Here is a 144,179-nt window from a genome sequence, read left to right as displayed (position 1 = left end):
CTTAGTCACACACATTCATACAAGCTCTTTTTTCTATACATAAATGTCTAACACTCATATGGATGCCTCAGGGGCAACTCAGGAGTCAGTATCTTGCCCAAGGATACATCCATATGTAGACTGGAGGAGCCAGGGTTTAAACCACCAGCCTTCCAATTGGTATAGGACCTGCTCTACCTCCCAAGCTAATGGAAAAAGAATGATTCTTTTCTTTGTTCTGTGATCACAAAGAGTTGGTAGAGCAATTTACTAAAAGAAAAATCATATCTTCTATTAGCATGAACAGGAGCAACAGCAAAGTTCAATAATAAGAAGGAAAGAAAAAGAGAAAGAAGAAGAAGGATGGGGAAGAAAAACAAAGAAAAGCAGAAGCAAACAAACAAATGAGGAGCACAAACAGAGGATATAGTGAAAAGCTTTTTAACAGTGAGTTTTGTGTATTATGACTAACCTAACGTCTTAGCTAGATACAGCTTTGAAAATATAAAATCAAAACAGTTACTTCAATCACATATGATTTTATCATTTTTATTACTTTTTTATTAACTTATAATTATTTTTAATTAATGTAGGATTTATATCTTACAATATAAAGCACCTTGGGGCAATTGCTGTGATTTAGTGCTATATAAATAAAAATGAATTAAATGATTTCCCTTTAGCCACCTGTTCTGGTTGTGAAATGTCGATTTGTATCCACTTTGATTAAGGGCACACATGCGACACACGTTTGTCCTTTTTGCCACTAATAATGTTATATCTTAGCTGTGTTGTGTTTCTGTCCAGTCTTGAAATGTTGAATTGAAAACAGCGAATTTATTAAACCATCTGTCAAATTTGTTTTAAAAAATTAATCAAATTTTAATTTTTGACTTTAAATTTAAATCATATTTGCTATATTTGGCATTTAAGAAAAAAAGCTAAACAATTTGTTGTGCAATTTATTTATGTTTTTCTTTAGGAAAATAATCACGCAAAAACTCTTTTTCAGATATGATACACTCGGCATCAAGGGGTTAAAGTTGTATATCTCTCACAAATGGACATCTATGACTGCCCCATTTTTAGGTGGCCTTTTTATTTGACACAATTCAATTGGATTCTACTACAAAACAAACATAGCATTACATAACCAAGTTCAATTCTTCAGCACTGCCGCTATAACAAGGTAAGTTGATGATGATGATGCTGTCTCATAAAACTATACAGAGTCAGGCAGCTGGATCTAATAATCAGCTGCAGAACCCCGTAAAACCTTTATAGGTCCCTGCACAAGGGTGAAGGGAAGACTTTGGAGTAAAAATCGGGATGAAGACAGGGAAGGCACCAATAAATCTTCAAGGATTAGGATTGAAAACAGGGATCATACGTCTACTGTCAGAAAGAGTCAGATGTGTCTTCTGTCATAGTTGCTGGGTGGTTGGACAGGGATTGTGCAAAATGTACAGGCTGCCCAGTCTGATATGTTCAGCCACATATGAATGTTGTAGAAAAGTACTTCTCTTGGGCTAAAAACACCCATCACAAAAAATGAGATGTAATGACAAAAAGACAAAACAGTAACCAGTACCTCAGTTCAAACAGCCTTTTTGTACTTGGAACAAGCTTTCACAGTGAAAGAGCCGTACTTTATGAGAGCGTTAGCTGAATTAACAAATTGCAATGCAAACGAAAAACATGTCTACAAGTAAAAACAATCTGATATGTCTGTCAGACTTCCAGTACACCCTACCACCCCTTCAATCTTATTGGAATTTTAGATCCGATTCGGTAACTTGAACTGAGGTGTTTTTCCCTATTAGATTTATAACGTCCTGCTGTTTCTGAGGGAGCCGAACACTAGCAAACTGCAAGGTTTTTGTAATGGCTGTGCCCTGACAGCAGAGTAATTTCCACTGTCAGGAGAATTCAGGTGCAACAGGACTTAAAGGGAGGCTTCGCTGATGCCTGTCTGTAATTGGCCCAGGTCATGGCTGTCGTTTCACTGCAGATGACCCAGGTATTATATATTATTACAAAACAATGACTTCAAACCACTCATAAAATGAAGTATCAAGGGTATTTCTCCCAACCTTTACTTCTGCGGGCCTGGATTTTGTAAAAATCAAGATCCCCTCCCTCTTCTGTGTGTATACTTTTTTTCCCCACTGCCTGTCTTTTTTGAACATTAATTCCCAACAATGGTCATTTTCATGTGAGTGATAGCAGAGCAAGTCAAGACTCTCAGCATATGGCTGAGAGTCGGAGACCAGAGCTTTGAGATCGACTTAGCTTTAACTATTATTTCTGAGCAGAATCCAAAGATGACCTGACTAATGGATGTTCACTGGTATGGCCCATAATACAGCCCAAGGCTCTTTCTCTCCTTGCTCACTTAGATGACTATCAAAATAATATCCCAGACTTGGCATGTGGTATCCTGAGTTGCTGCACTGATGTCCTATGAGCCTGAAAGTGTTTGCTTTTTCATGGAGAGCATTAGCACTTGCCAACTGTTTGCTTATTTCAAGATAATCCACCTAAAAAAAAAACCCTGGTTGAAGAGAAAACGAACCTTACAAATCTTATGGAAGCTAATTCATAAAACATATGTTAACATGTCAAAATGTCTTAAAGACTGAGGAATCTTAATGAGGTATTTGGAAATGGCCATCAGGACCAAGTCAACTTTCATTTGATTAATGCTGTCTTTAAATGACCTTCTCCTACCATGGTCACAATCCAGCTGTGTATGAGTATGATATGTGGACTATTCCTGATAACTCTGCTTGTTGAAAAGCTTTGGTTAAGTGGATAGAAAAATCCCAGAGAAAGCTATCGTATATCTTTTGGAAACTGGACCTTTGTTTTTTTTATACAACACTTAATCCCTTTTTCCATTATGAGGCTAAGGCATACACTTAGTTTTCTTCCTTGAGCAATACATTTCTTTTTCTATACATTTCTATAGGAATGTCTGGGATTCATGACAAAAAAATTTAATGGATAACAACATTTAAAACAATATTTATTTAACAGTGCGTTTTCTCCTTTACAGGTCCAGGTGGAATTATCAACATAGCAAGGCGGGTGCAGGTAAGGCGAGCAAATTTGATGTCATGGGACAGCAGTTATAGCATAATGCATAATGAAGCAAAAATGGTGTCCAAATGCAAATTAATTAATTAATTATCCCCATTATGTTACCCATTCACCTAATGAGCAAATGATCCCCAGTTCACTCTCGAAAGGAGACAGAAATCAGGGGAGGCGTCCTGCAGAAAGAAACATGCCTGCATTCAATTTTTTAAAAATAATATTCAGAGTATTATCCTAGATTTTACAGAACTGTCATAGTTAAACTGCTTCCAGTAGGAAATCAGTTTATATATTTGCACTTTAACATAGTCCTCTATTTGGTTTTACATTAGATAAAAGATTGGATAAATACTGGAAATTCTAATAAATCACACTTTGTTTTTCATTCCATCATAAAATACTCTGTAAAGTAGCATATTTATCATGGAGTAGATTATATCATGTATTATGTTTCATGTTATGCCGCCATTAGAATCTTGCAGTTGGAATCCCCCTAACCCTTCACAATCGTTCAGTTTAACAGAACGATTGTGAAGAAGAATCTTTATATTTTGTGTGTTTTATATGTATATGTAGTGGCCACTGGGATCAGAAAAAAACAGTTTATATACTAATTAATTTTGTTCATATGTATCCTTACAAAAATATCAGATTGCCAGCTGTTGATCTCTGCTGAGCTTAAAGAGGGAGGTCCGTCTTTAAGATGGTATTTGTCTGTTTGTAATTATCAGTTGGATCTAAAAATTTAAACTTAATTTAAACTCATACCAAAGCGATGCATTTATGAAATGCAGTAACTATACGAACATTTTGCAAATTGTTAACAAATAGGGCTGTTGCATTTTAGCAGAGCAAACAGAGCAGAAAGCCTTGCAAAGAACAGTTGCATTTGTGGTGTGTTATTCAACAAAGGTAAACACACACATCGCATCTGGCATTATGACATTCAGAATGCATAAGCTTTAGATAAACAGTCCTATACTGTAATGCATTCAGTGCTCGGCTGCCTTAATATTTCACTGCTCCTTTGAAGCTTTCCTGAGCTGTAAGGCCCTTATCTGCCCTAATGCATAGGTAATCACATGTGTCAGTTCTCACCACTTCCCCTACTGACAGGCCAATCGGCCAGCCACTCCAAACATGAAATACATCCTTTTTAAAAAATAACCCCCCTTTTGGCTTTTTTTCTCCTCCAAAGCCTGTGATGGACACACAGGGAGACTGTGTGACACTGATGGCTGGGTGAGGGCATCATTTCCATGAGTAAAATATCAAGCCCCTGTCAGACCTGTCAAGTGTTCCCCACACAATCATCCAAACACGCTCACACATAAACTCAAAGCATGCTAGGGAGCTTGTGCAGCACCCGTGTCAACAGATATTTTTTTTTATTCTTGGATTTTTCTTTTAAGTGCTAAATGGATGTGGCTCATTTGAGGAAAGAAAGCATTCATATTCGCATGTGTGACAGTTGAGGGGCTCATGGGATGCTCCTCTTTGCTCTGTGCCAGGCACTGTACTGTCAGGCTGGCCGGGGACAAGAGTGGACAAAAAAGAAATGGAAGCACTTAGTACCGGGGCGAGTCTTTTTCACTGGGCACCACTTACAGGCACTCCATGAGTTAAAGAGGTTTGTAGAAGAAAACTCATCTGTCTCTTCTGTTTATGTTTCATTCATTCTGGCAGAATTTTTTGAATTATTTGGGGTTTTTTATATGCTCTACACTGTATGTCTTTGCGGTCTTTGCTGTATGTCTGTGCAGTATCTAGCGCAGTCAAAAAAGCATTTGCCCCGATCTTGGTTTCTCTGCTGTTTTTGCAGATTTTCCACAATAACATGCTTCAGATCATCAAAATTATAATAATAATAATAATAATAATAATAATGATGATGTTGAAAAATTAACCACTTTATTTTTCTTCAAAAGCTGAGTTCAGCCATTGTAAAGAAACATAAAAACCTTGGACTTCCTAGGAGTGACTGACCTACCAACATTACTCCAAGAGCCCATCAACAACTCATCCAAGGGGTCAAAAATGGTGGTGGTAGTGTGATGGTCCTGAGAAAATCTTGAATAAGAACGTCCAACATCAGTTTAGTATTATTTATATAGCACCAAATCAGTTGCCTCAAGGGGCTTTATAATGTAGGTTAAAGACCCTGCAGTAATACAAAGCAAAGCCGATGACCCCCTATGAGCAAGGACCTTTGGCATGCAGACTGGAGCAGAAAGACAACCATTTACCTTCCAGGTAGTAGGTTACCTGCTCTGTCACCTGAGCTACAGCCACCCCAATGGTGACAGTGGGAAGGAAAAATACTCCTAGGTTCAGGGAGGGGTGGCCATCTGCTGCAACCGGTTGGGGGCTTCATTCCCTTTATTTCCACGCAGTCGTGTTATGTAGTAGCAGGATAACGATCCAAAACATACCAACATGCACACCTCTGAATGTCCAAAAATGAATATTGTGGGGTGGCCTAATCAAAGTCTGGATTTAAATCTGATAACAATGATTTGGCATTATTGGCATCACACTTAAAAACCCTTCAAAGTGGATGAATTTAAAAAATTCTGCAAAGAAAAGTGGGCAAGGGTACCACAACCAGTTCTTTGGTTTAAGGGGCAATTACTTTTTTAAAATTGTTTGAATAACCCTTTTTCTTTAATAAAAGTATATTTTGATTTTTTTTCAGGTTATCTATTGTCTAACATTATAATTAGTTTTCTGTTTCAACATCTTTGCACTTTGCAACAAATATTCCGGACATGTTGCTAATGTCAGTATTGTCTTTTGTCGATTCTGTTATGCAAAGAAATAGCCAATGTGAACACAAAACTGATTCTGACTGATGAGCTATAACATTTAAGTGGGAGAAATATGCAAAACAACATGAAATAAGGAAGGGGACAATTTTACTTATTTTTGCATTTTATTTTTCAAGTTTTTGAAAAATCAGGAATTTAATAAGATAAGATAAGATAAGATAAGATAACCTTTATTAGTCCCACACGTGGGAAATTTGTTTTGTCACAGCAGGAAGTGGACAGTGCAAAAGTTATGAGGCAAAAATTAGAATACAATAAGAATAAATACAGTACACAACTGTACAGAATAGAATAAAATAAAATACTATGTACAGTAGAATAAAATAAAATAAATATACAATAAGATAAAAATAGAATACAAATACAAATACTACATACAACTGAGTAAAAATACAACGATGACAGAAAGGATTATTGCACTTAGTATTATTATTGTTATTGTTGTTGTTGTTGTTGTTATTATCATTATTATTTGCATTGCAATTGTGTGCAAGTTTTGTTCTGGCACAGAGTAGAAAAGCACTATATAAGAAAGAGTTCATTTACCATTTAACATCTGGGTTTTAAGTACAGTCCACAAATTTTCAATAGGGTTTCAAGGAGTTTAATATTAGCCTGCTTTAGCCATTCCAAAACTAGTTGTGATGTGTGTTTGGTAACATTTAGTTGTGTTTAAGTTTCAACCATTTAGCTGCTGATTTGACATGAAAATCTGGAGATAGTCCTCTTTATTTATTATTCCATCCACTTTCCACTTTGAGCATTATTTTGCTGCCAGTGATATCGCTACGATATCACTGGCAGCAAAATAATGCTACCACCATTTTCACAGCAGCTATAACTATCTTGAATCTGAAAGCCTCACCTTTATTCATCCAAACATACCACCTGTCATTGCAGCCAAAGAGCTCCGTCTTTGTCTCATCTGACCATAGGCTTTTCTCTAGAAGGCATTTGGCTTGTTCTTATGGGCAGCTGCACACGGCATTCATGCCCATGAAGAGTATATGCAAAGTGGAAAAATGTACTTTAACCTGTTAGTAAGACATTTGGCTAATTCATAACATCAAATTAGAATAAAATTCTAACAACCGTCTAGTCTCCTGAAAACTTGACAGTAAGAACAGTGTTGAGTCAGAATACTAACCCAGAACACAGAATACACTGTGAGCAATATTGAGGCGTTTTCTTATTTCTCCCAAAACAGAGGCTTATGCTTCATTTGTCTGCTTCACGTAGGTTTGACTTGAATATTAATCCAGCAATTACAATGGAGAAACAGATATCTATTTTGTGCACCTCTGCTTTGTCCCTTTCCCTCCCTCGGCTCCTCTGTCCATCCATCCACTGCTACACCCCACCCTCCTACCGTGCTGTATGCTTATGGGAATCCACTGTAAAGAGTGTGATTAATTTAGATTATCAGTTGGTTGGGGCTCCTCAGCTGCCTACTTTTGATAAATTTGCCCTGCATCCTGAAGGCTAATAAGGAAAAGAAATGTGGATATTTCTCCTCCTTATTTGAGGATGATAGTTGCTGATGAGTTTGAGGGATAAGGAGAGGAGGATGTGGAAGAAATTGGGCTCTGGGGTTCTTTCTCCAGCCCAGCAGGAGGCAGCAAGGCAAAGCTCAAATAACAAATGAGTTTTGCTGAGGATTTGGCTAATCATCTCAGGCTGCCTCCCCAAGACAACTGGACTTATCAGAGAGAGGGAGAGAGAGGAAAACCCAGCACTTGAACTGTAGACCCTGGGCCCTAATTAACAACGACCACAAATGAAAAGCAGCTGTCTGTAATTACATAATTAAAGTGCCTTTGGGGGGAAGAAAAGCATAATTTCTGCAGCCATCGCCATAAATCTTGTGCTGTCCAAGTCCATACATTTAACATGAACTTTTCCCGAGCAGGTTAATGCATTACTCATATAAAAAACACACGATTCCTTTGTGTTTTGCTTGGACCTGCTTAATAACAAAGAGTATACCATCTCAGAGAACTCATTGAGCTTAAACAACTGACACCTCCACTTACCTCCATGTGTAAAACTTTCACTCCTTTTTTTTGTCTTTTCTCCAACACTAACTGGAGTGAAGCTATTACCTACTGTTCCAAAACTGACTGTTGCTGGGATAAAGCATGTTGAGGAAATCAATCTTGTGAGTTGCATGACTGACAGAGAGAGGAATTACAAGCCAGCTGCTACAAAGCAGGAAATTTAACTAAGGATTTCTTTTCTTTCATGTATTATTCTGTTAGTATGAGAATTTAATTTGACAATAGCCACCTTGGTAAATGGCCTGTATTTGTATAGCGCTCTATGAGCTTGAGCTTGAATGATACCCTGTGTGCGCTGGAGGGGGTGGGGTGGGGGGGCAATCCTACAAACACATTCTCATTTGAAATTAGCAATGAAAACCTCAAAGCGAACATTTGGTTTTACTTAGGATAATTCCCGTGAAACTCAAGTCAGACGGTAACTTTTACCCCCAAAACACCACAGCCACCAGCAGACGAGCAATTAAGCAATTACACCCATTTCACAAAGTAAGCCATAAACACCTCTAAGTGTATTATGAATAGACTCAGCACGTTCCGCTGGAACCTCACCGTGATCTTTTGTCAGACACTCTAGGGAATGATTAATAGTTTAATTTTTGAAAATTATTGAGACACACAAATAATTTGATAGAAAGAGGGGCTATTACCACATATTGTAATAGAGATGTTACAATGATGAAAGCTTTAATTTGTTTTTAGAGCACTTACAGGGGTTAGAAAAGCCACCTCGCTCCCCATCATCAATCATGTGTCACTTAACAGAAGTGTTATGTTATAGGGGAAATGCAAATATGCTGTCTTAAATGCATGCTGTCGAACAGCTGGCTTTTTCAGGCTCGCTGAATCTCTGCTTACAGTTTTCGCTATAAAGAAAATTACAAGTAGTCGTCTGGCAGAGGATTTGTCCGTGCTGAATAAAGACCGGGATTGGCAGGAGGCACGACACTACTCTCAGGCAGTATGTAATTAAAACAGACAGATTTGTCCAGCTCTGCAAATCAGATACTTAAAGATTTCCAAATGCTAGGAAATATTGGAAATATTGATACTGAAGATTGGCCTATTCAAATTCATCAATGAATATGCTGTCTCTGTGTTAATGTTGAAAGTAAGCATATGCGGGATCACAGAAAACGAAACCAAATTCAAACCTTGCATGTGCAGCACAGTGCATGGCAGAAGTACTTCAACAGGATTACAACAGTGCTGCAGTTCAACGTCGAGGAGTGGCCTCAGCTGGGCAGCGTAGTCTCCTCTGCTCCCTCTGTTAGTCAGACCTCTGTCTGTTTTCTTTTCTACAAACTGATGTTTCATTGTTTGCTAGAAAAGTTCAAAAGGTATCACGAGGTATGAAGCTGAAACGGTTCCTGCGTTAAACATAAACACTGGCAGAGCCAAAATCTAAAGCAGATTTAGCAGTTTTATTTCTCATTGGTCTGTGGTGGTTCAAAAACTGCATGTATCCAACTGTACTGTAAATGAGGTTTCTGCGCCTGTTTTTCTAACTGGCCTTGTTGACACATCAGTGTGCTGCTACAGAAATGCAGACCTGATTGGGACCATGAGTGTTCCAGTGCATTTCAAGCGTCTTGACAGACTTCAGGGTTAAGATGTTCTGAATTAGATTTGAATTACAACCACTAAATGCCCCTGTCAAAGCTAATTACAGCTGACACTGGCCATGTGTGCTTGCTTCACCCACTCTTATAATGGAGGCACAGAGCTTAAACAAAGAAATATTACAAAGGAATCGCCCCAGAAATTGTCACAATGTAAAAGGGTAATAGGGAGGTATTTCTCAGCTCAAAATGCTAATCCACAGTCAGTCTCTGGCAGTGGCTTGGCAAATAAAAGGCCTGCAGAAAACTCCAGTGGAGGCAAGATTTTCTTTTTTTTAAGTTAGTGTTGAGAACAACAATGGCTTTTTTTGTTTGCATTTCATCAGTTTAAGTAACCACAAATCACATCGCTTCCACTATGAGAGGTTTGCGTAAAGATTTATACATAAGCCTCAGACGGAGGACTTTTCTCGATACAGCAAAGTGTCGTTCAGTGACTGCAGATGTTTAAGCTCAGTCTTCCTGACACAGTAATTGCCTGAGGAGGCAAGGTAACCTTAAACAACAGTCAGCATCGCTGAGAAAAATGAAAGGACGATGAAATAAATTAAAATTCTTGAGTGAAATGGTGAAAATAAACAGAATGCCTGAAATAGCACCATGAGTCCACAGAGAGGGACTCTGTCATTCCTCAAGGGCCTGGCCTATCAGAGCTAACTGCGTGTGCAGGCCAGCACTCCGTCATCCACACTTTCTCACTTAACTGACAGCTCAGGTGTAAAAGTTTTACATTTAGAGGACCAAAGCTCCCCTCCTCCACCCTCCTGCACCTCGAATCAGGACCATGCCAAATCAGAGCTGTCATTCGAACCAGCTACAATCAACGTGTTTGCACCCTAAAGGAAATTTAACTTGGTTCAGTTTCAGTTTGAGATCAACAGACTGTGTAGTGTGTGTGCGTACATGTATTAATATCTTTGTGTGGACCTAAAATTGGAATTTTACTATACTGGTGGGGACCAAAGTCCAGGTCCCCACAAGTTTGAAGGCATTTTTCAAAATGTGGTTTTAGTGTCAGGGTTACATTTGGGTTAAGGTTAGGTTTATGGTTAATGCTAGGCATTCATTTTTGATGGTTAGGGTTAGCATTATGTCAATGGGATGTCCCCACGAGGATAGCAAACCAGACATGTGTGTGTGTGTGTGTGTGTGTGTGTGTGTGTGTGTGTGTGTGTGTGTGTGTAGAGAGAGAGAGAGAGAGAGAGATGTACTTTTAAAAACAATTAAGAGAAACACCCAAATGAATATGATTACAATAACAATGGATGATTTTGGTTTTAATGGAAGGGTTTTCATTTAACAGATTTTCTGATGTAGATTTTTTTGTACATTCTCTTTAGAGAGGAATTTATAATAACACTGTGTGGCCTTGAAAATGTTTGGCAATGTTATTTGTGAATATTAAGATGATATGACGCAGGCTTGGTTGTAGTAAACCCACACGCTGCGATCCTGAACTTAACTAAGACCCCAACACTTAAAATCTAGTGTCTCTAAATCTCCTTTACATTATATCAACAGTGTGAGTGCTGGCTGATCGGGACACATTTATGTTCATTATATTTTGTTTTTAGTGGAGAATAAAAAGTTAAATCACTTCCATCTCTGCCAACAGAAATTTCAGAACGTTTTTTGAAACAGAATTAATGCCTTTACGTCATTTCTGTACAAGCATGTTATTGTTTTCTCTCGAATATCGTTTTGGAGACCGGCAAGGTTTATTCATGTTTACAATGGCTCTCATGAGCTCTGATGTAATCCAACTCTAAAAAACAGGTCCACCAACACCTCGTTACTGGCTGAGGTAGCCCTGCTTTTGCCTTTGCCCTCTGAACCCCACAAGGTGCCCATTTCGTGACACCAGCAGGACCCCTTTTTTCCAGAGCCACCTCCTCACAGTTGAGCAGCCTGCCACAGAGCTGTGCAGCTACCTCCCTGTCTCTCTGTGCATAGGTGTGCATTACATACACAAAGTGCAAATTAGGTTACTGAACAATATTCACAGAGCTGGATCTGTGAGTCTCCAGCCAGAACTCATGCAGCATGTTTAAGGAAAACAGTTACAGAGCCATTATTATCAGGGGTGGGATTAGAGCGGGATTTGGCTGGCCATAAATATATCACAACTTCATTAAACATGGACAGCACTGGAGCGGGAAAATGAATGGATGGGGGATTTGAGACGGGTTGTGCAGGGGGCCTCTAAGATTGGTGTTTAAGATGGGGTGGTGGGTGGGGGTTTGGACAAGGCTTAGCTAATTCTCTTATTCTGGACTTGAAGGGGGGTTGATAAGAGCATTGCAAGGCATGAAAAGACTTTCCATCTGAAAGCACTTCATTAAAGGCCTTCCCGTGCTGCAGCTTTGCCCCGGCTGCTCTGGGAAGGCATTAAACAGCTGAGAGTGAAAGCTGAGTGGCTGGAGCCAATTCAGCCCAAAGGGGAACCTTGATTTGGGCCATTTATGCCTCATCATCGACTGCAAGGGTCTCAGCTTACACCACTGGAGGACACTCACCGTCTACTAAATTAGCTTTGATGCAGTCACAAACAGTTCAGAAAGAACAGTGTCAAAAGATATAAAGTATATAAAGTATATGAAACATAATATAGAAACATTCCTACTTTTATGATATTTATAGTCACATTTGTATATTAACAATTTAAAGTTATATCCATGAATTTTGGAGAAAATCACAGTATTTCGATTAACACATGGTTAATCCCTCTCTTAAACTACATGTAATTGGCTATAATTGTATTGATCTTGCTCACAATTTCAGCCCCGTAAATTGTTTGTCCTAATTCTGTAAAAGTGACACATACACACACCAGCACACAAGTATGTAAAAGTCACCCACTACAGTAGCCTTCATTGGGCTTCAGAGGTCACCCAATAATCAGCCTGAAAAAAGCCTTTATTCTTTTATTTATTTGATTGGAAATTTATTACAAATTTATATTATATTATATTTATTTTATTGTTTTCTTGTTAACTTATTGTTTTGTAATAACCCTATCTACCACTAACCAAGAATCCACCCCCAACCAGTTGTGGCAGACGGCTGCGCCGCACTGAGCCTGGTTCAGGTTGAGGTTTTTCCTTCTCACTGTCGCCAAAGTGCTTATTCATGGGGGGTCGTATGATTTGGGGCGTTTTCTCTGTTTTGTATCATTGTAGATTCTTTGCCTTACAACGTAGTCTCACTCTCGCTATGTGACATACTGCCCCTTGCTGTGATGTGTCAACATGCTGGGAACACTCTTTCTGAGTAGAGCTTTAGAGAAGCATATTGTTCAATATCAAAGTGACACACAAGGTAAAATTCCAAAGAAAGCAAGCATACAGTACCACCAGGCTTTCACCTAGAGGACGCAATTTCTTGCCTCTTGGATGAGGACTGTTTCTAGACACAGTGTCGTCTGACTGTTTTGTTTTTTTTAAACTGTGAAATGGGTAACTGGTTAGGACTGCACTCCTGTCCTAGTTCTGCATTTTACTGATGCTTTTTATTAGGTAAAAGTGTTCATTACTGCTGTTTTAGTGGATAACTTTCTGTTTTAATTGTGTCAGAGCCCTGATGAAATGAAATATTGCATACTAAAACTATGCAAGGAACATACCACCCAGAATATCGCTAGAATGTGAATGGCTTCTGTCAAAGGTCTCACGCAAACACACTGCTGCAAATCAACTCAATGTTGAAGCTCTATGGGGCCAGTACAAGTATTTAGAAGAAGGAAAAACCCTCTTTAATAACACTGTAATATTATACTTGGGCTCCTTATTTTTTCTTTTCAAAAAGTGCATGTGTCATATTGGGCTCCCGCCTACAAATAGGAATTGAGGGTATTTCACCGCAATATTTCTATCTGGCTCATGAACAGTCAGTTCAAATGGAACCCAGGTTTCATCCTTCAGTCCCAAAATGGCATGGTTTTATAGAAGAAAAACACATGAGAGGAGTGTTTTAGATATCAGATTATCATCAAGAAGCAAAAGATGCCCTGGTATTTTGTTGAAGATTTTGGTATTAAATCTCTGCTTCAAAGTGACTAATTATGCTAAGTCCTGATTTCATGGTCACAGCTGTACCACATTACCAATCACAACACAGCTCGGCGTATACTGTCACAGTTGCGCTGCATGGGGAGATGTTGAGGCGTATCTCTGTTGGTATTGATGTCACTGAAACACTCAGGAGAACCATCTGGATGCAAATTTCCATCAGTCACCACAGCCAACATCCAAAGACCAGGGGTTTATCTTAAGTTTTTATATTTGAAGTAAAAATTTGCTGATTGCTCATCACCTCATTTCATCCCTGTCTTTTCACGGTTCATTTCTTCACTCCGTCACTGCAGGCAACATGTGTTACTTGACAAACAAGCCACTGGAAGCATTACATGTATGCTGTCTATTTCATCCAGTGGCTGAAGGATTGCGAATGTGTGAATGTCCAAGAAAATACATCCAACTGAGCATGTCAGGAACAATTGTTTCCATGAATGATTTTTGTTTTATTAACAACAATTTAGCCAGTTGAGTAAAAATTGTTGAGGAAAAAATAAGATTAAAGCCATGCTGTCTCCTACTTACTGTAGTGTGTCATTACATTCCATAGTAATATCCTGCTGCACAACATGTCAGCAACAATGGGCCACAGCAAAGCAGTAAATATAGGACGTGTTAAAAAAAAGTGTTTGACACTAAGTAGTAGCATTGCTAGATACACAAATGTGTTTAGAAAATGTAATGATGCTAGTGGCTTCGAAATGTGGCATAGTCAACCCAGAGACCAGAACAAATCTCTGCCCATGGCATATTAGGGTAAGGGAAGGGTTGTAGTTATGGCAACTCACTGTAACTGCCAGTAATTAGTCAATGATGAGAAAAACAAACAACCTTTGAAAAACGTAAGTACTCACTGTCGGGGTGACCATCACGTTCTTTATTTACATTTACATTTCATGAAGGCACATGACCTCTCGCATTTACACTTGTAAGAGTGATCCAAATTACTATCTGATTCATAGAGTCCATCTACAAGTTGCAAGCTTGGTGGATCGATCTCTGACACCTCCAGTCCTAATGCTGTATCATCAAGATACACAACTCTGAGTTGCTTACAGTACATTGTGTGTCAATGTTAGTTTGACAGTTGACTTCTGAATTCAGGTCATATTTATTTATATAGTGTTGGGAGTGGTTTCAGGATTCTTAAAGGCCTTACAATATTAGAGCAAAAACTCCAAAAATCAGATGGTTCCCTAAAAAATGAAGAAAAAATGAAAATTTCTCCTTTTAACAAGAAGAAATTTCAAGCAAAACCAGTGAAGAAGATAATGCCATGATACAACCTCAATTTTTTTAAAACAAGTTGGAAAATATATCATTTAAAAATAAAAAGGTCAATTATAAATTTGATGGAAGCAATAGATTTTATAAAATCAACATTTGGCAGTGGCAAAGATTATCTGCTTCCAGCAACTCCCATGCAGGATCTTAGAGGACTGCATGGCAGCAAATCGTGCGTGGGTAAAAACCTCTTTCCCCCCTCTGTCCGACTGAAAAGTGCACATGGACAGACACATTTCCAGGACTATAAATCCCACTTTAATGAGAGATGGACACGTCCTTGAGACAGAGAGAGCTGCAGTCTACAAATAAGCCAACAATAGCTGACTGCTGTCACAAGATGGCAGTAATGTAGAAGCTGGGTGCAAACAGGTGAGGAGTTTGTGACAGCAGTGTCCAAGATGAAAGGAGAGAGAGAATGATTTACTTCGGTACATTTTAATATATGTCTATTTTTAGTTTTGAAAAGGCAAGCACTGCTTGCCTTGCTTGTCCTGATGGATGCCCATTGAACCTTCATACTTCAGATTTTCAGAACATCTCTGAGTCATGCCACCAACAGAAATACTCGGATGATTGTTCAGAAGCTGGATATATTAGCAATAGGAAGTAGGGGCTAGTGGATTGATCCAAATATGAATACCAAAATGATATTGTATCAGATCGATACTAGCACAATAGGATCCATGCTTTAGTTTGTTTGTCTTTAAGTTCAACACACTGCTCCCACTCATCGGTGTTATAGTACTCATGTTTGTGCTTGTCTCACACAAGCACACTTTGCTCTACACATTCCTCCATGCCTAGGTGTCTTTAGTTGTCCCGCAGTCATGTGACTCAGTGGCACTGAGGAAGAGCGCGCAGCCTGCAGTGAGAAAGCATTGTGTAGGAATACTTTACAACTGCAAACAGTGATGCATGTTGGAAGAAAATTCTCTGCAGTGGCAACAACCTCTAACATATAAAAAGACATGACAGAGTATTTAAAAAAAAAGAAAGCTTTGTCCCAGACCCACAGGCCAAAGCACACAGAGGTAAAGAACATCCAGGGAGCTCATATAGGAATGAAAGTGACGTTTGAGACAAAGGTCACCTCTTCAGCCTTACTTAACATTTATCAGACAGATTACCTGTGAACCGTGATTACATGTCTATTCAGGCAAAATAATATGATTAGCCACTGAATTAGGTTAAACAAATTGTTTTATTATTTTTCTTTACCTCTAAATTAACTAAGAAAAATGTCTGAAAGAGTAACCTTTTTGTGTTGACTGTCAAGTCTGTTTTATTTATATGGTATATTAAAACATCAGAAGCTGACCCAAAGTGCTTTAAAGACAGACACATTTATATTTACATTTGAAAATTAGTTTTAAAATACGTGAAACGCTGAAAGGTGTGTTTTCTTTCATTAACCTACGCTGACAAGTGCTAACATTTTTTATATTAAAGTGTGTTCAGAATTTGCACATTCATGATGATTCATCTCATAAATCATGACACGCTGCTCAAGTTGCCTTTACAAGTTAAAAGTATTGGTATCAGATGATCTACAGTACTTTTCTACAGTACCTGTTTTTAGGGTCCTAAAAACCCACAATAGTACCATCACCATGTGCAGCAAGGTAATGTGGCATGTGGCAGTAAGTACTATCGCATTCATATCATTTTGAGCTCAAGCAGCTTTGTGCATTCAATCACTTAACCCTGTAAGACCCAACCCATCAAAAAATAGCAGAAAAAATTCAGATTTTTTGGAATTTATTAACCTTTATTTAAAAAATCCACAAACTTTTTTTTTGCTATATCATGTTGTGTATGATATATTTTAATTATATATTTTGTGCTGCAGTGGATGTTTCTGGCAACTTTTTGTTAACAACAATGTCAATTTTAGACAAAGAAATTGTCTGTAACATTTTGAAATTATGGCAAGTATTGTTCATGTTGATGAGAGAGGTCTCACAAACTCATGTATTACATATGATACATAGGGCATTATAGGGTTACAGTAAAATCAAAGTTAACTTTCAGGTCTCAGCGCTTAGGCCATAACTGTACACACATTTCTCTTCTTTGGCTTCCTGTGTGTTGTTTTTTTCCTGATTGTCTATTCGCCTCTAGAGTTGAAGATGCATTTTACTGAGAAGCACGACAAACCCAATTAAAAGTCCTTATGAAACATGTAGCCACTCTTATTAAAGGATTGGTGCTTTGAGCTGTGGAACAAAAACCGAGACACACTCACGGAAGCAAAACTTCTTTTGATATTATTAATGATTTGTGACAAATAGAGATTTGACATCAGAAAGTCTAATGTCTGATTCAATGAAATGTCTTGTCGAACGAATACTCTTGTAGGAGGAGATCAAATTTGATTTTTCCCTCTTGTTTGAACGAGTGCACAATTAGCTGAAATGTAGTGCGAGCGAAATGCAGTGACAGGCTGTGATCTGAGAAAACGAAGCCAGAGCTACCACCAAAGCTGATATGGTTTTCATATATTATTATCTGCATAATAAGTTTTTTTCCAAGAAGAGTTGACTTTACAAATGATAACACACACCTCTGATGGTGTGAGTACCTCTTTCCATCAGCCAACCTAATATCATACTTTTACTCTGTGATTCACCCCCTCTAGTTCAGCTAGGCTCATATCATATTTAAAGTCACTCTGATTTAGTCCCCCCTGTTGATGGCATATTTCTCATTTATGTTAAATCAAAGAGATGTGGTGTCAGACCTAACCACTGCTCATTACCATCATCACAGGAATACAGGGAGCAATTTACCTGTGGAGATGTGGTAATGCTGAATGAAAATAGGCCAAGCAGGAGCTGAAATGATGTTTCTAATTATGTGGCAACTCTCCCACTGCTCCCATGCTGCTTCTCAAGCCTCCAGTGCCCAGACTTCATTTCAATATTTGCGTCTCATCAGACAAAGATAAAGGGGAACAGCATTTCAAGGTTAGAGGTCCTCCTCCAGCCTTCAAATACTGCTTTGGCAGAGAATGATGAGTATCCCCATGTAGCATCATGCACACAAACAAACAACAGCAATCGCAGTATTGCAGAAAGGTGACACTGTGTTAATTATCTGCCTAAGCAAGCACTGTCAGCTCCTTTTCCTATTTGCTAACACTGACTAAGGCTTCAATCAGCAGCTTGATTCTTATTCACTTCTGGTTTGCACAAGTTTTTATTATGACAGCCGTCTCAGCTCTTTAGGTGTGATGAGAAAAAGCAGCGAGCAAAGGAGAGTGACAGAATTAGCTGAAAGGTTCAGCTAATTCTCTCACTCTCCTTTGCTTGCTTACTGATGTCAGCGACATGCTTGAAAAAGTATAGGACAGGGATATGTTTACTACCTCTTCTCTTAGGAAACAAGCTTTATTTTTTTTTTACCAGCATTTCAGAACTTTCTGTCACGATTTGTAGAGCCAAATCGTGTAGAAAGAGTCAGGAGTGGACCCAAATGCAGGCAAAGGTGGATGATCACAAAAGGTGAGCCTTTACTGAACTGAGCTGAACAAAGCTACAAACAGAGAAAACTTACCAAAACCTAAACTGGGAAAACTAAGAATAAAGTAACGCGAACCTGAAACTACAACTAGCAAATCTGAAAACGCGAGGCGACTGTGGTAAGACAGGGGATGACAAGTAATCAGACATGACGAGACCAAGGAGAAGGAAAACTCAATACACTGACATAGGACACGGACTTTCAAAGTAAAACAGGAAACATAACACAGAGGACACAGGACTTGACAAGGGGATACAGAGCAACCATAGAACACAGAGACAGAAGCCAGAAGACTAGAAATGATAAATAATGACAAAAACAAAGTTCAATAATAATACAAAACTCAAAACACTGAGTCACTGACCCAGGACCGTGACACTTTCAGAAGGGGCCTCTGACAATTATGTTTAATTTTTTCAAAGTTGTATTTTCAGTTCCATTCACTTCAATTTTAATTATATAGAGGCAGGGCACAGTTATCTGTGTCGGCTGGTTGGGGAATGAGGGGGAAAAGAACAGAACTAAACAGAGGATGCATAACATACTGTGGGAGATAAAAGTTAAAGGCATATAAACACATCAGGTGAGAAACGAGCAGAGTGAGAAACCCTCAGTGAGAGGGCAAGTCCCTCAGCAGCTCAGGCCTATTGGTGCGTGGAAGCTGGAAAGTCCAAGTTCCCAGTCAGAGATGTTATGTGGAACACCCAATCAACTCAGATTTCCCAACTGGAAAGTCGAAACAGATCAACAAACCTTGAGATAGCAAACCAAGATGGTGGCACTGAACATATCTGGTGGTAAAACTGTAAACTTTTAATCTATACTGTCACTCTTGTGTACTTTTTTTTCTCATTAAGTAGCCATATTTTTTTTTAAACTGTGTGTTTTACACACACACTTGTGGATACACTGTAAGCTGAATGCAAATAGGGTCAGCTTTGTTGAAAACAGAGTTGAGGTGGAATCAGGGGTTATAGAGGGGGAATGAGCAGGGTTAATGGTGAGTTATTGCCTGTGCTGATAATGTACAGACTGCTGCTGTGTCACATCAGCGATTTATTTTAAAGTAAAATCAAAGGAAAACATGAATAAATATGCAAGAGGAAGGAAGAGGAGGGAGGGCTTGCCTGAACAGTTTTTTGGGGATTTTCACTGTAGCCTGCTGCAGTGCTGCAGAGTCTGTCACTCTGTACAGTTCTACTTCCAACCTCACCACGCTGTGGATATCGTCTACTCTGAAAGCTCCGTGGAAATCTGGGACAATTGAATATGAGACTGTTTGACCACAGACAACACCCCCACACCCCTGCATTTTTTCTCAACTTAAAAGTACATCTGAACTTGTGGACTAAAATCTAAATAAGACTTCCTTATCTAAGGTTAGCATACTGGAACATCTCCTTTAATGAGGTTAATCAGTAACAATACTGGGTATAAAAAGAGCAGACACAGAGGCTGGCTCCAGACATTGTGGAGAGGTTCCTAACATTAAGGGAAACCGTTTAGCAGTAAAAGAAAATTGTTCTTAATTTGAAATTGTAAAAAATAAATGATCCGGCCTTCAAAGCACAATATTCTTTTTTTTTTAAATGAAATAAATAAAGCTGATTTTTTTTTTTACATTGAATGAACTGTCAGCTGACTGACTTTTGAATTTTTGTTTTTGTTTTTTTTCCTTTCTTGGACTGTTGAAGATATAATGTTCCTGGAAACCTCCTTCTGGAATGTGCATCAATGTAGATTGGACCTTCTACGCTAAGAAGCGTGTTGACTGGTTTATGCTGGTAATGATGTGAACCATGGGTCCGATTCCAAAAACAGCTGGAAGGTGTCTCAAATGTTAGGAAAAACACAATGCAATGATTTGCAGATCTCATAACCCCATATTTAATTCACAAGAGAACGTAGAAAACAGATTAAATATTTAAAGTGAGAAAATGCAGCTTAAGGAAAAAAACAGCATCAATGTTTCACACTTTGTATCCCCTGTTTAACAACAGTGTAGGAAGTGAGGACAGCAGCTGCTGCACTTCGGGGGAGTCTGATGGAGGATTTTAGTTTCTCAGCAGTCCTGGCTCTTTTTGGTTGTATTTTTTATTTCAATGCAGGCAGGGCAACCCATGTCCCTTGTGCTCAGAGATTTATCTAAATTATATTGTTGGAATAGTTAGATGATACTATGTACTGTAGATGATGAAATCTAGAAAGTCTTTGCAATTTTACTTCAAGGAGAAAACATTATCCTGAGCGCCTCCAAACAATAAGAGAACAAAAAAATGAGATGAATGCATACACCCTTCATGCTGCATGATTAAAATATTTGTTTTCATTGTCTACAAACTATTGCAAAAGCTAAGTTTCTGAAAACTGTAAACCGCAAGATAGCTTTTTAAAAGCTTCACTTACAGAGACCAAAAAATCTGTTTGGTTGTGGATGAAAAATGCAGAGAAAAAAGCTTCTTTTTTTTTTATGACTCAAACTTTATTCGATTTTAATATACAACCCCCCCCCCCCCCCCCCAAAAGATAGCAGAATGGACATTCCCAGTAACAACAACAGAACAAATTGAGAATCAATGCATATTTCCATCCCAAAAAAAAAAATGATGCCAACATTTCACATAGACCAGATTACAGCTATCCTGATTAGTCCGACCTTAACTACTTTAGCCGGATACGTCACTGACCTGTATGTAAAAAGTAGTTAGCCCACTTATCATTATAGTCGTCCAGTCTATTTAGCAGTCTATATGATAATCTTTCGTAAGCTGCCACTTGTCCCAAAGAGGTATACCACTGAGAGAAGGTAGGAGTCGATGAGGCCTTCCACTCTTTCACTAGCAGCTTCCTCCCCAGCATAATCGCCGTTTGTACCCAATGAGCAAGAGAAGTGGATAAGTGACTCAAAGCTAAAGGGTCTCCTAATACATAAAGACTGTTCATAAATGGGACCCCTTGACCTACAACCTTCTCTACTACAGTGTGAATATGAATCCTATGAATCCAATAATCTTGGACTTTGGAGCACCCCCAAAGCAAATGTAAAAGTGTGCCACTTCCTTGCTGGCATTTCCAGCATGCATCGTCAGTCGCTAGACCCACCCTATGCAACCGTGAGGGTGTCCAGTATACTCTATTTAAAATCTTAAATTGAACCAATCTTGAACGCAATTCGCGTGACATTTTTTTCAGATTCCTGAGGATGCCATTCCATTCCTCCACTGTAAAGTTGAGATTTAAGTCCATTTCCCACGTTCTTTTGAGGGACAGTGTGTTAGGATCAGAAGCTAATAAAAGCATTTTGTAATAAGTTGATGCCTCTTGTCCACGCCCAAAGGTTTTTTTTATTTCCCCCAGAAAGTCGCAGCTTGAAGACTCTAGAGCGGCTCTTCTAGAGCGGCTCTTCTTCAACTTCCTCCGACCACAGGTACAACATGCCCAGGACCCACTACAGTTTGCATACAAGGCGGGTGTCGGAGTGGAGGATGCCATCCTGTACCTCCTACACAGAGCCCACTCACACCTGGATGGGGGAAAAGGCACGGTCAGGATCCTGTTTCTTGACTTTTCCAGTGCCTTTAATACCATCCGGCCCTGTATGCTTCAGGAAAAACTGAACAGGATGGAGGTGGACCCCTGCCTGGTGGCTTGGATCTCCGACTACCTCACCGACAGACCACAGTACGTCAGGCTGAAGGACATCACGTCTGACACTGTGGTCAGCAGCACAGGAGCACCACAGGGAACTGTGCTGTCCCCTCTTCTCTTCACCCTGTACACCTCTGACTTCTGCTACAACTCTGAATTATGCCATATTCAGAAGTTTGCAGATGACACGGCCATCATGGGGTGTATCTGGGATGATCAGGAAGAGGAGTACAGAAGTCTGGTGAGGAACTTTGTCGCATGGAGGCACACAAATCACCTGCAACTCAACACCTCAAAGACTAAGGAACTGGTTGTGGACTTCGGGAGGTCCAGAGAAGGTCCACTGCCGGTTCAGATAGAGGGGGAGGAGGTGGAGGTGGTCAACAAGTACAAGTACCTCGGGCTGTGGGTGGACAATAAACTGGACTGGTCATGCAACACAGAGCACCTGTATAAAAAAGCCCAAAGCCGACTGTACTTCCTCAGGAGGCTGAGGTCTTTTAACATCTGCAGGAAGCTCCTGAGGATGTTTTACCAGTCGGTGGTTGCTGGAGTACTTTTCTATGCTGTGGTGTGCTGGGGGAGCAGCACAGCAAAGAAGGACTCATCCAGGCTGGAGAAACTGATCAGGAAGGCTAGCTCTGTGGTCGGCATGAAGCTGGACACTCTGGTGACAGTGGCAGAGAAAAGGACACTAAAGAAACTGATGGACATTATGAACAATGCTGGGCATCCTCTGCACACGGCCATTAACAACCAGAAGAGTCTGTTCAGTGACAGGTTGCTTCTCCCCAAGACAAGAACTAACAGACTTAAAAACTCCTTTGTCCCACACGCCATCAAACTGTTTAACTCCTCTCTGGAGGGGAGAGGGAGGGGAAACAGGAGGACAAAGGAGGGGGGAACAACTAAGCTGTAGTGCCTCTTCACCTCACTGTACAATACCTTGTGCAATACTTTTTGTAAATAGTCAACAGTGCAATAGACTCAATACTTGAAATGTGCAATTCACTTGTATTTTTTATTTTTTATTCCTATTTATTCTATTTATCCCCTTTGTATATTTTATTTATATTTGTCTCTGTATTTATATGTGTGTGTGTGTGTGTGTGTGTGTGTGTGTGTGTGTGTGTGTGTGTGTGTGTGTGTGTATATATATATATATATATAACAATTCTGTAACTGTAACTTCGGTCGTTGCTGTGCTTTTTGGAAGTCGAATTTCCCAGAGGAACCCACCCGAGGGATTAATAAAGTTCTATCTTATCTTATCTTAGCTTAAAGTGAACTTTGCGAATGAACCACATGTATTGGCCATCAAATGTCTTAGTTGCAGGTATTTCCAAAATTCCTGTCTAGGTAAATCAAATTCTTCTGCAAGTTTTCCATATGATTTAAATATACTGTTTTCATAAATATCCCCCAACACTGTTATACCTCTCTGAAACCAGAGCTTCCAAAAGAAGGGTAGTTTAGCAATAGAAAGTTTGGGATTATACCAAATACCAGCAGATTGGTTAAGATATGGATCAAATTTGAATAATTTGGACATTCTTTTCCATACTTCTTTCAAATGAGAAAGTACCGGATGTGATTGGATACGGGGGGACAAATTAGTTGATAAGCTATATAATGGTGTAAATGGCGAGCAAGCAGTACTTTCAATAGAAAACCAAGGAGGCGCTTTCTCAGGGGGTAAGAACCAATGTGCCAAATGCCGAAGAGAAAAAGCATAATGATATATAAGTAGATTAGGCATCCCTAACCCACCTCTGTCCACTGGTTTCTGCAGTTTTCTCAGATTCAATCTAGGCGTTTTATTATTCCATATAAATGCCTTACAGAGCTGGTCAAATTGTTTGGTGTATTTCAAAGGAACATGAATTGGTAGAGCCTGCAACAAATAATTGAACTTAGGTGTACATACCATTTTGATTACGTTTACCTTTCCCCACATTGAGAGATACATTGGAGCCCAACGATCAATATTAATTTTCAGAGCGCTGAGTAAAGGTTCAAAATTTATCTTTATCAGGTCTGACAAATGAGGCGGGAAGGTGATGCCTAAATACTTAATGCCCTCCTGAGGCCAGGAAAACATACCGGTTTGAAAAAGTGACCTAGGACAATAACTAGTTAACGGAAGGGCCTCTGATTTGGTCCAATTCACCTTATAACCAGAAATAGCTGAAAACGTATTTATTATTGCCTGCAAGGAGTTTAAAGACTTTTCTGGGTCTGATATAAAAAGCAAAATGTCATCGGCATGCAACATCAGTTTATGACAGTCTCTCCCTATACTGACACCTGGAAAATTGGGCTCCCTACGAATAGCCACTGCCAGCGGCTCAAGGGCCAGAGCAAAAAGAAGTCGAGAGACGGGATCCCCCTGCCTGGTTCCTCTACCTGGTTCAAAAGAAGGGCCTATTATTCCATTTGTGAGTACTGATGCCTTGGGGTGTACATATATAAGCTGAATCCAATTAATAAAGCTTTTGGTAAAACCGAAACACTCCAAAGTGGCGAATAAATATCTCCACTCGACTCTGTCGAATGCCTTTTCGGCATCCAGCGAAATCGCAGCTATGGGAGAATGGCTGTCCTGAACCGCCCACATAATGTCAATTAACCTCCTAATATTATCAGCTGAAGAGGGTGAGCTTATGAAACCAACTTGATCTACATGTACAAGAGAGGTTATTACCCAGTTTAATCGATTAGCCAGAATTTTAGATAAAATCTTATTATCATAGGAGGTCAGACTTAGCTTTTACAGTCAGTGGGGTCCTTATCCTTCTTTAGGATAAGTGTAATGATGGCTTCAGATAGTGAAGGTGGGAGCCTACCCTCTTGAAAAAAGCTATTTATTTCTATTTTTTCATTCACTTTAAATTATATAGCACTAGATCGTAACAGCAGTAGCTTTGAGGCACTTATGTTTACTAAAACAGCTGTGCACATGTGTCTAAAAAACAAAGACGAATTTCCTTTGCTTATTTGTATGATTTAACCATTAAAATCGGTGGCAATCGGGGTACTCTGTTCTGTTTAGTTTATCTATTTCCATCCATTATTATTTCATCTCTGAAAGACAGAGAGAGGAGGACAGAGATTACTTTCTGTTTGACTTTGCAGGTTAGTTTTCTTTTACTGTCGTGGACTTGAGGCGAAGAGAGACATCAGACTAGAACAGGTCAAGCTTCGATAGCTTGTGGGACTCTGGAGGCAGATGACAGCTGATGAGAAGCAAGTGGAATGCTAAAGCAAAAGCTTGGTGAGAACATGCAGCAAGATTTTTTGTCATTCTTAAAACTACAGTGTGGGCCATTTATATGGATACACCGTAATAACATGGGAATGGTTGGTGATATTAAAGTCCTGTTTGTGGCACATTAGTATATGTGAGGGGGCAAACTCCTCAAGATGGGTGGTGACCATGGTGGCCATTTAGAAGTCGGCCATCTTGGATACAACTTTTGTTTTTTCAATAGGAAGAGGGTCATGTGACACATCACATTTATTGGTAACGTCACAAGAAAAACAATGGTGTGCTTGGTTTCAACGTAACTTTATTCTTTCATGAGTTATTTACAAGTTTCTGATCACTTATAAAATGTGTTCAATGTGCTGCCCATTGTGTTGGATTGTCAATGCAACCCTCTTCTCCCACTCTTCACACACTGATAGCAACACCGCAGGAGAAATGCCAGCACAGGCATCCAGTATCCGTAGTTTCAGGTGCTGCATCACAGGTGACTCCTCCCATCCCATCATCTGTTTGATTCGTTGCCCTCCCTCAGGTCACCCACACCTACAGACTCACAAACAGCTACTTCCCCTGGGCCATTTAGACTGTAAACAACCACCATTCCACACCCCTCCAACCATCAATCTCAGCCATGCTCTGAGTATCCTTCAGGCCACTCACATGCAGACTGCTTACTCAGACCAGAGGCGGAGGCAGACATTTGATACACACGGGGCTTAGCCCTAAAGGGTAGTAGATTGAGATTGAGAAAGGTTTATATAATTATTTAGCCTTGTTGTGCAAACAAGCTGCAAAACTTAATAAATATAGAATTTGAAAAATAACAAACCTAAAAAGAAACACTAGGTACGAGATACATGAGGACCTATGATACGCTGATACTTTTGGTAAACAACCATGTGACTAACATGTGTGTCTCACCTGCTCTTGTTCATCTCTGTTCTGTCCTCGTTCTCCTCTCTCTCCCTCTCTGTTCCCCCCCCTCTCTCTCTGTGCTGACAATCATCAAATATACAGTTGAAACCAGATATTTACAGACTCTTCAGATAAAAACACTTTTTTAATTGTAACATCAAATCAGACTAAATGTTTATTTTTTAGATAAATATAAAAAACATATTTGTTAACTTTAAGAGTAAAGAGATAAACTGTCTGTATTTCTTAATTGCAAATGGCACCAAATTGTATTCAAACTTGAGCCACACTTATGGAGCTCCACAGTTCTTTTCCTGGTGTTTTGGTTGACATCTCTTGATGTTCCCATGTCAAAGAAACAGCCTCTGTGTTTTGCCTTATATGCATCCACAGCTGTGCCACCAGTTTACTCACATGGACTCTACTAACCTATCAGAAGCTTCTTCAGCTCAGAATGGAATCGTCTGCAGTTTCTTATTAATTAACAATAAACTTAGAGCTTCTATTTTTATCACTTTCATCAAATTTAGGAGCACATATACACTGTCTCTCTGTATTCTGACATTTAACTAATTCAAAAGATATTTCAATATTTATTTATCCAAAACAAAACAAGTTTACTCTAAATTGATGTTGTGCAGTAAAAAAATGTTCTTGTGTTTTCCATAAAGTGTAAATATCTGGTTTCAGCTGTGAATATACTGCTGTGTATTGAAGTTCCTCTTGTTTTGCATAGAAATATACTGAACAACATACAAAGCATAATATATAAAATAACATCTACCAGAGTTTTTTCTTTGAAAGAAGCTCCTTATGTCCATTCTTGTATATCAGTGCATTACTGAAACCGATTTATTTAGCCGTGGAGGGAAACAACTGAAAATATGAAATAAACACATGTGTAAGCTAAGACTCTCTAAAGAAACAGCATTGTTGTTGTTCGGCTTTTCATTTGTTGATTCACTTGAAGAGCAAGTAACGTAACATGGGTCAAGTGATCACTTTGATATCTTTCATGATTCACCGTCATATTTACATTATTTGTACAGTACGAATGATTTGCTTTGGTACCTGGTCGAACTTCAGTTCTCCTCTGTCTGCCTGGCTGCGTTTCTCCAACAGCTCACTCGCAGGCAGCAGCTGCCCCGCCCCCTCGCTCAGTCACTTAGTGTCTGAGCTCGGATCATACCAATATTAGGGGGGATTTACGCACAGTCGTAAATTCCCACAGTGTGCACTATGTGCTTCGAATATTGTGTGTAGTTTTTGTTTTATACAGTTGTCAGCCAGGCATCTAACTATGAAAAAATTACACTCCAAAAGACCCCGGGCTTCTGAAAAAACAACCCGGGCTTAAGCCCCATAAGCCACCCCCCCCCCCCCCCCCCGCTCCGCCCCTGACTCAGACCAAGTCCTTTGCACTAGATTTAAGCACTTTGCAACTTGTCCTTTTAATGTGCTCCTTTCTCTTGTTTTGTATTTATTCTTGTTATTTATTCCTGTTGTCATACCATTTGTATTTGTTGCACAGTTGGTGAGTAGCACCAACAATTTCATTGTACAATAACAAAAAGGGCTATTCTATCCTAAATTACATTTTCATGCAAATATGGAAAAATCAATATTTCTACAGGCTTTTTCATAGATTGTAGCCTGAACTGTGCTTCACAGGTTGACAAGCCTTTTTCTCTGAGCTGTTCCTTTGGGGGATTTCCTTTACAAACTCACATTTTGACAGGTTTATAAGAATGTGTTAGCCTTTAAGATTTTATAAATTCCAGATAGGAATGAACATCTCAACATGGGAAGAACAACAACAACAAAAAAAGACAAATTGAAGTTTGAAGTTTCACTGACACATTGGTCTGACTGAAAAATTACCTGCCTCTAAGCCGGTTTAGTCCAGTGAAATGTGACCCTGATGGTGAACCTGCTTTGAGTATTCCTGTTTGGTTCCCAGGGGGTGAATTAACTGCTGTGGTATGTTGTCAGGCACCTGAGATGGAGCCAGTATAGTGGGTGCTGTTGATGAGTTTCAGACCCGAGTGGCTGTACCTCCATACAGAGCTGAATTCAGCAGCTTAGACCCATCCAAGCTCAAATCAGAGGACAGACTTAAAAGTGATAAATGGCCTACGCATTTAGAAGACCTTAAAAAACCAACTTAAATACATTCACAGTTGTTTCATTTCTGTACATTATCTCAAAGGAACGTTTATGTTAAATCAGTGTTTGATTATTGCCTGATGGTTTGTAAACCATCTATGAACATTATCTTTATAAATCCGTGGTTAAGATTATGCATACCATCTACAATCAATATTGGATTATAAGGGTTTAACTGCTGTTTATACTTGTTCCAATATTGAACGGTTATCCTTTCTGAACTTAGTAGATGCAGTTTGAAACAGTGTAGGTGTGATAAAGCATAAAGCTCATCTTTGTGTCACACAGTAACAGTTAATCATTCATTACAATGATTGAAGGACAAAAACCAAAGTGGAAAATGATATTTCAGGCTGCACTCGGCACACAATGCAGATCCCACAAGAAAGTTCTCCAGAGTCTAGAAAGTGATACCTGAACTGTTTGAAGGAGAAAAAGAACAGTAAATACACCATTGAATGTATAAATGTAAAAATAAATCCTACAATACTTTCTGGAATGATCATCATAGGTTTATTTTAAACAGAATATGATTAGTGACACGTTTAACCCCCTGGTTCTCAAACTGGGGATTATAACAAAGATGTTCAGTGGCTGAGTGGTTACTTAGAAGTATTGGCAAAATTAACTTCAGTCTCAGAACCTTTATCAGAATATAAAGACAGCATATATAAGATACCTCACATGTGGGAAAAAAACAGTAACTCTGAATGAACAATGGGCTGTGTCATGACCATTTGCATATTAAAGATCAAGGAACTGACCTCACAGCCCATTGTTCATTCAGTGGTGCTAGTTTCAGTCATTGTGCAATGAACTGTTTATAAGGTTGGGGAAACCTGGAGTCAGCTGAGACTAAAGAAGTCACTTGGATGAGTGAAACATTTCTCTCACTAAAACCTAAACCAACTAAAACCTGCGTCCAGATGAACAGAATCAACTTTTTGGCAACTTTGTAGAATATTATATTGCTTTGCAAGTGGGCTGTGGGAGAGCAGCAAGGCTAAATGCTAACTGCTAGCAAGGTTTGGACAAGTTTTTGAAAGGACTGCTTCACCATGATGGTTCATGAAGAAAGCCAGAAAGGCTCTCTACACATTTATAAATTCATTACAAACAAAAAGAAAAGAGGAGTGTGACACTGACCAATATATCTAACTATTCAAATCCAGGGTCTAGTTTGGCTATAGTAGCCGTAACTACCATTAACAGAACATTGGTATTTGGTGGTGATAGTGTAACTGATTGCCCATTAATTATAGCTTGACCTATCAACATACTCAACCTGATTCTGTGCAGGGTTCCACCTGATAGAAAAAAAATGAACTCCACAGAATAACCATACCATTATTTTTATTGTAGATATAACAGGCTACAATTATAAAAACATGGGGGGGAATTAAAGGTATTTGTGACCCATAAGGTGCAGACCGCAAACCACTGCAGCACGGTATTACAGTATGACTGAGTTCTATTCCAAAGTCCCTTAAATATATTTGCTGCAGGTTGTGATGGCCCATAATTCCTCATACTGATAACAGTTCACTCGATCTGTGTAGCTCCATTCTGCTGGTGTTCTGCTGCATGGTGAACAGGATGTTCGATGTTGGCTTCATGAGACCAATATCTTGCTGCCAAGAGTTCTCTCTTTACCCCACTTTTCACCGTTTAACATTTAACAAAGCAATGTTGGTTTTCTTACACTCCATATTTGATCCTTGAAGGAAAAACCCACCTTAAAAAACACCAATAATGCTGGATACGGTGACATTTGCTTTACAAATTTACAACCAATCAGCCAAATGCATGTGGCCGACCTGACATAGAGATCTAGTGGCTGCCCAACATAAAAACATTTGAAACTCTGATGTCACGGTGGATGTAAACAAAAAAAAAAAAAAAAAAGAATTTTCTGACAGTCATTCACAGAAAATGTAAACACTTTGGAAACTTGATTGTAATGAAGCATTGTAGAAAACCTTACCCATTTTCCAAGATTGTCATACCATTCATCACAGTACCCACTGATATCCACTGTAAGGTCTTAAACAAATACACGAGCACACCGTAGTGAGTCCACGTCCACCTTCAGCACCATAAACGTTAAAGCACTTCTACCACCACAATATGCTGTTTGTTTATCTTCCCTGTTTGTTAAACTGCACACACCTCGCCGAGACTTAAAATTCACTGACTCTGTAATCAGGCGTCAGATCCATTAGTCTAAGCTCGCACTAAAGCAGAGCCATTAGGAACACATGTTGGAAACTGACATGTGGACCCTGCATCAACATTTCCATATCAGTAATAGCACCTGACATTTCAAAATAAAATAAAGTATTATTGAGACAATGTATTGTTTTAAGATCAGGAACGCTTGATGTAATTAAGAAATGACAATCATAGTTTGTCAAATCCACAGTACACAATGGTGAAGTATTACAAAGCCAGTATCAGTTAATATATCAGTACTGAAAGTTTGCTGTTTTGGTTAGGCTCTACTCTACCTTGAAAAGGACAATTTGTTGTTTCCACAGACTTTATGTAATCACATCAATTAAATGGAAAATTACAGAGTGAGCTGTGGACACAAAGCTGCATGGGCTAGATACTTTGACCTACTGGAGGAGACCCACTTTAGAGTCTCCATAGTAACTCTTGGAGTTTGCACAAAGGACCAAGAAGTGCAGTGTTTGCTCGTTTATAACAGCTGCAGAAAGAAGACTGCTGCTGATGCTGAAGGTGTTCTGATAAATCCCAACTTGAAGACCAAACAGTGTTACTACAGTAATCTATATAGTTTGACTTCAAAGTGTCACTTTTTTCATGATTGGTGTCAAAACATTCTAATTACATCCACGGCGAAAACGAGCAGTAATTTTACAGGCAAAGAATTCACAGAAGATCACAGACAATCAAATGTAAACAGTTTATGGTCCAATTCGTTTGAATGACAGACCACTTTCAGCCTACACTTGAAGAGCAGACGTGCTCATGTGAGCTGCTTCTCACAGGCATGAGTAGATTTTTCCTTTAGGTTCTCAAAAGGTTGGAAGTTTGATTACATGTGCCAGCCTCATTTCTCCTCCTGTGGTGGGCTAGTTTGCATTCTGTGACAAAGCAGGATTCAATTCAAAGTGTCAGTTTAACTTTACAATTCATTTCCAAACACATTTAAGGCAGGATATCCGACACATGACATCCAGACATTTTAGCCCCAATTACAGAGATTCTTCTTACAGTGTATTTGTCAGGTGAGAGCCTGCAGGCACGGTTTTATCTTTCCTCTCCAATCGTCTCATTCTCTCATTTTAAACATAGATTTGTGTAACACCAGCAACTGAGACAGCAGCAAACCACAAGTTAGTCCTTAATAACATGGCATCATATATACACACACTGCTTTTTCCTCCATTGTTCAGTCCCTTTCACACTTTGACATGAGGTAAGGTATGGCGCCCAAGTGCAATGCTCAATTGTGCTACATGTACAAAAAGAAAAAAACAAAAAAACAAAAAGAAAAAAACTTTGCCAGTAGAAGAAAACATCGTCCACTCCAAATAATCCAGGGCTACCTTAATTTCAGCACTCCCACACACGTCTTCATCTCCATCTGAAAAGGATCCTTGTTTTCCATCGGTCACACATAATACAGTGGGCGTGGCACCGCGAGCGATTTCACATTTGTTTTCTTTTTTTAAAATAATCCCTCTTCTGTCCCTCCCAGAGTCTCACTGATGATTAGTGTGTTCAGCTCTGTGTGTTTACTACAGAGTGAGGAGTGGCAGGGTGAAACTGATAGCCCACAGTGTCTAATGGGGGAATGAGAAATCACAGCCTGGTTTTCATAGTTCCACTCTGCCTGCTTGAGAAATAATAACAGATTGCACTCTGACAGTGATAAGCTGGAAAAAGGTGGACTGAAGTGTTGCAAAGTTTCACATTTACTCTTCACGTAGTATTCTGTTGGACCAAAGGAAGTGAATGGGAATCTGGGAAAAAGAAAGAATCAGGTTGCTGCAACAAACGGGTCAACAGAAATTTGGAATTTGTGGCCATATTCAAAACTACCATACTGCAGCAGCTATCAGTCTGAACTTCGTTTGGGTGTTTGTAACACAGAATACTTCTGCCCTCTGTTGTTGATCGAACCCTTTCGGGCACCCAGTCAGAGCCAGTTCCTGTCCTGAGTTCTCAGGTTTATGTTTTCTCTAGTAACACTTAGCATGGGTCAGAGTTAGAAAATGTCTGCAGTGGGTCTTCAGTCAGCCAAGGACACTGGAGCCAATCAGTGACATGATTTATTTAGGAATAATCTTCAGTTTAATTACGGAGTTTAGATCAAAAGCAAGAACATATACATTCATGTTGATTTGTGTATTCAGTGTGTCGCTGAAGATGCTGTGAACAACGCTACTCAGGAGGCTACTCCACTGACTCCACTAACCCTGCCAGTAAAACAAAACAAAACTCCAGGCCAAAAATCCAATCCTGCAGCTAAATGCTTTCACCAGGCATTTTCCTTTTCAGTGTTCCCCAAGTCAGTTTCCACAGACCCACTCTAAACAATGACCCACCTTGGCCAAGCATCATAGCTAACATTGTCCGTAGCCCATACATGGCAAGTCATCTGGATTTGGAGACGACTACAGGTAATGACCGAGCCGTCCGAGTACGGGCAAACGCTGGTTTGGAAAATGCACCCGTGCAGGATCTGGCATGTGGTTTTTGAAAACGGCGTCAAGGCAGGCACATATTTGCATACAGAGTGGAGGACTGAGAGCCAATCACGAGTGGTACTCTACACCCACGGAGATGCATTCTAATGACGGAGTGAAGTGGGCTGTCCACTTTGGATCAGAACACTGAATAGCCTTGTTAACATCAGATACGAGCAGGGCCTGCGATCTAGTCCGTGCACACGCTGGTTTCCTCCCACAGAAGGCACTAAGATCTGAGTCACATCTTTGATTCAAGACAAGCGACGCAAATCATTATGATGGAACTGGAGATTGGCTTATTGTATACTGAAGATCTGATGTAGACGGCGCTGTCAGAGTGCACTGAACTGAACTGCAGTCTTGTGCAGAAATTAACACTGAGAGGACGGTCCTTTGAGGTAGAAGACCTGTGTGGAGGATTTTGTGACCGATTAGATTTCAGATCGCTATACTAACAGTTCAGGTGTCACACAGGTAAAAGTCTTTTCCAACCCTTATTTATGAAGACAGAACTGAAGAGTTAAGTCAAGTATTTTCACCGCCTATTTTTTGGAGCAAATTTAAGAGTGCAATCCGATTACCTCTACAAGCACGTATCCTCGTGTGATCAATCAATCGTCTGTTTTACCCCTGAATTCGAAAGGAAACTCTAAATTGTTTGAAATGAATAGATGATGAAACTAATTTATGTGCAGAGAAAACAATTCCTATCCCCGCCCTCTAAAAATCATCAAGTGCCTCAAGTATGAGAGGGGAGAAGAGTCGACCACACAGCTTTCCTTTACAGCTCTATAGCAAACAAACAGGACCACCAAACTAAACAGTTAAAAAAAAAAAAAAAAAAAAAGGAGGTCAAATAAAGAGGTATTATAGTTACAGTGCAAAAAAGATGAGAAGTTCAAGCTTAATACAAAAAAAAATTAGCACCAAACAAAAAAGAAAAACAAAGACAAGAAAATGCATGCAATTAACTGAGGTATTCAAGTGAAAAGGGCTTATTTATGAGGGCGAGGGGGGAGACATTTAGCAAGAAGCAAAAACCACAGACGAGGCTGGTATCCTTACCCTCGGGAACTGACTTCATTCTCATAGTGTCACATCTACTATAGCTTTGGTAGGTAAGGGATGTGAGGAACACTGTTGAAATGAATTGGTCTTGTTCACAAAGACGGTCTGAAAAGATTCCGTGTCACACACGAGTATCCAACTCATAGAAAATTCTGCAGCATATTGAACGGGTGAGTTTCTCTTTTTTCCTCGTATCAAAACTGGATGATTTCCTGTGGAAAGACATCTATTGCGCAAGACTGACCAAGTCGACTCCATCCACTCTTAGCATCGCTAAAACCAAATCGCAGAGATAATGCCTTAAACATCTCACCTGGCTGTCGCACTACATATAGCCGTAGACTTGAAACATTTATAGAAGCCATCCAGTTGTCTCGGTTTATACATAAGCTACAAGAACATGCAACCTCAAGTGCGGTTAGAAACTAGTTTAAATTACAGTAACTGGGAATGTTGTAATTCCTATCCGTTTTGCAGGATGACGGTGAGCCTTAGCATCTAAGGCCGATAATATCATTTATGCATTTCATATATATTTATATACTTTGCTACGTATATGATTTTGGTGTCAATCTGACCACACCATTTTAAAAATAACAGATCCTAATGGAATAAGTGCAAAACTGATCAAGAATACATTTCAAGACAGATTAGACAGAAATGCCACCAGGTGTCCGCTCCAGTGGTATCTGTTAGCCACGTCTGCAGTTAGCATTTTACAAACCGCTTTAAAACTGACTGGCACTAGTGCACAGGCTGAGGGGTTTAGCGTTTTTTTTTTTTTTTTTTTCTTCCTACATACACCTCTGATTGAACTATGTACAATCTAATACTACACAATAAGCATAAGCCTCATCTCACTGACACAAGGTTAAAAACAGATGACAACAAAAAGAACAGTGGGGAATTGACACTGTGACCTGACCTTTTTTTTTTTTTTTATATATAAACACCTTGCTATACGTTAATAAAGCACTCATGATTACACAAAGCAGAAAGGAAAAGTAAAGATTGTGTTTGCGCAAAAAAAAAGAAAGGTAGAATATCTAATGTGAAATAGGCTGTGATATCAGTCTTCTTCAATTGTTGTGTCTGCACACAGTGTTCCCTGGGTGCCGTTGTTGTGCCATCACAGGCTAAAGATACAGGGCTAGTATCGTGCTGTGTTCGGAAGCCGACGTTGCTCTGTCGGCTTCGGTAACTTAGGTGCTAATGTTGACAGCTCAGTAAGAGAGCTCAATTGTTTTGGACCTGAGGTTGATTGGCTTTGAGGCTGCGCAGAGCTCGTCGCGCCGCTGCCGACTTGGCAATCCGGTAGCTGCGGCCAACACCTTTAAACTTGCCCTTTCCGACGACCTCCACCGTCACGCGGACTTTCCCATCATACGTTCTTTCTGCGGGGCTGCAAAGACAGGAGCGGGAACAACTGTTATTCTGAGTAATATACCAGCATTCTTTGAGTTGAATATCACACGTCCAATAAGAAATGATTCAAAAAGGTAGGGAAAAAAGGTGATTATATAGAGGCTTAACCCTTTAAAACATGAACCATGAAATAACTCCCAGAAATCTTTAATTGTTTTGATAACAGTGTTTGTTGAACCTTTACACAAAATATATCAAATTTGAATCTGCATATATGAGTATTAATTTGTATCACATTTGCTACATTAGCCACATTTTGCAATTCAGCCATTAAACATTTATCATGCAATTTGTATCATTTTTTTTAAGGAAAAAGAAAAGTCACGCTGATGATGTAGACGTCTCAAAAACACACAAAAACCCTTGTAATCAAATATGATACGCTTCCAGAGATGGAGTTTTGCATAAGTAAGAAGATGTCAGAGACCAGTGTTAGTCCAGTATGATTAGTATACCTTTTATATTTCGATCATTATGCTAATTACACACTGTCCAAAAGTTTAATACCACTAAATTCAGCTGCCCTGAGTTAATAGCATCCACCAAATCCTTTCTTCTGTTTCTTTAATAGTTGATCCCATCTTAAAGAAAATATAATTATTTTGTTATCTATAAATTTGTACATGTAAAGCTGTTATTTACAAATATTCCTGAACAGAAAAAACTACTTTTAGTGGTGGAATATTTTGCTCGATTAATGTGTGATGATATTTAAAAATCCTTTTGAAAGACACAAAATAATTTCCTTGTTTTTAAAATCACAGCTGGCCTAATAAATTTAAAGCACTGCACTTTTGCCCCTGTATGTACAGTCAGTGTAGCGAAGCTGTGCTCTTCATGTCCTACCTGAACTTTGCAGTTTCTGGTTCCATCTCGAGCAGCTCTCTCACAGGAGAGCGTGGCACATTGGCAGAGAATTTCTCTGTAATTGGTGAGGGGATGAAGATTGGTGAGGTAGAAAGAGATGGTATCATGACGATTCAATTGACACAACCACAGAAGTGGCAAATTATCATGAATGTTTGCAGTCATTCAAGCTCTCTGCATGCGCTGCCCATCAATCACGGAGGATAAACAAGAAACACAGAAATAAATAGAGAAACATGCTTCCACTCTTTCTCACCTATAAGTGGCCTCATCATTGGATAATACACTTGCCACACAGTCTCCAATGACATCCTGCTGTCCATGTAAATTGCTCCAGCTAGCGACTCAAAGATATCTCCCATGGCCTTAGGGACTTCAATGTCCTCCTCCTTCTCTTCGTCTTCTTCGGAGCGTCGCAGCTGGAGACAAAAACAACAAAGCTGTGCGTCAGCTGACACACTGACAGCTGTAACACCCCCAACCAGTTACAGCTGCCCCTCCCTGAGCCCCTTTCTGTCAGAGGTTCCTTCCTGTTAAAAGGGAGTTTTTCCCTTCTCAATGTCTATCTGCACTCTGACAGGTTGCACTGATGGCAACACAATAACCAGATCCCAGTTAATTACATATGGAGTCCAGTACTGTTCCCAGTCTGAGGCTTCTTATATAGTGCTTTTCTACTCTTAGCACTCAAAGACTTTTACACAACTCATTCACCCATTTGCACAAGCACTTTCTTCTATGCTCTCTAACATTCACATGCATTTATTTCCGATGGATGCACCGGAGAGCAACATGGGGTAAGCATCTTGCCCAAGCAGACAGGGATCGAACCATAACCCTTCCAATTAAGCAGGTGACCTGCTCTACCACCTGAGCTGCAGCCACCCTGTGTTAACTCTATGCTATCAGCCTAATCTTCTTCTGTGTAATGGGGACATTGTGAGTGACTTTCCTGTAAAGCTGCAGAATTTAAGCCTCTGTCTGTTTAGCGTTACCAACTCACATTAAGTCATCTCTCCATTGCTTTTACAGCTTTTTCTGTCTGATTTGACCCCCAAATATGTTATTTTATTGTTCAGCTTAGGGCGCTCTGCAGAAACATTGAGAAAGGATTAAGCCAATGGCTATGGTAGGAAAGAGTGTGCGAGTTATTGCTTAATTTCTTTCTCTCACTTTTTTATTTTTATAAATGCGTTCTTGTTTATATGCCTGCTGTCCCCTAAGGCATAAAAGTCCTTAAGCACAACGAAAGGAGATTTTGGTGCCAAGCTAGCCTTTTGCAGACGAATGAAACCCAAACGTTGGAATATGAAAACAGCTTAATAAAAGCTGGCAGCCTCGTTATTCGCGGCGAGCGGTTCTTGAACTTATTTCAGAGGGCAAAGCTACAACAACAAAGATTAGGCTTGTTCCTGCAGAAGCGATAATAACCACATTCTTCAGAGAAGCAGGACTCACCTCAGAGTCCATGCCTTGCATTTCATTCTTCTCCAGCTGAAACTGCACAAAGTCATCAATGACGTGGAAAAGCTCTGGCGAGATGGCCTTGAAGTACTTGTGATAATCGTATTTAACAGCCAGAGAGGCAAAGATGGTGTTGTTGACGAGCGCTGAGCGCAGGTCGGTCAGTACTCCAGGAGAGTGCTGCCGTGGGTCTTCGTAAAGGTGCTTTGTTATGAGGTAGTCTAGAATTGCATCGCCAAGAAACTCCAGCCGCTGGTAACAATCTAAGAAAAAGTGAAAGAAGCACAGATTTGTCAACTGGAGATGCACAACTAAGAATGAAGGACAAAGTCAGTAAAGCATAAGGTTTACTGACCTGTAATGGTGTTATAATGGTAGGAAGCGTGAGTGAAGGCTTGCAGGAGATAAGCCTTGTTCTTAAAAGTGTAGTTGATCTTTTTTTCAAAGTTCTCAAAGCCAGATATGAGGTGGTTGAGAGTTCGTTCTGCATCTGGATGGTCCAGCATGCAGCGGGGTGGGATCTTGAGCCAGCCGTAACACAGGTCTGCGACTTGAGTATGAGTGTGAACCTGTGCCGCTGCTCCAGTCGGTGGACCTCTCTCCAATGGTAAAACCTGTTGTCGTTTTATTAAAAAATAATAATAATAATAATAATAATAATAATAATAATAATAATAGGAGAGAGAGAGAGTTTTGCCTTGCATTCTTTAAAACGTTACTTTCAAACAGTGCCATGTCTGTAAAGCTTGGGTCCTTCCAGATTTGAGCTGATGCAAGTACTCGGTCCATAATTCTCAATATTTTATGCATCACAAAAATTAACATCATTAACATCACTGCAATGTTTTCCTGAACAATGCATGTCGCCACTCAAACTCCATAAACTCCATGTTAGGACGCAGGGGGAGGAGCTTGCTTAACTTTGCGATCGCCTAACTGGCATGTTCAGTAACTGACATGTATCTGAATTATTTATAATTAATATAAAAATATTATCAAATATAATTAACTATTTATTTGAACTGAGTCAGGAACATATAAGACCAAAAGTGAAGCGTGTTGCAAAGCTGAGGCCAACAGCAAAACAATGAACAGTAATAAAAAGTTTGTTCTGAAAGCTGGTAAAGTACATCCAAATCAGTATTATAATTCATGTATTAAGTTCAGGCCCAGGTTTAGTTTTTTCTATAGTTATTAAATAACACAGTAACAAAGTATTTGCCACTTTCCACTGTTACAAAAGTGAAATCTAAATTTGAAGAAGCCACTTTCATCTGTGGTTTTCACTTTGGACTACTCAGGTTCTCTGCAAATGCTAAACAAGCCTGAAAGAACAAACAGGCAAAGGAAAAAGTGCATTCTCCAAAATCGGGGAACTCTTTTATAGATGTTATAATAAAAAACTTAGGGAGAAGCAGTGGCAGGAAATATTCCACATCATGTTTATGCTCATCAAAAGGACATGTGGTTTTATTAGGATTCTCAATTGATTCATTTTTGTGCGTGTTCATTTGTTTCTGCATTGCGATGCATTCCGAGCTCACCTTGAGGCCCAGTGAACACAGGAACATTTGTGCAGCTCTCTCTCCACAGCTGGTCAGGTAGCAACCTAGCAGAGCCTCGACACAGTCAGCGATGCTCTTGTCTGCGATGCACTGCTCTGTATGCAGGTCGTAGGATATGGACTGCTTACCGAGCTCAGTGCCACAGTTCTCTTCCGATGGATTCCAAAAGCCTACCACAAAGTCATCCTCCTCACCGGCCTTGCTGGGGTCCAGGTAGCACATTGCATCCCACGAGCTGTAGTCAAACTCCTCAGGTGAGGGCCCACTGGGCACCTGCTCTGTGGGGTAATGAGCTGCGGTTGGATGGGAGGGCTTCTTGGGGGTCTTCCAATCATACGGAGATTCCATAGCTGGTGAGGAGCCTGAAGCTGGAGTAAGATTGGGAGGGAAGCCACTCAACGAGATCTTCTTCCCAAATGCTCCAGATCCCAGCAACATGTTGTCAATGAAGCGGATGTGCTCCTTGTAATACTCAAGATCATCCTCCATGTTCACTTCATCTTTTGGCTCATCTTTCAGCATCAACTCGCCATCTTCATCTACATCCTCGCCCTCGTCATCATCCTCATCATATTCGTGTCCAGATCGCCCGTTAGCCAAAAGCTCCTCTTTGGCCTGCATGAGGAAAAAAAAAAAGTCAATATAGTCCAAAAATCAATAGTTCATATTTCTATAGTATAATCACTGAAGTCTCTTCAGCACAAATTACTTTCTCCTGGGAGTAATTAAGTAATGTACTGCATTAGGTTTAACAAAATTGTTCTGTGTCATGTATGTAATACGTTACCTTTTTAAAAATAATAACTCCAACACTGATCACACAACAAAGAGAAGAAATGCCTCCAACGCACACAAACATTTGAGCACACAGCTCATTAGCATGAATGTAATCTCATTGATATGCTGTGGAGCCAATGAGAATTGATAAGGAATCAAATCGATAACCAATAACAATAACGTAATCAGGTCTGCTGAAGCAGGTTTCCAGAGGCAAAATTAATCAAAATGCAACTTTAAGTATGTGAGCTGTCATTCATAGCCTACAGTTTAATGTGTGTTTAGTGAAGTATGCATATATAGACTACACATTGACATTAACAGACGATATGTCCTAAGCATTATCAAAAAACATAACTAAACTCTTAATAAAAGTCTAATTGTGCACAGCGACTGTGTCTTGCTCCATTTTGTGAGTGTTTCTGTAAAAACACAGAGGAGACTGCTATCTGAACTAAATTAGAAAATGAGCCTGTCTCAGTGTTTTACTGCTTTTTATTGTTAAGCATTAGTTTTATTGCAATTTATTTCTGTTTTACATTTTCCTGCAGTTATTTCTGGGACAGTATATCATTCAACACAAACACAGTATCGCAGGCCTGTTTTCAGCACTCTGGATATTTCCTGCATTCACACAGCATTAGTCCATCTCGTTTGTTATGCCACTTTTAAGCACTGTTGATGCACATAATGTGCCTAATTAAAATCATGTGGGGCACCAGGTTACTTTCAGTTCAGCATAAAGTTGAATTTGTCTTTGGCCTGTTCTCTTAGCAACAGACTTTCATAGATTATTGGTACAATCTGGAGCAAAGGCTATACAGCATTGTGTAATTTCCCACCTCCATATGTGGATGACGAAAAGGGATGCCAGGGATGAAAAGTATATAGAAAGCTAGCACCACACGAACCATGAACAAACTGTCAGGTGAACATCTAATTTTATGGTATGTATCATCATCATCACTTCAAAAATAGATCTCCTTAAAATGTTCAACGACTGGATGTTTGGGCATATGGTTTGATTCACTGAAGGTTATTATCTAAAAGGAAAAGATTTTAGTCTTTTCTGTTTTAGGTTGTTCCTTTTTAGCTCACATCTGACCATTAACTGTGTTTTATTTCAAGCCGTTTTTCCCAAGTGGTGTATAAAAGAGTGTGTCGAAGGATTTTGGTTTTTAACCTTCATTATGAAAAACATTATCTGAGCTCCAGGAGTTCAGATGAGAGTTCAGACCTGTTCGACATGCAAGCACACAATCTCACCACGAGTTGCAAAACACGGAGAAAGTCTGCCCTCTACTGGCCCGTCATCGTCATTACATGAAACAACCTTTGGAAACTCCTCAGCGAACACACCGATCGACTACCACACAACAAAGAGAAAAAAACAGAGCGTATAAAGCTGCAGTAATCCACTGACCTCCTCTGAATTCATTCTGTCGGTGCTGCTCTTGTCCTGGTTGACCACATATCCAGGAGGCAGCCAGTTAACTGGAGGGTCGAAGATGGACACCACCATTCTGCTAGGAAGCCCTTTCTTCTTTCCCAGACGGTACAGGTTACAGTTGCTCACCTGGACATCAGGCAGAGTGTGAGTAACACAATGAAGTCATCTTGTCTTAATGGACACTGTGACATCAGCCAAGCCAGGACACAGTGCAAAGATGAGTTCTTAAACAGGTTTGCAGCTGTTCCCAAATGACACTAATCAACAGACCAAATGCTAATGCATCCAAGTCATTTTGTGTCATTTGCCTTGTTGTAGACAGCGATGAAAGTGTGTACATCTTCAGCCGGGCTGCATTCCATTATATACTGTTACTGTGTACACACATGCACGGCCTGTACCTTACTACTGCCACACGGTTCAGAGAAATAACATGCGTCTCACCTTCTTGCTGCGCATGTAGCTGAGACGTCCTTCGTGAGCATCAGGGTAGGTACAGAACAGGTATGTAGTGATGGCATGCTTCAGGAAAGAGTCACCGAGCATCTCCAGCCGCTCCAGGTTGAAGCCGTCGCTGGCATTAGACAAGGTCAGGGCCTGCAGGATGAGACCGGGGTTGGGCCCCAAGCTCTTGGGTGAGTTTGCTGCGTGGGATCCATGCTGGGGACGAGCACAGACATCAGAAGGTGCTGTGAGAGTGTTGGGACTCGTGGCTGCTCGGCTGCAGACTGAGGTAGCTTTTTTTGTGTGGTCTGAAGTCCTCCCCGATGTACATTCATCACTAGGCTGTGGAGGACTGGAGTTGGGCTTCTTCAAGGTGTGAGGGGGCTGCACAAGAACTGAGGTAGTGCTTTGTACTGATTTGGAGCTCTGCAGCCCAGCAAAGCTGAGCTGGGAGCATTGGCAATTGTCACATTGGGGAAGGTGCTCATTTTGGTTGCCATCGTCACAGCTAGCAAAGAAGGCAGTGCCATTAGTTAGGTTCCTGGTGCAGGGGGCTTCTTCAGAATCTAAAGCTTTGAAGTCCTCCTGCTCAGACATGGAAGAGTGCTCACCACTGGGAAGCATTAGGGAACTGGGATCAGGGCTTATAGTCTCTTGGTGCTTACAGTGACTGGCACCTTCCTCGCTGCAGGACTCAGGGCAGGATATGAAGGTTTTGCTGTCAATAGACCTTTTCCAGCCGAAGTCCAGGTTTGGATATCTGCCACATACAGAGCATCTACATGTTAGCGTGTGCACACACACACAAGTTGTTCACAAACAACAAATCCTAAAAGAGAAGATTTGGTTTTCTTAACTAAGATCAGACATTAACACTAACTCATCAAGTCCCAATGGGACACTTTGGTCTGGCCATTCTTGTGGATGTTACTTTGACATGTGCCACCCACATCAGCATTCTAACAACTTTATCATGCAATCAACTCGTTTTACTGTGCAATAGGAAAAAATGTGCAATTTTGAGGACACCAACATTTATATAGTCCTTTCCTAGTCTAATAAGTCAAAAGGCTTTACAATCTAACCAACAGTCACCCATTTTCTACACTTGCACTCCAATGAACAGTTTTAATTGTGTTTGTGTATGAATCTTTTGGAAAGTGTGACGCAGAAATCTGTTATTCTATTGTGTATGTAACAGCAACCTGAAGTCAGGGGGGAGGGTCTGGACACCCACTCCGGCCTCACTAGCTGTCTGAGCTCTGAGCTCCTCAGCAGTCAACAGGCAGTGTAGGCGGTAAAGAATGCTGGGCAGACACACTGCTTTTCTCCACAGGGAGGCTGGAATAGGGTGGATGGCACACAGTTCTGGGACCAGGATCTGACGACAAACAAAGCACATGAGACTGGGATTGTCGGAATAAACAGCAACTCACAACAAGACTTCGTCTCTGGCACTCACTGGTCTAATAATTCCTGAAAGCTAACAGATCACCATCAACCCTGTCCACACACATGATCATGCCATATTAAATAATGCATCTTTGAGAATAGTATTCTTTGATATAATAGGTTATAGAAATCAGTAATAATAATAATAATCATCATCATCATCAATCCATCCTCTTTTCCAGTTCAAATTCACAGTAGGGCTGGAGCCAGAGAGACGAGCGTTTACCCCACAGCCAATTCAGAACCAGTATCTGGACTGTGGGAGGAACCCCGAGCACCCGGACACAGACACAGGGAGAACATGCCCACTCTACACAGAAAGACTCCAGCTGACCAGTGGATGGAAACAGGACCACTGTACTAACCAGCAGTAAAGTGATATCTAGAAACGTTCTTTAAAAACACACAAAAATGAAATATGAGCATGTCCCATGTTCCTTTACACACAAAATTATACTAGGTTTCCTACACTGATGGATATCTCCTCACCCTACAATCTAACAGAGGCAGCGAGTACCTGTTTGTTCTGTAAACTCTCCCACTTGGCCTTCCTCTTCTCTGCACTGCTGAGTGGCAGGGCTTTGCCCTTCTGGTTTAGGTGTCGAGGGGTTAACAGGTTCAGTCTGCGATGGGACAAGAGAGTTGGAAAGCCTGGTCACCATAGTGAACATTTAAATTTATATATACGCATAGTATCAAACAAGCACCCCCCCAGGTTTGCCTTTTTCCTCCTGACCTTTATTCCACACTTCTGTGGATTACATATTGACAGTTCTCATAAAAGCTAGCATGTAAGCATATTCACACTTGGAAATTGCATTAATCTGTTTATTGCCTTTCATGAAATAACCAGTACAGACTCCACTCTTGGCTATAACATTATTATTCAGGAAGGGAGGTACTTCCTAAAAATAAAAATTGCTCCAATTCCTAACAACACAATATTTATGCAAAGCCAAGTGGAATCGCATATCTGCTTCTGTGCTTTTCTGTGTTTTCTCACATGCCTGAGAAAACTGTCCTTGTCCACATAATTATGAACCTGGCTCCAGATTTGGTGCCACTGACCTGGAGGAGGTGTGGTCTACATCCAGGAGCGGCTGGTTAAGGTTTGACAAGTCCAGGTTGTACTTTGTTTTGTAGTACTCAGCGAAAGTCTCATACTCTGGCGAAGGAAACTTGCTGAGTGGTGTCAGGTCTGCGTACACATCAGCGACATAGAAGCGATGAGGCTGGTCGAAGTTGCGATACCTGGAAAGTAGCAGCGAGGCGATTATCATGTCGTTTGGCTCAGCGTATACTTCATACAGCTGACACGTTCACACAAAATCAATCCAGTACAGACACGTGCCGCTCCACTACCTTGGAATGATGACAGCATCCTGGTAGTCCTCCAGCTTAAAGGTGAAGGGGTTCTGCTTTGTGTACTGAGTAGTAGGAATGCCAGTGCGGGCCTCAGACTTCTCAATGTCTTCCATAAACTTAAAATCCATATCTAGTGTGTTGGAGTCTCCAACTGAAGAAGCCAAAGGAGAGAAGGAAAGATGGTTAACGAACATTTTAACACAGGTGGAAATGAATTTACAAACTGAACTGAGCACTCACCAACATTCAGAGGTAGAACACAGTAAGCAGAGTCAGCCATTGTGGGCATGAACTCCAGTGCAGGTTTCTCCAGGCGGAGAATATGGGAGAAAATGTACTGGTGGAGACGAGTGATGAGGTCGAGCTGGGCAGTGGTGAGCGTGAAGCCAGACTTCTGCAACTCGATGGAGATGGTCACCTCACCAGAGCGAGTGTACACCGGGAAATGGGGAATCTGGATCAAAGCAAAGCTGCTCGTTTTCACATGTATAACACGTCTACAGAATAAATGCTGAAGAATATTGTGAAGCACTGAGGTACTCAAATGTGCCGAAGCAACGTACTCGAGGTATGGGTTTGGCAGTCAGTATGCCGAAGCACCTGGTGGTGTCCTCTGGCGGGTAGAGCTTTCTTCTACGGAAATTGAGCTCATCAGGGAGGGGAGTGGTGAGCACCATCCCAATCACATACAGGTAGTAGCTCTGCTCCGGTACTGCATAACAGTCACACAGACACTCCGGTATCTGGAGATGGCAGAAACGGGACACACGATTTTTGCACAGTACTGTATGCTCATTGAGTCAGCCCTCATGTTTCTCTATCCGGGTTTGCCTTTACTGCACTGGCAGTGTGTTTGGGATGAAAACTCATTCAACATTAACCAGTAACATGTTTTCCATATGGTAGTGCACTGCGGATCAAAATATGACTGTACTTTTCTTGCATTCGTAATTCCTTCAATCATAATTCCAACCACACTGGATGAAGTGCACCGTTCAGATACCGTTCACCTGCTGATTATTTTTTCTAGGCCTGCTACTTGTGTTGACCTCCACTTGTCCAGTTTCCTTCCTTTTTTAAAGGTCACCATGTCATATTTTGGCAAGTTTACAGTTTGCTAAACTAAAGCAAATAGTGTGCTTTAGCAACAGGCTGCTAGTAAAGCATTTAAAGATACAATGTAAAAATGAGTCTTTGCTAATGTAAAAGTCAGTGTTAAATGGCTTAACTTGGCTCTGAAAATGTCAGGCACTGAAACTGGACTGATAAGTACGAAAGCAGCCAGCATCTAAGGTGTTTCACAGTTTTTCTTTAAAGAAGTCTGGAGTACTACTGCTAAAGCCTACTTTAGAGGAAGCAGAATACAAAGAAATGAGGGGAGCACAGTGCTGTATATGCCAACACATTTACTTACTGGTGCGATATAGCAAGGTTCTGCCAATCCAGAGAGTCAGTGATGAGTTTGGATACAGCCAGTTGACCCCCCCCCCCCCCATCCCCCCATATCACCTCAGATTTTTGCAGCTGAATTACTTCAAAAACAGTCTGTAAACTGGTTCAGCCGTGCCCTCCCTGCATCAAATGCCTGCCTGTAATGAGCATGACGTACAGCTTTGGGGTAGCACTGCCTTCTCTTCGTAGAACCAGGCCGGCCTGGGACACTGGTCTCCTCCTCATCGTGAAGATCAAGCTCCTCCTCGTATTTTACCGTCTCCTTTCCCACGGGCATCAGGTGATCATCCAGTTCACCTTAGAAGGAAGAGGCAAAAGATGAAGCAATGAAGACAAAAATAACAAGATTAGTCTGCAAGATTGTTATTGTGGTTTTACCTATTTTGTGGAGTTTCTCACAGCATACTAGTGCAACTGCCTTCTCTGCCACTCTTGCACAATTCATCACTGGACCCTGTAGGTGCAAGTCAAAATATCAATCATCCTTTAGAAATATAAAAGGAGCACGTCAAAATGTTTACACTGGCAATTTTGAAAACTATAACAGCCTTCCTTACCTTGACAGGAACTCGCAGAGGGGAGTTTATAGGCAAGTAGAGAGTGGACTGGAAACATCCATCCCCCATCTCCACGGTTTTACATTTTGGTGCTAGGTGTGTGAATGGGTCGCTGGGCAGCCGAGCACAATACCTGAACACCAGGGCAGAAAGACCTTTTCAAATATTTATGGCAATATTTTGATAGATACAGAGCTCTGCTGGTTCTTTCTCACATCTCAAAGTGCTTTACTGTTTTTTGCCACTTGTACCCAGGAATCATGAATGAAACACACACACCTCGAGGAAACTCACACTGGCACAGAGACAACATGCAAACACTTCATCTCTTTATTACAAACTTGGTGCTGATGCGATGGCGATTGGACTGTGTGTCTGACACTTTCACTGGATTGGGAACCCTGTACTGTCTTCAGCTATACTGACATGTAAAATGATGAGTGAGAGAAAAAGAAGCAGCAGTATCATGTATATGTTGGCTCCATGCAAGCAGAAACCGTGGGCAGCAGTTCACATGGATTTAAAGTGACAAACAAAAAGAGGCTGTTTGGAGCAACCGGCAGTCTCGATCAATAACAAAGTATTTGAGCTGGAAAGAAAAACATTCTGAAAATCAGAAACCACACCTGTTAATGTGACCGATGGCCGTGTTGATGGTGACTCGAGGACCTCCATCCTCAGACCGCAGGACATAGGGTGGTAGAATGTTGTCATCATCCATCACCTGTTCCACTTCAAACTCACTCACCTCCACTGACTTGGAGCACTTATTCCTTAAGATCTGTTTGAGAGAAAATTAGGTCATTTGGCCCCTAAGCCAACAGACTAAGCATCTCAGTCTTGTCAGATAAAGAGAAAACATTACTTTTTCTATGGCCTTGTAGGTACTGAGATCTTCTTCAAAGGCTTTGGTCCTCCCAGTGTCAGCCAGCATGATGTAGTTGGAGACAGGTGCCCGAGCTCGGCCTTTGGACTGGACGTAGGACCTGTACTCTGTAGGCAAGTCAAACCGCACCACCAAGTTACACTTTGGAATATCTACGCCTTCCTCGACGATGCTGGTGGCAATCAGAAGGTTAGTTTCATGAGCCCGGAATTTGCGAAGAACCTGTCAGAGAAGGAAAAGGGGTCCTGAGTTCAGGAAGTGATAACAACAAAACAACCAAGAATTTAGCACGGTATCCACACATCTCTCCATCGTTCATTTTCAAAATCCAAGTCTTCTTTTATATTCAGCACAATTTCTTCCTGTAGTTATCTTATCAGATTCAGTGGCAGCGTCTGAACCCGGTGACCAGGTGCACAACATTTGCGAAAAGCACCTGACCGAGAAAAGTCTAGAAAGAGAAAGTGTTGTTGCCATGGTGCTCACTGTGCACACAACCACAAGTGCTAGCTCACAGGATTAGAGAAAACCATTAAATAACTCCAAACACATTTTTAAGACCTGTTCCAAGGTCCTCACAGGTCAGTGGGGTCAGAATGACTCTTTAGAAATAGTTACACTTGACTTTTCACAGAGTGCCACACCACTCAGAAGCTAATATGGAGAGAGTGTGATGGCTGACATCCCCAAGTTATCTCTCACTTACCTCCTCTTGCTTCCTGAACTCCACCTCCATTTGTTTGTTGCGTGCCTGGTTCTTGCCAATGCTGTGGCCAGTGATGAAGTTGCTACTTATATAAGCAAGCTCTGGGTCCTGCTTCCCTGCCTCCTTGATAAGACTGGAGAACAGAAAGAGTGTCAGTGATAACTCACCAAGGACAAAAACATGCAGCCAGTCAAACAACAGACGCCATCTTTCCAAACTTTTATGATTTATCACCAACTACCTGCTGCACTGACGATTTAGAGGGCGCGTTCATTCTCGCCACATGCCTCTATCACTCAGCCACCAAAGTAAGAACAGAAAGGGTATTTTGGTACCTTAAGATGTAAACTCAATGGCTCTAAACACCGGGGATTTTTTTAAAATCCCAAAGCTACGATCATTAAGCTAGCCAGTGTATCTTATTTTGCCTCACTGTTACTGCTTTAAAAATACTTCTTTTTTTTTTTAAACACCTCGAAAAATTGTAAAAACGCAGACGAATTTTATATGATATCATCCATTTATGTCCACTAATTACAGACTATGACAGGCAGATTAACCACGAGTCAGTGCTCTCTCCTGCTGGTATTACTCCAGTTTCCTTCTGATGTCTGCAGCACTGACTGACTGACACACACGAAATAACACCAGTCTCTAAGCTGAAGCAATTATTCCTTGAAGTCCTTACCGATTGAGGACAACAGCTGTATAACGCCTCTCCACAAAGATGATTCCACACAGGATATTTGTGAATGGAGAGGGAAAGTTAGCTTCAGGCCTCTCTTTGGCTTCCACCTCTTCATCCTCATCTTCATCCTCAGAGTCGCTCCAGGACACATAGTTGTCCTGGTTGCGGTTGTTGTACCACTCCACACTTTCAAACTGCTGCCGCTCAAACGGCTTGTATTCGTGCAGGATCTCAAGCAGCCGTAGGACCTTTGGCGTGACAAACTTGAGGTCCAGGCAGGCGGGGGAGAAATGCTCCTCACAGAGAGCGTGCACTTTGCGCAGAATAGTGTCCGTGAAGAGTAGAAATTTGCGGCTGAGTTCCTCCTGCTCGTGTTTGATGTACTTCTGTAGCTCGCGCACCATGATGCCTGCTGCCTTATCTGCACACCAGGGCCCCAGCACCTGCAGTACGGCCCGGCAGTCATTGAGGACCTGGACGGGAAGGGCACAGTATAAACAACAAGTTCACAGAGTAGGCTGTTCTACAGCTCACCTTTCTACTTGTAATTTTAGAATCTTTTCTGGGGACATTTTTCCATCATCATGGCTGGATAGCCACCAGTAAAAATCTCCCAAATAAGCATGGCAAATTACAAAATCTTCTCAGGTATGCCCAGTATACCACATTATGACTGTTTCAGCAACCTCCCTTATATTGATAATAAAATTATTATTCCTTATCCAGGGATGATGACCATTATTCTCTCACTGATGAATTCAAAAATACTGGCAGTTGTACCCTTCAGCCTTCTAGTATGGTATCAATTTTGGCATGGTGACGACAATACCACAACATTTTATGGCTGAGAGGTAAAAAGTGCGGCGAAGAATCCACTAATGGTGCTGAAATCATAATAGCTGCTGACTGCATCGGCCCGATGAGTAGTTACATTTCTCGGGAGGCGCACGTCCACTTATGTCTTAGATTTAGTGCTGAAGCATAATTCAGGCATTACATCGATGGTTAACGCTCAGGGATCAGAAAATGCATAAAGCAACAGCCTGATGAGTCCAACACATGGGTGTACAGTAAGGTTGGGCATGGACGTATATATCGACTATCACCGACAGGCTGAGGCTTTCACCCATCGTTTTTACAAGAGCAATTTATTTATTTGCCCATGAGTAAGTTTTCTAATAATGTTGGTTGAAGCTAAGAGAAGCAGTCAACGAAAAAAATAATGACACTATTTTAACAGCATCCTCTTCTAGCTGCAAACAAATGCAGCAATTCATTTACTCAAACTCATAACAGTAAAAAAGAAAGGCAGTAGCCTACGTTCAGAAAAAAATTAAAAACATTTTATTTAAATTAAGAAAAAACCCACAATGGTGAGGAGGGAAACAAAGAGAAACTGCCTTCTTTTTTCCACTATAACCGTGTTTACAGGCCGTTCCAGTGTTTGTCTGACTTACACACTCGACCAAACAACAAATACAAAATTAAACCAAAAGTAAGTTAAAAATAAATTTTAAAAAAGTTAAAAATAAAAAATAAAAAAAAAACGCCAACGTAATGTACAGTCTTCTGTGCAAGTTGGCGCATCTCAATTAAATAAATAAATGAATATTCCAAAAACTATATAAATCCTGAAAGAAAGAAGAAAAGAAGGTAAAATATTCCCTCCAAACAAAACAAATTCTGAATGCGCAAATCAGTCTGTGTACGATTACATTGGTCACCCATCAAAAACTGACCTGCGTGACTATCGCCGGTTATTGGACTGATGGTTGTTGGTTGGAAAATTTTGACATATCGCCCAACCTTCGTGTACAAATATACAAAACCTGCAAAAACGATGCTGGTCTTTTCTGCGGTTAGTGAGAGGCACAGAAACCACCTCCAGAGTATGATGAAGTAAATAACCGTAGGATAAATAAAACTGAGATGAAGAAACACTAAATTTTAAAAGGCAGAAAACCTTTGGAACTCTGACCTGTTTGGAGATGAATGTGGGATCACGGTCCTCCTTGACCACAGATATGTTGCAGTCATTCAGGAAGTGAAGAGCTTCATTGAGTTCAGCCTGCAAACGGGAGGAGAGGCCACTCTTGTCCACGTAGGAACCGCAGTCCAACACCACTTCTCTTGGCTGAGAGGCGTATCTAAAACAAGACCCTGTATTGTGAGCATTTCACTGCCACCATTACTGGTTTTCAGTCTAGTTTCACATGTGTCACATACAATGGTGTGAAAAAGTGTTTGCCCTCTTCCTGATTTCCTATATTTTGGTACGTTTGTCACATTTAAATGTTTCACATCATCAAACAATTTTAAATATTAAAACAAACACAAGTAAACACAAAATTTAGTTTCTAAATTAAGCTGTTTACCATTAAAGGAGAAAAAAAATCCAAACTTACATGGCCCTGTGTGAAAAACTGAATGCCCCCTAAACCTAATAACTGGTTGGGCCACCGTTAGGAGCAACAAATGCAATCAAGCATTTGCCATTGGAGGAATTTTGACCCACTCATGTTTGCAGAATTGTTGTAATTTAGCCATATTGGAGGGTTTTTGAGCATGAACCACTTTTTTAAGGCAATGCGTCCCAAACGGATTCATGTCAAGACTTTGACCTGGCCACTCCAAAGTCTACATTTTGTTCTTCTTAAGCCATTCGGAGGTGGACTTGCTGGAGTGCTTTGGATCATTGTCCTGCTGCAGAACCCAAGTGCTTGAGGTCACAAACAGATGATTGGACATTCTCCTTCAAGGTGTTTTGGTAGACAGCAGGTTCCACTTACCAAGTCTTCCAGGTCGTGAGGCAGCAAAACACCCGTTCCTATTTAGCGCTTTTCTACTCTGAGCACACGTGTACATTCACACCAGCAGTTTTTTCTGTGCTGTTCCTAACTGCTTTCTGTCTAAGTGGTTTTTAAGCAGCTCACTGAGCATTTGTCAACAAGCAATCTGTATGAACCATTTCAGTCTGCTTTTAGACCAAATCACTCCACAGAAACAGCTTTAGTCAAAGTGGTAAATGATCTGCTGGTAAATGCAGACAATGATCGCACTTCAGTTTTATTACTGCTGGATCCAAGTGCTGCGTGTGACACTGTGGATCACTGCATTTTATTGGATAGGCTTGAACATTTTATTGGAATTACAGGAAATGTTTTATCATGGCTGAGATCTTACCTGCTTGGGAGGTCTCAGACTGTTAGTTTCAAAAATGATCTCTCTGAGACCTGTGCAGTGAGGCATGGGGTCCCTCAGGGGTCCGTACTTGGACCATTGCTGTTTTCTATGTACCTGCTACCTCTTGGTGTTCTTTTACATTCTTTTAATGTAACCTTTCATTGTTACGCTGATGACCTGCAGCTTTATGTTCCTTTAACCATTGGAAATTGTGCTGAAGTCTCTAAACTAGAATGCTGTTTATCTGCAATTAAGGGCTGGTTATTGGATAATTTCTTGCTCCTAAATACTGATAAGACAGAGTTGATGGTCATTGGGCCACACAAATTTCAGCACTTGTCCCAAAATTTCATCTTGAAAATTGATGACAGTGTCATAAATTGCAGGAACAAGGTAAAAACTTGGGCGTGTGGTTCGACATGGTGCTCTCCTTCGAATCTCATGTAAAAGAGATAACAAAGACCGCCTTTTATCATTTGAGGAACATTGCCAGAATCAGACAAGTTTTGTCAAGCGACACTGCGGAGGTTCTTGTCCATGCATTTGTGTCTTCCCGCATTGATTATTGCAATGCTCTTCTTTCTGGCCTACCAAAGAAAAGTTTTAGAGGTCTACAGATGGTGCAAAATGCAGCTGCTCGCATTTTAACAAGAACTGGAAATTTGAGTACATTACCCCGGTTCTGAGATCTCTGCATTGGCTACCTTGTCAGGTTCGAGCAGATTTTAAGGTCCTGCTGCTCACCTACAAGGCTTTAAACGGATTGGCACCTTCATACCTCTCCGACCTTTTAGACCTTTATGTTCCATCTCGTGCTCTACGATCTCAGGACTCTGGCCTTCTAAAAGTTCCTAGAGCCAGAAAAAAGACAATTGGAGAGCTTTTTCTTTTCGTGCCCCGTTTCTGTGGAACAACCTCCCTCAAGATATTCAGCAGGCATGCTCTGTGGAGGTTTTTAAAACTAAGTTGAAGACACATTTGTTCACCTTATCCTACATGTCTTAATTATATGGCTTTTAGTTTTTAAATTTTTATTGTTTTTAACTTGTATTGTGTCTCTTACCTGTATTGCTATGTATCACTTTTATTTCATTTATCCCTTTAGTTGTACAGCACTTTATTTGAAAGCGCTTTATAAATAAAGTTATTACTATTATTACTATTATTATTATTAACAACAACATTCACACGCATTCCGATGCATCCATCGGAGGGCAAACATGGGGTTAGTATCTTGCCCAAGGATATTTGGCATGCAGACTGAAATCGAACCACCTACCACCCGGATAGTAGGTGACCTGCTCTACCACCTGAGCTACAGCCACCCCACAAAGCTACAGGGGTTCAGATATTGACTCAGGTGGTGACTCCAGGGTGTCTGGAGTCATGAACACTGACCTTAACTGAGCCAAATGAGGCCTGCAGTCCTTTGGTTGTTGCTGTGGGGTCTTTTGTGACCTCTTGGATGAGTCTTTGCTGCATTCTTGTAATTTTAGTCGGTTCACCACTGTTCCATGTTTTCATTACTTGTGATGGGGTCCCACAGCTTTAGAAATGGCTTTTACAACCTTTTCCAGACAGAGATCTCAATTACTTTGTTTCTCATTTGTTCTGATGAAATATTGGATCACGGCATGATGTCTGGCTTTTGAGGATCTTTTAGTCTACTCCACTTTGTCAGGCAGGTCTAATTTAAGTGATTTGTTGATTGAGAACAGGTGTGGCAGTAATTAGGCCTGACTGTGGCTAGAGAAATTGAACTCTGCTTTCCAAAGATGTGATACACCACAGTTAATTTACATTATAATGAAGGAGTGGGGGTTTGAATTTTTCCCCCCTTAATAAACATCTTCATTTAGAAACTGCATTTTGTGTTTACTTGTGTTATCTTTGTGTCTACTATTTAAATATCGGGAAGGGCGCAAACACTTTCTCACACTATTATAAATAGGGATGGGAATTGATAAGAAATTAGCGATTCCAAATCCATTGTCGATATCGCTTATCGATTAGATTCCTTATCGATTCCCATTGGCTTCACAGAGTCAGCATCATCTCTACGCAGCATATCAATGACAATATATTCATGCAAATTAATTACATGCTGTGTGGTCAAATTTTCCATCTTTGTTGTGATCAGTGTTGGAGTCATTATTGAAAAAGTAAAAAAGGTATTACACAGAACACTTAAAAGTAATGCAGTACATTACTTAATTACACCCTAATGAGTACATATGTGATTTTTCTCTTAGTATTTCAGTTTAGACACAAAACAAAGATGAAAACCAGCACAAAGACACTTCAAAGTGATGGTCACAGTGATTCTACTGTGGAAACACGAACTGGTAGAAACGGAGGCTGCAGCCTGACTGCTCATTAGTTTGTTACCTGTTGAAGTTCAGCAGCAGCTGGCTTCACCAAAATAAAAATAAAAATAAAAGTAACATCTATATTCAGGTTATAGACCACTCCACTATTTTCCTCCTCTCACATGTGAACTGAAATCAGCTGATTGTAGTGAGAGCTCAAGAACCGATAGGCACTAACAATTCCAAGCAACTGGACAACTGGGAACCAGTTCTTGTAGAGAACCCGATTCCCATCCCTAATTAGAACCCTAACCCTATTTTTTGTTTTAAAAACAAAACACAAACAAACAAACAACAAAAAACAGACACACAGTAGCAGCAGTAGGGGTGGGTTTTTATAATCGATTCATCGATTAAAATAGATTCTGTCTTGGATAATGTGAAAATCGATTCATTAAAATCCTGAATCGATTTTTTAATATAAATTTATTTTGCCCGAAACGGCAGAATCTCAGGTGAAACCTCACAAATTTTCAACAACCACCAAACAGCTAAAACAGTAAATGAGAGCAGGAACACGACTTCTGCACAAAGACGTAAACACAAAGCGCGGACCCGCGGATCAGAATCAGTGAGATGTCGCCTTTCTCACCCGACGGCACGGACACGGACACGGTCGGGGCTGAAAGCCGACAGCTCGCTGATTCTGATGTTTCGGCGGGTCCGCGCTTTGTTTTCACGCCCTTTTACGCTGATTCTAAAGCTGTAAGTTTTATCTCTCTCCAAACAATATTGACTGAACCAGCAGCAAAAGAAGATCCAAACTATGCTTCACATAAACATCGTCATGAATTCCTTCTTACTTTTGCTGTTTTGCTTCCACCACGATAAAATCACACTTCATGCACAGCCCTCTCTCTGTACTTCAAGAACAGTTTCCCGTCTAAAAATCTGTTTTCTGCATTATTCGCTTGCTTGTTACGCACAAGTCTACTGTTGTTTACAGGCTGTCGGCCGCTGCTTTTTTTCCCCTTTTACTTACTTCCGAAAAGAAAACCTAATTTCTGCCGTTCAATACTGAACAAATGTAAACTTTTTAAAATTATGCAACATGCAATACGCTTAGCTGTGTCTCTAATAAAACCGCTGTAATGTCAGAGGTAATGTTCATATGTTGATTAATGGTTTTCTTTCGTTTTTGATGTACTGCAGAATATTTTTATAAAATCCAGGCCAGGAAAATCACCTTCATGTTTTTCTGTGTTTTATCTTCAGCTACTTTGACACAAAGACATCTGCTGTGATGCTCACACCTTTGATAAAGTCTTGCGTGTGTCAGCTTCCTTTTAATAGATACAAAAATATGTAAATGTACTGATCTGAATTATAATATTTCTGACTCAAAATTTCCCAGATTCAAATCGAATTGAATCGGTATCGAATCGATTCTAGAAATCAGTGACAAAACCCAGTCCTACACAGCAGTATAAACCTGCAAGTGGCTAGTCGAAGCAAATTTTTGCTGAACCTCATGCTCACCCCAGCGCCTGCTATGTGAGCGCCTTAAGCCGAGGGAAGTGTCAAATGCACGCAGTTATAAGGCTTACCTGTCCAGGACCACAAGATCAGTAGCAGTCTCAGCATTGCTCTTAAGGATTCTTTCCAGATTCTGAATCTTCTGCTCCAGTTCTGATGGGTCACACTTTCCATTCAGAATGGAAGCCGTGAGACCAAGGATACGAGGAGTGCAGGAGCAGCCCTCAAACAGCTGCACACACAGAGGACAACCAGGTCACCCACAATGATTTTGCATGATTCTCTGCCACTATTACAATAAACGTAATCCCATTTCCTTAAAGACTACAATCTCACCTTCATTATCTGACAGTAAGGGTGGTCTGTGATGGCCAGGTGGCAGTCATCAAACACCACCAAGTTGATTTTCGACAATGGTAAGATTTTATTCCTCAGAACATGAAGGAATATGTGGCAAGTCATGACCAGCACCTTACAGAAAGTGACAAGGACAATGGAATAGATTATTACCAACAGTGAGTACAGGATATCTAACTATCAGATATACATCTCTATTTTTCTCTCTCTCTCCTGCTCTCCTTCCTTGGATGTGTATTTGGTGCCATGTATGTAATGTAAATTGTCCACAGCCAAATCTGAACAGTCACCAAACAAAACAAAAACATCTGCAATCACCCTCGCACTCACGATCTAATGACACAATTATCACCCTGTCCCAAGCAGACCCCAGTGAAATCACAGACAAAGTACACTGGAGGATTTAGAGTCCCCCTGAAGCATGAAGGGAAACAGAGTGCTGGGCTTACCATGCCCAATAAGTCAGTGTTTAAAGGTATGAAAAAAGAAATGCAAGTACAGATATTATTTTTATTATGACAAAGTAATGGTGTTTCTGAGAAAAACACTGGCATCAGACAATATTTGCTTAACTGGATGCTGTTGGCTTATTATGTGAATGTGATGACATTCAGGAACAACAATGACCAAAGTTTAACTTCCATCTGTGTTTAAATGGGACCCAGTTTCATATTGTGTACATTCAAAGTGAGTACACTGAAAGAAGCTAAAACAATTAGTTTGTATAAATATGTTAAAAGGGTGAAAAAAAGATGAACAATCTGACATATTATTGTATCCAACCAGTATTGCCCTTCATACAGTTTGTTTTACTCTCCAAGTCTGTGTGTAAAGGAAGACAAACTTGTAAGAGCATCCCAGCATGCAACTAGCATCAGCTTAAGCACACCTGATTTTCTATTATCTGTCGACTCCACTGTTGGTCAGTCCATGCTAAGGTCTCCTCCAGATCTGTATACTCTCCCACACTGAGGTCAGAGTGAGTCCTGACTGCAGCTGCTTGCTGAACTACAGAAGCAGCTGTGGAGCACAGAGCAGAGATACAGAATGACACACAGACAAAAATCAAGCACAATGTCACACCAGCTGAATCCGAATAAACAACAAGTTCACAGACATTTCTGGCACAGGTACCTGTGTTCACTAGAAAAACAGTCCTCTTTGCATTTTCTTGGTAAGGTCCACGTATTTGGTGGGAGAGCTCTTTTGTTAGAAGTACTGCAATGAAGGTCTTCCCTGAGCCAGTATTCAAGCAGACGATGGTATTGCGTTCAAGAGCTGCTTCAAGAAGTTCAACCTGTGGAGGCAGTTTCACATTTAGAGACAGCAAGCCCATAGCAGAACTAGGGACACAGTGACAAAGCACAGTGCTTTTTAAAACTACTGGGGATCACTGATCACTAAGGCTGGGCAGTTCATCAAAAATGATTCAAAACCAACATCCAGAACACTCTGATTAGTGTGATCTAGCACTATTTATAACTTAAATTCTGTTAATACTTCTACCACTAAAATATACTAAGGTGTGTGATGGAATAATTGAACGTTCACATGTCATAGTCCTGAACCTTTTTTTCCTCTGCTTTTTGAGCCATAAGCAATCAGCAAGTATTACTCAGGAAAAGGACTCCAGCATTACGAGTTAGACTGATAACCAGTACGTGGAACTGGTATACATATGTGGACACCCCCCACCGCCCCCCAAAAGAAAACAAAAACAAAAAAAAAACACCTTGGTATAAAAACAGGGTGAAAGACGTCTACTACAAAAGTAGTAGATGTCTTTTAAAATTAGAGTACTGGATTACTTATGACAATTACAGGTCAATATACACATCTCAAAATCCTGAGGAATGACTACACAAGCAAACTACGATATTGTACGCTTTCTTTATCATTAATGTCCCTATATAAGTGTGTTACTTTTTTGTTTTTTATTGTTTTAGGGTTGTTTTTTTTTTTAAATAAGCCATCAAACTGCAAAGACTTACAGATAAAAAAAAAAGTCTATATGGCAAAATATGGCACATTCAAATGACAATTCTGAGTCCTCACTTTCCCTTGTTAATTACAAAACAAAGGTGTTAGTTTCATTGCTTTCCATTGACAGGTTTGTGCAATTAAGTGGCCGTTCGGTAACTTGTCCTAGTCCTGTGGCTGTACCTCTGCTAAGGTCACTGAATGCCTGCTTTGCCGCTTATGCTACTTGTTCAGTTTTTTTGCTACTGGTAGAAAGATGTATGATACTTGGAGCACACTTTCATAGGATTGTGCTTTGTACAACATCAGTGATGTCTGCCTCCATATCTTCAGAAGAGCTGAGCTTTGCTCCTGACAGCAAATGTGGTCGTTTGCCTTCCATGCTCATCCTGTGCTCTGGACATTGCTCAGAAGACCACAGAGTAAAGACTAAAGATAGAGTTGACTGCACTTAGAGCCATAGGAGCCCTTCTTTTTTTTTTAAATTATTTCGTCTAATCAGTTAAAACAAACATAATAATAAGACACACAGGAAATCAGCAGTAATAAATGATCACTCAAATGCTCATGAATTGTAGCCTTCTTGCCTGATATTTTCTAGGTGTATAAATGTTATCATGAATAGCCTCCTGCTGCCATGGAAGACCAAAGAAAGGCCCCATGGGTGAGGTGGCAGGAGTAACAAGCTGTAGGCCAGCCATGCTTCAAACTGGTGGAGGTGAGGGGGCTAAGGCTCCTCCAGTCGTCCACTTTATCTCATTTCGTCATCCTCTTCTTTTCAACAGTTCACTGGCAGTGGACATGAAAAGATTTTGTTAGGGTGCTGCAAATGACAGACATAACATTAGGGTGTTTTAAGGTATAAACAAGTTAAATTTAAGACTTAAGAATGGCTAAGTATATGTTGGAAAATGCAAAAATAAATAAATACTTACTGATAACAGAGACACATGGGCTAGGCAGACAAATGTTAATCTGGGCTTCATGATAAAATATATCTTCAGCTCCTAATGCTTCCCCACATTTGGCTCAAAACAGACCTGAGAAATCAGAACATTGTTATGATCATGTATTTCAAACATAGCTCAGTCAATAAGATTCAAGTAATCTATAAATGAGAATCATTTATTCTGATCCATCAATCAACTACTTTTCAACACATCTTAAACCTGAAATCGTCACCAGACCACCTGACGCTTGCCTGAAGGCTGTTCAGCCCTGGCAGCTATAACCATTCCCAGCAGTCAGCTTGGTGCAGCAAGCATTTCTTGCTATAAATGAAGCAGTTCACATTTGCTTGCAATTTAAAAGATTACAACCTGACACAACAGGCCTGAAGTGAGGTCTTTCACATACACAAATCTAGTAAGTGTTTGAAATTAAAGCAGACCACACTGGTAACGCAAATACTGGAAGCCTTAACATTTCATATACAAGATGTCAACATGCAGGTAGAAAAAAAAAAAGGTTAAGAAAGAAAGAAAGAAAGAAAAAAAGGTTAAGAAAGAAAGAAAGAAAGAAAGAAAGAAAGAAAGAAAGAAAGAAAGAAAGACTCAAATTCTGTAGCATTTATAAACCAAGTGTGGACCTCTGTGTGGCTTATCATGGGACAAAGTCCACCTCAAAAATGGCCACACAGATGTAAACACACAGGTGCATGGTGCTAACTGTTTGGATCACAAAATTGAGGAAGCTAATGTGTTAACCTGCTTACATCTACACAAAAATGAAAAATTAATAATAAAAATGTAAACAATATATCACTGGGTACCTGGAAACCGTATTGACTTTTTTTTACGTTCTGAAACCGACTGCAACTTGTGATGACTAAATGGTTGCCCAGAGTTTGAGTGTGGCACACTCACAACCACTCCTGATCGCAAGGCGATTGCACAGGTTGCCTGATAAGAGGCATTTTTTCTAAAGTAGACTGACAGCAGTCACTCGCAGAGAGAGATTGTTGAAGCAAATAATTGCTAAGTTATCAAAGGGGACAGACTGCCAACATGTTGTCATCAGTCTGAATGAGTCTTTGTCAATGACCAACGCCAGTGTCACAAATGATTTAGCAGACTGACTTTATCTTGTGGGAAGTTTTAGCAGCAGTTTAGGCGTGCTTGACAATCTCATTTTGCAGCCAAAAAACAGAATATAGTAAAAAATATAATTTGCCGTTGAAAAGGTGGTGGTAAATCACAAAACATCTTTTTCTTCTGATTATCCACTTCAGGGTTGCGGTGGACTGAAGCCTATCCCAGCTGCCTTAGGGCAAGAGGTGGCTGAACATGTCACCAATCACAGCTATGGGCAATTTAGAATCACCAGTTAACCCAACCCCACTAACTGCAAGTCTTTGGATGGTGGGAGGAGAGCCAACGCAGACTCTGCACAGTAAGGCCAGATGGTGAATTTGAACCAGGACTCTTGTTGTGAGCCACAGTGCTAACCGCCATGCTGTCCCAGTTTCATCATTAGTTGATCAAATTGAAGTCCACTTCCCAGGTTCTATATTACGTTAAATTGTTACATTAAATCCAAGGCCGAACTCTGGCATTTCTCCACTTGTCAGCAAGTGGCAAAGAGCACAATGTGTGTTGGATGGCTAGTTAGCAGCTAAATGTCACATTTCCACCGAACACCTTCAGACAACCAGTCGAGCTGATGCACACGAACTCGACATTAAATTAGTTTGAGTAAACATTTGAATACTGGTGATTTAAAAACATGTACTAGAAGAAAACGAGAACTTTAAAGTCCCTGGCCTGAGAACTGCTATAAAAGTACAACGATAGCTACTGCTAAGTGTGCCATAGTACAAAAAATAACTTATTTACGTAATGCTGCCTTACACTATGATGTAAAGAACCAAACGTCTCTAAGAACCCGTTAGCATTGTACAAAGCGTTGCCGATTGAGCAGAGACTTGTACAATTGCAATGAAAACCTTTTCACAGCGGCCAAAACAGTAAGTGAACGTAGCATGCCTAGCACACGATAAATGAAAGACTGGGCCTGTGTATTGCGGCGGTAAATGGCCTGGCTGTGTGTTTTTCCTCGTATTGTCCCTGAGCTACAGGCGAATCTGACCCATGGGTTCACTTGAAATTTACAGCGTTAAATGTAGTGCAACATCTGTACGGTTACTGCGGCCACCATGCACCATCATCATGTCAGCCAGCTAGCTAACAGCTAGCGAGGCCAAACACCACAGCAGTATTTTACAAAGAAGAAACAAGCAACTCGACTATAAACTCACCACTGGATGCTTTTCTGATTATCACCTCGATTAGCTTAAACTCATTCGTTGAATATTTTAAGTGCCATTTACTCTCGTCCCGATTTGGTAGCTACTCGTCCACGGGGGACCACTTCCTTTTACCTGGGCCTCTGCTACGACAAAACATTCACGTAAGCTACGCAACCGCTAGTCAAAGAGTGGCGCACCAGTCTACTAACACGAACCAGAATAGCAGTCCCCGTACCGAGCACGAAGTGTGGAGGTCCCCCTCCGACCATCTCAGACAGGAAACCACTAACGGATTTAACTAGACCAAAGCAACACTGAACACCTGTGACACTGAACCTGACGCTGCCCAGTTTACAGGTTATTAATATTTCATTCTGCTGTTGGATTAATCGTTACTACTATTTAGACTATAAATAAACTGTTCTCCCACTAGGAGCTCAGTCTGAGTGGAGTTTTTTTTTCTCCTCCTCTTACCTCATGTAGTGTATTTTCGTTGTTTTTTTTCCTATCAGCCTACCTTCTGACATGTCTGCCCAATGTGATGTTTGTGTAAAGTTGGTCAGAAGGTTCCTTTGTGAGTGCGCATGCGCCATTAGCGTGCTGCCTGCTGTAACCCCTAATTTCCCCCGGGATGAATAAAGTATTCTGATTCTGATTCTGATTCTGAAATAGGTCTGTGTGAAATGTAAGTGAAAACAGGATGCAATGACAGCATTCAGACAAGCAGAAGCCTCGCTACTGGTTTCTTTTAACAAAACCCTGACAGCAAACGTCACCAAATGCTGTGTTCTCGATTCTTACCTGATATAGCATCAAACTGTTGCTTTCACATCTTAACAAATGTTTTCAGTGGGTGAAAAGTACCATAACTTCTCTGCTTCTAAGCCATACCAATGGATGTTAAATAAAAGTAACATTAAAAAAATCTATCATTGAGGATTTGCTGTTTGTTTGTTTGTTCTGGGTTTTTTGTGAAAACAGTGATAGTAATATCAAAATTAAGAAAAGCAATGGGAAGGGACATATAGGGTTTTGGAGCGTGATGTCACGAGAGGGGGCGTGACCAGGTTTTTTGGTCGAGTCGCCATGTTAGTAGGCCAAACAAAGCGAACGTGCTGTGTTGTCGGTTGCAACGTTAGTGGTCAATAAAGAGATGCTGTAAAGCGTGTTCATGTAAACATCGTCGGGTCTGCCGTGATACGTTTACAATGGGACTTGTAACATAAACAAAATACACTTCAGCTAAATACTTCTAATTTATTTTACCAAACAACGAGGAGCCGCACTATAAGGACTAAAGAGCCGCAGGTTGCCGACCTCTGATCTAGAGCCGAGGAAAAAAAAATCAAAGGAGTGAGACCCATACGAGCATACAGAGTTGAGTAAGGACGTGCTGCCCAACTTTCATCGCGTACATATTTATTATTATATGGTCCTAAGTTGTAGTGCATACACTCACAAAATGTTTAGTAACTTCAGACCCCTGCAACAAGCCCAGGTCCAGTTTACTTTGGTGATTTGGACTATTCCATTTCACAGCTGTTGTTAATTTTTTTCCCTTTGCGTTGGCCTGCGCAGGAGATAATCTATTTATCGTTTCAGGTTGTAGTATTACACAACATTTTCAGATCTAATAGAAATAAAATGAGTGTTTCGTAATTCATTCAATTTATTATCTGTATTTATAACTGGCATTATTGTTTCATTCTATTATAGAATCTTACAAGAAAGAGGCAAAATTGTATTCCATTATGCTTTATTAGCTGCTTCGGTGAAAAACAAATCAACAATGCAAAAAAAATAATTTCAAAACAACATACTGGAAAACCGTTATTCATCTCTTGATTGCTTCAATACAACACTTGGGCACATATAAGCGGGACTTTTCGTGGCTGTTTTGATATCGCTGTCTCTGTTAACCGATCAAATCTCGCCGTGGTAGCAGCTTTACACTCGGTATGACCCAGGTTGTTAGAGGGGCCCAGTCTGGATCGCATTCCAGCATTTTGTAGGCCGGTTTTCCTACAAAACACAACAAACATTAGCCCGCAAAGCCACAGTGAACAAAGCAGCATAGCGCAACGAATTCAATTCAAATTAAGACTTATTTGTAACCTACATCAACAATTATGTTATGATAAATTACGTAGTAACTACAACAGAAGACTTACCTTTGTGGAAATGCTTGGAGCAGACTAACATGTGAGCTGGAGTGTTCTGGGACGTTATGTTTGGTCTTCGAATGGCTGCAATCCAGGCCATCCGTCGGCTCTGTTACTTCGGAAACATGGCTCGAACAATTTCTCTTCCACTACGTAATCCGATAACAACGATCTCTTTACCCGTCGGCTTCCCGTGGCTGTCATGCAACCGGCTATTGCAGTTAATAATACAACATCTTCTTGCCATTTTTTGTGTTTCTTTTTATCGCTGTGTGACTGTTTTCATGTGCTAGTACTGCTTGCCACTCGTTCCCAGAATCCTTTGCGGTTTTACCCCTGAATGACGTCACATTTTCAATCTCTATAGAGATCGAAAATATGACGTCATTTCCGGGGTAAAACCGCAAAGGATTGTAGGTACGAGTGGCCAGTGCGCACGGGCCATAGACCCTGTGCACGAGATAATGCTAACCACTCACCACTGCTGTCATGAAAAAAAATAAAATGATCAATTTTGACTTTTGAAGCTTGTAGATCGATTGGTTGTTTACATCAGTCAACACAAGCAGAACTTCATTACAAAATGAGAAGACACATCGGCAAATGTTCAGCATTCAAACTACAGGTGAACAATAGTCAAATGTTTCCAGTTATGTTGATATCAGCTAGCCAAGTACACACCTACACAGCATGTCAACAAACCGTGAAAAAAAAGCCACAAAAAATAAATGTATCGTGCTGGTAAGTATTTCTATACATTAGTATTTACAAAGGGTATGTTGTGACTTACCTTCAAAATTACAGTGGTCCCTCGTTATAACGCCATTCGCCTTCCGCGGCTGCGCTGTTTCGTGGATTTTTTTAGTGCAATTTTGCATGCTTTTTTTTTTTTTTTTACAGTGCATTGTGTTCTGTGTCCTGATTGGCTGCAGACCACTGTCGATCTCCTCCGTGCCCTCTCTCCTGTACAGTACAGAATCGCTACATCAATCGCTGATTCATTGATGTTGAATTATCTCGCAGCTGCTCTATTCCCATGTTCTGGACCTGAAAACAGGGTTTGATCTTTGGTTTCTTTCTATAATACTCGACTTATTTTTCTACAAAGGTTTGAACTTTGAGAGTGTTTAAACAACAGAGAAAAGTGTGAAAATGTTCATGCCTGTATGAGAAAAGTGTAAGTGTGTAGTGAGGGGCGTTACAGTCTTAAAACATCTATAATAATTGTAAAAAATAAAGTTGGCTACTTTGCGGATTTCACCTATCGCTGGTTATTTTTAGAACATAACATCCGCAATAAACGAGGGACCGCTGTATACAAATACTGAGAAATATAGAATTTGAATCCTTTCTCTCTTTTGTTCTGAGATGCGGGGGGAAAAAATATGCTGCCCCGACATCATGCCAGCGCATATTGGGAATGGCACAGGCACTGAGCGGTTTTCTATCGCCCATTTGCTGGGAGTAAGGGCGCCCTCCGTTTGCGAGGTGCGCCTGCTGCTTGCGGCGCAGAGAGGAGAGGGCGGGGCGGCGGGGGATTCTCGGGCTGGCTGGAGCAGCATCTAATAATCAACTCGCAAAATAAAACAAAAGGGGTAAAGGGCTCAATAACAATTTATAATTTACAGTTTGATGATTTAAAGTCTCACACACAACCCATCGAAAGGGGAGGGGGGCGGCTGCTTCCAAATAGAGCGCATTTCATTCATAATGATGTAAATCCAAGTCCATTATCTATTCATGATTTGAATCCTGGGTTGTGTGAAATCCCAGAAATAAACCCGAGACAAAGTGAATCTGTGAACTAAGGTGTAGGTCTATTAGGTTATGTTGTGGTGATCGGACAACATGACGGAGGGACTGGATTGCAGGGTAAGTCCTGAGACACACGGTAGTACAAGAAATCCCTTTCACTGGAAAGAACAGTGACTGTCGCTGCCCCCTCTGTCTTCCAGTACTCCAGAGCGAAGAGACAGGACGGCCGGGGACATCGCTGGGTTTTCTTTGCCTCGCTCCGATTTTAGTGGATTTTAATGCTGTGGCTGACGCCACTGGATTTTTTGTGTTGTTTTTATGTTTTTACTGTGTATTCTCCCTGGCCAGGGGTGTTTAACTGTTTTAAAAAATAAATAAATTGTGAAATAAATTATATTTTCGTAATCGAGTTTTATATTGTTCTTTTGCCTTGGCTACTCCACTGCTCTGTCCGTTTTTTGAGGGGTTGCCCTTCACTTAGAATAAAACCACCTACATATCTGGCTATTCTGAACATGTCAGTGTCCTGTAACCATTCGTCGGTAAACTGGAACTGGGCTTGTTGCAGGGATCTGAAGTTACTAAACACTTCATGAGTGTATGCACTCACACTTAAGACCATATAATTATAAATATGAGCGTGATGAAAGCTGGGCAGCACGCTAACGGCCACTCTTATGCTTGTATGGGTCTAACCCTTTCACTCCTTTGATTTTTTTTCCTCGTACCTTTTTTTTTTTTTTTTTTTGCCTTTTCATCAAGTCTGTCTGTGTCAGACCTGCTGCTTTCTCCTTCGTTTTGTACATAACTGTTTTGGGGGCAAATAAAATGCAAGTAGGGATTAAAACTGCAGAATGAATGGTTACCGGTGCTGGAAATGCTAGCGCTTGATGCAGTGTTTTGATTTTGCTGCCACTGGTACCTACATTGCAACGCGTGCAAGTCACGTGGTCTGTCAATCTCTATACATGTGTTTGTGTGTTCATTTGGCCCCATTGTACTTCTGTATGTTCTCATCCTCCTTTTTGATGTTGTTATCTGCTAGGCTTTGGTCTTCTGCTCCTTGTCTGGTTTTTAACCATCTTTGATAGTGTCTCCTATTGGAACTTGGAAACAGGACCATGTTGCAGACTGTACAACGGTGCCCCGGAGACTATTCAACACATACTAGAAGGGTGTGAAAAAAAACAAAATGTGGTCCCATTGGTCATGAGAGGATTAGGAGACAAAGTCTCCTAAAGCATAAATGCAGGAGACATTGTCGCAGATTTCAGACACAACATCTCTAGTCTAGAAAAAAAAAGTCATTATCATATACTACACATTGAGAGGTTTTATTTGATATCACTCTCTTATTTATTTTTTTTAATCTTAACTCTTCATGTTCTCCCTGTGCTTCTTTGGAATACATTGTAGGAGGAGACCAGGTGTTTCCTACCACATACCAAAGACATGCTAGGTCAAATATGCTAGATTAATTGGTGATTCTAAATTGGCTGTGTGTCAGGGTCCTCTGAGCAACTATGGACTTATGTTATATTATATATGTATTTTTGGTGTTGCTGCCACAACTCTGTGTGTGTGTGTGTGTGTGTGTACACGTGTGTACAGATGCCGGTGTTTCTGTGAACACAGATTTGCGGGCGCCTTCAGGCCCGGTGGGTGTGGCCCTGTTGGTACTGGCCACACCCGAAGCCACACACCTGCTGCTGATCAGGGCTTGTCGGGGGAGCTACTTAGGAGAGTCTCGGAGCTCCCACTGACGTGGGATCATTGCATGAGACTCCACGTTAGTCACCCAGTTTAGGTTTAGTCGTTTAGTGCATGCCTGCTATTAAGCGTCCTGACAGCTGCCGCTATTGTTTCCCGCAGGAGGAGCATAGGAGGCCCCAAGGGCAGCGAGCACCGGGAGTGCAGACACGGAGCAGAGAGCACAAGGAGGACACGACACGGGAGTCTCGGGAAACACGGGGACTTATTGTTGTTTTGCACCATACACTGTAAATAAACGCACTGTTCGCACACCGAGCACTGCGCCTGGGTCCTCCTTCCCTACACCCCCACAGTCTGCCATGCCAAACCGTGACACTATGGGTGTGAGGTAGACAAAGTAATTCAGGTATATAGACTAAAGCCCTGTATGAATTTATTTTGAAATGTGACTTGTAGTTTAAAGAGCTTCATAACACCTCGGGTGAGCACAGCTGGTGCCCAGCAGTTACCTGCTAGTCTAGTCACTGAGCCTGGTATAACAGATTTCTCAGTGTTTGACTTGGGACCAAGTTATGGACTTTTCGAGAATGTTTCCATGCTTTGGCTAGGTCTTGTGTGGCTGAAACTGATTATGAACTTTTAAGTAGTTTCCATGGACAGTGATGTTAAAAGTGTTTTTCGTGTGGCCGAACGGACCCCTTTCAAGACTGAAAGTCTGTCCTGTTGAGATAAAATTATTTGAAGTGCCTCAATAATGCTATGCTTTTATTAATAAGTGTTATAAAGTTATATAGTATAGTATTAAGTGGACACAGCCCTGAAAAATAAAGGCATTAGACTATGTGTCCTTGGGGAGTGGAATGCTGTAGACTCTTGCTCACGCTTGCCTGGGAAAAAGTAGATAACAGGGGACCATCTTCTAGTGGAAAGTTACTGAGACACTGTTGTTTAGACTAGAATGAGAGAGCTTCCGTAATAAAACTGTTAAGCCCGCATCACCATTTTGAGAACCACAGCAATATGTCATGCAGGACGCATCTCCCTTCTAGAAGTACTGTGAAAGCGAAATAAAGTGTTAAGTGGTCTACTGAGCTGTCACAGTCTGCAGGGCAGACCGAGTGGAGAGAGTGAGGTGGACCCAGGTGCAGACACAGATGAGGAGATGAAACTGAATCTCAAACGAAAAGCGAGCTTTTATTGTGGCTGAAACAATGACATGACAAAAACAGCCGGGACAGAGATTAAACTTAACTAGAACCTGAACTGGAGAACAGTATGACTAACTATGAGAACTAGGGAGACTATGGTTATGAGGACTATGAACAAGATTCAGTGCAGATGCATGAAAAAAACCATGAGAAAACCTTGACTTGACATAAACACTAAGAACGTGACCTGCAACGAATCTTGAAAAAAACACTTGACATGACCTGAGGGACGAAACACAGACGACGCCACACTGACAAAGAGAAACACGGGGCTTAAATACACAGAGGGATAACGAGGGGAACTAGGCACAGGAGGAGCTGGGAGTAATCAGAAATGACAAGACCAGGAGGAAGCAAAACTCAATACATTGACAAAGGACACCGACTTTTAAAGTAAAACAGGAAACAATTCACAAAGACGCAGACTTAACACAGGACTAAAGCTATACTAAACACGAGCGTACAAGAACAAGACCCTTAACTGAAACAGACGAAGAATAATAATAATCAACAAGACACAACCAGAGATTAAGAATAGCCCATAATACAAAATCAAACCAAAAGATAAGAACTCAAAATGCTGGGTCGAAATGACCCAGAACCGTGACATGAGCAGTGTTTTGTCTTCCATCGGATGCCTCTGAGGAATCAAAAGAACTCTGTGAAGTGTTGATATTTAACAACTGGGGGCTCATCCGGGATTGCGATAGGCTAAGGAAGACAGATTGGGCAGTCTGGGGGCTCAACCAGCAAAGTGAACAGAGGCCCGGGTCATTTTCAAATAAAGGTAAGCACCACCTGTTAAATCAAAGTGTGCATATTGGAGCTTATCTAAATCGTCTGTTTCCCAAGTTGTTTGAATTCTCAGTGTCAATTTGCTGTTGTAGACAAAGAGGCGGTGTATGATCTGTCCCACTGCGTTAGAGCAACTAAATTGTGGGTGTAATAAGCCAAGTAAACCAATTGGCTGTTGTGGATAGCGACTGAAAAGAGTAAGAGTAATTATTAGGGATGCACCGATACCGGTATCTGGTATCTGCCTCGATACCACATTTTCTAAAGTACTTGTACTCCTTAAAAGTCCCCCGATACCGGGGACCGATTCCACGCTCTGAGAAATGTCTATGTTTGAGCGGCGTGTAAGGGGTTAATCACAGGCGCAGAGTCCCCGCCCCCAGGCCCCGGCTGCAGCTCACAGCAGGGAGAAGGCGAGGCGAGACATGTCAGCCGTGTGGAACTATTTCAAAGTGAGTGAAGACGACAAAACAAAGGCCGACTGCAAATTGTGCTCAGCAAAATTGTCCAGAGGAGGCTCAAAAGGTAGCGCATTTAACACAAGTGATTTAATCAAGCACCTAAAATCCCAACACGGCAATGAGTACAAAGAGTTTACCCACGCTTCTAAACCAACACAACCCATGCTGCAGCAAACTCTTGCAAGACGAGAGAAAATGTCCAGAGACAATCCACGTGCTGTGAAAATAACACAGACAATTATCGAGTACATTGCATTGAGTGACCAGCCACTCTCGGAGGTAGAAAATGTCGGATTCCTGCATCTCCTCCATGTTCTGGAGCCCAGATATGATGTCCAAGCCGCCGCTACATGACTAACACGGAGCTGCCTAAACTACACGAGTTTAGTGGCTCGTGAAAAAACATATCCACAGCCTACTGGAAGCCTCCTCTGCGTTTAGTTTCACCACAGATATTTGGACAAGCAGTGTTAGCCCCGTGCCACTAATTAGCCTAACCTCCCAGTGGATAGACGAGAGTTTCACGCCACAACGAGCCATATTACATGCAAAACAATTCCGCGGCTCGCACACCAGCCAGGCTATAGTGCATGTGTTTGCGGAAATGCTCCAGACATGGGGTATACCTAAAACATCAGTACATGTTGTGCTTGGTGACAATGCCAAAAACATGATAAAATCCATGAATAACGCAGGGCTCCCAAGTCTGCCGTGTGTCACTGTGATGGATGCATGCAACCACACAACTGAGATACTTAGGTAATATTCATTTGGTCTTTTGTCTGTTTACGTTATGCTCTAAAGTTTCTGTGATCATAAGTTAATTAATTTGATATTTTGAGTTTACCTGTAATGCATGACAGCACTAAGCTATAGCCCAAATGGTGGCATAGACTTTCCTTTGCATTGTTTGTTATTTTATACAGGTATGTTATATTGATTATATTTCTGCTCTTTCTGAGTTACCTGACCTCCGCTCCAGTCCTTCCTGGTTTGGCTGAAAGAGGAGGCTGAGGGTGGAGCTGGTTTAAATGCAGAAGCCAATAAAGTGGAATGGACCATCTATTGTGATCATGCAGGGGGAATGGGGTTCTTCTTGAATGATGGTTATCTGTTATCTCTTTAGTTTTCACCTTTGGTGTATATAATGGTTTATTCATTTGCTATATAACTGGAGCTGTTTCTCAATTGGGTAGGTCAGTTTGTTGAGTTATGTTTTTGTTAAGTGATTTTTGAGTAGCGGTCTGTTAAGTTAACCTCTTTTATGGGCCCACTTGGTTCTTAAAGACTTTATTTTTTGTTATTTTGAATTTTTGTAATCATCTTGTCCTTTTTGGGGGTATAATAAAACCCATTTTTTGAAGTTTACATTTGTGCCTGTGTGTTCCTGGCTGCTTGGTTCATGACAGTCGCGCACAAGTTCACGAGGGCTTATTAGCACAGAGGAGCATAGCTGATGCTATAGCAGTGGGGCGGAAAATAGTTGGGCATTTTAAACACTCCGCCTTAGCCTACTCCCGCCTCGAGGACATTCAGGGACAGCTCAACCAGCCAATAAAGAGACTGCAGCAGGATGTACAGACGTGCTGGAACAGCACGTATTACATGCTCCAGTCCCTCATAGAGCATGTGTCTGAACATGAACTCCCTATCTCACCGCTCACCAATGGGCTCTTATGAAAAAGACTGTTGCCATCCTCGCCCCCTTTGAGGAACTAACTAAAAAAGTGAGCAGCTACGACGCACTAGCCTCTGATGTCGTCCCAGCTGTGACTGTGCTAGTAAGACTTCTAAACAGAGAAACAGACGAGGACCACGGCGTCAAGACAATGAAAGCAACCTTACTGGCAGCTCTCAAGAAGCGCTTCAGTGACGTCGAGACCAACCCACTGTACTTCATCTCCACCATACTTGACCCAAGGTAAAGTCTGTGTGCTATAGGTATTCAATGATAAACTACAGTACTAAATGTAAGATTAATTTCCATCTGAAATATTATATTTTTGTAACTAAAATACACAAATACAAAAGTATGCAATATGTATAATATGAAATACATTTACTACCAGAAAGCCAAATGGCTGGCATTTGTGACAGTGGTTTAGGGGAAACTAAAATCAGTCCTATTTTTCCACATATTAATACATTCATTAATTTTGTTCAGGTATAAAGATTGCTTCTTCCCCAACAACACTCCTCCGGAGGCAAAGCTGCACCTGAAGCAGGAGCTGCAGAACCTCCTGCTAAAGTGTTCCTCAAGGCCCAGGCCAGCACTAGCAGCAGTCTGGACACTGTATTTGAAGAAATCACTAAGGAGCAGCCCCAGGCACCACAGCCGCTGGTAGCAGGTGCTGCCATTGAGCTCGACACATACCTCAGAGAGGCCCCAAGCCCTCGTGAAGACAGTCCCCTGAAGTACTGGGGTGTCAACAAAATCAGGTTCCCCATTTTGGCTAAAATGGCCCGTAAATACCTCTCAGCCCCATGGAGCAGTGTGGAAAGTGACAGGCTTATTAGCTCAGTGTCACACATTATAGATGAAAACAGAACCAGGCTGACTGCTGATAATGCAGAAAAGCTACTGTTACGCCCCAGTCTAGGGGTACAGGAACGCAACATAAGTTTGAAAAGATTGCCCCGCATTGGTCCCCAAAACCATACACAGAGGGAAAACCAATTTCTTAGTGAATGGTGGTTTATACACTGCAAAAATGAAGCTCCGGGGTGAACAAAGGCCAAAATAACAAACAAAACAAGCTAAGTCAGGAGGAGGTGCTATCTAAAACCCTATGTGAAATCAAACATCAAACAAAAGACAAGCGCTACACCTAACTCCCTAATTGAAATAAACAGGAGAAAACAGTGCAAGGAAAACAATAAGGCAGCTCACCCCTTCTGTTCCAGTGCTATTTACAATGAAAACTAATGTACACACTATATACAGAACTCAGAAAGTCACACAAATGTCTCAGGTTTTGGAGGCCAGGGTCAGGTCTGCTGCTGCTGTCAGTGGCTGCCCCGGGACAACTGCTGGTGATGGATTTTGAATGCGACCACATGATCAGCGGACCAATCGGCAGCCGTCAGCTCATCCAATCCGGGGCCTGCCAAGACTTAAAGACACAGACAATAACAGCCACCAAAACAGATTATGGACAGGGCCATAACAGCTACTTTTCTTTAAAAAAAAAAAACCTGCCACTCACTTTTTCTAAATATGCTCCATTAAGTGAGTCGTCTTAGACTTGATGTTAATACCTACCTCAGTTGCACTGACTGTCACAGTTCTATGTTGGTGGTTGTTAGTTTATTCAAATATTGTGCACTAAATAGCAAAGATGTTTATTAATGCCCCTTGTGTTGTCCAAAGCGGCAGAGTTTATAACAAACTGAAAAAAATACTTGAGTTGCGCTGTCACTGTTTACATTTTTTTAATAATTATTTATTCTGTAATATGTTGGATACAACATGCTTTTCATTTTAAATAAATGTTCTTAATTCCAAACTAGTCCCTTGTTTTTTTGTTAAATTATATGACTAAAGCTGTTACCTGTAAATTTAAATCATGTTTTTATTAAGTACTCGGTAACGGTATCGGTGCATCCCTACAAAAAAGATGTCACCTCACCACAGGGGTGTAGTGCAGCCAGAAGGCAATGGAGTAATGCTCCGCCACTTCTTATTTCTGAGGAAATAAAATAGTCAATTAACTCAATTGGTTGCAATTTATTCATCATTTTGATACATACACCCATGCTAGTGGGATTTTTTGGGTGGTCTACTAATATTGCACTAATATATATTACAAGGATGCAGTTAGCTTATTTCAGTAATTACCTCCCAAGAGCAGTAAATATCAGCAGTGTGAAATTACTCAAAAAAGTTTTATATTTTAGATTCTTCAAAATATCCACCCTTTGCTTTGCTTTGGAGATGGAGCTGGACCAGATGGTGGCAAGTAGAGCAGGGCGATATGACCAAAAATATTTATCACGATATACATTTGAAAATTTGCGATAACGATATAACTGACGATATAATTGACACTAGACAAAATACTTTACAACTCCACAATTTTATTAGTGGAAAAAAAAACATCAATGTATTTTCACTTTTCACAAGCAGTTGTTTTTTTTATGTGCATTAAAGTTATATAATATAAAAAATTAACAGTGCAAATGGAAATTCCTTGCTGACAGTTTAACCAAAAGGCATTTCCAGTGGAAATTAGAGCTGGGCGATATGAGATTTTTTCATATCACGATATGTTTTTTTCATTTCAGGCGATAACGATATCTATCACGATATAAGCCAAATAACTATATTTGTAAGATTTAAATGTGCCGTTGCTCACAAGTAAAATGTGAAATAATCAGCAGCATGTTTTGATTTAAATATTTATTTCCCATAATAAGTTCAACAGGGTAGATATACTTAAGGAACATGAGACTTTTTCAGATAAATAAAGGCAAATATTGCAAACTACACAAAAGGCAGCCGCTAAAGCGTTTAAGTTTCAAAATAGAACAAACGAAACAGACTAAATTGTCAATTCCACTTAGAAACAAAATATTAATTCTAAAAATAAATCTTAGTTTGTTTTACAGAAGAACAGACAAAACTGACTAACTTTTGTCAATATCAAATAAACTGAGAACTAAAAGGAAATTCTCAATCTCTCCTTGTTGTATAGCTGAGCTTTTCAAACAGTTTTAACAGTTACTTTAGTCTGACAAAAGCCGAATGACGAATTAGCGCTTCCAGTCAGAGACTGAGGCTACGTCCACACGTACACGGGTATTTTTGAAAACGGAGATTTTCCGTTTTCGTTTTAAAAAATAATCCCGTCCACACATAAAGGCAGAAATGAAGGAAAACGCTGCTATGAACATGCCAAAGCAGCAGGTGGCGCTAGATTCCTAACCGTGCAGAAATGTTGGCCAATCAGAAGTCTAGAAGCCTCGGTGGGAAAAAGTAAACAAAGCTGGGGCATAGAAGCAGAACCGAGTCGTGTGTGTGGAGGGACAGTAACTGTGTGTATATGTAAGCATTTAAACACTGCAGAGAGTAGAATTAACAGTAACAGTATTGTAGAAATTCATTTCACCGAAACAATAACGCGGCGCACAGTGTGACGCATGCACCAGTTTATTGTATTTCCAGACTTGCTTTCGGCACAATTTACAGTGCACGCTACTCTGTTTTTTGTCAGACTTGAAATAGCCGAAATACCTTCACACTACGGAACTTCTATGGCTCTTCCGTTCGACAATCTCTCCGGCGTTGGAACCATCATCTGGTTTTTCTTCGGTCACGCTCGGTTGATTTTTCTAGTCGGCACACTCATTTCCTCCATTACGCGCTGGCTCCATTACCCGCTGGGTGCTTCCCAAACAAACACACGTGCGGCTTGGCACTTGTGCTGTACGTAACAAGTCACGCGACGTGACGCTGCGGCTGTGATTGGTTCGGCTCTGCGTTACTTAATTTGGATTGGCTGACCTTTTTTTTTTTTTTTTTTTAAGAGGACAAGAGCGGCGAGGTCTATCGCGATAGCTTAATTTCTCTATCGAGTAAAAGTTATATCGCGATACATATCGTTATCGTTCTATCGCCCAGCTCTAGTGGCAAGGCAGCTGCAGATGGGTGCAGGATGCTGGACATGTCTGGCTGAGCCTGTAGCTCAGACATGAACAGGTGCAGACGCCTGCCGAACACTAGCCATCCCCACCCGAAAAATTGGTACAGGTGTGGAGCTCTGCTGTACCCTGGCTGGCCTCACCCTAGGAACCGGCATGGGTGCAGGAGCCTGAGGAGTAGGTAAGGGTGCAGGAGAAGGCTGGGTCGCGGCTACCCTGACCCTGGGAGCCAGGACTGGCACAGGTACTGCCTGGACGCCCTCTGTTTCCACCCAGAAAACATACGCGGGTCTGAGGACCAGTGGCGCCTCAGCTGCCCTGGGAACAGGAGTAGCGACCGGAAACAGTTCTTTGAGGTGCTGACAGGGGAGCGACACCAGAAATCTTTAATTTTTGTCAGTTCTCTTAGTTATCATGCTTCTTTCCCTCTCTGGACCCTCTGTCCCCCTTTAACGGGTGGGCCATATATGGGATGACTGCTGTGTTTGGGCACTTGTCAAAGTATAAAAATTACAGGCTATTATTAAAGCTAATTCTCTCAGACCTCTCATTATTTTCCAGCCTCCCCCAATCCCCATTCTGGTTGTTTCCTGCTTCCACCTTTGTGCTCAGACTAGGGCTTTTTACCTTCTTTACAGTTAAACAACTAATCTTCCAGGATGGGCGATTCTCTGCGCTCCTCTCCTCTTCTTGCTTCAACCTTAGGGGTTGACTACCCTTTGGTTCGTTGCATAGATCAGAGGATTATTCTGCCCCAATGTAAAATAAATAATTTTTTAGATTTGACGATGACCACATTTGCACTCAGCTGGAATGAATGGCTGGTTTGGGGTGGCTGTAGATCAGAAGGTAGAGCAAGTCTTCTACTAATCGGAAGGTTGGTGGTGATCGATTCCTGGCTGCTCCATCTGCATGCCAAATATCCTTGGGTAAGATACTAACCTCAAGTTGATGCGAGTATGAATGTTAGATCACTTCTGCATTGAAAGAGTGCTTGTATGAATCGGTGAAGCAGGCATGTCGTATAAAGCACTTTGATGCTCCGGGAGAAGGCAAGGCAAGGCAAGGCAAGGCAAATTTATTTGTATAGCACAATTCAACAACAAGGTGATTCAAAGTGCTTTACAGAGACATTAGAAACAAAAACAAATAAAAAGCATGATTTAAAATTGATTAAAACAAGCAAACAAACAAACTAACTAAACACACACATTTCACACCTGTTCGCGCGATCTGAACCCTTATCGTAAGGGGAGCTACCAGTCCTTTTGTGGACGAGCTACTTTCTATTTTAAATTCCCTGAACTTAAAATACTCTCTAGACCCAGTCTAGACCCAGCTGGGGAGCTACCCAGAGCTCTAAACCCACTTAACAAACAAACAAACAAACAACAGTATATAAAATCAAAACAGATAAAATCAGAACAGTAGATAAAATCAGTAGTTAATGTAAGTTTTGAAATTTAAGCTTAACAAACAAACAAAACAGTATATAAAATCAAAACAGATAAAATCAGAAATAGATAAGATCAGTAGTTAGTGTAAGTTTTGAAATTTAAGTTTAAAAGTGTGGATTTGGTGCTTTATTCAAATGCAGCTGAGAACAGGTGAGTCTTCAACCTGGATTTAAATAAACTGAGTGTTTCAGCTGATCTGAGGCTTTCTGGGAGTTTGTTCCAGATATAAGGAGCATAAAAGCTGAATGCAGCTTCTCCGTGTCTGGTTCTGACTCTGGGAACTGATAAAAGACCGGATCCAGATGACCTGAGGGATCTGGAAGGTTCATACTGGGTCAGGAGGTCACTGATGTATTTTGGTCCTAAACCATTCAGAGCTTTATAGACCAGCATCAGAACTTTAAAGTCTATCCTCTGACGGACAGGCAGCCAGTGTCAAGACCTCAGAGCTGGACTGATGTGGTCCACTTTTTTGGTCTTAGTGAGGACTCGAGCAGCAGAGTTCTGAATGAGCTGTAGTTGTCTGACTGATTTTTTAGGTAGACCTGTAAAGATGCTGTTACAGTAATCAAGCCTACTAAAAATGAATGCATGGACTAGTTTTTCCAGGTCCTGTTGAGACATCAGATATTTTATCCTTGAAATATTCTTGAGGTGATAGTAAGCTGATTTTGTTATTGTCTTAATGTGTTTTTCTAAGTTTAGGTCTGCATCCATCACTACACCCAAATTTCTCGCCTGGTTTGTGGTTTTTAGATGTATAGATTGAAGTTCTCTGGTGACCTGTAATCGTTTTTCTTTGGCGCCAAAGACTATTACTTCAGTTTTGTTTTTGTTTAGTTGGAGAAAATTGTGGCACAACCAGTCATTAATTTCCTCAATGCATTTACCAAGAGCCTGTACAGGGCCTCGGTCTCCTGGTGACATTGTGATATATATTTGTGTGTCATCTGCATAGCTGTGATAGTTTATTTTGTTGTTCTTTATAATCTGTGCCAGTGGGAGCATGTAAATGTTAAACAGAGGGGGTCCCAAGATGGAACCTTGGGGAACTCCACATGTGATACTTGTCTGCTCGGATGTGAAGTTACCTATTGATACAAAGTATTTCCTGTTTTCTAAGTATGTTTTGAACCAGTTTAGTACAGTTCCTGAAAGACCTGTCCAGTTCTCCAGTCGTTTGTGTCACGGGTCTGGGTTCGTTGGACCCAGTATGTGGAGTTTCATGTTTTTGTTATTCCATGTTTGAGGTTATTATGTTTTGGTTTTAGTTTGCATCAGGGATTGTTTTCTTGTTCTCTTGTTGTGTTGATGATGATGATGATTATGATGTTTATTATTTGAGTTTCATGTTTAAGGATTTGTTCTCGGTTGTATCTCACGTTTAGTTTAGTTCAGGTTCCATGTGTCATTCTGTCTGTCTCTCAGTGTCAGGTCTGCGTCTTGGTGTGGTGTTCTCATTTCCTGTTTTATTGTGAAGGTCTGGGTCTCATGTGAGTGTGTTCAGTTTTACCTCTGTCTCGTCTTGTTGATCATTCCCAGCTGTGTCCACCACCTGTGTGTAATTCCCCTGTGTTTCTCTGGGTGTATTTAAGTCATGTCCTCCGTCATTGTAGTTGCTGGTCCGTCTGTGTATTCCACCCTGCCTCATCTGCGTGTTCTCCCTGCAGTCCGCCGTTAGTCTCTTCTGGTCGTTCTCGTTAAGGTTTGTGCTCTGTAGTTTAGTTGATCCCAGTATAGTTTAGTTCCAGCTCCATTTGCCGTTTGTGTTTACTTTCATGTTCAATAAACCACCTTTACACCTTCACGACTGCCTGCACTTGGATCCTCCTTTTTCCTTTTCTACATGGCTGTCGTCCCGTGACAGTACGGACCAGCCAGATATGGATCCAGCGGCATTCACCCCACCCACGGAGCTTCGGGACCTCATCACGAACTCCGCTTCACAAATAATCAACCTGTGGCTAGAGCACGAGGGAGAAGCATTCCTCCACGTTCCGGAAGCCAGACTGCAACAGCTGCTCACGGATTATCCCTGGCTATTGGACTCACTACACCCTCTGGTACAAAACTTCATTCTCCACGAACTTCACCTCCACCCTCCAGCCTCTACCGCTTCCCAACCCAGCCCGGCCCGCCGGAGGTTTTGCCCGGCCCGCCGGAGGTTTTGCCCAGCCCGCCGGAGGTTTTGCCCGGCCCGCCGGAGCAGTCGGCAGGGAGGAAGCGACGTTCGCGTCACCGGCGCGGCACCCCACAGCCGGACTTCAGGATGACAAAACAGTCGGCTGTGGTGGGTGAAACAGACACTCTTTCTGTTCCTTCTGACCCAGATACTAGGTCTATTTCTTCTGGAGCTATTTTTTTGTGTCTCCTCTAAAAATAATAAGGATTTCCCTGTCTCGCCCATGGCCATTGCTCCTAAGTCTACCTTTGTTGAGCAGACTTTTTGTGCTAATGACTATGTTCATGCTGTTGTTCCCATGCCCGGAGTAGCTGAGCCTAGCACTACGAACATAGGGAATTTAAGCATCAGGGAAGCTTTCTTGTCTCCGTCAGTTCCTTCAGGGAAAGTAATAAAATTTTCTGAAACTGGTTTTTCTGGCCATATTGTCCCATCCTCACTTTCACCTCAGTCAGCAGCCCAGCTGCCCTCAGTTCGGCCAGTAGCTCAGTTGCCACCAGTTCAGCAGCCTACCCACTCACTCATTCAGCCACCATCCTCACTGTCTCATTCTAAGCAGGGAACACACTTCACCACAACATCTGTTGGTTCTCTTAAGCTGGCCATGTCTTGTTGATCATTCCCAGCTGTGTCCACCACCTGTGTGTAATTCCCCTGTGTTTCTCTGGGTGTATTTACAGTTTTTACCGAATGCCTAAACACTAACTGTGATTCCTGTAGCACAATCTCTAAAACTATTCAGACTTATAGCAAAACCACTCACTGAGTGTGCAAAACTAAAAGCACAAAAACTGCTTTGCACTCAGTTTGCAATTTTGTAACACACACTTTGCAAGACTGTAGGCACAATTCACTGCACAACACTCAATTTCCAAATTTCCAACACACTCCTAGCAAAAGTATACACATGTATGGCTATCATTAACACTAATTTGCCAACTGTCTGGCACACTTTCACATGTGAAAACTTCCTTAGATAATTCGTTCACTTTGCAATCAGCCTAAGCACTATAATACAGGTAAGCTGTGTGTGCGGAGTACAATGGTGGGAGCAGAAAGAGTGAGAAGTAGAGGAGGCCGAGGAAGAGGACGTGGAGGTGAAGAAGTAGGATGAAGAGGACGACAAGGACAAGGAGGAGCAAGAGGAAGACGAGGAGGGGGGAGAGGAAGCATGTTCACTGCAGACCACGTAACCCATATAGTCATTATGGCGATTGCAAATAATCCTATACTTGGAAATAAACACTTGTGTTTGTTTTGATGTGTTTGAATAAACAGCAGTACTTGAAGTTTGGATCCCTCCATGCTTATGGATCTATGACAGAAGTATGAGCTCAAACTGACATAGCCTACCTTGTGCACAGGGAAGGCAAACGCCAGATGTGTTTTGTATTCATACCATCAGTGTGCAGTTGGCGCATTGTGTGCTTAGTAGATGATGGCTTGTGTGTACTGTTTGATACGGAAACACCATTTTTACAAAGGTGTGAGGGGTTAATCTAGCTGTGTTTGCTTTTGCAAGAGAACTAAAATGTTTGGATAATTGGGTGACAGGTTGTTTTATTTGTGTGTAGTTTTTTGCTAAATTAGCCAATAGTTACATAACATGTGCTTAAGCAATCAGAAAAAACTGTAAGTCATGTCCTCCGTCATTGTAGTTGCTGGTCCGTCTGTGTATTCCACCCTGCCTCATCTGCGTGTTCTCCCTGCAGTCCGCCGTTAGTCTCTTCTGGTCGTTCTCGTTAAGGTTTGTGCTCTGTAGTTTAGTTGATCCCAGTATAGTTTAGTTCCAGCTCCATTTGCCGTTTGTGTTTACTTTCATGTTCAATAAACCACCTTTACACCTTCACGACTGCCTGCACTTGGATCCTCCTTTTTCCTTTTCTACATGGCTCTCCTCACCCGCCGTGACAGTTTGAGTAATATGTTGTGGTCAACTGTATCAAATGCTTCACTGAGATCCAGTAAAACTAAGACTGACATTTTTCCACTGTCTGTATTCAGACATATGTCATTAAACACTTTTGTCAGAGCGGTTTCAGTGCTGTGGTTCTGTCTAAAACCTGACTGGAAGGCATCGTAGCAATTATTCTGTGTTAAGAAGTAATTGAGCTGTTGAGAAACTGCTTTTTCAATGATCTTACTTAAAAATGGGAGATTTGAGATCGGCCTGTAGTTGTTCATTTGTGTCTTGTCAAGATTGTCCTTTTTCAGTATAGGTTTGATTACAGCAGTTTTTAGTGGTTCTGGAAACACACCTGATAATAAAGAAAAGTTGACGATCTGTAACAGGTCTGACTCTAAACTCTTTGAGACCTTTTTGAAAAAAAACATGTTGGCAGGACATCTAAACAGCAAGAGGAGGAGTTCAGTTGACCTAAGATGTCCTCCAGGTCTTTGCTGTTAATCGGGTGAAACTGTTTCATGGTGTTTAAACAGTTTTTTGGTGGACACAGTACATATCCTGGATCTGCTGTTGATGTACCAACTGCTTGTCTAATTTTTTGGATTTTGTCTGTGAAGAATTTGGCAAAGTCATTGCAGGCCATGGTTGAATGAAGTTCAGCTGCCACTGGCACAGGAGGGTTTGTTAGCCTGTCAACTGTAGAAAATAAGACCCGAGCATTATGGCTGTTTTTAGTGATGATGTCAGAGAAGTAGGACCTTCTTGCACTCCTCAGTTGTAAATTATAATTGTGAAGTTTCTCTTTATAAATGTCATAATGAACCTGGAGGTTTGTTTTTCTCCATCTGCGCTCAGCTTTCCTACACTCTCTTTTTTCATTTTTCACCAGTGTGGAGTTTCTCCATGGAGACTTTTTCCTTCCAGAGATAACCTTCACCTTAATGGGAGCAATAGTGTCCATTACATTTAACATTTTTGCATTAAAGCTATTGACGAGCTCATTGACTGAATTCATATTCTGCCTAATATTATACAACATGGAGATGGGGTGATGCTTTACTACACAAGAAATATGTGACTTTATGTGTGTTGAAAACAAGACTCCGTTATTGGGCCTGTGGTGAGTTGTGTCATTTCTGTTTGCACTTCCAACACTATCTTTGGCAGTTTGTGTTCCTTCTTAAAAAGTGCAAAAGACTCAAAATTCTTCCTTCATAGTGCTGGTATGGAAGCTCAGTATTCCAAAGTTTTGACATATATTGTCCTACAATTTTTCTAAGTGCCATCAAAAACATTCTGATATATATATATATATATATATATATATATATATATATATATATATATTTATTTTTTTTTATTTATTTTTTTTTTAAAAAAACAAAAAACCTTTTTGGTTTAAATTGAGTTCATATATCCTTCAAGGACGCCTTCTTCTTGAACCAGATTTGAAGAACTTCTTGATAACACCCTCATTATTTCATAAAATCTTCATCAGGTTTAGATGGCTTTACATTTTGCATTCAGTTATCCATAGTATGTATTTTTGTGTACAAATCAAGTCTACTGTACAGTTATGATGAACCACAAAAATATAATAGTGCATTTGTAAGCACATATGCAACAAAATATCAAGGCCACAGTTGAATAAAAATATGAATGTAATATTTTAAGAAATGTGCCATTTTCTGATTAAAGATGTTATTAATAGTAATAGTCATTGTCTAACATACGATGAAGTTTGGATTTAAAGAACAAAGCTGCATCTCTACATGGGAAAATGTGAAAAGAAAAAGCCTTTTGAGAGAGAAAATATGCTTGATTTTACCAACACACTTTCATTTTTATAATTATTTATAATTTGTCAAATTACAAGTTCATTTTCATCACACAATGGCATTTCAATAGAGAAGAATTCATTAGAAAAAAAATAAATTACAACTACAAATTAAAATGAAAACTTAACTGTAAATATTAGTAACTCAAAACCTTCAATGTTTATTAAGGTCATCACATCTATGATGCAAAACAGCATGATGCTGTTATGGAGCTTGACACCTGAATAAAGGTTTCTAATAATATGTGACAAGGTCTATATAGCAGTGGTGGACAAAAGGTCACATTAACGCAGCAGGATCTGTTTCAAGTGACATTTTTCTCACACAGTGAGTGCATGGGTTCATGCGGACATCTCCATGCCTGTCAAGTTTTTCTGATTGCATGGACTCATCTGTGGAGATGTACATTACAATGCACCAACTGTGGATGTGGCAGGCAGGACAGGTTACAACAACGCAATTAATGTATGGGGACGATGTGTTTTAATGTAATAACTTAATGATTTTTAAATAGTATCTAATGTTTTGATACATTCGACATGTGAAATGCATAAAGCCTTAAAAACAAATGTCTGATAAATGTATTTAAAAATGCATTGTAGCATACACCTACATAGATGTTGTTACAGTTTTACTTGCACAACTGCAGCTTTCTTCTTCAGCCTTTATAAATAGGACTTATTTGTACAAAACAAAAAAGCCTTTATTTTTCTATTAAAACTTTTAATCTATAACCCTTTTTTGTGAAAGTTAATACATTTATTTTAATATTAAGACTAATATGAGTGCACTAAAATTTCAAGAATAAAGTTGCAGGATCTTTTGCAGTCATATAAAACTCAAAGATACTATGTGTTTTTGAAATGTAGCTTTTTTTGGTTCCTGTGCAAAATGTGTTTAAAAACAGAAAGCAATGATTTGCAAATCTCACAAACCCATATTTTATTCACAATTTAAAAAAAAACTGAAAATATACTAAAGGTTTAAACTAGGAATTATTTTAAGAAAAATATTGGCTCATCTTGAAATTGATGGCAGTTTGTATGAACACTGAGCTTCTGGGAAGCAGGCTTAGCTAAAACTGAGTTGATAATAAAGTTTCCCTCATCTCAGGATTAACAAACTCAAAGTCAGATCTATACTCACCATCTTTCTAAGTCTTTGACCCTGGGCAATAATCCTGTCAGGCTGTCAGCAAATTTCCTGAAAACATTTACCGTGTGTTGCACACTGGAAATATTGTCAGCTGTCACACTGACGAAAAACGTGTCACATTTGGATCTTGGAGCGCATGTAATTTGTGTGAACACTAGGTGGGGCTGAGATGACTTTAAGTGTCATGGTTCCTGGAGTCAGTGTTTTCAGTTTGTTGTTCTTTTTCCTCAGTTAATTTTTTTTTAAATCTATATTTTCAGTGTTCTTGTAATTATGTTTGGATTATGTCCTGAAGTTTCTGGGTTTTTGTTTATAATTTAATAAACAAGCTTCAATTAATGTCTATCTTTTATTATCATTCTGCTTTTGGTGATTCGGTTTATACTTATTCTTCTTAGCCTTCCCCGTTCCCTCAGTGTAGGTGTTTTCATGACTTCCTGTCTTATTTTGCCATTCAGTCATCTCAGTTTTCTTCAGTTCATGTTTTGTTGTCCATGCTCCCACGCTCTGTGTTTTCTCTGCTGTCTCCTAGTTTTGCACTTCTGCCTTGAGCCCAGCTTTGTCTCCGTGACATCCAGGAGTAAACATCCTTTTAAGTTTATCCTTTTGTCTCCAGGGTCCTGCCTGCCGCACAGCATATCACGACATTGACACTCAAACTATATATTTTATATTATATATATTTTAGAGTTGTTCTTAAACATGGACTATCTGCAGGTTCTGAACATTTACATTGTGTGCACAGACTCAGATTAAGTCATTATTATTCTGAATTATGTCAAACAACATTTTGGTATCTGAATTTCAGCGTCTGAGCCTAGACACATTTTACACTGAAAAGCAGCTAAATTAGTGTCGAGTCAACCCGGAACCTTAATCGCTGAGATGATAGGCTCTGCAACAGATCAGCAAACCATGTCAGAGTCTACTTATCCAAAACAGATCATGGATTCAGATCTGACATTTTTATCTTCACTTTTTACACCTACATTTTGTTGTTCTTAGGTTAGAAGTGAATAATTAAATTTAGATATCAAATCAAATTAGGATTCCAGCCTCATCTAAAAATCAGTTGGGTGCATGATGACAGCAGGCCTCATAAAAACTATACCGCCAGTGCTACCCCAGAATCTTCTAGCAGATGTATTAATTTAAAATTAATTTCAAATTTTGGTTTGTCTGATTACAGAATTCTGTTTAGGTTTTTCTTACATTTTACACAGTGTCCCAACCTTTTCAGAATCTGGTTTGTTTATTTTAAACCAGTAAAATTTTGATCTTTAAATTTTTAACTTCATTTTCATATAAGTGTGATCTTTTTCTAAAAAGACTGCAATGTTTTTCCTCCCCAAGTGACCTTTACACTCTCACATAAACTGCTTAAGCCACACTAGAAGCTAAAAACCAAAACACAGAAAACAAGCTCTTGTAGTTTTAAATTATACAGGTTTTAAATATCTTCACTTAATGTAGATTCATAAAAAGGTGGCAGTTGGCTGTATGAGCATGTGCATGTTAAAAAACCTAAAGTTTTTTATTTTTCCTCATAGCTCAGAGAAGCTGTGCTTGTGCGCGTGTGTGTGCGTTCAGCGGTTCAGCAGCATGTCGGGCAGTGTCTTCAGGTCGATCTGAGGCAACACCCAGAAACAGTAGAGCAGTAACCATAGCAGCAGCAGCACACGTAGCTCCCAGTTCTCCCTCCACCTACACACACAGAGACAAGTGCAACTTTACTTTCTCTTTGCACAGTGTTTGAGCTCATTTGATTTAATTGGTGGTTGAGCTGCACTCTTCGGCTAGTTCACACACTTGTGCTCTTCATAACATTTTCAGTATTGCAGCACATTCTCGCTATATTAACTCAAGCAGCTGTTTTCATTGCAGACAATTTAACATAGAAGAAACCCACATTTGAGGCAAAGCTATGATGCTGAACCAGACTGCACACTACAGCCGTGCTGGAATTAGCTCACACAGATGGAACGGAAATTTGAATGTGCCTTCCTGTCTGTTACAACAAGATGTCTGCTGTGTTACAAAAGTCATGTCCAGTAACAAATCACATTTTTCTGACAGCAACAGATTTCAGCATTTACCATGTTGTAATTTTTTGTTATATTTACTACAAAAACAAGTTGCATGGACCAGCTACGTTGTGATTTCATTCAAAGGAAGTCTGTGTAGTCTTCACAGGTACATCCAAACGTAGGTTCTCCTGCTAATCTGTAAGCTTCAGAGAAATGAAGACGTCCGTCCTTCCTGTGCCACGTATAAATCTAACTCGAGTGCTGTTTGCTCACAAAAACATAATTTGAAGTTACTTCAATTCAGCAGCTACTGTTACAAACTTGGCAACACGGTAAACCTACATCACAGTTAAAGGCTTGAGTGTTACAAACAACTCCAGTCAGGTCCATAAATATTGGGACATCGACACAATTCTAACATTTTTGGCTCTATACACCACCACGATGGATTCCAAATGAAACGAACAAGATGTGCTTTAACTGCAGATTGTCAGCTTTTATTTGAGGGTATTTACATTTGCAAATGTGCCTCCCACTTCTCAAGGGACCAAAAGTAATGGGACAATTGGCTTTTCAGCTGTTAGATGGCCAGGTGTGTGTTATTCCCTCATTACCCCAATTACAATGAGCAGATAAAAGGTCCAGAGTTCATTTCAAGTGTGCTGTTTGCATTTGGAACCTGTTGCTGTCAACTGCCAAGATGAGATCCAAAGAGGTGTCACTATCAGTGAAGCAAGCCATCATTAGGCTGAAAAAAACAAAACAAACCCATCAGAGAGATAGCAAAAACATCAGGCGTCTCAAAAAGAAGGAACGCACCGGTGAGCTCAGAAACACCAAAAGACCCGGAAGACCACGGAAAACAACTGTGGTGGATGATCAAAGAATCCTTTCCCTGGTGAAGAAAACACCCCTCACAACAGTTGGTCAGATCAAGAACACTCTCCAGGAGGTAGGTGTATGTGTGTCAGAGTCAACAATCAAGAGAAGACTCCACCAGTGTGAATACAGAGGGTTCACCACAAGATGTAAAACCTTTGGTGAGCCCCAAAAACAGGAAGGCCAGATTAGAGTTTGTCAAATGACATCTAAAAAAGCCGTCACAGTTCTGGAACAACATCCTATGGACAGATGAAACCAAGATCAACTTGTACCAGAGTGATGGGAAGAGAAGAGTATGGAGACGGAAAGGAACTGCTCATGATCCTAAGCATACCACCGCATCAGTGAAGCATGGTGGTGGAAGTGTCATGGCGTGGGCATGTATGGCTGCCAGTGGAACTGGTTCTCTTGTATTTACTGATGATGTGACTGCTGACAAAAGCAGCACGATGAATTCTGAAGTGTTTCGGGCAATATTTTCTGCTCATATTCAGACAAATGCTTCAGAACTCATTGGACGGTGCTTCACATTGCAGATGGACAACGACCCAAAGCAAACTGCAAAAGCAACCAAAGAGTTTTTGAAGGGAAAGAAGTGGACTGTTTTGCAATGGCCAAGTCAATCACCTGACCTGAATCGGATTGAGCATGCATTTCATTTGCTAAAGACAAAACTGAAGGGAAAATGCCCCAAGAACAAGCAGGAACTGAAGACAGTTGCAGTAGAGGCCTGGCAGAGCATCAGCAGGGATGAAACCCAGCATCTGGTGATGTCTGTGTGTTCCAGACTTCAGGCTGTGACTGACTGCAACCAAGTATTAAAAAATTAAAGTTTGATTTATGGTTCTTATTCTATCCCATTACTTTTGGTCCCTTAACAAGTGGAAAGCACATATGCAAACTGTTGTAATTCCAACACCGTTCCCCTGATTTGGATGTAAACACCCTCAAATAAAAGCTGACAGTCTGCAGTTAAAGCACATCTTGTTCGTTTCATTTGGAATCCATTGTGGTGGTGTATGGAGCCAAAAACGTTAGAATCGTGTCGATGTCCTAATATTTATGGACCTGACTGTAAATCAGGGAAGGAAATGCTCTTACCAAAAATCAAAGTCATCACGGTCAGCTTTTGTAGTTACAGCTCTCCGACTGTCCTGTGAAAATGCCAGTCGCACTCTCAATATACAGTGGTACTCATTGTTTTAACATCTCTGTGGGAGGGAAAGGAGCATCAAACTCACCACTGACTCGGGGCAATGAGCCCCCTTTCTGTGACGGAGAACTGGTGGGATATGGCTTTCACCTTGTCTGCTGGAACCTCCACTGCTCCTGACGAAACAAAAATCTATCACTTTCATTCTCAACAGGAGACAGTAAAGCCAGGAAATAACAAAAACAATTACTTTTTCAAGCCTCTGGAATCACAGAATAAGGACTGGCATGAAAGCAACACTAAGCTGCTCCAACATTCTGGCTCAAGAAACTTCAGGTTTACAGTGAAAACACTAAAACAAAACAAAGAACCAGACAGGACCAAGCTCTGATTCTACTAATACTTAAGGGTCAGGCAGAACTGAAGAATATAAAAAGGCTTTAAACATTAAAAAAGATCCTTTATTTTTTTCCTTTATTTTCTGCTATGTATTTTTAAAAAGTGAGATTGGTCCAGCTGTGGCTGTAGCTCAGGAGGTAGAGCAGGTCATCTGCTGATAGGTAAAGTTGGTGGTTCAATTCCTGGCACCCCCTAGTCTGCAGGCCAAATATCCTTGGGCAAGATACTAACCCCAACACATTCATACTCTGATAAATGTGTGTGAATGTTAGCTAGAAAGCACAGAAGAAAGTGTTTCACTTTAATGTCTTTAATTCTCAAGTCACAGTCTTGTCTGTCTCATACTGCCTTCCTTTAATTTCCTACAGCCTCCACTTTTCAGGACATTTATAGAAATGTCTAACTGAAAGGCTGGGTCAGAAGAATCCCATCATTTGCCACAACATTGCTTTCCCCCTGGGTAAAGTGTGCTTCTCAGTGTACACTAAGAATAGAAAGCCTACCTCACAGGCTCTGTGTTTTCCCTGGCAGAGACTGGCTTCTGTTGCTCAGCCTCACTGGGATACCTCCTGTCTGCTAGAACATCAGCATCTCCTAAGGGCTTACATAGCTTCACTCCAGGCAACAAGCAGTGCTGCTGGGATCCAAATACATTCTTTGTCTCTTGGGTGGTCTTTGTGATCACCTAATAGGATAAAAAGAGATATTTTAACAGAATAAAAAGTACAGAAAAAAACGTCACACTTCAACATATCATTGCTCATTGTGTGAAAATCATCAACCACTTAATGTATCAGTAATGTCTCTGAGAAACTTGCCAAACAAGCTGAAGGCAGGGCTAGGTGATAAAATGCTAAATACAGCGAAATAACTTTTCCACTATCGAAATATGAGACATGGTCAATATAAAGTCAGCAGAACTCATGTGTTTCACATTTTGAAGGCTAGAGACAATGACGAGTTGTGTAGCGGTACATACCTTAAGAGCAATAGCAAGAGAAAAGACAAAATGACAACAGAAATGCTCCTGAAAACTCGCAACGCAACAGTGTTACTGACCTTTAAGCCCCAAGAAAGTGAAACAGGTTCACATTTACCTCATCGTGCTCCTCTATCAAGTCCACTTCCCTGAAGTCTTCACCCAGCGGATCGAATTGTTGGTCATCTGGTAAAATGTCTGAAGGTGGTGCTGGCTGCAGAGCAGAGACACTCAAAACAGAGGGCCAGGTTTGTGCTTCAGTGTCAGGTTGGTCTGTAAACATGAGCTCTTCTTTGTCAGGGTAGAACAGATCCATGGGCTCAACAGGGTCACCAACCAGATCCTCTGTTGGAGAACCTCGATCAAAGTCCGTGTAAAACAAAACGTCCATGTTTCTGGACAGGGTAGCTGGTTCAGAGCGCAACGTCCCTATCTCATCACTTGGTTCGGTGTTGAATGGATCCAGTGTACTAAGCTGTGTGTTGGCTATGTCGCTGCTACAAAAGGTGTCAGCTAGTTTGCTCTCATGTCCATCAGGTGGATCAGTGGAATTTACAGCATGCTCAATATCCACTATATGAGTTTCAGCCTCTGTAGAAAAGTTAGTTTCTCCCTGAGAATCATCAAGAGGAGGCTTGCATTTATCACCATCTTCACTTATTTCAATCTGACCTTGCACGTATTCATTTGATGATAGATTGTGTTCATTTATATCATTTAAATGCTGATTTTCTGGATCCATTAATTCTCCTGAAGATGTGGCTTTAGCATTTTCAAACAGACCCTCAGCAATAATTTCATCGTCTTTATTGGAGGTAGAGCTTTTTTCACCTGGGTTTGCAGTACTGTTGACACACATGTCGGTCACCTCGCTTACAAACACCAATGGCTGGCTGAGATTTTCATCATCAGTACCGTGTTCATCCTGTTCTTCTGGCACACTGACAATAGAGATGGAAGGAATATTCATGCCTATGCTTGGATCCTGACTTGTTGTTAATACTTCCTCTGTGTTGGTAGAAGAGGTGTTGTCTAAAGCTTTAGTAATTTGTACAGAATTATTTGTGTCCTGAGAGTCTTGGCTGTCTTTTAAAAGTCCTTCACTTGCTTCATCTTGTGTTTCTACAAGTACTTCATTCCTGCCCTTTAACATTTCTGGTTCTTTTTTGTTCTCTAAAGAACCACAGCAGTCTGTTTTATGACATTCAGTTTCCAATTCAACCTCCTCAGAGACATTTATGTCTTGCAGAAATTCACTTTGACTGTTAGTTTCTCCTTTGTGGTTCTGTGCATCCACAGATTTCTTCACACATTTCTCATCTCTGTGAGTACCGTCTTCTATAATATTCTCTTTCACAGATTCTTCACAATAGTCGCTGGATGTGTTGGAGCTCAGTATTTGAGGTTCAAGGATATCTTCAGCACCAAAGTTGCTCACTTCAGCTGAAGATTCTTGCTCCTTCTCTTTTAGGGACTCAGACTCTAGCTGTGTTATAACCTCAGTATTGATCTGCTCAGGTACCTGCTCCGTTTCCAAGTCCTTGTTGCTTCTTTCAAGTTTTGAATCTTCCACTTCAGCTACTCGCACTTCCCTTTTCTTAGCATGCCCCTGGAATCTGTCCTGCATGCTCTCCAGTGAGCTCAAAGAGTAAATCCCTTCATCAACACAACACTCACTCAGTGACTGCTCATCAGCGGCTCTTTCTTCTATGGATGGGATAAATCCTTCATCAATAGCAGTTACTTCCACAGGAGTCGCACGGTACACATCCCAAGCTGTTCCAATATCACACAAGCAACTTTGGCTCTCACCATCCTTCTCCCCTGCCACGGCAAGCTCACTCTCCACCCAAGAGTCCGGTGAGCTGATTGCAGAGTCATCCATTACTGACTCTGTGTTTACAGACTCGGGTACTGATGAGCCGGTGGGCGAGTGAGTATAAGACAGCTGTGGGTCATCATTGTTGGTTAAGATTTCTTCCACCGGTTTTATGGGGTCATCTGTGTGGGGCGAATCTGTCAAAATGTCATCGCTGGACCACGATCGAGTTGCCGTAACCCTGAAGGAAGGTGGCATCATGCTTCTGTCTTCCGATACAGAGGAAATTAAGATTTTGGGTGGGGGTTGGGCACAGTCCTTCTGAAACATATAGGACCTCTCCCTTATTCTGCTTCGGTGAGTACCTTTACTCATGTGGTCAGAGTCACTGAAGTTGAGTCGGCCCATAGAGACACTTCGTTCAATTAACTGGCAGGGCTCCTCTGGCTGAGACGGGAACAGGGAAATATCAGTTTTCAAATGACTGCTTAGTCAAAATACAATTCAATTCCAATTCACTGATTTTGTCTAGGCAAGGGATCTTTCATACCTCTTCGATACCAGGGAAGTGCTCCAGGAACTGAGACACATATGTAATGATAGACTGCTCATCTGGTGCATTGATAGACACATCTGAGCAAATAAAGCAAAATTGAGAGAGAACAAGAGTGAAAGAAAGAGTAACTAAATGTAAACATGCCTTTTTATTATTATTATTGTTATTATGGTATGATCCTATGTCCAAGATGTGCCCAAAAGACAATCCAGGAACAGGCTTATGAAAATCAAAAAGCCGTGTCCAACTTAAATTAGGTAAGGCTCCTGTTCAACATAATCTCCTTGGGCATGCCTACACAGCTTCCAGTGCAGCTGCTCTGTTTGGAGGGTCTTAGGAGACTCTGTGGCCTGTCCTGTCTGTGGCAAAATCTCTACCTCGTCACTGGGGATGAAAGTTAGGTTTCCAGCAGTTTTCACTGGAAGAATGTGATCTTACTAACTCTGACAGTTGTGTGCCAGGCAAGAGACTGAGACCAGGAGCATCGAATGACTGCTTTACAGGAGCACCAAAGCATTCATTACAAGTACAAATACAATGGAACTTCCACGGACTGATCTTAAAAACAAAGCAGCCAATTGAAGACAGCCCAGAGATGCACGAGAGGATTACCTTGAAAGGTTCTATATTTCCACTCATAATAATGGGGAAATCTACAGGCTGTCTGGTTTTTACTGTCTCTTGCATACTAGACCAGGACAAATACAGCATAAGCACTGCAGCTCTGTGTAAAAAGGAACTACCATTACTTTATTAACTCAGTGAAGACTGTCTCAAAGGGCTACTGTGTAGTGTAACAGCATTTTTTATATGTGGTAAAAATAAATGACACTACGCTAAATTTAACAGCTTTGATTTTTTCAAATGATGGTCGATATTCCCCGTCAAATCCTTCAGTCTATCACGTGTACAACAAAAAGGATTTCTCATTCTTTGTTAGCAAATAATCCATCTGAATCTCAGTGTCTGCTAAATCAAGAATTACGTTATCAGCCGAGCTAATGTAAAACATATTTATAGAATACTGTGTGTAACACTGTTTGCAAACACTTCAGATAAAAGTTTCTAGTGGCAGCAGTCTGCCTATGGAGGACAGATGGGAGCATATGTGGTGGTGTAGCATGGGAAACACAAAAGACTACAGGAAGTTACAGTTAAGCAATGTGTCGTATACACAGTGCATGTATTTTTATATTTATGGTCCATTTGTTCTCTGGTGCTGAGTAAAATGTATTTTCTTCCTGTTAATGGGAGTTTACGTTATCATATAACCACTGGGTCATTTTCTTCTCACAAATATAAAAGGTCACTGCTGCATTCCTTACAAAGTAGAATGTAAAACTTCGCCCCCTTAAAAGCAGCATCTCTGAAGGCTATTCATTCTGATACACAAAAGCAGTCGGCTATCCTCAGAAAAGCTGATTCTGACTAGATTCTGACTCTTAACGAAGGTTTTCTTACTGTTGCATTTTAATCTCAAGAAATTACTCACACATTACAAAAATATGCTGATGAGATACACTCAACTACTATTGTCACTGTTCTTGAGCTCTCTTTTATCACGTCATCTGTAAAATAGATGAATTACAGTTTCAGTCACTAGAGTAGTGATTAGGCTGTTAAGTAAAAGTAGCTGTTGTCTTGTTACCTTCAGGTTCCAGAAGGCGCGGTATACCCAGGCTGTAGTGGGCGATTCTGAAGGCATCCTCTAGATTTTCTCTGGAACTTCTCAGTAGGGCTTTCCTCATGTCTACCAAGCTGGAGTCAATGGACTTAATAACAGCCAGGAAAGCCAGACCACTGATCCAGCTTTTACTAAAGTCCTGCACTGCTACACCATACCTGTAACAAAAATAAGAAATAGTCTGTGGAAAGGGCCAGTCCAGGAACACCACCAAAAAACCCCCAAACAAACAAAAACAAACACTACATTGATCATCTCATGGCACTTTCCATTGAAAGCGAAAAAACCTGCATAACCAAAGAGGGAACCCCAAACATCAGACGATGCCCGATGAGTAAGCACTTGGTGACAATGGGAGGGAAGGGCGTCCTTTTCACAGGACAACACCTTCGGCAGGACCAGGCTCTAGAGGGGTAACCATCTGCCTCAACCAGTTGGGCAGTGAGGGTAAAAAGGCAAGAGAAAAGCAGAATATAGAGGGACCACAAAGAACTAACTGGATCAAACACAAACAGATACAAAGAATTACTGCTTTTCCAAAAAGGACACAAACTATGTAATTGTATAATGCATGTAACATATTTCCATATAATGGAAACGGCAGCTCCAACTCACTTGCGTGTTCGCTTCTGTACCCACTGCAGTAACTTCTTAATGGCCCTGCTCTGTTCTCGCACGGCTGTGGATGCTGACTGCCTGTCGTCCAATGGCGTGCTGCTGTAGGATGTGTCAGAGTCAGAGCTGGTGGGAATGGATGAAAGGCTGGAAGAGGAGGGGAACTGGCTCCTGATGTTCCCAGTCAGTTCCTTAATCTGGGTGGTGGAAGAGCTGAGTTAGCTGAGCTACTTTACTACTCATTTCAACATTTAGGCATTAAACAGATAAAGTCCTCATATCTATTGACTCATTACATCATGGTTACTATAGTAACCATTGGATGAAATTGTTACCCTTAAACAGATTGTGAAAGAATAAAACTGAGAATTCGTTTAGTGGAGAATCTGTGGAGCTTTTCACCTTTAGTTCAGTTTACACTGTCAGAGTTACTCAGAATAAGAAAACAGCTGTGACTGAACATTTGACAAGATGGGTAACATTTGCCTCTTCACCCCTGATAGCAGCTGATTAGCTGAGTGATCATAGCTACCACGCTTTGAGGCCCATCTACTTAACAGTGATGAACAAAAGTTTCTTTGTCAAAGCACTGATGCCAAAGCAAAAAATAACTTCTGCTGTCAATACATTGTTGGCTTTGCTATAAAATGCCAAATTTTAAGCTACACAAATCTTATATTACAGTTTGTGTTAAACAAAGATTTGCATTGGAAGTTAACAAAAGAAAAAGGTATAGTTTAGCCAATAGCTAACCTCGCCTAGATCTGACTCTAGAATAGAGGAGAAGAGCTTTCTTTCCCTTTTAGAGAAAGGAAGTGCAAAGCTTATGAAAAATACACCGTTTTGTACTAGCATCCTCTTCTTAGAGAAGTGAGAGAGGATTTTGATGAAGAAGCTTCAAGACAAAAAATGCAATTACCTGAAAGAAGAGAATGATGTTCCAAATGAGTCCCAAGATGATGGAGGAATTTCCATCTGCAATGTCAACTGCATCGATACTGACCAGCTTTACCTGTTGACAGAGCGTGTATGTCCTCACAGTTCTGCATTTCATCCAGCAATTTAACCACTGCTTAACTGTCATACTCACATTTCTCTCCTCAAGAAAAGACAGGACCTTGGCGATGTTATTCAGTCGGAAAATACGATGGGAGGACTTCCTGAACCCATGAAGCTGGGAAAAAGTACAATTAAGTATCCTATAAAACAGCAACAACACTTGGCAAAGCAAGTAGTGCAAAACCAATCTAGCACTTAAAAGTCAGTGTTACAGGCTGACCAGTTTACAGCCAGAGAGTTCCTCCAGCAGGGCCATGAGGATGCGCCCATCCCGGATGTCCTGAAAGAGGTCATGGACCTCTATGGGTGGGTCACACTGTGGATGGACAAACAAGAATGAGGAGAAAAGAGGGCTTTCTTTAACAATAGACATGGAGAAAGGAAAAGAGTCTATTACCATTTACAGAAATGATCATGATCATGATCAATTGTTTTCCTTTTTAGGAATTACTAAAGCTGATAATTGGCAGTACAGATGCAGATTCTTGTTTCTGTTAATGTCATAGACAATCATCCAAGCAAAAAGTTGAGACACTGGGTAAAATGCAGATAAAAGCAGCATCATATTTAATCAAAAAAATAGTATATATAAATAATACATTTTGAATTCCAGCCCTGACTGTGTTTATGCATTTGTATATCATGAAGTTCTGGTTTCTCCTGATAGAAACCAGAACTTCAATAACTTCATTGCCCCACCTCAACAGTTTAAGAATGAAGATCTCTCAGCTAAAGGAATAATTTAATGTCTTGGCTTTGGTTGTTAGCCACACTGACTCAGTCCTGCAAACCGTTTTGTCAATGACATAGACTATTCAATTCAAAGACTTGACAGGAACAAAAAGTCCCATTTTTGGAAAGTCAACATGTTAAAAAAATGAGAATACCAAAATTTTGAAAACATCTAGAGTCTGCTGTCTTAGCCACAGTTCTTGAGCATTACATAGAGAGTGGTGACCACAAACCCATCATCCAGCACGTATACTGCATTAACCCAGCACGGATCGGTCATCGGATGTTGGAAGATGGGTTTGTATAATACACTGCCAAATCTTTTAAGTTGAAAAAATGTCCCAGCCACTTTTCAAAGGCTGATGAACACTGTGCAGTCTGGTGTGAAAAATTATGTAGCATATCTGGATGACTCTGGTATGTTCTTCCACGTGGTCTGAGAATATGGGCATTTTTGGGGGAACGTGTGACCAAAAGTTTGAAATGAAATGTGGCATTCTTTTTTATTTACAGTTATTAAAACATCTCATTTTGTTGTAGATTGGGTTGTACAAACCTACTTTAAATGATGTAGGTGTAATGATGTAAATCTGAATGAAATCTGATATTTAATAAAGTAAACAGAAAATGTTAGCATAAAGGCTCAATTTCAAGAAGTTGAAGAGTTTAGTTTAACATGACCTGTGATGGGAATTAACAAGATCTAAACTGTAATAGATCATTACGCTTCAAGCTGAGCAGCACAGAGCAAAAACAACATTAATACTGTCTTAAATCACTGAAATCTCCGGTTGGCAACAAGCTGATGAAGGTTGGGCATTGAAAGATTGTAGAAACTGTGTAACATTTCCTGTCATCAGCTGTGCAGCAAACTATAAGAGCTTTGTGAAAAATCAAAGGTTCACTGCTGTACACTTTAATTAATGTTAATGTTTTAAACGGATGCTTTGAGTTAGGGCTGGGTGATATGGCCTAAAATCCATATCACGGTATAATATGAAGCATGTGCGGTAACGATATATATCACGATATATTCTTTTCTTCTGTATAACATATTTTACACACTATAAGTCACACTTAAAATCCTTTAATTTTCTCAAAAATCGACAGTGTGCCTTCTGTATGAATTCCGGTTGTGCTTACTGACCTCGAACCGATTTTATGTGGTACACAGCGTGCACAAATCTGTCAAGAAATGTTTTAGTACGACTTTGGTAAGCTATGAAACCGCACCGCTTGATGGATTGTCGGAGCATTATGGCTGCCGTAGTGAGGAGCCTCGCAGAGTAATCTGGGACCTGAAGCAGATGGAGTTTTGGACCCAATGTCAAACGAACACTGCGGCATCACTAAGAGTTAAAAACTGTCTAAATCCTTTCATCTGTAATAAAATGATCAGCGTTGCTGCTTTACCAGGTGTAACAATTAAGTTTAACATCCAGGCATCCATGAATTTATTAAATTCAACGGAGTTAGAAGTGAGCAGGAAGTTAGCTCGCTAGTTTCCACCTAAACATGATATAGCATGTTCTGACTGAGAGATTTCTGAAAAAATTAAAACGTACAGCTCTGCTATCACTTCCAACATAAATGAAAACAGAAAACTGAACAGCAGCGACTTTTTTAGGGTTACTGAAGTTGGACTAGCTGGTACATAATGATGTCCTACGTGATCACTAGTAAAACAGCTACGTTAGCATAACATTAGCACAGTGAAGCTGAAGGATGAACGCTAACTTGATACTCGATAAAAGTTAACGTGAAGGTTTCTGGTGGTCAGGGACAAATGTAATTGCATGGCAGGATGCCGTAAACAGACCAAACTTCAGTCAGGAGAACAACTGAGATCATCCATCCACAATACGAGGTTAGTCATTAACATACTGCAACAACATGGGAATAGAGCAGCTGCGAGACAATTCAACATTGATTGATTGGTAATTTATTTCAACATGTGAACAATATAATAATAATATAATAACAATAAAATAAGAAAGAAAAAAAATACTATACAAATTACATACAAAAAAACCGTTCTGATTAATTTACATGTTGAAAGGGAGTGGGAAGAAGTAAACACTTATTTAATCCCACCCCTTTGTATGGAAGCCCGTTTCCCCCACTAATAAAAAAAAAAAAAAAAAAAAAAAAAAAAAGATCCATAACTCAAAATTTCGAGTTATTTTCTCGAAATTTCAAGTTATTTTCTCGAAATTTCAAGTTAAATTTCAAGCAACTCGAAATTTTGAGTTAGCGCTGCCAATCAGTAATCTACGTGAATGACGTCATTTCCTTGTTACCCGGAAGCTGAAGCCCTCAGCTACAAATGCTACAGCTAAGCTACCGTTATTACATCCAGTCGTGAATGCACAGATTGCTGCGTGTTTTCAGCCTGGCTTCACAAATGATGAAATCCCTGTGTTATTAGCTGAATCACATGGTGTTACTATCAGTAAACGTACTCGCGAAAGCGCCAATTTGTTGGGATCCGTTTTTGAGTGCGCGTTCCTCTGCGCCATATGCTTCCGGGTAACAAGAATGCGACCTCATTCACGTATATTTTTGATTGGCAGAGCTAACTCGAAATTTTGAGAAAAGTAACTCAAAATTTCGAGTTATATTTCTCGAAATTTCGAGTTATTTTCTCAAAATTTCTAATAAGCCATTCCTCTGCGGATGATCTGTTAGCTGTTTGACAACTACTCTTTTTTGAGATGAAAGGAAGGTTGGAGATTGGCCTATAATTAGCTAAGACAGCTGGGTCAAATGATGGGTTTTGAAGTCTTGGTTTAATTGTTACCTGCTTAAAGACATGGTACGTAGGCCAACGGCAGCAAGTGCAAGCACAGGCTTATCGTTAAAATCAGTCTGCATGAGCCAACACTTAGCTCTGTTGTCATAACAATTAAAAAACAACTCAGGGATTTGTGAACCAGTCTGAACATGGTTTGCATGTTGTGTGGTGGAGGGGTCAGAGGGTGGGGGAATCAACTTTCCAAGTTGACAGCAGACAAACGCATGATTGTCAATTAGTGGGTCAGAAATTTGACACATGGCCAAAGAGTGAATAAGAGAAGAGAGGCTCATTGTGTGAGGCAAAACAAAAGCCTTGATCAGACACTCCAACTCACAGCTAACTCTGACTCACCCCTGATTAGAACTGCCAACAAAAGCAAAACAGAAGCTCCAGAGTAGAAAAGCACAGACTCCACAGAATCATAATCAGTCTCTAGAAACAGAGTATGTCTGGGGAATAGATTAACAGTAGATTGGATCAACAGTAGAAAACCAAATGAAAGTTTAATGTCACACACAGGCAGTTTCACACAACCACATACATAATTCAGAGTGGCTGTCCCCATTTATATCCATCTTGTGTGTCCTACCATGTGTATGAGCGGGTTTCTCTGCTTAACCGCAGTTAGATTAAAGAGTAGCAACTGCAGTAACTGAGCATGATTTATGTTTCTAGTCCTGTGAATGTTCTGCAGTGATAACATCCTGATGCTCTGCACAAACCTTTTCTAGGTGGAGGTTTATCCAACGGGTGAAGGTCCTCTTCTGAACCAGTTCCCTTTCAACTGTAACACAGAAAAACAAGAAAAAAGGATTTGAGAGTTACTTTATCAAAGAAGACAGCACACGTAGGTCTACTGCGGTTACTATTCAAAACAATGCATTGCATTGTGACATAATGTTGTTCAGTCACAATGCATGGAAAGTAGTATTTAGAGAGTATGCTCCAAATGTTATTGTCTCATAAAAAGAACAATTTAATTAGGGTTGGAGCCCATCCCAACTGTCACGATATGAGAAGCGGGGTACACCCTGGACAGGTTGCCACTTTATCGCACAACCAACACAGAGACAGGCAACCATTCACACTCACAATAAAACCTATGGCAAATTCAGAATCACCAACAAGCCTAACAAGGATGGCTTTGGAGTGTGTGAAGAAGCTGGAGGATCTGCAAAGAACCCACAACGGGAGAACATGTAAACTCCCCTGCTTGGCAGCGGATTTGGTCCTATTATCAGTCAGTGTGTCACATGTGCTCTCTGACTACTTCCAGTAGTCATGCCTGTAAACTCTGTTATCTGTCCACTAATAAACTACAAATACACCAATGATATACAGAATACAGATACACCAGTAATATTTGTTTGGTTCATTTGGTTGATTTTTCTATAGATCTATTCAATTATCATTGTCTTTCGATCTTAGATGAAATCTGTCCGATTAAAATGAGACCTGTGCCTGTTTCCAAGTCTGTACCCTGGTTAAATGACAACATTCGTCTTATAAAACGTAATTGTCGTAAAACTGAGCGGTTATGGAGGAAAACTCACTTAAATGTTCATCTCCTCTATTTAAAGGATCTTTTAGCCTCCTTTAACAATGCTATTAGAGTTGCGAGGGCTGCTTACTTTTCTCAGTTGGTTGCAAGGAGCAGAGGTAATCCTAAAGTTTTATTTGATACTATTACTAATATTATTACTCCTGCTCCACCTGCTGCTATTATTTCTTCTGTTGAAGATTGTGAAACTTTTCTTGCTTTCTTTTTAGAAAAAATTAGCAACATAAGGAAAAACCTGTCTTTTTCAGCGTCTGCGCTGTCTGTTCCCACGCCAGCTCGGCCTGTTGTTTTAGAAGGTTTTTCACCTGTTTCACTACCAGAGCTGGGAAAAATAGTTAGTGCAACAAAATTATCCTCTTGCTCTCTTGATTTTTTACCTGCATCATTATTTAAAAATGTCTTTTACTCTACTGGTCCCTGTATTCTTACTATAATTAATACCTCCTTGGCCTCGGGCATAGTCCCTGCCTATTTTAAAACTGCTGTTATACATCCCTTGTTAAAAAAGCCTATGCTGGACCCATCTCTCACTAGCAATTATAGACCGATCTCAAAAATTCCGTTAATTGCTAAGATTCTAGAGAAGATCGTGGCTAAGCAGCTTACAGCAGTTTTAGATAAATATAGTATTTTCGACAAATTTCAATCTGGCTTTCGTAAAGTTCATTCCACTGAAACAGCCCTTCTTAGAGTTTCTAATGACATTTTGTTACAAAGCGATGCAGGTAAATGTTCTGTTCTCTTAATATTGGATCTTACGTCGGCCTTTGATACTGTTGACCACTATATTTTACTTAACAGGCTGAAATACTGGGTCGGTGTCTCTGGGACTGCATTGAAATGGTTCTCCTCGTATCTCTCTGAACGATATTCTTCTGTGGCAGTTTCTAAGTATAGATCATCTTCTGCGTCCCTGTCTTTTGGTGTGCCACAAGGCTCTGTGCTGGGGCCTTTATTGTTTCTAGTTTATTTACTCCCTCTCCAGCACATTTTGAGCCCTTTTGAGGATATTTGTTACCATTGTTATGCAGACGATATCCAACTCTATATATCTTTTAAACCGGAAGAGGCTTCTAAGCTGCGGCTTTTAAATGTGTGCTTGGAAACCATTAAAGGCTGGATGGCTGAAAACTTCCTCCAACTAAATGACAGTAAAACCGAAGTCCTCTTATGTGCCCCAGATAGACATATACCCAGTATAATAAATGCTCTTGGTCCTCTTTCAACGTTTGTAAAACCATCTGTCAGGAACTTAGGGATTATCCTTGATCCTGCTCTTACGTTAGATAGTCATGTTAAATCTCTTGTTCGGTCTTGCTTTTATCATTTAAGAAATATTTCTAAATTGAGCTCTATTATATCCTATACCGAACTGGAGATTGTTATTCATACTTTTATCTCTTCACGACTGGACTATTGCAATTCCCTGTTTACTTGTTTAAATAAAGGTTCTTTGGAGCGTCTGCAGATCGTTCAGAATGCTGCAGCAAGACTTTTGACGAAAGCTTCTAAATTTTCCACATATAACACCGTTGCTCATGCAGTTACATTGGCTTCCTGTTGAATTTAGAGTCCAGTTTAAGATTTTGGTTTTAACTTTCAAGGCTCTTCAACAACAAGCACCACCATATATCATTGAACTTTTACAGCCCTATGCCCCTAGTAGGTCTCTGAGGTCGAGTAGTCAGGGCCTACTTGTCATTCAGTATACGAGACTGAAAACTAGGGGTGATAGAGCTTTTGCTACTGTGGCCGCCAGACTGTGGAATTCCCTTCCTCAGGACTTACGATCCGCTGATTCATTGATTACTTTTAAAAAACAGCTAAAAACACATCTTTTTAAAACTGCCTTTTGCTAACTTTGTTTGTATTTTGTCTTTTTAATCTGTTATATCTTGTAAAGCACTTTGTGATCTCTATCTAGAAATGTGCTATATAAATAAAATTTTACTTACTTACTTACACCTCAGGCCAGGTGGACCGCTGAGCTAATGACCAACTAGCGGAAACTCTAGTTGGTCAGATGAATTACAATTATTATTTTTTCCTGTTAATTTCCTTTACCAATACTAGAGAGGCAGAAGTTGCAACATAGAGAGTGGATGTATGGAGGGAAACAACTAGAGAGCGGACCGGAGGGGTTGCCATGGCAGCAAAGTCAGCTGTTATTTATTTCCATGTTCAGAATGGGTCAGGTACTGAAGCAAACGCTGCAGACAAGGGTAACGAGAGCTTATACAGTTGCAGTAATGCTGAATGTTTCATCATCATCATCATCATCATCATCATCACAGTGCAGTTTGATGACAGGTCACCTTAAAGCAAAAATCAATATCAGCTGCACCTCTGTATCAGAGGAGTAACATGTAGAATGCTGATACATCTTGTCAATGTGTCCAGTAAAGTGAACCTCAGCAGTGTTTCCTCAAAGGGAATGCCTTCCAGCAGAGGATTTACCTCACTGTTCTCAGAGAGTGCCAGTTTTGGTATTTAGGGGGTGTAGCTGAGGCTTTTGTCACAGCAGACAGAAGAAGGGGGTGGCGTTAGGTGAGAAAACCGAAAAAGCATGACGGGAAAAAGCCTGAGGAAAGATGAGCCAGATGAACTGAAGAGTATGCTCTAAAACAATTATAGAGTAGCCAGTGCTACAGACTGAATCCCACCGTACTCGATGATCAAGGGTTCAAAGTACATACTTCTAGTTAGGTCCTAACTATTCCCACAATGATGAAACCGTTTCAGTACCAATTCTATTTCATCTTGTGATGCTAAGCCTTTTTATGGGTCTCTCTGCTTTCAGCAGTCATATCCTCAAACACTGATGCCACTCTTGTTGACTATTTTTAATTGAGCTTCACTAAGTTCCTATTAAAAAAGAATTACTTACTTCCCACTTCTAAAAAGGATACACTGTTAGGTATGCAAGACACTGACTTAATGTTTCATTAAAACATCAGCCACTTGCCACAGTTCAGCATTCATTTCCTAACAGGGACCAGAGCAGTGTGTCAGATATTACACCTGGGGCCCGTTCTTCGTACGTCGCTTACTACATCCAAGATCAAATGACACATCCAAGACCAAACCATCGTGCTAACCGTGAGCTCGCTAATCCGGTTCCCCGAACACACCTGCTGTTGACGATCAGTACAGCTGGATGAAGTAATGTGAGATCACTGGGTGTCGTAAAAGGGGCTACGCATCGATAGTAGAAACATTGATCGGCAACCCTCTGATTGGTCGGCGAAAATGTCGAAGGAGAGCGCTCGGTATTTTTCGGCAGCAGAGCAAGAACTCGTGAGTGAGGGATTTCAGGAGTTTCAGAGTTTAATCAGAACGCAAGGGAACACTGCAAAGGCTGCAAAAGGAAGGAGAGAGGGCTGGCAGAAAGTTGCTGACAAATTAAACTCGTAAGTAATTTAATAATAACAATAATAATGGAGTGGATTGATATAGCGCTTTCCAAGGCACCCAAAGCGCTTTACAATGCCACTATTCAGTCACTCTCACATTCACACACTGGTGGAGGCAGCTACGGTTGTAGCCACAGCTGCCCTGGGGCAGACTGACAGAAGCCAGGCTGCCATATCGCGCCATCGGCCCCTCTGGCCAACACCAGTAGGCGGTAGGGTAAATTTATTATATTACACTATATTATCCAATATTATATTACATTATATTATGTTATATTATATCCCCTTACACATTAGAGCCACAACAGGACCCACTAGAACATGGGAACAAGTAAAAGGGAAATATAAGAATATTCTACAGAATGGTAATATTTATCACTTATATTGCTTTTCGTCTCTTGGAAAGAGACCCTGGAATAATCTGTTTGTTTATAACAGCAACCAAGAAAAGGGCAGAGCACAAAAAGACAGGTGGTGGTCCTGCACCCCCTCGTCAACAAGTTGGTTAAGTAAATAATACCCTCACGGGAAAATCGATATCTCTCTATGAGCACACTGTCGCGCTGAGCTAAAGGATCCTGTCTGTCCCACAATATACGCTGAATTCTGAGGACTCTCCTTATCAATCTTGCACCTTACGCAATGGGCTGCTCGCGTATACGGACAGGATATGACTGCGACAGACTTCCCAAATCCACCTTCGCTTTTATAGCCGTGGTCTCTCATCTTGATTACACGAAGTAATTTCCAATTACTACTCTGAAATATGAATTACATCTGTAATAATCACATACATGTAATAGAATGTTAATAGTACATTTCCCTTTTTTAGGGAATGACCTGTATGTATCTGTATGAAATCAATAAATGGATCAAGTGCTGCATTATCTTTAGTTACATTGATAATATTTATTTATGGTGAAACAGTGGTGGAATATCGCTGTTGCTTTCGTATAAATGAAGCAGACATACCTGCGTGGCCGCGATCTAATCCTGTTTACATAAAGTGAACCTGCTCCCGAGCAGGTTTACGCTTACGGCTCTGTTGCTATGGCAGCAAGTCCCGGATGAGCTTCGGGGAACCGAACGATCCAAGATCACGCGAAATCGTCAACAATCAAATCCAGCTAACCTACTTAGCGAGGTACGAAGAACGTACCCCTGGAAAAACGATTTCAGCTGCTGACATTACTTTCATAACACATAATGAATGGGCTTCTTTCAAAAGTTATGTCAGATTTCATAACTTGGTGATTAATGGATAAGCTTTGACTGTACTACAATAGATATATGATCATCATTTTATTCAAATGTGAGGGTAGATTACCAATCATTTCAGAAGAAAGCAAACAAACTCAGTACTGGAAATTGTTGTTCTGGTTGTCGCACATCTGTCATCCTCTTTTAGAAAATGCCTACAAACTGATTTTTTTTATTTTTTGGTCATGAGTTTTTTTGAAGTTCGGAGCTCATGTTTATCTTTACGTGGTTTTCATGTGTCCTTGGTCCTGCAGGTCTGTTGTATCATGTTCTTATATTCATCAGTATTCTGTACTTTCAGTTCTTGCTTTGTTTTAGTCTTAGTATAGTTTTTGTGCCTCTTTCTTTCACCCTGTTAGATTCACTTGTGTTCACTGTCTTTTGCCTGGATCCTCTCACTCATTCATTGCAACAGATTTACTTGAACAGCACACAACAACACAAAGACGTAAGCTACAGTTAACTGGTTAGCACTGGAGCAGGTAGTATATATTCTCACCAACAAAGCTAATGGCACAAAACATTAGCTAGAAGAAAGACACCGGGGATGGGGATGTAACTGCATCACCATCAACATTCATGAAGCTGCTATTTCACATGTTGCAAGTAACTCCATGTATCTCAGATTGTGCTTGAGGCATTGAGAGAACAGACTGAGCAAAATATGACTAACTTTAAGATGACTGTTACCACCCACGGTTTTTTAAATCCTGCCTTGTATACGTAAGGCTTCAAATTTATTTGATGATTTCACTTCTGAACTCCATAGCAGCAGCATTATTTACCCTCTCACATGTCTAAAACACATTTTGTATTGTTTAAAATGTGTCGCTGACATTTGTGAGAATTTTGAGACCAAACAAATCAGAGTTATCCAAAAATTGGGATTTATGCTCAGTTACCCAACAACCACCTTTCATCTGTGCTCAAGTTACATTTATCTAAGCCAAGCCTTCTCTGGCTGGCTGCTCTCATTTGTTTGCTGTGCAAATTTTTTTGTTTTTAAATTATGGGCAGTATGAAGGATGTATTTACAGCTTTAATGATATTACTGGGTACACAGAGGTGGAGGAAGAGCACTCAGAAAGTTAGCAATTATAATTAATTAGTAAGTGGTTAGGTGTTCACTTTTGGCTCCAAATCTACTGGAAACATTTTCACTGATTCTTTTATTTACAGCATGTTTTAAGAGATTTTCTGCTGGGGATACATGTTATATGTACAGGTTGTTAAGCCATACTTAAAACTGTGTGTCGCTTTGTCACAGGAATGTCCGTGTATCAAAATTAAAATGTTAAAAAGTTCTTTTACACTTCATTCTAATCTGCTATCAAATGTATTCTTCTGCTGGGATTGCAGCTACTAGAACACAGAACACACGTCAAGAATACCCGAGCAAACAGTCGCAGTGTTATCACTGTGATCTGCGACAAACTGCAGCGATTTCCACGTCTTCTTCATCAGGCTGTGAGACAGTAAGCTTTAATGTTTAAATAGTCTTCACAGCTCTAAATGTGCAGTCGCCGCTTTGGAAATAAACAGCAGCACTGAGAACACAGTGATAAAATAATTAACTGGAATTAAAATCTTTATTTTATTGCTCTGTGCAGCACTGATCTTTTGTCCTTTTATCAACAGTGTTGCAGTTTACTGGTTTACATTTATGCTTTTTAGAGCTTATCACCATTTGATAACATCTCTGGAGGGATTATTTTCTTTGAAGGAAGAGTCATGCGATCCATGAAACACCCCTTCGTGTTTGGTCAGCTGCTGTCACCCCTTTCATATGAACATGCAGGGGAAACTCGGGGTTAACTTAAGAGTTGATAACCAGCTTCATGTTACTGCTGACGCTGATCAACAATGTTAGGGCAAGTGAATCCAGATAACAGAAAGATATCCCAGATAGGTTGAACTGGCTTTGTAGTAAAAAATGGACTGGTTCTTATACAGCATTACCTGACATGTTGTTTTTAATTAAACGTCTTTAAAAGATGGTAATTTCAAAGGGAAGGGTTAGCTTTGACTTCTGCTAGTTTGAGCCACAAAGACAACTTCTTACACTCTGATAACACTGAAAATGAATCACTGCACATATCTTGGATCCACCTACACATTCACTGGTGTCACTCTGAATGCCGACTCAAGAGATGAAATACTGCAAATTCCCAGAGAAAGTCCTTTCTTTTAGTGATTGTGATTGTTTTGTGTTTGGGGACCTAATTATTATCAGTATTACACTTGCAGCGTTAATGCTGGTTTGTGACTCAAGGTAACAGAATACCAAAATAGCAGTAGAGCAATTTCACTGAAATATTTATTGAGCAGCTATGACAGGAGCATCCCTTTAGACTGCAGTGCTGCATCATCCAGAGACATTACATAACAGCAGAGTTCAAAGAAGCTGTTTCCCCACGCTTTGGTCCACTCTTTCCCCGTCGACATTTAACCCATTAAATTGTTTTAATCAAATCTCCGAAAACGTTACAGCACTCTTGTAAATATGTGATGTCTCAATAAAGCGCAAATGCAAACACTGAGCGAGAGGGGCTGCTGTTGTGTGTGTGTGTGTGTGTGTGTGTGTGTGTGTGTGTGTGTGTGTGTGTGTGTGTATAATAGCAAACACTGAAATACAGTTTTTGCACGCAGCATTGAATTTTGTTCACTCAAATTTAGCTTTTCTTCGCTCAAAATAAATTTCTCCTCAACATGCAACACTTGCACCTGCAAAATGTTTTTTACGTGCGCTCAGAATAGTGGCACAAAAATAACGCCATAACCCAGTGGTTCTCAAACATTTTTTGCTAGGACCCCCTTTGATTTACAAGAAAAATGTTCGCTCGCACCCCCCCGCGCGCGCACAAACACATCCTCCAACCACACACACGCCCATATTTTGCTCCATTGTGGTTTATTTCACACCTCAAACATTTAGTAAACAATTAAGCAAATACAAGTAATCTGCAATAAATTACAGGTAGTAAGAAAATAAACTACTAACTCTTTTAGGCTACATCAGCACCTACACAGGTATTTTTGAAAGCGCAGCTGTTTCGTCCACACCGAAAACTGAGGTTTTTAAAAACGTCTTTTTTGCGTTCACGTGTGGATGAGGAATACAGAGTTGGTCACGCAACGTCAAAGGTATGTGCCTTTTTTCACGCCACGCTGTGCGCCACGTTATTGTTTATATGAGATTAATTGCAGAATGGCAGATAGTCAGATTAACAGTATTTTGTCTCTATCTGCAGGTTTTACACGCTTACATACACACATGCAGTTACTGTCCCTCCATTTACAAAGGCAGAGGCGTCACGGTGTGATTATTTTACATGTAGATGTTTTTTTTCCTGTGTAATAATATTCAACATTGCTATCAATACATTTTTCAAAAAATGCCTCTCTGTACAAAATGGATTTAAAAACAAACAACTGTGGGATACTGTTTGTCCGTGATTTGAACCGGGGGAACAAATCATGGCAGGATCAGCCTGATATTATTTGTATCCAGTGTTGGGGAGTAACGGAATACATGTACCGCCGTTACGTATTTAAAATACAAAATATGAGTAACTGTATTCCGTTACAGTTACCGTTTAAAAAGGTGGTGTTTAGAATACAGTTACTTTGTTGAAATAAATGGATTACACTGCGGTATTTTCCTGTTTCATATTGTGGCGGGTCAGAACTGTTTGGTTTTTGTTTGACAGCTGTGATGTTCTGTTGTGCCAGGCGGCAGCTTACGGTTGCCATGGATACAGGGCAACGCGCTCTCTCTCTCTCTCTCTGCGGCTGTGTGTTTCCTGGGTGAGAGAGCGCCTTTTTGTTGTTGTTGTTGTGCTAAGCTAACAGGCAGAATGCTACAGGCATAGCTCTAAAGAATGTAGCATCATGGGCAGTGTAGTCCGTGCTGCAGGGAGAATGGACTGCCATACACGTTATGTGTGTGTGAGCAAGAGGAGGGAGAAAAAGGAGAGTGGAAAAGTACGAGCTGTCATCGAGCAAAAACGGGAGCTGGAAGCATGTAAATATAATAATAACCACTGCAGCCAAGAAGAGTGCCTGACGAGCCCAGTTGTAAATAAGCTATTAAGACTCGACTGTACACCGTGTTCCTGTTTTCCTCCGAAAACAATTCAATTCAACAACAAGTTCCGTTGGAGCACCCTTTCAACGCCTCTCTCTGTCTCTTGCAAGAAAAGTTGACCCAGACAACAAAGTAAAGCTATTTTTTTATATATTGTATATATACACACACACACACACACACACGTGCACACTTACGTGCACACACGTACACACGTGCACACACGTACACACTTACGTGCACACACGTACACACTTACGTATGTGTGTACGTATGTGTACGTACACACATACACAAAGTTACGTTGAAACCAAGAACACCATTGTTTTTCTTGTGACATTACCAATAAGTCTGATGTGTCACATGGCCCTCTTCCTATTGAAAAAACAAAAGTTGTATCCAAGATGGCCGACTTCTAAATGGCCACCATGGTCACCACCCATCTTGAGGAGTTTGCCCCCTCACATATACTAATGTGCCACAAACAGGACTTTAATATCACCAACCATTCCCATGTTATTACAGTGTTTCCATATAAATGGCCCACCCTGTATATTGAACTTTAGCACATGTGCTTCTCATAATCTGCCTAAACTGGCATGGCTCTAACTCTGTTCCAACCCCATGATTTGTTCAGCGCGGTACCCTTCTTGTCTGTCCAGGAAAAGTTATTTCACAGTAATTCTTTTAATCGTTTTATCACCCAACCCTACCTGAAAGCACGCCCTTCACAGTGCAAAGGTCTCACCTTTGAATTCAGGTAACTGTGACTGTCTCACAGTAAACACACAGAAAAACAATCTGGATACTGATCTGAACAGAGTGTTTTGTTTTATCGCCCTATACAGAGGTCAACTCACAGCGGTGTGGAGAGTGCTTTCAGTCTGTTCTCGTAGTAAGGTAGCCATCTAAACAATTAGAGCACACACTCTGCTGTGCTCAAACGGATTGGTAATCCATGTCCATACTTTTATTATTGTGGGGTCTTTACATTGCCAAGTAAAGCGCCTTGAGGTGACTGTGGTTGTGATTTGGCGCTGTCTAAATAAAACTGAATTGTAAGATCTGTAACATCTGGTCCACATAACTTGGCCAACGGAACAACCCCTCCTTTTTTGTGGATGGAGGGAAAAAGGATTACAATGATGCAGACTCAACACAGCCCTGTATGCTAGCCAGCACCACTAGTGTCCATGATTGTTAATCAGTTATTAATCTCTTTGCTCATGTCTTTCACACTCACCAGTAAGCCAATATGCTCACACCCCCCCTTTCTGACGTGGCACGCTAGTCAAACAAAGAAATAGCCCCAGACTATTTTTTATGTGGTCACTGATGTTGGTGCACGAGTTGCACCTGTTCCTCTGCAAGCATCAATAAATCCTCAAGGAAGCCATTTATTAGGTTAATGTTTAAAAATGTTTCAGAGAACAACAAACGCTGCTGACACGACTGACTAAGCTTATCTCTCGTGTCATAGGATGAGAGGATAAAACTGACAGTGAGGATTGGTTTACAAATCAACATCAAATCACACGTGTTTGCCACAAACTTTTTACTTTTTAAGCTACTCACTGATATTAAAATGTGTTACAACTATTTTGTCAGATTTTATTTTTTATTTCAACATTTCTATAAGACTTGAGAATTTTATGTTCATCAACAACATCACCACATAATACTGGAGGCCCATATCATAACTTTTTTTTTTTTTTTTTTTTGGCCTGTCCCGTTTGGCTCTTTTGCATCAGAATTGTTGTCTAAAGGCAAAGAAAGATGCCCAACGGATTTACTTTACCAAACTGACCATCCCAGCCTTGCCGTAATGGTCCATTTGATTCACCTTTTATTGTTTATTTTATTTTCACTTACTGAATACGGGACAGACTTGACTGGGGGAAAGAAGGGGAGAAAGAAAGAGGGAAAGAGAAACAGCTGAGAAGAGGGACGGGGGAGAAGGGCAAAAGACAAAAACCAACAGAACGGGCAGAGAAAAAAAAATGCATATATCAATCACCTGGGTCACCTGCTGAGAAAGAAAAAAGAAAGCAAGCAGAAGAGAACAAGAGTAATAGAATAAACAACATCACAATGATATATGGGAATATGACAGTAAATACTAAATGTTAAACATTATTGTGCAGCACATAAGATCAACAGAACACAGTGTGCTTTGAGGTAGGAGCCAAAAAGGGTGTAGTTTGTGGGTGTGATCACCCGTGTGTACACCTGTGAGCATGGACGCGCTTGTTTTTTTTGTTTTTTTAAAAGGTTCCTTCATGTAATAATCTGCTAGAGGGTGTGGGGGGGCCACAGCCCCGTCCTCCAGGGCGTGAAGCAGGTGTGGAGGAGATCAAAACTCCAGACATCCAGAGGCCCCCAGAACACAAGAGACCAAGGAAGACCAACAGAGGGGCAGCTGCGCCACTGTCCCGGAAAGAGCTGAGGAGAGTCCCAGATGAGGGCTCACTCAGCAGCCGCGGAGCAGAAGCCCATATCATAACTGACATCATCAAGGCGTAAAGTTGTCCTCCTTCATGATTCCATCCACTTTGTGCTTTGAGCCATACAGCCTAAAACACTGCACAACCATCACCGTGCTTGACTGCTGGTGCAGTGTTTTTAGGCGTTAAAGCCTCACCTTTAACCCTCTTCACATTGTGGCCAAACAGCTCAGTCTTTGTCCTGTTTATTTATTAAACTTCTGATCATGACTTTAAATTAACACTAGCCATGGGCCTAAATGCTTGGTAATCCAGATTAAGAATATCAAGAAGCCATTATATTTTGTGCTTGTGTTGTACGCCATGTTGAAGACTCATATGAAGACATTTGTCTCTATAGCTGACGTCCTGTCCATTTGCTTGGCTAAGAGAATTTGCTACATCATTTTTTGATGCTGAAACCCAGGAGAAATGAGCAAACAAGATTCACGTTGTGGCACAGCCGAAGCTGCAAGAGTGGCAGATGACGAGCATGGAAGGGAAATGGAACAAACAAAATACAAATTCAGAATGTATGCACATGTTTGGCTCCTTTGTTCCCACAAGATCAAAATGAATCACAGTAAAGGTCTTGCTACAAAATATCTGGCATCCTAGGCAGAAAATTGTAATAAAAGCTGTGGAGACCCCACAAGTGTCCTTGGCCATTCCTGGTGAACAGAAATTGTTCAGCAGATTTGGTGCAGAACTATTTAGAGCAGAACATAGCAGAAGATGCGAGACAAGATAACATCAGCACAGATACTGTAAGATACTATATGCCTCACCATGTAGTGCTCAGAAGCAACCACCAAATTAAGAGTGGTCCTCGATGTGTCGTCCCATGAAGACAGCTGTCCATTGCTGAATGGTTGCTTACTTACAGAGCCAAACTTGAATCCAGATCTGCTCATTGTTCTTATTAGATGTAGAAACATAAAGTTGCCTTTCTGGCAGGTTCTTGTGACTCTCAGGTACACCGACAGTAAAAGGAATGAACACCTGTGCATTCTGAGGATGACGAGACTGGTGTTTGGGGTTACACCAAGCCCATTTGTGCTTGTGGCTAGGATTCAAAGACACCTAAAGCAATATGAAACATACAAACCACAAGTTGTGAATACAATAAGGGAGTCACTCTGTGTGGATGAATTCATTTCAAGTACACGCACGGTTGAAGAAGCACATCATAGAACAACAACTGCCAAACAAAACTGGCTGCTGCAGGTATGAAGCTCTGCAAATGGATGAGGAGAGCTCCGCAAACTACATGTTGGCACCTGAGACAAATGGAAAACCACTTAAAGTACTTGAATCAGTGTGGAGGCCAGAGACTAACGATTTTACCTTTGACCTTAAGGCACTAGTCAGGTTTTTAACAGAGAGGAAAGGAACTAAAGGAAGTGTTCTGCATTCCTCAACACGCACTTATGACTTTACCATTAGCATCATGTGCATTTCAAGAAATGGAAGTGGGAGAGGGGGCTCTCCTGGGATGAAGAATTGCCACCAGATCTGGCCCGAGAATGGAAACAGTGGTGTTCAGAACTCACTTATTCATACATCAGCTCACCAAACCAAGGTGGTACCAAACCAGCATGCAGCAAAATAATTATGAATTGGAACTACATGTGTTCTGTGAAGGGAGTGAGAAAGCATACAGTGCTGTGGCATATCTGCAAGCTAAAAAACAAGAAGGAGAAACAACAATGAGCTTAGTCGCATCTAAATCCATCCAAAAAATAAATAAAAAAATAAATAACAATGCTGCGTCCGGAGCTCATGGGAAGCCCTGACTGGATCAAGACTGGGAAACAACTTGATCATCTCATTGAAGACTGAGGAAAGCCAGATAAAATAAGATCACTTCACAATGGATTTGCAGTTCTGCACAAAGGTGGAAATCATTTGTCACAAACAGAGTGACCGACGTCCAGATGCTTACCAATTTATCTTCATGGTCACACATCCTGGGGAAGGTTAATCCAGCTGACCTTCCCACAAGAAGGCAAACAGCAAAGGCCCTGATACACAACCAGCTATGGTCGAATGGGCCAAGTGTCTTTGTATCAGAAGATCAGACACAGGAGGCTGAATGAACATTTCAGGTGAAGTGAAAGCAGAACATCATACAGTTTGCTGCCAATGACACCAACATCTGTGAACTAATACTGAAAATTAGAGCAAGCTGAAAAGCGTTCTCAGAGTGACAGCATGGATAAGAAGAAATTTCTGTCTGAGAAATCAGACAAACTCTGGGTTAGGCCCATGTGGACGATAGATGATTACAAATAAAAGTTGTTAATAATAACAACAACCAGTAATCATCCTGCTGTAACCCAGTTTCTCTAAGGCCGGGTTAATCGATTTGTTGATCAGTTACTGATTCGTGTACTAACAGGGACTTAATGTTTAATAATCCACATTTCAATGTTTTAGTCTTTTGTGAAGATATGGATACTATATTGTTCTTTCTTTGTGATTTCTTATGTTTAAGTCATTTGTTGACTTAAACATAGCTCCCAAACAGACAAAAAACAAACTAAAAGTTTTTTGTCTGTTTGGGAGCTGACACAGCCTCTAAGGGGATGGGGTTTTGGGGGGATAACAGGAGGATAGAAGCTGCAGAGAAGTGTGCAACTCTGCTTCAAAACAACAGCTTGTGATTAAATAACAACAACAACAACAACAATAATGTACACTTTATTGATCCCTGTGGGGAAATTACTCTCTGCATTTAACCCATTCACTCTGTGAAGCAGTGGGCGGACGCAAATCAGGCCCCGGGGAGCAGTGTGTAGGGACGGTACCTTGCTCAGGGGTACCTCAGGGTAGCCGTTCAGTGGATTTGAACCCCCGACCTTCCGATCATGGGGTGACCACGCTACCGAACCCTTGGGCCATCATACGAAATCAGAGGGTGATTCTGAACTGATATAAGAGCTGAACACAGTATAAACTGGCTCATGTCACCCTGTTTTAAACATCATCTAAATTCCAGCAAATTATACAAACCAGCCACTACTTCAACAAAGCTCGAACACTAGTTTTGATCAAAAACTGAGGCAATAGCTTCGAAATGAAGGATGCTTAAAGAAACGAGTGAAGCATCAAGAGATGGACCTCAGGTTGAATATGTGGAGAATTGAAAAGCGATCCCTGCTCAGTGGTTGGGTGGATGTTTTTCTGTTGCACTTACACCTCTTCAGTGAACACCCCCGGGGGCGGCAAGTCAACCTGAGAGCATAATCTCTTAGTAACAATGAGGCACATGGCTCATCACCATTTCTTTGGAGGCAGCTCTACTTCAGTGCATGTGTCCGTACCAGGCCATTTGTCAGGCTCCAGGGAATCATGTGCATGTCATAAAACCAGCTTTTCCAGGCCAATCACAGACTGCAGATGAAAACTGAGCAAAACCAGGCTTACATTACCCAGCACTTTATTTTTAGACAAGGAAGTGGGAATAAATGTTGAAAAGGAGCTTCTTCCAGACTTTCAGTGGTCATTCATTGTGTAATTACTATGTTAAACACAGCCATTAACAGGAGTAAGTTAAAGTAAGACTGGGCAAGATGAATTTTTGTTATAATTCACAGCTGGGCAAAAGGAGATTCCACTGAAAAAGCTTGTCTGTTTGGACAAATTAAAACCTGATGCTTTCCAGTCTACAGTAAATGTAAAGGGATATCACAATTTGCTATCTTTTAGAGTGAAGAATAATTTTGTTTCTGGTTAAAGTCTGCTACAGTTACAGATCAAAACTGTTCAGTAGTATTTACTAGGGATGCAACAGATTTGGTTTGATTATTTTACTTTGAGTAGTCCAAGTCTTCTTCTGAAAGTTCCTAAAATTGTTATGGAGTAGTTCATCATGGTAAAAATGGTCCCCCCAAAAAATAAATTATCGCATTCACAAGATTGTCAAAACACTTGACCTCTGACCTTGATCTTAAAGTCAAGGTCACTGAGACTTGAGCTCATCTGAGATCAATATTTTAAGGAGGAGAGAAATTGCTTCACTCTGCCCACCCGCCATCCCAATACTGTTAATTACGAGGTTCATAGGAAGGTTGAAATTATCATCATCATCGTGTCCTCTGGTCAGAACGCAAAATGAAACAGCCATCAATCTGTTGCAGTATATCTCGGTTTATTTCGTTATTATCAGTGATAGCTTAACTTAAGGGGACACCCACATGGACTGCTAACTCTCAGCTGCTGCCCCATGTGGGAGTGAAAAGAGTGAGCTGGTAGTGAGTGCAGTCTTTATATAATGTGTGCCAGGTGAGTTCCATTAAGGAACAAACTCCAGAGCCAATCAGTGGTGAGAAAGTAAAAGAGGAAGCAAAGTGGTCCTGGTGAGGCGAGGGAGCGTGAGGAAAGGGGCAAATGAAACAAGAATCTTTACAACAAACACACAATCAGGATTACAGTGCAGTAGCTCTGAGAAATCTGATAAAGTCACAATATTCTGATCTGTCTGTTCTTATTGCAGCCAACTGTCCAGCCACGCACAGCTCTTGGTAATGTGTAAAGATATACTGTGATACTTTGCTATCCTCTGAATTGAAGAAACCTTCTTAACATGAATGATATACAACCACCGTGGAGTTTTCATGAAAGCAGGAAAGATTTTTTCTTCAAAGTTATGCAACCTCACAGATTTGCATCCTGTTTTGCCTTTTAGAGCAAAAGATCCCTGCACCTTTCCACTTTCGCTTTACCAAGCCAGTGCTCTTTAATAATCTTTAAAAGATTCTGTTCAACACAACAGAGAGGATTACTCGAACTTGAACTCTATTGACCTGTAATAAATATCCAAAAATCCATTTATAGACTTTCTTGGGCAAAAGCACAATGATCAAATTTCATTTCCTGACTTATGTGCTAGGATTTCATTTCAGCTCAGTGTAAAGTCAATGGTAAATCGACTGGTTCTTATATAGCACTGTTCTACTTTACCTGAGCCTCCAAGCACTTTATACAGCATGACATAATTGACCCATTCATACGAGCCCTTTGTTTCTATATTGAAATACTTTAACGCTCACACTCAGATGAATGTATCGGAGAGCAACTTGCCCAAGGTTATATATTAGATTATAGACTGAAGCAGTTAGGGATTGAACCACCAACCTTTCACTCAGTAGATGCCCTGCTCAGCCTCCTGAACTACAGCTAATCTTCTGTCTTTTGCTGCTCTCTGTTCTGTTTCACTGTGTGTCTTTGAGCTGAAGCTTAACTGAATTGCCCTTTGGATGTTTTCAAATGTATATTTCAGTCAGCAGGCCTATTTTTCTGGAGATTCTTATGTGTTTGTGGAATGTAGTACATAAAATAGTACATTTACAAAACGGATGCAAGGCTGTATACACGAGTGTTAGAGCAGTGTAATGAAATGATGTGCACTTTGTTAATTACAAAGATTTTCCCATTGTTGGCTCAGGGAGAAGCTTGTATGTGAATACAGCACAAGCTTTAAAGTTGACTGGTTGTTATGCTGTGTGTCCAATGTGCACACACAGAGGAGGAGTCTATTACTCTATAAGTTTCAGGCTAGAGAGTGTTTGTGCAGTGAAAGCTTTTTTACTGTATCAAGGCGAAATCTGAAGTCTATACATGCCTTGCCCGCAGGAAATGCAAACAAGAATGAACTCAAAAGACGAGACCTTTGTTCACCTCCAGGATCCTCAAGCAGTGAGTGTATGGAGACTCGAGCCGGTCTTATGGTCGAGCAGTGAGAGTGTGTCCCTGTCCGTCTGCCTGCAGTGAGCTCTGTTCTCACATAGAGGCAATGCACAAAGTATGTGCTACAACTGGTGTCTGGGCCGCTCTGCTTGTGTTGTTGTTGGTCCCTGAGCCGACCACGGAAGAGAGCAAGGTTCTAACATACAAAGAGCTGAAGTGTTAAAAACAATGAAAAGAGTCACTGCAGTTACTGACTGTGCTTTTGATGCTTTATTTTTTGATCTCTGAAGTTTTTGTTGTTGTTGTTTTTTTTCCACAGTTCTCCTGTTCCCAGTGAACTCTGTTATTGCTTCCTGCTGCATTCTGACCCACTTGTCAAGCAATAAACATCAGCAGTCGCACACTTCGTCCACTTCCAGTGACGCACAGTCAGGATCTTGGAGGGCTGCGCAGCAGCACGTCTGGCGTGGGTGAACCCCACGTTTGCTTGGTTGTTGTTTGTTTGTTTGTTTTTTTCAGGGTTACCAAAGCATGTGCAAACCCAGATTAGATTTTAAAAGTGTGTAACCATGTTAAATTGATTCTGAGCATGCAGACTCACTGAAGGAAAAGCTGCCGGTACTGGAAGCTCTCTGGTTGCTGTTAGTAGTCTGAGTAGTATTATGTGACTTTGAGGTAAACCAGGTTTTGGTTTCCTGCAGAGCAAAAGACAAACGTTTAAACTGTCCAAAGTCAAACACTATCAGACAAAAGAAAACATTTAAATTTATATGCAGTTCTAGTCTGACTGTAAATAGTAATGCATAGATCACAGGCCTGTACTATGAATCAACATTGGTGGTTATCATGGTAATTTCATGTTTAACTCTCAGTGTTATGAACAGGGTTGCTTTCCGACTGTGGTACATTATAATATCTTTTATTGCACACCCAATCTGCTTACGCTTGTAGGCTATGCTTGGGTATAATCATTTCGTGTATAAAAATCACAGCCTACTGACCAGTCAGTTCTCTTGAAAACAACGAGGATCAGTACAGGATCCCATGGACCTGAGTACACAGACAATATGAGGGTCTATAGGGGGGGTGGGGAACTCCAGGCCTCGAGGGCCGGTGTCCTGCAGGTTTTAGATGTGTCCTTGATCCAACACAGCTGATTCAAATGGCTAAATGACCTCCTCAACATGTCTTGAAGTTCTCCAGAGGCCTGCTAATGAACTAATCATGTGATTCAGGTGTGTGGACTCACGGTGATATCTAAAACCTGCAGGACACCGGCCCTCGAGGCCTGGAGTTCTCACCCCTGGTCTATAATGTCTTGGGACACATTAAAATGGTACGCCTCAATAAGAAATACAATGATGCATTTAGAAATCTGAGTATTGTTCAATATTCGTTTTTTCCACCATTTAATTAAAAAAAAATTGAGTTCTGATGTACGTTTAATATTCATTACACATGAATAGCAATATACCAACATTTCTTATGTAATATATCTTTGTTTAACTTTTGTGATTATATCTTATATTAATAGATTATATCTATCTCTCATGAAAATCACAAAACCACTATTCTTTATTTTTCTTCATTATTTTTATTAATATTAATTATTGTTATTATTATTATTATTATCCACGTTTATTAAGTTCCAGTACATTTCTGTTTAAACTGTATAAATACTGTGCACCTCTCTCTACCTCAGTACAGATGATGGCAATAATGGGGAAGGCTGCAAAGTTGACAGTTGTCCAGATGATGACTATCGGCACCTTCCATGAACAAGGAAAGCCAAAAGAAGGTCATTGCTGTTTACAGAATGCTTTATCAAAGCATATTTAAGTAAAGTTGACTGGAAGGAAAAAAATCTATCAGGGAAAAAGTGCAGAAGCAACAGTGATGACCACAGCTCTGAGAGAAGTGTCACCAAAACTCTACTCAAGAACTTCAGAAGGAGTAACTGAGGCTAGTCTAGAGCATCAGGAGACAGCAATCAAATACATTTTCGAGAACTCATCCTTTATGCTTTCTTAGACTTGCCAACTTTCTTTGACAGAGATTGATACTTACTTTTCCCCCAAAATAATTTCCTGACATCAAGCAGACCACAGAAAAAGCCATGAGGATATAGTTCAGCATGTGTTTGAAGGAAAGGGTCAAATAGAGAACATATAGTGGGACTCGTGCTGTTATCAAAAAGGAACACCTGTGACAACTGTGCAAAGATTAGAAGTGTTCTGACCCATGATATGAGTGGAAACAACCTGAAAAATAAACTCTGGTCATCGTGGGATAAATGTAAAGGAATGTGAATACAGCTCTGTAGACAGTCCTGTACATTTAAATGAAATCACACTCATAGCAAATGAATTTTTCACAAGGATTCAGCACATCATAATCAAGTTTAGAATCATCCCGTGTTTATGGTATAAACTAGCAGAAAGTAATTCTTTAGTAATGTGTTACTTGAATGCAAACCAGCAATGTTAACTGTACTCAGAAAGAAACCTACATCCCAGTGAGCTGTGTGGGATGTGTGGGAACGTTCAATATTGTTATGCACAGAGAGCTGCTCTCTCTCGTTCTCCCTCTCATTTTGTGTTATGTAACAACCTCCAGGCCATTGTTTTAAAGTGATAGCTGCTCATCGAGCTTTCGTGCAGAGAAGAGGGACAAAAGTGTGAAACTGGCGCATTTTAAGAAGGTGGAATTGACATGTCCATGTTCATGGGAAAAGCTTTGTTTAAAACCATATAGGAATGAATGGCTGAGAATGTGCGGGCTTCTCATTAGAGCACATGCTCCCGTAGAGACAGCAGGGCTTGGGTTTATGAGCCGGACACATGACTACACTCCCTCCGTCGCTTTGAGTCTAGATTGTACCAAACCATGATTAAATCATTTTGAATCCTCTCACAACATTCCAGTAAGATTCATACCTGTGCCTTCATTTTCTTTCATGATTTCTTGGTGGATTTGCTAGTATGCTGTGCAATAATATTCTGTGTCTGTTTTCTTTCCTTACAAAAACCTGAGTATACCTGAGTAAATACCTCAGGCAGCAGAAACCAGAGAAAGAAGAGGAGGAACAGGCCCCTGAACAGTATGTACTACCGGCAGATAGAGGAAGTGGCTGATATCCAGAAATCCTACCAGTGGCTGAACAAACCTGAACTGAAAGACCTAGGCACTAATCATAGCAGCACAAGAACAAGCTCCAAGTACAAGATCAATAGAGGCTGGGGTCTACAACACCAGGTAAGGCCCAGGTGCAGGCTGTGTAAAGATGCCCCAGAGACAATCCAGCACATAACAGCAGGGTGCAAGATGCTAGCAGGCAAGGCATACATGGAACACATTAACCAAGTGGCCTGCACAGTGTACAGGAACATCCATACAGAGTATGGTCTGGAAGTCCCGAGGTCAAAATGGGAAACGCCGCAGGTGGTTGAGAATGACCGAACATAGATGTGTGTGTCAAAATAACAAAACACACCTTTCTGATCATGTTGCATAACCTGGTTTCATTTAACATGTTTGGCTCTTATTCAGGTTGATTGGCAGCTAAATAAGAGATTTTCAGTGACTGCAGTGGAATTAAACATCTAAAGATGTTTTCACTGTTCAACAGTGGTGTTAAATTACTTAAAATCCACAGCAGGCTTTGCTTTTTCACATGTGCTCTGCTTCTGGAGAAGAGGCAGAGAGAGCCATTCTTACACCCACAGGAGTGAAAAATAGAATGTAATGCACCTACACATGCAGAAGAGCTGTCTGTAAGAATCAATCCACAACATGTTAGCTCACACATTCATGCCCCCCTTCTTATAATAAAAACCACAACATTGCTTTCTCTGAGGAGTATTTAGGGAAATTATGAAAACTGTTATGTTACTTTTTTTGCTTTATGTGTGACATGAAAAACAATCTTAAGACAACTCACATTTTAATACTGGCTTTTAAGCACACTCCAATTAAAGAAGCGTTATAACTTATTAGACAAGAACACATAGATGTTTGCTTGAAAAGCTGGCTCTAATACATACTGAGGAAGTCAGGACGCCTCAACCTGAGCTGCAGGTTCATATCCGGATGCCTCCCCACATTTCTGCAGGAGCATTATAGGCCAATACAAAAGTCATTCAGACAGCAACAGCAGTACTTTCCCAGTGATGACATACAAGTGTCCACACTAGTGCACTCTGATTTAGTGGAAGTTATTTTTTCTCTGGAAGTGAACCTGGTCTAATCAACTACTGGGATTGGATGGTTTTAGAAAATGAACACACACACACACACACACACACACACACACACACACACACACACACACACACAGAGAGAGAGAGAGAGAGTGAGAGAGAGAGAGAGAGAGAGAGAGAGAGAGGGGGGGGGGGGGTTACTGTGTGACCACTTCAGTGATTCTATGTTGGATTCAAATAATAGACAAATAATTCAAATAAGTAGACCAACAATAGAATAACTAATTACTGCAGCTCTATGATCATTCCCTTTTTAAAATAATCTTTAGTGTACTAGTCTTGAAAAGAGTATACCTATCAGGGACCGCATACGTCGAGTACACTGAAAGTGCACTTCAGTAAATAAAAGCCTCCACACAGCAGATCACCGGGTCACTGAGTCTGTGAGGCTCCTGGGCGCACAGTGTGGAACAAAGCGTTTGTGAGCTCCGTTTGGAAAGTTTGGAACCTTCGTGCTGCAAGTGAAAGCAGCCAAATACAACAAAAGAAAAGTTCCCCACATCAGAATAAAACGATCTTCTACGCAACTGAGTTCCTGGGCACTGTGCACTCTGCTGGTGCATGCGTGGCCAGGCCATCCGCACTGTTCTGTGGACTCAAACTACAGTAGCGGAGATGTTCCTACCTTGCAGGTTCTGCACTCGGATATCGCTGATTTGTCCGATAAATTCTTCCCTCTCGAACCAGTCTCCCCAGCCGTGTCCGGCCATCTGGAGCCGCGGTGAGTTCAGAATTCCCGGACAGGAATGCTGGAAAAGCTCCCCGGCTAAGAACGAGAAGCTGCTGCTGCACCGGGCTGCCTATTGTCCGTCCGTCCGAGCGGAATCCACCACGGCGGTGTGTCAATCAGTGGAAGCACATAGCAGCTGCTCACTGCCGCAGGCTTCCGTCAAAGCAGCGTTGAAGCGACTCACGTCCACAAGCATGTGGGAGGCCAGCGGGCAGCAGAGGAGGAAGAAGCTGCAGCACCTGGTTGGTATTTTCGAGGTGGGATGGAGCTGCGCCAGAGCCCGCCCACCCGCTCTCGCTCGCTCTCCCTCTCTCGCTTTGTACACATACACAGGTTCCTCCAAGTGGTGGAAAATAACTGATGGCAGAACCTGATTTCCCTTTTTCCCTCTTTTTCCTTTTTTCCCTTTACCCCTTCTTTTCCCTTTTCGTTGGGGGGGGGGGATGACTTTTACAGCTCACTGCTACACAGGAGTTTATCTTTGCATAATTTCATTTTAAATTGGGAAAAACATTAAAATGAAGTCTTTTACTCAGTAAAAAGTTATACAGTAACCCTGCTTAAATAGCTTAATAATGCATCAGCTGTACTGAGTAAGTACACATGCACATTATGCAGAATGCTACTTTTCAGCATCACAAACATTATTTGATCATCGCAGGTGCTGATGAATAAATTACTTATAAATTACTGACTAGCTTGTGTGACACTGTGAGGTCTCTCGGTGCTTCCTCATTTGGGGAGCCTGGAGAGAGTCAGACACTGCATACACTACTGAATTCATCGATTTTTATGGTTATTTTAGCTTTACTATGTTTAACTTTTGAAAAAAAAATATATCATGTGTGGCCTCCTGATCTGTCCTTCCACTGAGCCAGGCTGTGACACTTGATCTACAGGGTGGGCCATTTATATGGATACACCGTAATAAAATGGGAATGGTTGGTGATATTAAAGTCCTGTTTGTGGCACATTAATATATGTGAGGGGGCAAACTCCTGAAGATGGGTGGTGACCATGGTGGCCATTTAGAAGTCGGCCATCTTGGATACAACTTTTGTTTTTTCAATAGGAAGAGGGCCATGTGACACATCAAACTTATTGGTAATGTCACAAGAAAAACAATGGTGTGCTTGGTTTCAACGTAGCTTTATTCTTTCATGAGTTTTTTACAAGTTTCTCCTTGTTCACAGCCATTGACATATCAAAGAGGTTAACACGTGTCATGTTCGGAGACAATAAGACGCAGGGTTCTCAAGCACGAACCACTTTTATTGGCTTGTAGCAGCAGTGTACGTCGCTACATCAATTTCTGGAAAACACATATACACACCGGTCTCCTAGCGACCTCTAGTGGCTGCCCTCATGGTAGCCTTACTAGGACAACATAAACAGATTTCACAACATCTCCCCCTTTAACAAAAGTACTTTAAACATAAAACAGTGTTGTCAGAACGCAGGACATCACGGGGATAGACTACCCTCAGTCCTGATAAGGGATTATTCTGCCCTTAGAACATAGAAAGGAGATAGTCCTCAGTCTCTGAATCTGAGAGGTACTTTAATTTCCCGCCCCCTGGAAGTCACTCTCACAGGTGTGGTAGGGCGGAGAGGAGACCCCGGGACAGGGATTGGCGATGTCTGCCTTACTGGTGGTTCTTGGGAAGCGGCCGCCCCTTTAGTTGGAGTAGTCGGCGTAGCTGGAACAGTGCTCTGCTGCTGCTCCTCAGGATCAGCGGTGCCTGGGACAGGCTGAAGGTGTCGTCTGTTGCGGCGAGTCACGTTCCCATTCGCCATCTTCACCAAGTAGGATCTCGGCTCCTTAGACTTACTGATGACCTTGGCTGGAGTCGTCCACCCCTTTTCCCCGTCAAGCTTCACTACAACATCCTGGCCTGGGAGAAGCTCAGGAAGTGGACGAGCTGAATGTCTGCGGTTGTAGAAGAATCTGTAAGAGTCCTTAGCTGCAGCATCTCTTTGGCACACTGTGTCCCTATTGACTGGACTGGGCAGCAATGTCTTTTCGAGTACTGGGACGGTGGTGCGGATTTGACGTCCTGTCATAAGTTGAGCTGGGCTTGCACCGGTTGCTGCAATTGGTGTAGAGCGGTAACTCATTAAGGCTAAGCAGGGGTCAGGCTATTTGAGAATGTACTTGGCCGTTTGGACAGCTCTTTCAGCAGCTCCATTTGACTGGGGGTAATGAGGGCTCGACGTAGTGTGGGTGAAGCCATAACTCAGTTTGAAGTCTTGAAACTCTGATGATGTGAACTGCGTCCCATTATCACTGACCAGTTCTAACGGGATGCCCCATCTAACGAACATGTGTTTAAGCTTGTTAATGACCTGTCTGCTGGTTGTTGTAGTGAGGGAAGCAATCTCAATGTCTCTTGAAAAATAGTCAACAACGACAAGAAAGTTCTTACCCTCAAGCTCGCAAAGATCAGCTGCAATCTTTTGCCAGGGGCCATTGGGCAGAGGAGTAGTCACGAGAGGTTCCCGTCGCTGTGTAGGCTTGTGCTCTCTGCAAAAGTTGCATGACCTCACCTTATGTGTTATTTGAAGTCCAATGTTGGGCCACCACACTGTTGATCTTGCGCGCTCTCTACATTTAGTTAGTCCTTGGTGGCCTTCATGTAATTGGTCAAGGACACTGGGTCTGAGTGCTGTGGGAATTACGATGCGATCGTGGTAGAGCACTAGACCATCTGATTCTGAAAGGTGGCTTCTAGCTGCATAAAAGCCTTGCAGTGGTGAGCTCTTTGCCATTCTCCGAGGCCACCCTTGTCTGGTGAAGATGATTGCTTTTTGAAGTTCTGGATCCCTCTGTGTTGCTCTACGAATTTCCTCCAACTTATGTGACTTGATAGGTTTGCTTGTCACTACGTTGCTCACATATGCCTTGACCTGGCTGTCTGTCTCGGACGGGTAGCATCCATGCAGTGGATGTCTGGAGAGTGCGTCCGCCACCACTAACTGTTTACCGGGAACATGCTCAGCAGTGACATTGAATCGCATCAGTCGCATCAGCAATCTCTGACATCTCAGTGGCGTTTTATCAAGGTCGTATGAGTTGATCAAAGGCACCAAGGGCTTATGGTCAGTTTGTAGATGTACATGACCCATGCCTTGGATGTAGCGGGTAAAACGTTCGCAGGCCCAGACAGATGCTAAACACTCTTTTTCGATCTGCGAATATCTTTTCTCTGCATCTGTGAGCGTGCGAGAACAAAAGGCAACAGGCCGTAACTCCCCGTCATTGTCCTGTAACAGTGCAGCACCCAGGCCATAGCTGCTGGCATCCGCACTGACAACTGTTGGTCGGCCTGCATCATAATAACAAAGTGCTGGTGCAGCCACGAGCATTGCTTTTGCTTTGTTGAATGCTCGCTCCTGAGGCTCGCCCCACACCCATACAGTCTCTTTTTTGAGTAGATTGGAGAGGGGGTGCAGCACCGTGGACAGGCCTGGCAGGAATTTTCCAACATAGTTTATTAATCCGAGTACCTGCCTGAGTTGTTCTACATTGGTGGGGCTGGGCATCCTGGCAATAGCCTCCACCTTGCCATCATCAGGTTTCACACCATCCGCACTGATGATGTGACCGAAGAACTGTAGTTCATTCTTTCCAAAGTGGCACTTGGACCTGTTGAGCTTAAGTCCTGATGCTTTGATTGTCTGTAATACTGCACCTAAGCGTTGGTCATGTTCCTCTTTGTTAGCCCCGAAAACCAATATGTCGTCCATCACGACGACAGTCCCCTCTAGGCCCTTGAGCAAGGTGCTCATGAGCCACTGGAAGATCTCGGGTGCTGAAGTTATGCCAAATGGCAGGCGTCTGAAGCAAAACCTGCCCATGGGATTTATGAACGTGGTTAGTTTTTGGCAGCTGGGATCCAGTGGTATTTGCCAGAACCCACTGGAGGCATCCAAAGTGGAGAAAACTTTAGCCCCTGCTAACTTAGGAGTTATGTCATCCAATGTGGGCAAGATGTACCGTTCACGCTTTACTCCCTTATTCAGACGTTTTAAGTCCACACACACCCTGACCTCATCCTTGTTGCGCTTTGGAGCAGGCACCATTGGTGCCCACCAGTCTGTTGGCTCGGTGACTTCCTCAATGATGCCAAGTTTGAGCATGCGCTTTATTTCCTTTTCCACTTTTGGGAGGAGAGGAAAAGGCACCCGGCGTGGGGTGGTTACACTGTACGGCACTGCATCTTCGGTCAGCTCGATTTTTACAGGTTCACAGTTCAGCAGGCCAATTTCTCCGAACACATCCTCTGTTAAGTCACTACTGATTTTGTTAACTCTAGTGACTAATCCCATGCGCTTTGCCACTGTCTTCCCCAGTAGGTTACTTGCATATTGCCCTTTTATAACTGTAATCCAGTACTGGTACTTTTGGCCTTTGTACTCTGTAGTAGCAAGGAATTTACCCATGCACTTGACTTTTCCACCAGGGCTGTACACAGTTGGCTTAGACTGGATAAGTTTGGGTCTCTGCTGTAGCTTATTAAGGGTCGTTTCTGTCATAACAGTGGTGTCTGCGCCTGTATCAATTTTGAAATCAACTGGACTGCCATTTACCAATAGCTCAATGTCCCAGTCGGCATCTGAGCCTGACTCCTCAATGACTGTTGTTTTTGGCTCAATTACTGCTCCCAGGAAAAGCTCCCCTATGAAGAATGAATCCTCATCTGAGTCCTCTACAGCCTCAGCCCTGACCTCTTTTAGCATTTTGGTTTTGCATACAACTTCAAAGTGTCCCAACTTATTGCACTTTCTGCATCTTTTATTGCGGGCTGGGCAGTTTTGTCTTTTGTCATGCACCTTGTTGCATCTTTGGCATTTTGGTTTACTCTTACCATGTTGTTGCTCATGTACCTGATGAGGTTGGCAGTAACTCCTTCTCATGCTGTTATAATGCCTCTGTTTCACCTCATTCACCGTGCTTTCCACTCGGTCTGCATTTTGCTGTCTGACTTGTTCACTCTGGCGTGCTAGTTGAATGGCTCTATCCAAAGTTAAGTCCGCCTTGAGCTGGAGTTTTTGTGAAACATCTTTGTCAATTAATCCAATGACAATACGATCCCGGATCTGCTCGTCTTTACTGCCGCCGAACTCGCAGTGCTGCGCGAGCTCGTACAGGCTCCGCACGAAAGCCTCGACAGTCTCCCCGGCCCTCTGGCTCCGTTTGTGAAAACAGGCACGGTCGTGGATAACGTTTCTCTTTGGGACAAAGTGCTCATCGAACTTTTGTATAACCAGATCATACTCAAACTGCGGACTTGGCCTGGCCTCCGTAGCAGCAGGAAACACAAATGAGCCATATATTGGTTCGGCATCTCTCCCCATGGAGTAAAGAAGCAAGTTCACCTGCACTTCGCCGCTCTCCATCCCTAGCTTGGACGCCACTCGAAAACGGGAGAATCTCTGCCGCCATATCGGCCACTCCGCCGGCTGTGTAAAGTCGAACGGCTCCGGAGGTCCAAATTTAGCCATTTCTTCGTGTAACTCGGCGTGAAGTCCTCAATTCTGACACCATGTCATGTTCGGAGGCAATAAGACGCAGGGTTCTCAAGCACGAACCACTTTTATTGGCTTGTAGCAGCAGTGTACGTCGCTACATCAATTTCTGGAAAACACATATACACACCGGTCTCCTAGCGACCTCTAGTGGCTGCCCTCATGGTAGCCTTACTAGGACAACATAAACAGATTTCACAACAACACGTGAGGAGTGGATTGAAATTGTGTTGATATTAGGTGAACGCAGTAACCAGGTCATTGTAGCAGATTTCAATGCAAGACACCCTACGAGACCACCCTCTAAAAGTTGCCCTTTTAGTAGAGTTATGGCTGAACCACATAAAAATATATCATTAATTTTAATCTCCCCAATCAATGATAATGTTATGTTGGAATGTTGTTAAAGAGGGTCAAAAATGTTTTCAACCCAGTTTGTTTTGCAGATTCTGTACAGCAGCTTTAATATAGGGAGAACACAACTTCCAGATTGTACGAGTAAAATTAGTTGTTTGTTTGTTTTTCTTTGCCAGTTTAACAGTTTCTGTTTTGCCTGTCACTGTTCCCTGTCTGTTTCCTTACCTGTTCTTCCTGACCTTGTACTTTCTTCTCATGTTCCCCTCTTTCCTCTCTCCCTCTTTGGACTGACAATCATACACAAATAGATTGTATTCAATTAGATGAAAAAATTACATTAATATGAAAAAAGATACTATTAAGATCACTAATAAAAAAGTCCTCTCTCAGTGTACTTTCAACCAAAAGGCAAATAACCAAATCACATGTACATCTAATAAAAGATATAAATATTGAAACACTGATCCAACATTATCCTTGATTGACGGATCATTTGATTTTACACTTTTACCTGAATGTGGCTCCTTTTTTGAAAAAACTTCCTTATATCCATTATGAACCTGGCTGTCCCTCTGTACACAAAAACAAACACACACACACACACACACACACACACACACACACACACACACACACACACACACACACACACACACACACACACACAACAGGAGTTATAAGCAGGGCTGCACGTAAGTGGTCTGCAGGTGCGCATTCGCTGTCAAAATAAAAGACGCGCACCAGATAAGTTGGAATGCGCGTTTGCATATATAAGATGTGGACAGGGTGGAGCAACAGTTTGACAACCCTCAGAGTATGTGGCAGGGACTAAACACGATCGCAGAATTTAGAGGGAAAACCAGCACACCGCAGACCACGGCCTCTCTGTGTGAGGATCTAAACGTATTCTACACTAGATTCGACACAGCGAACACCATGAGACCGGACAGTGTGCGCACCGCGGATGACGTCAGTGCGCACACTGTGTCTGAGGAGGATGTGCGGAGGTGCTTCAGGAAGGTGAACGCACGCAAAGCTACTGGTCCCGACGGGATTCCCGGCCGCGTCCTCAAGTCATGCGCGGCTCAGCTGGCTGGAGTGTTCACACACATCTTCAACCTTTCCCTCTCTCTGTCTGTAGTCCCAGCCTGCTTCAAAATGACCACCATCGTCCCTGTACCCAAATCCTCCACCATCTCCTCACTGAACGACTGGCGACCTGTAGCCCTGACCCCCATCGTAAGCAAATGCTTCGAGAAGCTGGTCAGGGACTTCATCTGCTCTGCACTACCCGACTCACTGGACCCTCTACAGTTCGCATACCGCCACAACAGGTCCACTGATGATGCCATAGCCCTGACACTACACACTGCCCTGTCACACCTGGAGAAGAGAGACACGTATGTGAGGATGCTGTTTGTAGATTACAGCTCAGCATTCAATACCATCGTTCCCTCGAAGCTGGACAGTAAACTGCAGGATCTAGGACTGAGTAGCTCCCTCTGCAGCTGGATCCTTAGCTTCCTGTCTGACAGACGCCAAGTGGTCAGACTGGGCAGCATCACCTCATCCCCCATCACACTGAACACTGGTGCTCCACAGGGGTGTGTACTGAGCCCTCTCCTATACTCACTCTACACCTACGACTGCACAGCCACTGACAACTCCAACATCATTGTGAAGTTTGCGGACGACACTACAGTGGTGGGTCTTATCACCAATGGTGATGAGAGGGCTTACAGGGAGGAGGTCAGCGCCCTGACCCACTGGTGTCAAGACAACCATCTCACCCTCAACGTCGCAAAGACAAAGGAGTTGATAGTGGACTTCCGGAGGTGCAGAGAAGTACACCCCCCCATCACCATCAACGGCGCTGCTGTGGAGAGAGTGAGCAGCTTCCGGTTCCTTGGTGTACATCTGGCTGAGGATCTTACGTGGTCAGTACACACAAACAAAACAGTGAAGAAGGCGCAGCAGCGCCTCTTCTTTCTCAGGAGACTGAAAAGATTCGGCATGAGCCCCCGCATCCTCAGGACCTTCTATCACTGTGCCATTGAGAGCATCCTCACTGGATGCATCACCACCTGGTATGGCAACAGCACCGCCTACAACTGCAAAGCTCTCCAGCGAGTAGTGCGGTGCTCTGAACGGATAATTGGAGGTGAGCTTCCCTCCCTCCAAGACATCTACAGGAAGCGCTGCCTGAGGAAAGTGGGGAGGATCATCAAGGACTCCAGTCACCCCAGCCATAAACTGTTCAGACTGCTTCCATCAGGAAGGAGGTTCTGCAGCATCCGGTCCCGTACCAGCAGACTGAGAGACAGCTTCTTCCATCAGGCCATCAGACTGCTGAACACTTCATAGACACCTCAGCTTCACTACTGGAACTTTAACATTATGCACTCCATACTGTACAGTAATACCACTGTTTTGCACGTCTCAACTCTGTATATTTTTTATATATTTTATTTATTGTTTACTCTATTTAATTTGTAAAATATGTGTACACACACACACACACACACACACACACACACACACACACACACGTAGAAAAATATTTAGTATACACATCCAGAAACGCATATACTATTATATATTGTACATATATTTATTAGTTTCAGATGTAGCCATTCTTGTATTTTGCTTGTTTACATTATTGTATTTTGCACAACTCTGTTGCTTGTGAAGCTCGCACACAAGAATTTCACTCACATGTGCTGTACCAATGTACCTGCACATGTGATGTGACAATAAAAGTGATTTGATTTGAAGATGTTCTGGAGGAGGACAGACATTTGTTCAGAATTCTTAAAGATGTCGAAGAAGCAAGCTCCGTAAGCAATTACTTTGGTGTTCCTCCACCGCAAAAGAAGCACGTATTCTCTGAATTTCTTGGAATTTCCAGGAATACGCGCTAGGGTCTTATTTTGACAGCGAATGCGCACCTGCGGACCACTTATGTGCAGCCCTGGTTATAAGGTTAATGGGCATCCAGTCAGTTGGCTAGTTAGTACCTTAGGTTTAATGTTGGCACTGTTAAGGTTCAACATATTGGGGATGGACACCAGAGGAAAAACCCACAATAACAACACTGGTCCGGTCGGGTTGAGTCAAACGATGATTTAATGATCACACACGTGGGAGATGGACACTGTATGCAGACAGTCTCAGATCTCGTCTCAAAAAACACATCACCATAGTTTTATGAAATCAGGGTATTAGAACGCCCCTTCATGCGTAGTGACAGGTGCAATACAATCAATGTTGACAAGTTTATTTAACACAAAGAATAACATTGTCTCCTTCCCGAGGGCAGACGCTGACTGCCCCCGTCTCCTGGAACCGTCTGTACCCTGCTAAGACACAACATGGCAGCTACAAGGACTCTTTCATTTACTCAGACCATCAGTGTGTATTGCTCTAAATCAAGTATATAATATTAAATGAATATTGCTGGATCAGCTACTTCTACTTAAAACATATTAAAACATGACTAAGCACAAAATCACCAAGAATAACATCTTATAAGTGCTGTGTAAGCGCGTGCGGCCTTCCAAGCTCAAAGCCTTTGCCCTCCATAGATCAGCCAGACTCGCGCTGGCTGTAGCTTTTAACCTTTAATTAACTTGAGCACAACTCTAAAATAAGCAACAAACTGCAATGTGTATGGAATGATCAGGGTTACATCTGCAATGGAAAATCATGTTATTATTCTGGTACCTGCAAGGAAAAAGATCAAACTGAAATTATAGCCATCACTGTAAATGCAAAAGATAATGTAAGGTCAAAAACTTCAATTTATGTTTAATGCAAAGCTGGTTATATACTTCTAATGAACTAATAATGCCATATTAAAATAATGAATGAAAATGAGAAAAACATCCCCTCCTTATTTTACAGCACAATGACAAAATAACCAGCTTCTCTCATTCCATTTCAAACAGTACAGTGGTAACACAGTAGGCTGTGGACAATTGTAAGTTTTTGATTTTAAATAGGCTATATAAATTTCAGTGGGAGAAACAGGACGGTCAAATGTCGCTGATTTTACTACAGAGTAGGACGGATTGTAGGGTAGGGTAGCAAACATAACACATTTTCAACACTGCAGGTTACCTGGTGTAATGTTTTTCAGCTAAAAAGAAACATGGCCTGACTCCTACCTAACTATATAAAGAGTAACTGAAGGTTAAATTCAGCTAACATGTCCTATTTTAAGCCAGGCACTCACACCTCTGCTCCGCTGCGTCTCAGCCACCATAGCTCTTGCAGACAGGGCGCTAGAGCCAGAGAAGGCTGGCTGAAAAAAAAACTTTTTTTGGGGGGGGCGGATATCTATACTTTTGTTGTTAAACTATTACGTCTCAACCAAGTACTGTATGTTTTTTATATTTTTTTATATTTTTAGTAGTGTGTTACACAAACAGCAAATATTGTCCAAAAACAGTAAGAAACCTTTGGGGTGCTTTGATTCATTTTGGGGGTGCTTCATTTTGGGGGTGCTGAAGATAGGGGTGCTTCAGCACCCCCAAAATGGGCTAAAAACGCCCCTGCTCTGAACCCTTGGTACTTCTCCAGCTTCTCGTGTTCCTTTTTCCTGATTTTGCTGTCATTCGGTATCGCAACGTCTATATCTCAGCCATCTTCCTCTCAGTGTCCACCACTACTATGTCCAGTTGGTTAGTCATCATCATTTTGTCTGTCAGTATCTGGAAGTCCCACAGGATCTTAGCTCGGTCTTTCTCAACCACCCTAGGTGGCGTGTCCCATTTTGACCTCAGGACTTCCAGGCCATACTTGGCACAGATGTTCCTGTACACTATGTCAGCCACTTGGTTATGGCGTTTCCATGTGTGCCCTGCCTGCTAGCATCTTGCACCCTGCTGTTATATGCTGGATTGTCTCAGAGTCATCTTTACACAACCTGCACCTGGGCCTTGCCTGGTGTGGTAGAGCCCAGCCTCAATGGTTTTTGTGCTCAGAGCTTGTTCCTGTGCTGCCATGATTAGTGCCTCTGTTCTGTCTTTCAGTCCAGGTTTGTTCAGCCACTGGTAGGATTTCTGGATGTCAGCTACTTCCTCTATCTGCCGGTGGTACATACCATGCAGGGTCCTGTCCTTCCATGACGGTTCCTCCTCTTGCTCCTCTTTTTGGGTTTCTGCTGCCTGTGGTATTCACTGAGCACACGGTTGGTCATTGCCATCTTTCTGATGTACTCGTGGGTGTTCACTGTCTCATCCTGAACTGTGGTACTGACATTCACTAGTCCCTGGCCTCCTTCCTTCCACTTAGCATACAGCTTCAGGGTGCTGGATTGGTGAAACCTATCCATGCCTGGTCAGGAGCTTACCCCTCTTGATGTCAGTGGCTTCTATCTCTTCCTTTGGCCAGCTTATTATCCCAGCAGGGTACCTGATCATGGGCAGGGCATGGGTTTTAATAGCCCAGATCTTGTTCTTATTGTTCAGCTGACTTCTCAGGACTTGCCTGTCCCTCTGCAGGTACTTGGTGGTTGCAGCTGTCCTAGCAGCCTCTTCAGGGTCCCCGTTTGCCTGTGGGTTTCCCATGTACTTGTAGCTGTCCTTGATGTCTGCAATGTTGCCTTCTGGTAGTTTGATCCCCTCAGTTCTGACTACCTTCCCTGTCTTTGTTATCATCTGACTACACTTCTCCAGTCCGAATGACATTCCGATGTCCTTGCTGTAGATCCAGTTCGTCTCCTTGGCAGATCCCACACTTGATGGCAACCTGTGTTAGGGGCTTGAAGTTGGCCTCTAGTGTTGTAGGCCCCATTCCCATTGAGTTCCTAATGAAGGCTCTTAGGGTACTGTTGATCTTGTACAATTCTAGTTATTCCAGGATCCAGATGTGGGGCATCGAGTCATAGGCCTTCTTGTAATCAATCCAGGCAATGCACAAGTTGGTCAACCTAATCTTGCAGTCTTGGGCGACTGCTCGGCTACCAGTAGCTGGTATTGCACTACTCTGGTATTGCTGCCAATTCCTTTCTGTTTCCGCTCATGTATTGAGCCATGTGCCTGTTCATCTTAACCACTATGATGCCCGACAGGAGCTTTCATGTGGTACTGGAATCCTACTGGAATCCTACCCTGAGGTAGCAGATTATGCTGACTCAATGCTAGGCCGGCCCCCGACAGGGAGCCCTCCTAGGAACAGGCCAAAGGAGAGGCGAGCCAGACGGGGAGGAGCTGAATGGAAGCTCCAGCGCTTGGTTAGCAAAGGAAGACTAACCTTCCAGGGTCATACTGTTCACAAAAGTGAAATGGGTGAGCTCCACGATCGGATTTCCACACAGAGGGACATTCAGGATTGCCTCATATTGTGTTTCTGTGAAACCTGGCTGGGTGAAAGGACATCCAACGAGGAAATAAAACCAGATGACTACACGGCCTTTAGGGAGGACTGAAGGACAAAAACGGTCCACTCACAAAAACTTGACCATGTCGATCACAACAAACGCAGCATGTGGCAGGGAATTAAATCTGTCACAAACTACAGGAGAACCGCAACTACCACAGACACCCAAGATGCCACCCTTCCAGGCAACCTTAACATGTTCTACGCCAGGTTTGACAGTCTGAACACAGACACACCCTCAAACGGCCCCAGCGACCCCATGGACACTGCCTTCCTGATGACACACACACACACACACAGTCCTGAAAGCTCTGAAGAAGGTACACCCCCACAAAGCTGTGGGACCCTATAGAGTTCCTTCCAGAGTTCTGAAGGCCTGTGGGGAATGTGATATCCTAGAACTAAGGAACCACGGACACTATGTTGACCTCACAGTCACTTCTTTATTATTCGGAACTGGGGCATGTGTCAGTGTGTGTGGCGCCACTTTCAAACAACTGTTGCCCCCTGGTGGACAAATCCCTGCTACAACATAACATTCCTCCCCCATTAAACTGAAACTACTCTGTAGTTTTAATCACTACATAAAATACCCACAAATAAAAACGTCCCCTTTATTAAAATGCAACAACCCAGTCCCCAGCCTTTACTGAAATTTCACTCCGTAATAATGAACCTTTAGTCCAACAGTCTTAGGTTAAACTATAACAGTTCACCATAATCTCCTTCTTATTATTGTCAATCACGGCACAAAGTCTCGCAGATGCTCAGGAGGTCTCTTGTTTCTTTGCGATCGCCGTAACCCAGTGGCTGGCGACTCCTGTGAATCACTATTTTCCATGTGTGCCTTCATCACTGGTGTAACTTGCACCTCCATGTTCCTCTCATCATTGTCTCCTGCCTCAGCGCTGATGATGGGTGCTGCTTTTAGAGGCTCGCCCAGTTGGCCTTCAGGCATTCCTGCTGACAGGTACGGCTCCAGGCAGGCAAACAGCTGATCTACGTGACGCCTCACCACTGTCCCATTGTCCAGCATCACCAAGTAGGAAACAGGCCCCGTCATCTCCTGTATAAGTCCTGGTATCCGTTTGGGTCCTCTGCCATAGTTTCTTTTATATACTGTGTCTCCAATGACAAACGTGCGCTCCTTGGCATGTCTATCATGATACAGTCTTTGGCTATCTTGTTTTGCTGTCACTTTCTGTTTCAAGTCAGAGTGTATGAGATCAAGAGTACACCTCAACTTCCGGCCCATCATCAACTCAGCAGGAGACCTCCACGTTGTGGACTGTGGTGTGATTCGGCAACTAAACAGAGCCCTGTTTAACTTGCTTGCCCGTGACAGTGTGTATACAGATGTATTATATATAAGAAACAAATATTGTTCATTTAATATGTTGGCATTACTAAATTTGGCTCAATGCTTACATATATGGGTAAAAAGGAAATGTACGAGCTGTGATAACTGTTTCTGATAGAATGAAGAGTAGACTGATATATGAAAAATTCCTTTATTGGGTGAGAAAATCAGACCATGTCATAACTGCTTTAAGTCACACAGAATAGATATCAGAGCCTTAAACAGGCTGGCTTCTGCTAAATGGGTCAAACTGGGCAGAAAGTCTACAAACACATAACATCCTTATAGAATATGATGTAACACTATAGATCAACTTAGCTCAGAATATATAAAGCATATAAACAGTTACAGCAATATGATGCAACAAACACAGCAGCTACTGATCCAAAATACTCAAAGCTTCATAGAACTGAAACCAACATTTATTTTTAGCTCCATCCTGCTGCTGATACATACTTTAGGTTTCTGAACATTAAACTTGTTGCTGCCTTTCATAGTGTGTAACTTGAAGGCCCTGAGTACTTTCTCCCACACTGGAAACACTGGGATGATCACATTATTTGAACATTACCTAATAAGACTGATTCAGCACAGACAGTTATGTTAAACTTTCCTAGCAGTCCTTCACAAACAGGGAACAGTCTGTCTATTCTCTCCATCTGTCAGCTGCTGCTGGCTCTTCCTCCTCCTCTTCCTCACACACTGCTGAGTTTGTCCTGGTGGATCATCAGGGGTGCAAAGCCTCACAGATGATGTGCAGCAGTGGGTCCCTCAGTCTGTCCTCACTCTGGACACTTGCAGTCGTCACACATGGAAATCAAATGTGTGATAAGCTGCAGGATTCAAACACAAGTGTAACTTATAAACACATGTTCATACTTTTATTCCACAATCAGAGAGAAAGAAACAGAGAGAGAGAGTGCAGGACAGACAGACAGGTGACAGTCTCAGGTGTACACACTGCTACACAACAGCACCAGAGAAGCAGGATTTAGTGTTTGTGTTATTACGAGTGTAAACAAGAAGAGTTCCAGATGGTGCAGTGGACACATGTGTGACTGCTGTGATTAAAGCATCTTTCTTTCAGCTTAACGAGTGAACCGTCAGCTCGTTCAAACACACGTTAAAGTCCGTTTGGCTCGACACCACCGAACAGAGGCAGCAATATAACACAGCTCACATTAACAGGGCAGTGAATCCTGCTTGTGCTGTGATATTCAGGACTGCAAACCGAGCAGCATCACTGACTTTCAGCTTGTTGTGTTTGTGGATATATGACTGACCTTAATTATCCACAAAATCATCACATTCTCTGTAAGATTAAGGTCGACTATTGAACGGCGTATATTTTAAAGTAAAGGCTTTAAAACCAAATTAGTACTAACATCACTAATGTCACATAACTTTGCCGGCATGTGGCCAACAGTAATGTTTTAATGTTCTTCATTATTAAACATTCGCACATAAATAAGTGACATCATATTCAGTACTTACTTTTGAAAGTTTACTCTTAGGCCGCTCCGCTTCAGCCGTCTGCCGTATTTTTCGGCAAAATTATCCATACCCACCGCCACGCTATGAATTATGGGATATACGGGACCACGAAGTGCACTTCAAATTTGGGGAATTTGGAGTACGCATTTGTAGAACACTTCGGATTGGGACAGCCGTCGTCGCGTCGCTCTGATGTAATAGGTCTTAAGCACTTTCTTCATTGCACCTTTCTGCAGCTACAATAGTTAGCTAACCTCTCTCCATGCTAATAATAATAATAATAATATTAGTATCAATGACAATAACAATAATAATAATAATAATAATAATAATAATATGTCCTGTTTGCAGCCAAAGTCTGTATGTGTCACCAGATCTGATATTTCATGTTAATGGAACAGCTTTTGATTTGAGACATTATAATATTGGAAGAGTATGACAGTATGAAAAGTACCCAAAAGAGATACACATAACCAGGAACACAGATCACATCACCCCACACAGCACTCACAGCCTGTTTTTGTTTTTTCATACTATTCTTCAGTCTCCGTTATTATGAAGATCTCAAGAAGTCCATGCTTTAATTTAATTTATTTAGAAACTCACAGACCTGTCACAGGTTTAAACGAACTTAAAACACCTGAGTTTCCTAACGTGTTTGCAGCCTGTTATAATTCTAGACAACGGGGAGTAGCAATTTTAATACATAAAAATGTTAATTTTACAGTACTCGATACAGTTATAGATCCAGAGGGTAGATTTCTAATTATTAAACTATCAATATTGAACAAAAAACTATGTATTGTAAGTATATACGGTCCAAATGTTGATGAACCCTCATTCTTCCACGGATTTTTCAGTGCACTCTCTGAACACTTAGATGGCACACTTGTTCTTGGAGGTGACCTCAACCTTGGACTAAATGAAGACATGGATAGGCTCAATACAGCGGGAACTCAGCGTAATTGGCAGTCCACAAATATAATCAAACAGTATATGAGCGACTTTGGCCTTCGCGATGCATGGCGCTCCCTTCACCCCACCAGTAAGGAATATACTTTTTTCTCACATGTCCATCACTCTTACTCTCGTCTGGATTATTTTCTGGTCAGCAGCTCACTGCTGAACGACATTTCAGACACTGAGATTCACCCTATAGCTGTCAGCGATCATGCTCCTGTATCTTTAACACTAATGCACAAGAATAATACTACGCCAAGTAAAAACTGGAGATTTAATACATCATTGCTTAAAGATGAAGACTTTATTAAATATTTTAAAAAGGAATGGACTTCATATTTAGACTTTAATGACACTCCCGGAATATCTGCTTCTGTTCTATGGGAAGCAGGGAAAGCTGTGATGAGAGGTAAAATAATTTCTTTCTCATCACACAAAAAGAAAGAAGAAAACAAAAATATTCAGGAATTAGAAAAAAACATCAAATCACTAGAAGAAGCCTACGCGTGCGACCAAGATCAGGAAACATTGAACAAAATACGCAAAACAAAACTAGAATTAAATGAAACTATTAATAAAAAAACACAATTCCTTATGCAAAGACTTCGCTTGCAGAATTTTGAACACAGTAACAAATCAGGTCGATTTCTAGCTAACCAGCTAAAAATAAATAAAGAAAAAACAACTATATGTGCTGCTAAAGATTTATCGGGAAACACAATATATGACCCTGGAAGAATAAACAACATTTTTAGGGATTTCTATGAAACTTTATATTCACCACAAATAAACCCATCTAAAAATGAAATTGATCTGTTTCTTGACAATGTAACTCTTCCAAAATTACTAGACAGTCAAGCAATGGAACCGGATTCGCCACTGACGCCAAGTGAACTCCAGGAAGCCCTGATAAGTATGCCCAATAATAAGGCTCCAGGTCCAGACGGCTTCCCTGCAGAATTCTACAAAGAATTCTGGACAATTCTGGCACCAGTATTCCACGGCATGTTGCAGGAAATCGAGGAAAAGGGCAGACTACCACCAAATATGAATTCTGCCAACATTAGTCTCCTGCTAAAACCAGGCAAAGACCCTTTATTTCCCTCAAGCTATCGTCCAATTTCTCTTTTAAATGTAGACCTTAAAATAATCTGCAAAGCTCTCTCAAAGAGATTAGAGAAAATAACCCCCCTCTTAATTCATCCTGACCAAACTGGTTTCATAAAAGGTCGGCACTCCTCAACAAACACTCATAGATTACTTAATTTAATAGACTACTCATACAAAAAAAACATCGAAACCATAATATTGTCTCTAGATGCAGAAAAAGCGTTTGACAGAGTTAACTGGAAATTTTTATTCGCAACTTTACACAAATTTGGTTTTGGATCCTCTTTCATAAACTGGCTAAGAATATTATACAATTCCCCAACAGCTCGTATCAGAACAAATGACCAGACATCCTCCAGTTTCTGTCTCCTGAGGGGCACCAGACAGGGATGCCCACTCTCCCCTTCACTTTTTGCAATTTTTATCGAACCTCTAGCAGCAGCATTTAGACAGGCTACAACAATTAAGGGCATAAAATGTAAGAACATAGAACATAAAATCAGTCTCTATGCGGATGATGTGTTGCTTTTTCTGCAAAACACACAAACCAACCTCTCTGAGGTAATTACTCTAATAAACTGGTTTTCAAGAGTTTCAGATTATTCAATTAACTGGCCAAAATCTACAGTTCTCCCCATTAACTGCTCCTTCCATAATTCTTCCTCTGCCCCACTGCAATCCGGAAATATTAAATATTTAGGTATTAATGTTTCTCCTAAGCTTTCAGACTTAACTAAATCAAACCACATCCCACTTCTAAAGAAAGTAGAAGGCGATCTGACTAGATGGAAATGTTTACCCATATCACTCATGGGAAGGGTCGCCACTATAAAAATGATGATCTTGCCAAAAATAAATTACTTATTTTTGATGATCCCTAACAAACCATCACAAGATGGCGCCGAGTATGGCAGCCTTGTCGCGAGCTCCCCCAAGCAACAGCTTTTTTCTGTGTTTAATTTTACTTTTCCTTCATTTTTTCGCGAGTAGCACATGTCTCCTTGTGTACGACCGACAAACCTTACTGGACATAAAAGACGGTCTTTCTTATAACTTTCCGGAGTTCAAGTTTGGCAACACGGACGCTCCGTTTGCAGACCCCCCATTCATCTCACCTGAGACGCCTTTGTTCTCTGGCCCTGGAGGCCGCCGACGCAGAGGGAGAAGATCTGGCGTTCTGGTTCGACTGAGACGGCGCACTAACAGACCACCGTTACCCAGTTTATTACTGGCTAATGTGCAGTCTCTGGAGAACAAGCTGTGCGAGCTTCGGGCACGGATCTCATTCCAGCGAGAGATGCGGGACTGCTGTGTGATCTGCCTCACAGAAACCTGGCTATCGGACAAAGTACCGGACTCCGCAATACAACTACCGGGGTTCTCTGTGCATCGCGCGGACAGGTCACAGGATCTTACTGGGAAAAGCAGAGGCGGTGGTGTGTGTTTCATGATCAACAACAGCTGGTGTGATTATGCGAACGTGCACCCGGTGAATTCCTTCTGCTCACCGGACCTGGAGTACCTGATGATTAAGTGCCGGCCATTCTGGCTACCGAGGGAATTTACAGCAGTGATTATTACGGCTGTTTACATTCCCCCACAAGCCGACACTGACCGAGCACTCAGGGAACTGTACAGCGCGATCAGCAGCGAGGAAACCGCACACCCAGAGGCAGCGTTTATCACGACCGGGGACTTTAATAAGGGAAACCTGAAGAAAGTCTCACCCAAACCAGAGGCGGAGGCAGACATTTGATACACACGGGGCTTAGCCCTAAAGGGTAGTAGATTGAGATTGAGAAAGGTTTATATAATTATTTAGCCTTGTTGTGCAAACAAGCTGCAAAACTTAATAAATATAGAATTTGAAAAATAACAAACCTAAAAAGAAACACTAGGTACGAGATACATGAGGACCTGTGATACGCTGATACTTTTGGTAAACAACCATGTGACTAACATGTGTGTCTCACCTGCTCTTGTTCATCTCTGTTCTGTCCTCGTTCTCCTCTCTCTCCCTCTCTGTTCCCCCCTCTCTCTCTCTGTGCTGACAATCATCAAATATACAGTTGAAACCAGATATTTACAGACTCTTCGGATAAAAACACTTTTTTAATTGTAACATCAAATCAGACTAAATGTTTATTTTTTAGATAAATATAAAAAACATATTTGTTAACTTTAAGAGTAAAGAGATAAACTGTCTGTATTTCTTAATTGCAAATGGCACCAAATTGTATTCAAACTTGAGCCACACTTATGGAGCTCCACAGTTCTTTTCCTGGTGTTTTGGTTGACATCTCTTGATGTTCCCATGTCAAAGAAACAGCCTCTGTGTTTTGCCTTATATGCATCCACAGCTGTGCCACCAGTTTACTCACATGGACTCTACTAACCTATCAGAAGCTTCTTCAGCTCAGAATGGAATTTTCTGCAGTTTCTTATTAATTAACAATAAACTTAGAGCTTCTATTTTTATCACTTTCATCAAATTTAGGAGCACATATACACTGTCTCTCTGTATTCTGACATTTAACTAATTCAAAAGATATTTCAATATTTATTTATCCAAAACAAAACAAGTTTACTCTAAATTGATGTTGTGCAGTAAAAAAATGTTCTTGTGTTTTCCATAAAGTGTAAATATCTGGTTTCAGCTGTGAATATACTGCTGTGTATTGAAGTTCCTCTTGTTTTGCATAGAAATATACTGAACAACATACAAAGCATAATATATAAAATAACATCTACCAGAGTTTTTTCTTTGAAAGAAGCTCCTTATGTCCATTCTTGTATATCAGTGCATTACTGAAACCGATTTATTTAGCCGTGGAGGGAAACAACTGAAAATATGAAATAAACACACGTGTAAGCTAAGACTCTCTAAAGAAACAGCATTGTTGTTGTTCGGCTTTTCATTTGTTGATTCACTTGAAGAGCAAGTAACGTAACATGGGTCAAGTGATCACTTTGATATCTTTCATGATTCACCGTCATATTTACATTATTTGTACAGTACGAATGATTTGCTTTGGTACCTGGTCGAACTTCAGTTCTCCTCTGTCTGCCTGGCTGCGTTTCTCCAACAGCTCACTCGCAGGCAGCAGCTGCCCCGCCCCCTCGCTCAGTCACTTAGTGCCTGAGCTCGGATCATACCAATATTAGGGGGGATTCACGCACAGTCGTAAATTCCCACAGTGTGCACTATGTCCTTCGAATATTGTGTGTAGTTTTTGTTTTATACAGTTGTCAGCCAGGCATCTAACTATGAAAAAATTACACTCCAAAAGACCCCGGGCTTCTGAAAAAACAACCCGGGCTTAAGCCCCATAAGCCACCCCCCCCGCTCCGCCCCTGACCCAAACTCCACCAACACATCCACTTTAACACTCGTGGAAATCGGCTACTCGACCACTGCTACACCTCTTTCCGGGATGCGTACAAAGCCCTCCCCCGCGCCCCATTCGGCCAATCAGATCACCGCTCCATCCTGCTCCTGCCCGCCTACAGGCAGAAGCTGAAACAGGAAGCTCCAACCCGGAGGGCGGTGCACTGTTGGACGGACCAATCGGAGTCTGCGCTGCGGGACTGTTTTGATCACACGGACTGGGAAATGTTTCACGTGGCTGCTAGGGACATTGATGAGTACACAGACTCAGTCTGCGGATTTATCAGGAAATGCGTGGAAGATGTCGTCCCATCCAGAACAGTTAAATCCTTCCCAAATCAAAAACCCTGGATTAACGGAGATGTTCGCGCGGCACTGGCGGCACGGAACACCGCCTTTGCCTCCGCGAACACATCGGACTACAAACACGCACATTACCAACTCCGGAAGACGATCAAAGCAGCCAAACGTGAGTACAGGGACAGGGTGGAGCAACAGTTTGACAACCCTCGGAGTATGTGGCAGGGACTAAACACGATCACAGACTTTAGAGGGAAAACCAGCACACCGCAGACCACGGCCTCTCTGTGTGAGGATCTAAACGTATTCTACGCTAGATTCGACACAGCGAACACCATGAGACCGGACAGTGTGCGCACCGCGGATGACGTCAGTGCGCACACTGTGTCTGAGGAGGATGTGCGGAGGTGCTTCAGGAAGGTGAACGCACGCAAAGCTACTGGTCCGGACGGGATTCCCGGCCGCGTCCTCAAGTCATGCGCGGCTCAGCTGGCTGGAGTGTTCACGCACATCTTCAACCTTTCCCTCTCTCTGTCTGTAGTCCCAGCCTGCTTCAAAATGGCCACCATCGTCCCTGTACCCAAATCCTCCACCATCTCCTCATTGAACGACTGGCGACCTGTAGCCCTGACCCCCATCGTAAGCAAATGCTTCGAGAAGCTGGTCAGGGACTTCATCTGCTCTGCACTACCCGACTCACTGGACCCTCTACAGTTCGCATACCGCCACAACAGGTCCACTGATGATGCCATAGCCCTGACACTACACACTGCCCTGTCACACCTGGAGAAGAGAGACACGTATGTGAGGATGCTGTTTGTAGATTACAGCTCAGCATTCAATACCATCGTTCCCTCGAAGCTGGACAGGAAACTGCAG

At 41.3% G+C, this 144,179-nt stretch overlaps 2 protein-coding genes and 1 pseudogene across 5 annotated transcripts; 1 reads left to right on the top strand and 2 right to left on the bottom strand.

The window, feature by feature from the left end:
* Positions 1-29,800: 29,800 nt before the first annotated feature.
* dicer1 (dicer 1, ribonuclease type III) lies at positions 29,801-62,563 on the bottom strand. 2 transcript variants are annotated; one of them, XM_085440829.1, is made up of 29 exons: positions 62,481-62,563; positions 59,652-59,756; positions 59,304-59,505; positions 57,871-58,033; positions 57,626-57,756; positions 56,716-56,850; positions 56,451-56,611; positions 51,330-51,498; positions 49,352-49,824; positions 48,664-48,796; positions 47,937-48,179; positions 47,698-47,852; positions 47,072-47,204; positions 46,893-46,968; positions 46,672-46,811; positions 45,626-45,805; positions 45,303-45,516; positions 45,060-45,213; positions 44,766-44,948; positions 44,215-44,320; positions 43,451-43,626; positions 42,246-43,005; positions 41,775-41,927; positions 39,554-40,189; positions 38,365-38,623; positions 38,004-38,272; positions 36,802-36,964; positions 36,525-36,600; positions 29,801-35,655 (listed from the first exon to the last, which is right to left on the bottom strand). In XM_085440829.1, the coding sequence occupies exons 3-29, from the start codon at positions 59,415-59,417 to the stop codon at positions 35,490-35,492; spliced, it is 5,721 nt and encodes a 1,906-aa protein (XP_085296955.1). In that variant the 5' UTR covers positions 59,418-59,505; positions 59,652-59,756; positions 62,481-62,563; the 3' UTR covers positions 29,801-35,489. The 2 variants fall into 2 exon arrangements, with proteins under 2 accessions (XP_085296955.1, XP_085296954.1); XM_085440828.1 differs by lacking the exon at positions 62,481-62,563 and adding an exon at positions 61,973-62,238.
* A 9,297-nt stretch (positions 62,564-71,860) lies between these two features.
* LOC146685374 (zinc finger BED domain-containing protein 4-like) lies at positions 71,861-72,785 on the top strand (annotated as a pseudogene).
* Positions 72,786-83,055: 10,270 nt separating this feature from the next.
* On the bottom strand, positions 83,056-122,670 carry clmna (calmin a). Of its 3 annotated transcripts, none has more exons than XM_085441306.1 (13): positions 122,317-122,670; positions 99,660-99,721; positions 95,629-95,724; positions 95,440-95,523; positions 95,269-95,361; positions 94,350-94,546; positions 93,699-93,892; positions 92,045-92,127; positions 89,794-91,941; positions 89,200-89,381; positions 88,386-88,473; positions 88,246-88,298; positions 83,056-85,939 (listed from the first exon to the last, which is right to left on the bottom strand). In XM_085441306.1, the coding sequence occupies exons 1-13, from the start codon at positions 122,399-122,401 to the stop codon at positions 85,822-85,824; spliced, it is 3,483 nt and encodes a 1,160-aa protein (XP_085297432.1). In that variant the 5' UTR covers positions 122,402-122,670; the 3' UTR covers positions 83,056-85,821. The 3 variants fall into 3 exon arrangements, with proteins under 3 accessions (XP_085297432.1, XP_085297433.1, XP_085297434.1); XM_085441307.1 differs by having other exon boundaries at positions 88,386-88,470; XM_085441308.1 differs by having other exon boundaries at positions 88,386-88,467.
* Positions 122,671-144,179: the final 21,509 nt, after the last annotated feature.

Source organism: Copadichromis virginalis, linkage group LG19 (genome assembly GCF_057382275.1).
Source record: "Copadichromis virginalis isolate Kocher_CV1m ecotype Utaka linkage group LG19, C_Virginalis_male_GT1.1, whole genome shotgun sequence".
NCBI classification, from domain to species: Eukaryota; Metazoa; Chordata; class Actinopteri; order Cichliformes; family Cichlidae; genus Copadichromis; species Copadichromis virginalis.
The sequence above is the reverse complement of the archived record's forward strand: the minus strand, read 5'-3'. Positions and strand labels throughout refer to the sequence as shown.

What these genes read in the sequence shown, in the direction of transcription:
- dicer1 (XM_085440829.1), bottom strand. Translation starts at nt 59,417, where the DNA reads ATGGCTGGCCTACAGCTTGTTACTCCTGCCACCTCACCCATGGGGCCT. An exon ending in GATCTTGTGGTCCTGGACAG is followed by an intron (nt 51,499 to 56,450) that starts GTAAGCCTTATA and finishes GTCTTGTTTTAG; the next exon opens with ATACGCCTCTCAGCCAAGAG. An exon ending in TGCAAGGCATGGACTCTGAG is followed by an intron (nt 36,965 to 38,003) that starts GTGAGTCCTGCT and finishes TTTTGTCTCCAG; the next exon opens with CTGCGACGCTCCGAAGAAGA.
- clmna (XM_085441306.1), bottom strand. Translation starts at nt 122,401, where the DNA reads ATGGCCGGACACGGCTGGGGAGACTGGTTCGAGAGGGAAGAATTTATC. An exon ending in TAAACCTCCACCTAGAAAAG is followed by an intron (nt 95,725 to 99,659) that starts GTTTGTGCAGAG and finishes GTCCATCCACAG; the next exon opens with TGTGACCCACCCATAGAGGT. An exon ending in TGATAGAGGAGCACGATGAG is followed by an intron (nt 89,382 to 89,793) that starts GTAAATGTGAAC and finishes TTATCCTATTAG; the next exon opens with GTGATCACAAAGACCACCCA.